Source organism: Bos indicus x Bos taurus, chromosome 29, assembly GCF_003369695.1.
Source record: "Bos indicus x Bos taurus breed Angus x Brahman F1 hybrid chromosome 29, Bos_hybrid_MaternalHap_v2.0, whole genome shotgun sequence".
Classification (NCBI taxonomy): domain Eukaryota; kingdom Metazoa; phylum Chordata; class Mammalia; order Artiodactyla; family Bovidae; genus Bos; species Bos indicus x Bos taurus.
In genome coordinates, this window is record NC_040104.1 from 38,342,006 (window position 1) to 38,486,184 (window position 144,179).

Sequence of the window (144,179 nt, forward strand, 5' to 3'; positions counted from 1 at the left end):
TAACATAGGAAAGGAAATAGTAACCAAAGTATAGAGTCCCATACAAGAGAAACATATTAATCAAACTAACAAAAATTAAACATGAAGAAAAAATATTAAAAGCAGCAAGGGAAAAGCAACAAATAAAATACAGTGGAATCCCCATAAGGTTATCAGTCGATTTCTCAGCAGAAACTCTACAGGCCAGAGGGAGTGGCAGGATATATTTAAAGTGATGAAAGGGAAAACCTATAACCAAGAATATTCATTCTACCCAATAAGGTTCTCATTCAGATTCAACAGAGAAATAAATATCTTTACAGACAAGAAAAAGCTAACAGAATTCAATACCACAAAACCAGCTTTACAACAAATGTTAATAGAACTTCCCTAGGCAGGAAACAAAAGAAGAAAAAGAACTACAAAAACAAATGAAAACAGTGGAGAAAAAAGGCAACAGGAACATACATGTCAATAATTACCTTAAATGTAAAGGGATTAAAGGCTGCAACGAAAAGACAGACTGGCTGAATGGATAAAAAAACAAGACCCATGTATATGCTATCTACAAGAGACCCACTTCAGACCTATGGACACATACATACTAAAAGTGAGGGGATGGAAAAAGATATTGCATGCAAATGGAAATAAAAAAAATCTGGAGTGGCAATGCTCATATCAAACAAAATAGACATTAAAGACCATTACAAGACACAAGGCAGGATACAACATAATGGTCAAGGGATCCATCCAAGAAAATATAACAACTGTAAATATTTATGCACCCAATATAGGTACATCTCAATGCATAAGTCAAAGGCTAACAGCCATAAAAGGGAAAATCGACAGTAACACAATAATAGTGGGGGACTTTAACACTCCACTTACACTAATGGATAAAGCATCGAGACAAAAAATTAATAAGGAAACACAAGACACAAATGACACATTAGACCAGATAGACTTAATTGATAGTTTTAGGACATTGCATCCAAAAGAAGCAGAATACAATTTCTTCTCAAGCGTACATGGAACATTCTCCAGGATAGACCACGTCTTGGGTCACAAATCAAGCCTCAGTAAATTTAAGAAAATTAAAATCATATCAAACATTGTTTTCTGACCACAATGCTATGAGATTAGAAATCAATTACAGGAAAAAAAAAAAAAACTAAAAAACACAAACATATTGAGGCTAAAAAATGTTATTAAATAATCAATGAATCACTGAGGAAATGAAAAAATAAAAGGACAACCCAAAACTTATGGGATGCAACAAACACAGTTCTAAAAGAGAAGTTCATAGCAATAAAATGCTACTTCAAGAAGCAAGCAAAATCTCAAATAAACAATGTATACTTACACCTAAAGCAACTAGAGAAAGAAGAACAAACAAAATCCAAAGTTAGTAGAAGGAAAGAAATTATAAAGATCAGAGCAGAAATAAATGAAATAGACACAAAGAAAGCGAAAACAAAGATCAATGAAACTAAAAGCTGGTTCTGGGACTTCCTGGTGGTCCAGGGGCTAAGACTCTGAGCTCCCAATGCAGGGGGCCCAGGTTTGTGATCCCTGATCAGGGAACTAGATCCCACATGCTGCAACTAAGAGTTTGCATGCTGCAACTAAAGATGCTGCAAGTAGCAACTACAGATCCTGCATGCTACGCCACAATGAAGACTGAAGATCCCCTGCTGCCACCAAGACATGGAGCAGCCAAATAAATTATAAATATATCATCCCACCCTTGCCCTCTCCCACAGAGTCCAAAAGACTGTTCTATACAGCTGTGTCTCTTTTACTGTCTCGCATACAGGGTTATTGTTACCATCTTTCTAAATTCCATATATATGCATTAGTATACTGTATTGATGTTTTTCTTTCTGGCTTACTTCACTCTGTATAATAGATGAAACTAGAAACTCTAGTTTCATCCACCTCATTAGAACTGATTCAAATGTATTCTTTTTAATGGCTGAGTAATACTCCATTGTGTATATGTACCACTGCTTTCTTATCCATGTGTCTGCTGATGGACATCTAGGTTGTTTCCATGTCCTGGCTATTATAAACAGTGCTGCGATGAACACTGGGGTACACGTGTCTCTTTCAATTCTGGTTTCCTCAGTGTGTATGCCCAGCAGTGGGATTGCTGGGTCACATGGCAGTTCTATTTCCAGTTTTTTTAGGAATCTCCACACTGTTCTCCATAGTGGCTGTACTAGTTTGCATTCCCACCAACAGTGTAAGAGGGTTCCCTTTTCTCCACACACTCTCCAGCATTTATTGCTTATAGACTTGGATCGCAGCCATTCTGACTGGCGTGAAATGGTACCTCATTGTGGTTTTGATTTGCATTTCTCTGATAATGACCCAGAGGGATGGGATGGGGAGGGAGGTGGGAGAGGGGTTCAGGATGGGGAACACATGTACACCCATGGTGGATTCAAGTCAATGTATGGCAAAACCAATACAATATTGTAAAGTTAAATAAAAGCTGGTTCTTTGAGAAGATAAACAAAATTGATAAACCTTCAGCCAAATTCATCAAGGAAAAAAAGGGAAAGGATTCAAATCAATAAAATTAGAAATGAAAATGGAGAAGTTACAGTGGACACCACAGAAATACAAATGATCCTAAGAGATTATTACAAACAGCTATATTTCAATAAAATGGACAACCCAGAAGAAATGGACAAACTTTTAGGAAGATACAACCTTCAAAGACTGAACTAGGAAGAAACAGAAAATATGAACAGATCAGTCACAAGGACTGAAATTGAAACTGTGATTAAAAATCTTCCAACAAACAAAAGTTCAGAATCAGATAGCTTCACAGGCAAATTCTATCAAATATTTAGAGAAGAGTTAACACCTATCCTTCTGAAAATATTCCCAAAAAATTGCAGAGAAAGGAACACTCCCAAACTCATTCTACAAGGCCACCATCACTCTGACACTAAAACCAGACAAAGATATCACAAAAAAACAAAATTGCAGGCCAATATCACTGATGACCATAGTGATGAGAAAAAATCCTCAATAAAAAACTAGCAATACGAATTCAACAACACATTAAAAGGATTGTACACCATGATCAAGTGGAATTTATCCCAGGGATACAAGGATTTTTCAGTATATGCAAATCAATCAATGTAATACACCACACTAACAAACTGAAGAATAAAAGACATGATCATCTCAATATATGCAGAAGAGGTTTTTGACAAAGTTCAACATCCATTTATGATAAAAACTCTCCAGAAAGTAGGGTTAGAGGGAACTACCTCAACATAATAAAGGCTATATATGACAAACCTACAGCTAACATCATATTCAATGGTGAAAAGCTGAAAGCATTTTTTTTCTAAGATCAGGAACTAGATAAGGATATCCACTCTCATCACTTTCATTCAACATAGTTTTGTAAGTCCTAGCCACCACAATCAGAGAAGAAAAAGAAATAAAAGAAATACAAATGGAGAAAGAAAAAGTATAACTGTCATTGTTTGCAGATGACATGACACTATATATAAAAAACCCTAAAGATGCTACCAGAAAACTATAGAACTCATCAATAAATTTGGTAAAGCTGCAAGATACAAAATTAATATGCAGAAATCTCTTGCATTTCTACACACTAACAATGAAAGATCAGAAAGAGAGATTAAGGAAAAAATGCAATATAACATTGTATCAAAAAGAATAAAATGCCTAGGAATAAACCAGCCACCTCATGCAAAGAGTTGACTCATTGGAAAAGACTCTGATGCTGGGAGGGATTGGGGGCAGGAGGAGAAGGGGACGACAGAGGATGAGATGGCTGGATGGCATCACTGACTCAATGGACGTGAGTCTGAGTGAACTCCAGGAGTTGGTGATGGACAGGGAGGCCTGGTGTGCTGCAATTCATGGGGTCGCAAAGACTGGGACACGACTGAGCGACTGAACTGAACTGAAGGAGGCAAAAGACCTGTATAGAGAAAATTATAAGATACTGATGAAAGAAATAAAGGATGACACAAACAGATGGAGAGATATACTTTGTTCTTGGACTGGAAGAATCAATATTGTGAAGATGAGTATACTACCCAAAGCAATCTAAAGATTCAATGCAATCCCTATCAAATTACCAATGGCATTTTTTTACAGAATTGAAACAAAAATAATTTACAATTTGTATAAATACACAAAAGACTATGAACAGCCAAAGCAATTCTGAGAAAGAAAAACAGAGCTGCAGGAATCAGGCTCCCTGACCGAAGACTGTACTACCAAGCTACAGTCGTCAAAGCAGTATGGTACTGTCACAAAATCAGAAACAGAGATCAGTAAAACAGGATAGAAAGTCCAGAGATAAACCAACACATTTATGGTCACTTAATGATGACAAAAGAGGCAAAAATATACAGAAAAGACAGTCTCTTCAACAAGTGATATTGGGGGGGAAAAAAAGTGATATGGGGAACACTGGACAGCTACATGTAAAAGAATGAAATTAGAACACACCCTACCACCATACACAAAAATAAACTCAAAATAGATTAAAGTCCTAAATGTAAGGCCAGATATTATAAAACTTTTAGACGAAAAACTTAAACAGAACACTCTCTGACACAAATTGCAGCAAGATCTTTTTCTATCTACCTCCTACAGTAATGAAAATAAAAACAAAAATGAACAAGTGGGACCTAATTAAACTTAAAAGCTTTTGCACAGCAAAGGAAACCATAAATAAGACAAAAAGACAACACTCAGAATGGGAGAAAATATTTGAAAATGAAGGAACCAACAAGGGATTAATCTCCAAAATATACAAATAGTTCATGAAGCTCAATATCAAAAAAACAAACAACCCAATCCAAAAAATAGGTGGAAGACATTTCTCCAAATAAGACATATAGATGGTTATAAAGAATATGAAAAGATGCTCCACATCACTAATTATTAGAGAAGTGTAAATGAAAACTACAATGAGGTATCATCTCATACCAGTCAGAACGGCCATCATCAAAAAATCTACAAACAATAAATTCTGGAGAGGGTGTAGAGAAAAGGGAATCCTTCTAACTATTGCTAGAAACATAAATTGGTACTATGGAGAACAGTATGGAGATTCCTTAAAAAACTGAAAATAGAGCTACCATATGATCCAACAGCCCCACTACTGGGCATATATTTGGAGAAATCCATAATTCAAAAAGATACATGTGCCCCAATGTTCATTGCAGCACTATTTACAATAGCTAGGACATGGAAACAATCTAAATGTCCATCAACAGAAGAATGAATAAAGATGATGGGAGACATATATACAGTGAAATATTACTCAGTCATAAAAAAGAACAGAACAATGCCATTTGCAGCAACATGGAGGGAACTAGAGATTCCCATATTGAGGGAAGTAAGTCAGAGAAAGACAAATATATATCACTTATATGTGGAATATAAAAGAAGACTACAAGCAAACATACCTACAAAACAGAAACAGAATTAGAGATGTAAAAAATAAGCTTATTGTTATCAGGAGGTAATGTGGGAGGATAAATTGGAAGATTGGGATTGACACATATACACCAGTATAGATAAAATTGATAACTAATAAGAACCTACTAAATAGCATAGGGAAGTCTACTCAATACTTTGCAATGGCCTATATGGGAAAACGCTGGGCCAGATGAAGCACAAGCTGGAATCAAGATTGCCGGGAGAAATATCAATAACCTCAGATACGCAGATGACACCACCCTTATGGCAGAAAGTGAAGAGGAACTAAAGAGCCTCTTGATGAAAGTGAAAGAGGAGAGTGAAAAAGTTGGCTTAAACTCAACATTCAGAAAACTAAGATCATGGCATCTGGTCACATCACTTCACGGCAAATAAGATGGGCAAACAGTGGAAACAGTGGCTGACTTTATTTTTCTGGGCTCCAAAATCACTGCAGATGGTGACTGCAGCCATGAAATTTAAGATATTTACTCCTTGGAAGGAGAGTTATGACCAACCTAGACAGCATATTAAAAAGCAGAGTCATTACTTTGTCAACAAAGGTCCGTCTAGTCAAGGCTATGGTTTTTCCAGTAGTCATATATGGACGTGAGAGTTGGGACTATAAAGAAAGCTGAGCGCTGAAGAATTGATGCTTTTGAACTGTGGTGTTGGAGAAGACTCTTGACAGTCCCTTGGATTGCAAGGAGATCCAACCAGTCCATCCTAAAGGAGATTAGTCCTAGGTGTTCACTGGAAGGACTGATGTTGAAGCTGAAAGTCCAATACTTTGGCCACCAGATGCGAAGAGCTGACTCATCTGAAAAGACCCTGATGCTGGGAAAGACTGAAGGCAGAAGGAGAAGGGGATGACAGAGGATGAGATGGTTGGATGGCATCACCGACTCAATGGATGTGAGTTTGAGTAAACTCCAGGAGTTGGTGATGAACAGGGAGGCCTTGGTGTGCTGCAATCCATGGGGTCACAAAGAGTTGGACATGACTGACTGAACTGAACTCATATGGGAAAAGCCCAAAAACAGTGGTTATATGTATAACAGATACACTTTGTTGTAACACCACAATGTAAATTATACCCCCAAAAAATTTTTTTAAAGAGAATAAGTAATAAATAAACATGTTAGCTATAAACCTTGGGGAATAACTTTCACATTCCAGGCCTGGGTTTCTTTTTAAAGAAGCAAGCTATGTTAAACACACATATAGAACTAAATGATCTCAAGACTACTTTCCAGTCTTGTATCTTGTCTTTCAATATTGTATTTATCTATTCCAGTTCCAATATTGTATCTATCTCCACTATTAAGCAGCAAAATCTATTAAAAACAGACCGTTCCTTCACCCCCTTGCATTAAAATGTGGACCCAGAGAAATCTAGCCATTTGCATGGCTATTTCTTGTTCAGTTGCTAAGTCGTGTCTGACTCTTTGCGACTGCATGGACTACAGCAAACTGTTTCTAGTCAGTGTTTTACTCCAACCTAATATCAGTGTTATATTCAGCTCCCTTGACAAAAAGTACCAGGCTCATGTAGTGGGAAAAGGAGCCTCGGGCATAAGTAGCTGAAGTGAGGGAAAATCAGTGCGTACAAGTTGTAGATGTGTTGCATACTTGGAGATCCCCTTTCCAAAAATCTAAGGAAGCCTAGAGGAGGAAGTCACATGAGAACATCAGAGCTGTGAAAGATGCTTGGCTAGAGAGACAGACAGAAAGTTTGGCCTTTCCACCTGGAAAGTATGCTTTCATATAAATTTACTGAGGGCCTACTGAGACCAGCTGCCTGGCCCCGTGCCATTACTGCTGCTGCTGCTGCTAAGTCATTTCAGCTGTGTCCGACTCTGTGTGACCCCATAGATGGCAGCCTACCAGGCTCCCCCATCCCTGGAATTCTCCAGGCAAGAACACGGGAGTGGGTTGCCATTTCCTTCTCCAATGCATCAAAGTGAAAAGTGAAAGTGAAGTTGCTCAGTCACATCCAGTGGGCCCCATGGACTGCAGCCCACCAGGCTCCTCTGTCCATGGGATTTTCCAGGCAAGAGTACTAGAGTGGGTTGCCATTGCTTTCTCATACTAGAAGCTGATTACAAGAAGAAATGAGGCCTAGTCCCTGCTTTCAGATGGCTTGGTCAAACTAAAAAGAGAGTGAGAACATTTTGCAATGTATCACAATTTGGGGTATCTGTACTAAATTAGAGGTGGTCAGGCACTGTTGAAAGCTACTGAACATGCAGAAATGAACAAGACAGACAATCTCTACCATGATGAAGTTTACATTCTAGCTGACAACCTAGGTGTGAAACTTGTTCTGTGACAGCACAGATTTAAAAGAACTACTCCTTTGGGGAAGCTGAGAAAAACTTCACAGGACAGATAATCAAGTTGATCTTTGAAGGATGAAAAGAAGTTTGCCAGTGAAAACATATTGCAGGGTAGTGATGAGAAGAGGAGAAGAGTTTTAGAGTAACAGAAATTTTGGTGTGGCGGAAGTGCAGGGTATCAAGAAAGTGAAAGAGCAGTAAGAATGGGAAATGAGTACAGAGACAGACCCCAATTATAGCAAAGGTTGTATCAGTGATCAAGTGATGGATTGGCTCAGTGGAGTCAAATGTACTACAGTTGTAGAACTGGAGTGTTCACAGTCTTCTTAAGAATGTGTCTTGGTAGGTACAGTACAGCAGCAGCTCCTGAAGCATATTTCCTGAACAGTAGCTCCTTGAGCTCACAGCTCATGCTGTGATTACCTCCTATTCACCATGGCTCCCCAGCCCAGACTGGTTTCCAGATCTTTATATTCAATAGTCCAACTTGAAAGCTAACTCAAGTTGGTTATTTCAAAAGTATATAAAAGTCAGCATGACAAATTGAACTCATAATCTTCCTGCCATACCTGGTCACCCTGTGGAGCTCTCTTTCCAGTGTATGGCACCATCATCTATCCAAGTGCTCAAGTCAGAAATCATCAACCTCGACACCTGCCCAACTCACATCTCAAATGTGATCCATCACCAAATCCCACTGACATTTCTTACCAAATCTCTCTCAAATTCATCTATGTCTCATTTCCACCTCTACCACCCTAGTCAAAGCTTTCTCTTACTTAGACAACTACACCAGTGGTCTTCTATATAACATGCTTGCCCTCTCCAATGCATACTCCAATCTACGTGTGTGTGTGTGTGTGTGTGTGTGTGTGTGTGTGTGTGTGTGTGTGTGTGTTAGTCACTCAGTCGTTTCCAACTCTTTGCGACTCAATGGACTGTAGCCCACCAGGCTCCTCTGTCCATGGAATTTTCCAGGCCAGAATACTGAAATGGGTTGCCATTTCCTTCTCCAGGGGATCTTCCCAACCCAGGGATCGAACCTGGGTCTCCTGCCTTGCAGGCAGATTCTTTACCATCTGAGCCACCAGGGATGACCCCAATCTATAGCCAGAGTGGTCTTTTTAAATGAAAATCTGTTCATGTCACTCCCCTGAATAAGGATAGTCAGTGATTTTTCATTCTTTATAATGACTCATCATCATGGTCTGCTTGAATGAGCTGCCTCCCTACCCAAGCCTCCAGATTTATCTTATGTCATTTTCTCTGTGGTTACATGGTCATCTTCTGTCCCATACAGAGGGCTTCTTTCAGTACCTTGAATATACTATATTCAGCGTTTTTACACATGCCATTTTCTCCACTCGTCTCCTAGTATAGCCCCATTTATCATTTAGATAACACTAAAATGTCATATTTCAAAAGAGCATTCTCTTATTCCCACAGACCAGCTCAGATTATTCCTTGCTAAATTTCCTAATAATCCCCTTTCTTCATCGTATTTACAATTGTACCCACTTTTTGTATAATTTGACATTTCATGTCTTCCTCCCACTGGAATATAAACCTTCTTAGGACAGATACTGTGTTTGCTTTTTCACCACTGTATCCCCTAGGTTTCACAGCAACATCTTATGCCTTGTAGGTGCTCCATAAGTAAGACAGGGAGAAGCTGTATTCTTGATTACCACTTTGGAAAGTCACAATGCCTATTTACAGATTAAAAAAAAAAAAACGATTTAACTTTGTTTAACCCATCATTTTCCAAACTTGGCTTAACTATGAATCTATTACATAAGTCATGTATTTTTTGGGGGGCGGGTGGGGACACCTGTGTTCCAAGAAACACTGTTTGGCAGACACACTGAGTTGCTTGAGCTGCTCTTCTTCTTCCATCCTTATCCTAAACAGTGTGTCTCTCTTACATCATGCCTTTATGATTGCATCCCTCCCTAACCACCTGAGAGTTGTGAGCTTGTGAGGTGGTGCAGCCCAAGGGGCCTGAGGACACCATTCTGGGAAGTCATTGCAGGTTTTCTGTGAACAGAAAAGAGGAAGCTGGTCTGCAGAGATGAAGCAGCCATGGGGAAGGAAGAATTTGGCGGGGTTCCCATACTCAAATGGGATCATGTAGTTCAACAGGAGTGAGGGGAATTCTTCTTCCCTGTTTGAAGAAATTCAAATTCAGAATTCTCTTAACTACTGGTTCTCGAAGTGTGATTCCCCCAGCATCATGTGGAAATTTGTTAGAAATGCAACTTCTCAGGATCCACCTCAAGATGTATTATATAAACTCTGGATTTGGGTTCAACAATCAATGTTTTAACAAGTCCTTCAGGTAATTCTGATGCACATGTACATTTTAGATTGCTGGCCAAATTATAAATAAGAGAAACAAATCTTACTCACTATTTGACAACTGATGACCTCTGCTGTGAGCAAGAGAAATAGAAAGTAGCAATCTTGACTTTTAATGACTTTCCAGATCCTAATTCCATTCTTTCACAATTCGTAGTTACCCAAGTCCTGGAGCTATCCTTGCATCGATTCAGTAAACTTTTTCTTTTCTTTAAGCTGGTTTAATGAGGGTTTGTTGCTTTAATTCAAACAAAGATTTAAGCTACACCAGTAAAATGAAAACAACAAAACAACAACAACAACAAAGAAACCGGGACGCGAGGCTTGGTTCTGCTAAAAAATGAGCTGTGAGGCCTTAGACAAGGCCCTTTTCTCTGGGTCATGATGGCATCGCCTATGAATGATGTGATTGGCCTGGATGACACCTGAGATGTCTTCAGAACCCTCTAATATGCTCAGCTAGACACTGGCTCCTCTGGATAATCTCTTAATTCTACAGATCCCCTAAGAAAGACCTCGTTTCTTTAGTTCTTCCCACCTGTTACTCTAGGTAGTGAGAGTAACAAATACAGAAAATAAAAAAACACTCCAAGTCTCTGTCTCTCTCTTTCCTGGTCTTTCAAAAGCATCAATCATTAATTAGAGGGATGCTTTAAATAAGGCTTATTTGATGCTTCAGTTGTTTTTCAATTTAAATTTTAAAATTTTAGTATATTATAATTAGGCCAACTTTAGTTAAGGTTGCTATCTGTCATGAAATGTACATAGAAAAAACATGTACACACAACCGATACTTGCAGACAGTCATTTGGGAGCAACTAGTCTGTTCACGAAAATGCAGCTCATGCAAACAATATTAAGTGAAGTAGCAACGTATTTTTTAAAGATTTTAAGTAAAAAGGTTTCAATGAAAATATCCTAAAATTAATATATCCTAAAATAAATAGTAAGAATATCCTCCATTAAGCCCATAAATGCTGCATTATAAAACTTATTAGTTGACAAAGAATAAAAAGTAGTACTTTTTTGGACCTTTAAATTCTCAGCCCAGTAGACTTCTCTGATGCTGAAATGAAAATAGTGACCAAATGCTTGGATGGACAACTCATTACAATGAGAAATGAAGGCTTCTGAAACCAGACAAAGATTTTTCTGTATCTCCCAGATGCCAGGGGAAGTAACAGAAATATTTTGGTCTCCCATCCAAGAATGAACACTATATCTACATTTTATCAAAAAAAAAAAAGCACTTTAGAAATAATCAAGCTCAAGATACAGTTTTTAAAAAGCAGAAAATGTTACCAAGGCAGAATGAAGAAAAAAAATTGAGAGAAAATAAAAAGAAACAAGGGGAAAGAAATCTTTTAACAGAGTAGAAACTGTTAGTCTCTCTCTGTCCCTGAAAGGTTTTGATCCAACCCTATTTGTTATCCTAGAAAAGCTCTTCTGAAGAAAGGTCTCAGTGTAAGAACTGCTTAAAAGAAGCCAACCCCTTGGAAATAGGAACGGCTCAGCCATTTATTAATGTCAAATATGCTGCCTGCATGAATTAGTCAGCTTGTCTTTTGGAAGCTATACAGAAAAGTTCTTCTGCACCTGCCTCTTAGTGTCCTGACACTTCTGGCTTTAATGACAACATAACAACCACCAGAAAATGAAATTTAAAAAACAAAGCACTGAACACTACTACATTTTACCTTCTGAATAGCTGATTGATCAATTTTTAAAGGCTTCTTACTGAAGTATCATTGGTGACTGGAGAATATAAAACTTGCTTAGATGTAAAAAGAAAAGGAGAACAGAGTCATTTTCCTAAACTGGCAAAATGTAACCAAATTACCACAAAACTTACCTTAGAAACAAAGATAAATGGGGCAGAAAAGGCCAGATTTCTTACTGGCAGTACCACAGTGGCAAATATCCCAGAATAAGAAAAGCTGCCAAATAGAAGAGAGAAAATTAAAGGACTTTCCTTTAAAAACAGCCAAGCCCAGTGCACACAGCATTCCTAACAGCTGGAGCAAGCTTCAGAAGCAACACACAGGTATAAGGTTCAGTCCTATTCTTTATTTACAGCACAGTTCAAAGTCATTGAATCAAGCACAAAAGAAACGACTCCCATTTCCTGGTTTGGCATTGGATATCCTTCCTACCAGCTGCAATTACATCATTTTTATCCATCTTCTTCTTTTCCTTTTGGGAGGGTAGAAAAGGGGAAAGTGACACATGGACCAAAGAGACTTCAACTTCAAAACCAAGAGAAATCCTTGCTTTCAGAGAAACAGAAGAAGTGATTCTCCCTCTTGTGAAAGGCAATCAATACTCTGCTCCAGTTATGAAGGCTGTGGATGGTGTGGGAAAGCTGTGGTGAAGAGATTCTTCCCGGAGGTGGCACAAGGGTGGCGAGGGCTCGGGTCGTGGGATGGCTGCTATCCCCACCATCACATTTGCTCTATCTCAGTCTTCACCACACCAAATTTAATGAACAAGGGAAAGTAATTATGCACAGAAAGCCAAAGTGAATGGAAATGTAGGTGGAATGAACTTAAAAGAAGAAACTGAAAATGATCAAAAGTTACTCAGTTCATTTTTCTCAGACGGACATAGAAATCACTGATCCACTGCTTCATGTATTTAACTTCCAAAGAGCGAGTTAATTGCACACTGACAGGATCCAAGGCATTACTGGCTCGGAGATCTAGATGATGGGCTCCATTTGGGATGACAATCGCAAGTAAGGTGTCTGTAATATCCTTGGTTACTCCACCTCCTGACCAGGGGTCTAGTTCACCATTGCTAAGTGAGGGAAAGAAAAAAAATCAGATTGCTAGTTTTTCATATCTACATAAAAGATAAGATAGGAGAAACCTATTATATGCATAACACCTAAAATTATAAGCTTATAAGCTAGGGAATATGATCTAAGGATTTAATCTGTCATATAGAAAGGTGCTTCATCCTGGAGACTGACAATACTTCTGTAACCAGGTACAAGAAATAGGACCAGAGAACACTGAAGGTGGTGCCCCATGAATCAATCTAGATTATACTGGAACTTCAAATTTAGAAGACTCAATTTCAATCCTGGCTTCATTACTCAAAAGTTGTCTGACCTTACATAAGTTAGCTGTCTCACTTTCTTCATATGTAAAGCAGAGTTAACAAGGCCTACCTTAGGAGGTTGCCTTAAGGGTTAAATCAGATAGTACATGTATATATACTGAATAAATGTTAGGCACGTGGGAGTCCCTCAATTAAAACCTGTTTCCTTCCTTCCTAGAACCCAAATATTAGTGACAAAGAAAAAAAACTATATTTTAAAATGCTAATTATCTCTTCAGTCAATTCAGTCACACAGTTGTGTCTGTCTCTTTGCAACCCCATGGACTGCAGCATGCCAGGCTTCCTTGTCCATCACCAACTCCCAGAGTTTGCTCAAACTCTTGTCCATCGAGTCAGTGATACCATCCAACCATCTCATCCTCTGTTATCCTCTTCTCCTCTACCTTCAATCCTTCCCAGCATCAAGGTCTTTTCTAAGGAGTTCTTTGCATCAGGTGGCCAGAGTACTGAAGCTGAAGCTTCAGTATATTCAGCTTCCTGAATATTCCAATGACTATTCAGGACTCATTTCTTTTAGGATTGACTGGTTGGATCTCTTTGTTGTCCAAGGGGCTATCAAAAGTCTTCTCCAACAACACAGTTCAAAAGCATCAATGCTTCAGGGCTCAGCCTTCTTTATAGTTCAACTCTCACATCCATACATGACTACTGGAAAAACCATAGCTTTGATTAGACAGACCTCTGTCGGCAAAGTATTGTCTCTGCTTCTTAATATGCTCTCTAGGTTCATCATAGCTTTTCTTCCAAGGAGCAAGAGTCTTTTAATTTCATGGCTGCAGTCACCATCTGCAGTGATTTTGGAGCCCCCCAAAATTAACTCTGTCACTGTTTTCACTATTTCTCCATCTATTTGCCAGGAAGTGATGGACATGATCTAGATGTTTGAATGCTGAGTTTTAGGCCAGCTTTTTCACTCTCTTCTTTCACTTTCAACAAGAGGCTCTTTAGTTCCTCTTCACTTTCTTCCGTAAGGGTGGTATCATCTGCGTATCTGAGGTTATTGATATTTCTCCTGACAATCTTGATTCCAGCTTGTGCTTCATCTAGTCTGGCACTTTGCCTGATGTACTCTGCATATAAGTTAAATAAGCAAGGTGACAATATACAGCCTTGACATACTCCTTTCCCAATTTGGAACCAGTCGCTATTCCATGTCTGGTTCTAATTGTTACATCTTGACCTGCATACAGATTTCTCAGGAGGCAGGTGAGGCAAAATATAAGACAAGTGCCAGTCCTGAATATTCATTGGCAGGACTGATGCTGAAGCTAAAACTCCAATACTCTGGCCACCTGATGCAAAGAACTGACTCACTGGAAAAGACCCTGATGCTGGGAAAGATTGAAGGCGGAAGGAAAAATGGACAACAGAAGATGAGATGGTTGCATGGCATTACCAACTCAATGGACATGAGTTTGAGTAAACTCCAGGAGTTGGTGATGGACAGGGAGACCTGGCGTGCTGCAGTCCATTGGGTCACAAAGAGTTGGACACAACTGAGCAATTGAACTGAACTGAACTGATAGAGCTTCTCCATCTTTGGCTGCAAAGAATATAATCAATCTGACTTCAGTATTGACCATCTGGTGATGCTCATGTGTAGAGTTGTCTCTTGTGTTGTTGGAAGAGGGTGTTTGCTATGACCAGTGTGTTCTCTTGAAAAAACTCTGTGTAGCCTTTACCCTGATTCATTTTGTACTCCAAGGCCAAATTTGCCTGTTACTCCATGTATCTCTTGATTTCCTACTTTTGCATTCCAATCCCCTATGATGAAAAGGACACCTTTTTGGTGTTAGTTCTAGGAGGTCTCGTAGGTCTTCATGGAACTATTCAACTTCAGCTTCTTCTGCATTAGTGGTTGGGGCATAGACTTGGATTACTGTGATGCTAAGTGGTTTGCCTTGGAAATGAACCAAGGTTATTTGTCATTTTTGAGATTGCACCCAAGTACTGAATTTCAGACTTCTTGGTTGACTATGAGGGTTACTCCATTTCTTCTAAGGGATTTTTGCCCACAGTATAGATATATAGTAGATATCTAGTAGTAGAGGTCTTCCTTAGCCACCTCATCAAATATTCAAACTCCCCCCCAACCCCCACTAACATTTCATAACCTTCTTCCTTGGTTTATTTTTCCCCCCTTAGCACCTATCTCCTTCTAACATGCTTATAAGTGCTATCTTGTTTTTACCCATCTCTCAAACTAAAACTTCCCAACGGCAGGGTTTTTTTGTCTGTTTTACTACTGTATCTTCAGTGCCTGGCATACACTAGGAGCTATACAAACATTTATTGAATGAATAAAAAAGAATAATCTAGTTATTTGTAACCTTATATCAGATGCCCTACACAAAAGAGGTCTATACATATATGCTTGTGAGTTCAGGAACATGTAAATCACTACAGTACTTTTTACATGTAAAAGTAGAATTCACATAAGTGATTAATGTAAATATATAGACAGTGACATTCAGCTAGGTATAATACTGGCAAGAAACAATGAACTAAGTCAGCAGGTCTAAGTTTTATACCCCAGTAAGCCACATGACTTTGGGTAAGTCACCTGACCCCACTGAATCTAATTCTCATGTGTATGACCAAAAAAAAACTTTTAAAGATAATGCCCTTCAATCACAGAGACACTGTGAGGTTCAACTTGAATAATACATTTGGAAATAAGGTATAAACTATAAAATACCACATGAATGTGCAGTATTATAATTATTACCATATTCTATAAGCATGAGAAGTGTTAATACTTCTGAGAGGTAAATGAAGCATGAAAAGGGATACCACAAATTTCTCACAGAAATTTGGTCAGAAAAATGCATGCAATCAATTTTCTAGGTAAATGTTCAAGTTAAAAAGGGAATAAGCATTTAGGTACATTAAATATATGTGTGCTTGAAATACAAGTCTAAAATCCCTGTTCTAGCCTGACCACACTTTTAACCATATTTTCGGTTTTTTAAGAAATTAATTCAATTGCAACTTAACATCATTCTTGGGGGGAGAAATTACTCTGAAAATTTACCTTTTTTGGTTTTATTAAAAACAAGAGGAAAAACTCACATGCAAAATAGGATGTAAGTTTTCAACTATGAGATAAATTTTTAAAGTAAACTACACAAGGGGTTGGATTCTCTTAAGTGAACAAGTGGCCTTTATCATTATTCCAATTTGACAGGACCAACCAAGATAGGAAACTCTCCATTATTTGCAAAACAAAAAAGCTATCCCAACAGCTACATAATAAGCAAACTGCATTTGATTTAAAAGGTCATCTGAATCCACCCAGTGGCTTAGCAACAGTGTTTGGAGTTGCTGAGAGACCTAAAATGCACATGGACTTGAATTTCTTGGTCCTAGACATGAGAACGCTAAATCAGTCACTGGGAAATTTACAGGAGAAAAAAATACTGGCTTTCATGAGAGAACCTAGATGCCTGCATAAAATTCCCAACAGTGAGCCTCACTTAATAGCTGGCAACAATTAATTTGCCTGAAAAATGTTAAATTAACCAGCTTCTCAGGGACTCCTTTTTGAATTTACATTTAAATAACTAAAAATGACCATTGATAAGATAATTTCTCAACAACTGGGTTTTGTGGAAAAAATAAACCCTTCCAACAAAAACATTGTAGAATAAGAAAATTGCTGAAATAGAACTATTAATAGCTACTATTAAATTCTTATTTGCTCAACATGTTTACTGATTGCCTACTATGTATCAGGTACTGACTGGGTACAGTTAACTCAACTGTGAACAGACAAAAATCTCTGCCCTCATAGTGCTCACTTCTATGATTATCTACTCCTTGAAGAAGGCAATGGCACCCCACTCCAGTATTATTGCCTGGAAAATCCCATGGATGGAGGAGCCTGGTAGGCTGTAGTCCATGGGGTCGCTAAGAGTCAGACACGACTGAGCGACTTCCCTTTCACTTTTCACTTTCATTCATTGGAGAAGGAAATGGCAACCCACTCCAGTGTTCTTGCCTGGAGAATCCCAAGGATGGGGGAGCCTGGTGGGCTTCCGTCTTAGGGGTCGCACAGAGTCGGACACGACTGAAGTGACTTAGCAGCAGCAGAAGTAACTCTGGCAGGTAGTTATTATTTCTAACTAATATAAATTGGCAATTTGCCAAAGGCACATGGTTAACAGAAGCAGAATGGCACCTAGGTCTCTCCAACTTCAAAGCCCAAGCTCTTAACTTGCAGATCTCTAATTCAACAATTAAAAACAGATTGAATTTTCTAACCAAAAAAATAGTCACAGTTGGATTTGTGTGAGATGCCTCAAGGAGAGAAGTATGAATATAAAATATGCTTTCCACATGGTTCCTTGGACATTTTCTTATCATCAACCATAAATATTTTGTAACTGATAGCCACTCAGTAGACAGAACAGAAACACCTAATGCTGCTTTTTTATTTTTGGAATGTGCTTTCTTTAGAAAAGAAATAGAATTTTGAATTTTTAAATAAGGTAAGTTTTACATTGAATTCTTCACACCTAGCAGTACATAGGAAAAAATTTTCTTTTTAAAAGTATATTTGCCACCGCAGGAAGATAAACCAGCATTTTTATATAGTTCTGCCTTTATACTTTCACATGCCTCTGAAGTTTTCCTGAGCTTTCTCATCCTTATCAACACACACATTAACTGGGCATCTACTATGTGCCAGTCACTGTGGCAGGTGCTAAAGGCACAGAGATGATTAAGAAAAATTCTCTGTCACTGAGAAGTTCATAATCTCATTTGAACAGAGAAATGAGATTTCTCTGTTCTCTGAGAAATGAGTCAGGGGCAGAGAGAAACACAAACAGGTAAATTCCACACAGAGTGCTAAAGGGATAGTCACAGGCTTTAGAGGAGCTAAGTGTGTAGGGGAAATGTAACCTCCTTGGAGATGTCAGGGAAGGGTTCCTGGAAGATGCCTGAATCTTAAGAAAAGGAAAAAAAAAATGGAAGGAAAAGGACATTCAGGGACAAGTAGTTCCCTGCTGGCTCGAAGCTAAAGTACAGGGCTGTGAATATACTTCCACTTATTCATTCAATGGAAATTTTTTAAGCATATAATTTGCCAGGTCTGGGCTAAATATTTCACTGGGTTAACTCTTTTAAGCATCACTATAAAAGAGCATAACTCTTTTAAGCAACTCTATAGGGTGACTGGCATTATTATTCTCATTTTACAGAAGAGAAAACTGAGGATCAAAGAGCTTAAATAATTTAAGACAGTTCACTCTAACTATGCATAGCTCTGTTAGGAAGCCCTTTCTTACACTAGCCAAAAGTTTTTTTTTTTCTAATGTTGAGCCATATTTTCTACCTACTCTTTCAGTTCTACTCCCAACTTTTTTCAACAAAATCTATCCTTTCCCCAATGATGATGATGACAATAACTTATTTTGATACCCGGAGGAAAGTAAGTAAAAAAGGATAAATGGACAACTAAAATACTCATGTAATGGTTGAATCCAATAAAAAAGCACAAAGTATCTAACCAAAAGTCAAATATAAAAATCTTTATAGATAAGATTCAAAGACTCTACTTTACAAGTCAACTTGAACTTCAGCTTTATGCTGCTGCTGCTAAGTCGCTTCAGTCGTGTCCGACTCTGTGCGACCCCATAGACGGCAGCCCACCAGGCTCCCCCGTCCCTGGGATTCTCCAGGCAAGAACACTGGAGTGGGTTGCCACTTCCTTCTCCAATGCATGAAAGTGAAAAGTGAAAGTGAAGTCGCTGAGTCATGTCCGACTCTTCGTGACCCCATGGACTGCAGCCCACCAGGCTCCGAGGTCAAAGCAAAAATCCATATAAGTACTACCTGGAGGTAAGTTTCTAAAAACAGGAAAATGACAAAGTATTTCCTTCTCTGAAGGAACAAAGATGAGCTTTGATACCCAAGGTTTACATTTAAGCCTTTTCAGTCCTCACAGTCCTTTCATGTTTTCCTGATTTCGAACATCCTAATTTGGTACAGTTTCCTACCCTAAATATACTTATCACCTCAAAAGGCTGAGCTGAAAAGTATAGTGTTGAAGAATTCTACTGAGGACAAGGTAAATAATTCTAGGGAATTAAACAAAAAGAATCTTTAAGTTTTGCATTTCGTGTCTCACATTTGAGGGGGGGGAGGGTATCCTACTGAGTGAAACTAGCATGAATCCAACAAGAAAAAGGTTCTTTTACAAAATGGGCAGTGTTACTGGCCTAAACCCAGAGAGTGATCTTTCAGTTAAAACAGCATTGCTCCTTCCTAAAAGCTTTCGGTCATGTCTCCAAAGTCAAATGTCACTCTTGTTTAGGAGACTTTGTAAAAGAGTAACGTTTACAATTTAAACAATTGGTTAAGAGATATGTATGGATATCTCTCTACTATTTCCACATAAACTTGGGGAGTTTTCTTATTAAATAGTTGTTATTTTAATAAGTAACAACCTAATGTTCAAGCCAAGACACAGAAATTTTGAAGTCACAATCAGGCACATTTAGAGTCTACTTGATTAACTCCGATATGAACCAATACCAAATATGACTCTTCTAGAGAAACAGTGTTACAGAATAAACAGTTTTTGTAGTCAGATAGGCCAAGGTTGAAAACTGGCTTTATCACTTGGTAACTAAAACAAAACTGTACACACTGACTTTCACTTTCCTCCTCAGTAAAATAGGGGCTATAAAAACTTCTTTCAAGGTTTTTGTGGGAATTAAGTGATTTATTTAAAGTGCCTCATACAGTGCCTGGGACAGAACAGAGTGGGCACCTCAAAAGTGTTTGTTAGGTATATACTGAAGATTTTTTATTATCATTGATAACAATAGAAACAATCATGAGACAAATTGAGAACAACAGATGATGCTTCCTTTTCTTTTGAGCACACTTTTTGAAATATTTTAACTTTGCTGCTATTGTTTTTAAGCCTTTAAACATACTGCAATAGAACAAAAAATCATATCACCTCTCAGAATCCTTTACCTTTCAAGGAGTAGAAAAATATGATAGATACCACTGCTATATTCTACATTGTTTTAACTGTGCAACATTTTCCTGGTTTTCTTTTCTTATCCATTCTACAAATGTCTCCATCAACCAGAATTTTCTTTGAATCAACAAAAATTCACCTGAAAATAATGTTTGTGTGTGAACTGATGTTCTTGCCTCCATACATAGTAGGGATCCAAGAGGGCCTCGGTCTCACACCCCACTGTTTAAAACAGTCATCAGAATATTCCTTCATGTTCCACGAGTGAGGTTCAAACATGTCATCAACACCATCAGAACAGGTAGGCATGACCATTTCTGTACAGGCCTGAAAAAGCAAACCAGGAAAGATTCTAGTGAGAATATGAAGCACAAAGAGTGAAATAAATTGTCCAACATCATACAGCTCAGAAGCAAAAAAGTGAGGGTTTGAACTCAGCAGTCTGGCTTCAGAGCCCCTGTTCTCTACTCCATACCACGTCTCTTTATTCCTAAGGCTCAGCTGAGAAGTCACAGAAGTTGGGGCTATATATTCCTTCTACGCAAACTATTCCATTTCATATCTATTATCATATTGAGTTCTCAAAACAACTCTGGAGGAAAATATTGCTATTATTATTACTATTCTCATTGTACAGATGAAAAAAATGGAGGCTCAGATAGAATCAAGTTAGACTCCCTCTTCTTTCCTGTGTCCATAAAATGCTACCTTTATAGGACTTACTAAGATCTATTACAATATTATTTAGCTACCTATATTTTCCACCAAACTACATTTGATAATTAGATCATATTTTATTTACAATAAAATAAAATTATATCCAATTTGTATAGTTGTAGCCTGGAATAGTGCCTGACATGCAGTAAGTACTCAGAATATATTTGGTGATGATTAAATACCAAACTGAAGTAGTATATATAGGATAGATAAACAACAAGGTCCTACTATATACAAGAGGAAACTATATTCAATATCCAGCAATAACTCATAATGGAAAAGAATATGCATATGTATAACTGAGTCACTTTGCTGTTTATTAGAAATTAACACAACATTGTAAATCAACTATACTTCAATAAAATTTTTTAAAAATTGAATTGGTATTTAATGAATGAATGAGGAAACTCATCCACGGTCTTGAAGTATAAGGTAACAGAACCCAGATTTGGATCCAAGTTAGGTGACAAGATCTTGAGGATTCTGTTATAGTACAACCAAAACAGTGAAAAGCAAGCTCCAATTGGGGAAATTATACACACTTACCTGATAGCTCCAACCCAGGACTCCCAGACTGCTAGTTGCTGTCTCTGAGACATTCAGACATTTCGCCTGGCCCGAATAATTGTAATACACATTCAGAGCTTGGAAAATATTCTGCACCATCACGGTATCAGGCACATTGGAATATTTGAAATACTGGCACACTACCTGTCATTTTAGAGAGATAAAAGGGAGAAGAATCAAATATAAATATAAAATCACAGTTTATTAAAACAAAGAAACATGATTCTGATTTGATCATAAACAATCTTTAGCATCTAACTTCACTGCTTGACAATTTCTATTTATTGAGTATAACCACTTTCATAAATGAATAAACCTTTAAAATTAGTCCCCATGGGACTTCCCTGGTGGTCTAGTGGCTAAGACTCCACGCTCCCAATGCAGGACGCACAGGTTCAATCCCTGTTCAGGAAACTAAATCCCACAAGCCGCAACTAAAGTTTGTATGCTGCAACTAAAGATTCCGCATAACCCAATTAAAAGAACCCACATGCCACAACAAAGACTGAAGATCCCACATGCCACAACTAAAACTCGGCACAGCCAAAAAAAAAAAAAAATTAGCCCCCAAATTATAGAAATAAACCAAAATTATCTGCATGGTATGCAAAGTCCTCCCCACCTGCCACTCTAGTTTCATCTTCTGTACCTTTTGCGCTAGTCCAGCAAAACCATTTCTACCACACCAACTTCTTTCCCTCCTCATTGCCATCGCTCACACTGAAATGCCCTGCTCCCACTCTCCCAATGCAGTGGTGCCTGGCAAACACCAGCTCATTTTCCTCAATGCAGCTCAAATATCACCTCCTCCTTGAGGCCACTTGCCTATGCCTTCAAGGCAGAAGTAAATCACTCTCTTCCTTGTGCCTCCACTGCATCCTGTGCCTATTTCTATCAGAGCCCCTGTAACGCTGATACCATACTCATTGGATTCCAGAATGTCTCCCTCAGCACTTAGCAAGGCATCTGGCAACTAAGTGCTTGCTGATTAAATGACTATCTTTTTATGAATATGGAAAATTTATTAAATTTCTTTTGGAAAAACTCCACCAAGCTCCTATATCTGTAGATTATAAGAAGCATCTCAGGCAGCTCCCCAGTTCCAAATACTCCTAACACTTGACTATCAGATCAGATCAGATCAGATCAGTCGCTCAGTCATGTCCGACTCTTTGCGACCCCATGAATCGCAGCACACCAGGCCTCCCTGTCCATTACCAACTCCCGGAGTTCACTCAAACTCACGTCCATAGAGTCACTGATGCCATCCAGCCATCTCATCCTCTGTCGTCCCCTTCTCCTCCTGCCCTCAATCCCTTCCAGCGTCAGTGCTAAAAATCACGGGTAATACCTGGGGTTGGAAGTGAAGACAGGACTGACTAGTCAGGGACATAGGGAACTTTCAAGGATATGAAAATATTTCTTATCTGTAGGGGCCTAGTACACAACAAGTAGCACATTTATGCTTTGTATATAAGTTTTACTTCAAAAAATCATAAACAAATATTGAAATCTAGATAATGTTGTTAAAGCTGACGTATATAGTCTATATTTCATTTATTTCTGCTCTTTCTGTCCTTCTACTGACTTTGAGCTTCACTTGTTATTTTTCTAGTTCCTTGAGGTGTAAATTTAGGTTGTTTGAGACTTTTCTTATCTCTTGAGATAGGCATTTATCACTATGAACTTCCCTCCCAGAAGTGTTTTTACTACATCCCATAAATTTTGGTATGTTACATTTCCATTTATCTCTATGTATTTTTAAAATTTCTCTTTTAATTTCTTCTTTGACCCATTGAGTGTTCAATAGTATGTAGTTTAATCTCCACATATTTGTGAATTTTTCCATTTTCTTTGTGTAATTTATTTCTAGTTTCACACCACTGTGGCTGGAAATGATGCTTCATATACTTTCAATCTCCTTAAATTTATTAAGATTTGTTTTGTGGCCAAACATTTGATCTATCTTAGAAAATGTTCTATGTGTACTTGAGTAGAATGTATATTCTGCTGTTTCAGAGAGAATGTTCTATAAATATCTATTAAGTTCATCTAGTCTAATGTGTTAAGGCCAATATTTCCTTATTGATTTTATGCCTGGATGAACTATCTATCAATTTAAGTAGAATACTAAAGTCCCCTTCTGGCCAGGTACTGTTGTCTATTTCCATCTAAAAGTCTGTTAATATCTGCTTTACTTATATAGGTGCTCCTATGTTGGGCACATAAATATTTACAAATGTTATACCTTCTTGTTGAACTGACTCCTTTATTATTATGCAACACACTTCTTTGTGCATTATTAAAGTCTTTATTTTAAATTCTATTTTGTTCAATATAAGAATAGCTACTCCAGCTTTATTTTGGTTTCCATTTGCATGGAGTATCTTTTTCCATCCCTTTACTTTCAGTCTGTGTGTGTCCTTAAATTTAAAATGACTCTCTTCTAGGCAATAATATTGATGGGTCTTGTTTTTTAATTCAATCAGCAACTCTATGTATTTGATTAAAGAATTTAGTCCATTTCAGTTCAGTCGCTCAGTCGTGTCCAACTCTTTGCAACCCCATGAATTGCAGCACACCAGGCCTACCTGTCCATCACTAACTCCCAGAGTTCACTAAAACTCATGTCCATTGAGTCAGTGATGCCGTCCAGCCATTTCATCCTCTGCTGTCCCCTTCTCCTCCTGCCCCCAATCCCTCCCAGCATCAGAGTCTTTTCCAATGAGTCAACTCTTCACATGAGGTGGCCAAAGTCCTGGAGTTTCAGCTTTAGCATCATTCCTTCCAAACAACACCCAGGGCTGATCTCCTTTAGAATGGACTGGTTGGATCTCCTTGCAGTCCAAGGGACTCTCAAGAGTCTTCTCCAACACCACAGTTCAAAAGCATCAACTCTTCGGCACTCGGCTTTCTTCACAGTCCAACTCTCACATGGAAAAACCATGTGGAAAAACCACATGACCACTGGAAAAACCATAGCCTTGACTAGACAGACCTTTGTTGACAAAGTAATGTCTCTGCTTTTGAATATGCTATCTAGCTTGGTCATAACTTTCCTTCCAAGGAGTAAGCGTCTTTTAATTTCATGGCTGCAGTCACCATCTGTAGTGATTTTGGAGCCCGGAAAAATAAAGTCTGACACTGTTTCCACTGTTTCCCCATCTATTTCCCATGAAGTGATGGGACTGGATGCCATGATCTTCGTTTTCTGAATGTTGAGCTTTAAGCCAACTTTTTCACTCTCCTCTTTCATCAAGAGGCTTTTGAGTTCTTCTTCACTTTCTGCCATAAGGGTGGTGTCATCTGCATATCTGAGGTTCTTAATATTTCTCCCGGCAATCTTGATTCCAGCTTGTGCTTCTTCCAGCCCAGTGTTTCTAATGATTTACTCTGCATAGAAGTTAAATAAGCAGGGTGACAATATACAGCCTTGATGTACTCCTTTTCCTATCTGGAACCAGTCTGTTATTTCATGTCCAGTTCTTACTGTTGCTTCCTGACCTGCATATAGATTTCTCAAGAGGCAGCTCAGGTGGTCTGGTATTCCCATCTTTCAGAATTAGTCCATTTACATTAAAGTAATTATTGATATGTATGTGCTTATTGGCATTTTGTTCATTGTTTTCTGGCTGTTTATGTAGTTTCTCTAGCTCCTTTCTTTCTCTCTTGCTCGCTTTCTCTGTGGGTTGAAGATTTTCTTTAGTGGTAGGCTTATATTCCTCTCTTTATCTTTCATATATTTACTGTAAGTTTTTGTTTCGTGGTTACCATGAGGCTTATATATAACAGTTTATATCTACAACAGTCAGAGTTGATAACACTTAAGCTTGATCTCACTGAAAAGCGTAACATTATTTCCCCCCTCATTTTATGAAGTCACATTCTACATCTTTTTATCTTGTGCATACCTAACAAATTATTGTAATCATGGTTATTTTTATTACCTTTGTCTTTTTTAGCCTTCATACTAGCTTTGTACGTAATTAATTCCCTACCTTTACTACACAGTAAGTCCCCTACATATGAACCTTCAGATTGTGAACTCAAAGATGTAAATGTATCATAAACCTATTACAGTACAGTACTACGGAGCTAATTGTGCTTGTTGTATACCTAGGCTAACTTTGTTGGATTTGCAAACAAGCTGAACTTAACAACTGTGCTCTTAGAATGGAACTTGTTTGAATGTAGGGGACTTCCTGTATGTCTTTTTCTTTCCAGTGAGGTTTATTTTTCATATGAATTCTCATTACTAATTAGTGCCATTTCATTTCAGCTTAAAGAAGTCCCTTTTAACATTTACTCTAAGGCTGGTTTAGTGGTAATGAACACCTTTAGGTTTTCCTTATCTGGTAAACTCTATCTGTTCTATAGAGTGTTCTTGGTTTAAAGGTTTTTTTTCCTTTTAACACTTTGAATATATCTCGCCATTCCCTTTTGGCCTGAAAACTTTCTGCTAAAAAATCTGCTCATAGTCTTATGGGAGTTTCTTTGCATGTAAGAAATTACTTTCTCTTGTTGTTTTTAATATTTTCTCCTTAATAGAACTACCATATGACCAGGCAATCCCACTGATGGGCATACACCATAGATCATAATTTAAAAAGATACATGCACCCCAGTGTTCACTGCAGCACTATTTACAATAGCTAGGTCATGGAAACAACCTGACTGTCCATCAGCAGAGGAATGGATAAAGAAAGCTGTGGTACATATACACAATGGAATATTACTCAGCTCTAAAATAGAATGAAATTGTGCCATTTGCAGAGACATGGATAGACTGAGAGACTGTCATACAGAGTGAAGTAACTTAGAGAAAAATAAATATAATATATTAACACATATATGTGGAATCTAGAAAAATTGTATAGATGATCTTACTTGCAAAGCAGAAATAGAGACACAGATGTAGAGAACAAATGTATGGACACCAAGGGGGAGAAAGGGGTGGTGGTGAGATGAATCGGGAGACTGGGATTGGCATATATATACTATGTATAAAATAGATAACTAATGAGAACCTACTGTATAGCATGGGGAACTCTACTCAGTGCTCTGTGGTGACCTAAATGGGAAGGAAATCCAAAAAAGAAGGGACAGATGTATACCTATGGCTGCTGATTCATTTTGCTGTACAGCAGAAACTGACAAAGCAGTACAAATTGTTTTCATACTCCATTGTCAGTTTTTTTATACTCCAATTAAAAATAATAATATAATCTGTATAAAAATAAGTATAAATTTCCTTCTTGTCTTTAACGTCTGACATTTTTTTCCTCTGGTTGCACTAGGTCTTTGTTGCGTGTATGCTTTCCCTAGCTGCAGTAATGGGGGGCTACCCTTAGTCGCCGTGCACAGGCTTCTCATGGTGGTGGCTTCTCTTGTTCACAGCAGAGGCTCTAGGTGCACGGCCTTCAGTAGTTGTGGCACATGTGCTTAGGTACCCCATGGCATGTGGAATCTTCCTGGACCAAGAATCAAACCCATGTCCCCTGCATTGGCAGCCAGATTCTTATCCACTGTACCACCAGAGAAGTCAAGACTTTTGACATTTTAATTGTAATTTGTCTTGGTATTAGTCTGTTTGGATACCTCTTATTTGGAACTCTCTGAGATTCCTAGGTCTGGAAGATTAGGGAAGCTTTCAGCTGTTTTGTCTTCAAATAAGATTTCTGTCCCTCTTTCTCTTTTTCTTCTGGGGACCCTATGATGTGAATGTTAGACCATTTGATGTAAATGTTAGTCTATAAGTCCCTTAAGCTATTTTCACTTTTCTTCATTCTTTTCTTCATTTCTGCTCTGATTCAGTAAGTTCTACTGCCCTGTCTTTGAGTTGACTGATCTTGTCTTCTATTTCATCTAATCTGCTGTTGAACCTCTCCAGTGTAATTTTATCAGTTATTATATTCTTGAGCTTTGTAACATCTTATTTGGTACATTTTTAATATTTTCTATGTCTTTTTTGAAGTTCTGTGTTCATTCATTCTTCACCCCAGTTCAGTGAGCATCTTCATAATCATTACTTTTAACTCTTTATCAGGTAAATTAATATTTCTCTCATTAAGATTTTTCTGAGTTTTATATTCTTCTTTCTTGGAATATATTCTTCCTGTTTCTTCATTCTGTTTGATTCTCTGTTTCAATTTCTATACAGTAGATGAAACAACCACCTCTCCCAGTCTTGAAGGAGTGGCCTCATATAGGAGACAAACCTTGATGTTCAACTCTGCCTTAACTCTTGGTTGTCTTTCAAATCTCTGTGCTTATCCAAGCAGCCTACTATAGTCTTAATAACTCCAAGTAGTTGAAGACATGCCACAACCTGTCAACATCCCAAAAGGGAGAACCTTAGCTCTTTGATTCAGGCTGACTAGAAGCCAGACTCTCAAGCATCACTTTTTAAAAATATGCAAATATATACAGTCCTGTGGGACTGCAAGCATGAGCCCTGTTGGCCACCAGAGGTGGATGATCTGGAAGTGTCCACTGGGCAGTCACAAAAAATGGGCTCCAGGTAAGTGTATAAGCTCTTCTCTAGGTGATAACAGCAAGGCAGAATGAAAGCACCAAGACGGCATCCACAACCTACATTCTTTAAGAGCAGCCTTGAAGGCCACTAAATATGTGTCAAACCTGAAGCCTGCCCTGCAGGCAGAAGCTCCAAACTAGCAAAGACGTCTCCTTCACAAAAATACTGGGCAATGTGCCCCAACCTGCTATCTGTGCAGTGCCCTGAGGGTGGCAACCTGTCAAGAATCATACCTCCAATTACACAGTCTCATGGGACCCAAGAATGCAAGCCCTAATCCATCCCCAGCCATCAGGGCCAGGTGATCAAGGGGTGTCCCAAGGGTGGCAGCCATAAAAACTGGAACATCATATATAAAAATCAGGACACCAGACATATGTAAAGCTCCCTTCCAGGAAACACTTGCAGTCTGGAACATGGCAATAGGAAAAAAAAAAAAAATTGGATCCTTGAAAAGACAAAGAAAATTAACAAGTCTTTAGCCCGAGTGACCAAGAAAAAAAGAGAGAACTCAAATAAATAAAATAAGAAATGAAAGAGAAGATACTACAATTGATACCACAAGAATACAAAGGAACATAACAAACAACTATTATAGTTTGTTATTGATGTTATTTTATATTGATATAACTTGATGATAATTATGTCATCAAATTCAACAACCTAGAAGAAATGGATAAATTCCTAGAAACATGCAACCTATCAAGACTGAATCATGACGAAACAGAAAATCTGAACAGGTTGAATACTACTGAAGAGACTGAATCGGTAACCAAAAACTCTCCAAAAAAACAAAAGTCTAGGACCAGATGGTTTCCCTGGTGTATTCTACCAAACATTCAAGAAAGAATTAATATCATCCTTCCTAAATTCTTCCCCAAAAATAGAAGAGGAGGGAACACTTCCAAGTTCATTTTACAAGGCCAGCATTACCCTGATACCAAAACTAGTAAGCCTGCCACAAGAAAAGAAAATTACAGGCCAATATCTCTGATGACCACAGATGCAAAAATCCTCAACAAAATATTAGCAAGCTGAATTCAATGATACATTAAAAGGATCATACACCATGATTGAGTAGGATGTATCCAGGGATTCAAGGATGGTTCAACATCCACAAATAAGTCAATGTGAACCACCATATTAACAAAATAAAGGATAAAAATCATATGATCATCTTACTAGATGCCAAAGAAGTATTTGACAAAAATCAACAGCCATTTATAATAAAGAATCTCAACAAGGTGGGCATAGAGTAAACATATTTCAACATATAAAGATTATACATGGCAAGCCCAGGGCAAATACCATACCCAACAGTGAAAGGCTGAAAGCTTTTCCTCTAAGATCAGGAAAAAGACAAGGATGTCCACACTCATCACTTTTATTCAACATAGCACTGGAAGTCCTAGCCAGAGAATGTAAGCAAGAAAAAGAAATAAAAGGCATCTAAATCTGAAAGGAATAAGTAAAACTGTCTCTATTTATAGGTGACATGAAATTATATGGTTCAGAGGTTACTACTCTCTACTTTCACTGCAGCAGGCACTGGTTCAATCTCCGGTCAAGGAACTAAGATAAAGCAAGCTCTGTGGTGTGGCAAAAAAATAAAAGCTGTTAGAAAAATCAATGAATCCATTAAGAAAAATCTATGAATTTTCAAGATACAAAATCAAGTTTCAAGATACAAAATCAACATACAAAAATCTGTTGCATTTCTATATCCTAATAATGAACTATTAGAAAGAGAAGTTAATAAAACAGTCCCATTTACAATTACATTAATAAGAATAAAATACCTTAGAGGAAGTATTTTAGATATGGAAGACCTGTATATTACAAAAATACAAGGGACTTCCCTGGTAGTCCAGTGATTAAGACTCCACCTTCCAATGTGGGGACAAAGGTTTGATCCCTGGTCAGAGAACTAAGGTCTCACATGCCACAGAGTGCAACCAAAATTTTTTTTATATACAAGACATTAATGAAAAAAATGAAGATAGATGAAAATATATTTCATGCTCATGGACTGGAAGAATTAATATTGTTAAAATATCCATACACAAAGCAATATACAGATTCAATGCTATCGCTACCAAAATTCCAATGGCTTTTTCACAGAAATAAAATTTAAAAATTTTTGTGGAACCATAAAAGACCCCAAGTGGATAAAGCAATCTTGAGAAAGAGAAATGTCAGAGGCATCACACTCTCTGATTTCAAACTATATTACAAAGCTATTTTAATTAAAACAATATGGTATTGGCATAAAAACAAAGACACAGCATAGAGAAACCAGAAATAAACCAATGCATATATGATCAATTAACTTATGACAAAGAAGTCAAGATATACAATGGGGGAAAAACAGTCTCTTAATAAATGGTATTGGGAACACTGCACAGCCACATGCAAAACAATGAAACTGGATGTCTATTTTACACCAGACACAAAAATTAACTCAAGTTGAATGACTTGAATGTAAGACCTGAAACCATAAAATTCACAGGAAAAAACCATAGGTAGTAAGCTCCTTGACATAGATCTTAGCAATGATTTTTAAAATCTGACACCAAAAGCAATAGCAGCAAAAGCAAAACTAAACAAGTGGGATTACATCAAACTGAAAGGCTCCTGCATAGCAAAGGGAACCATCAACAAATGAAAAGTCAACCTACTGAATGGGAGAAAATATCTGCAAATCATATATCTGATAAGGGGCTAACATCCAAGATATGTAAGAACTCAGCTCAACAGCCAAAAAACAAAAAAAAAATCCGATTAAAAAATGGGCAGAAGATCTGAACAGACACTTTTCCAAAGAAGACATACAGATGGCCAACAAGTATATAAAAAGATGCTCCACATCTTTAATTGAAAGGAAAATGCAAATCAAGAGTACAATGAGATATCACCTCACATCTTTAAGAATGGCTATTATCAAAAGGAAAAATAGTAACAAGTGTTGGCAAGGATGTGGAGAAAAGGGAATCCTTGGGCACTGTTGGTAGGAATGTAAACTGATACATCACTATGGAAAACAGTATGGAGGTTCCTCAAAAATTTAGAATTGCCATATAATCCAGCAATCCCACTTCCAGGTATTTACCCAAAGAAAAGAAAAACACTAATCTAAAAAGATATATGCATCTCCATGTTCATTGTAGCATTATTTACAATGACATAGGTCTTGGCAATGATTTTCCAAGATATGGAAACAATCTAAGAGTTCATCAGTGCATGAATAAATAAAGGAGATACGGTACATATATACAATGGAACATTATTATGCCATTAAAAAAGAATGAAATCTTGTCATTTGTGACAACATGGATAAACTTTAAGGGCATTACGTGAAGTGAAATCAGTCAAACAAAGACAAATATTGTAAGCTCTCTCATTTGTAGAATCTAAAAAAAAATTCTTTTAATTTAAAAATCTATGCTAATAAATAAAGAGAACAGATTAATGGCTGCCAGAGACAGGAGGAGGGCAGCAGCAGAGAGAAATTAATGAACTGGTTTTTTGTTTGTTTGTTTAGTTTTAATAAATTAAATTTAAAAAAATAAAAACACCAATACAGTATACTAACACATATATATGGAATTTAGAAAGATGGTAACAATAACCCTGTGTACGAGACAGCAAGAGAGACACTGATGTATAGATCAGTCTTATGGACTCTGTGGGAGAGGGAGAGGGTGGGGAGATTTGGGAGAATAGCATTGAAACATGTATAATATCATGTATGAAACGAGTCGCCAGTCCAGGTTCGATGCACGGTACTGGATGCTTGGGGCTGGTGCACTGGGACGACCCAGAGGGAGGGGAGGGGAGGGAGGAGGGAGGAGGGTTCAGGATGGGGAACGCGGGTATACCTGTGGTGGATTCATTTCTATATTTGGCAAAACTAATACAATATTGTAAAGTTTAAAATAAAATAAAATTAAAAAAAAAATCACATCACAGTATTTAGGAAGAAGTGTACTGATGTCTACAACATACTCTGAATGAATTTAAAAAATAAGATAGAAGGAAGGATAGATAGAGGGGTGGATAAGTGAATATATATATTATAAGCAAATACAATATAGCAAAAACAATATTGTTGTTGTTGTTGTTGTTGTACAGTAGCCCAGTCATGTCCAACTCTTCACGACCCCATGGTCTGCAGCACGCCAGGCCTCCCTGTCCCTCACCATCTCCCGAAGTTTGCTCAAGTTCATGTCCATTACAAAATGGACAAAATGTTAGTTACATTTTCACAATAAAATGTTGGGGAAAAATCATAGGCAACAGAATCAGCTGAAATAGAGACAAGAGCAACAACAGCAATAGCTACTAATTATTGATTGCTGGGTTTACAAATATTACATCATTTAATCCTCCAACAACCTCACTAGATATATATTTGTCTACTAGTTCACATGAACAAACTGATTCTTAGGTTAAATCACTTTATTCAAGGTCATCTAGTTAGTAAATGCTAGAACTTAGATTCCTTCAACCCCAGGTCTCTCTGGTTGTAAAACATACATCTTATCTATTATGCAGCTTAGGAGGCATCCCTTTGTAAAACTGCAAATACCCCAATGGAAAAAAAAATACATTAAGCTTGTATCTTCTATTAACATCTTGACATGTATTCAGTGATCTGATCCCCTCTCATTTCATATAGAAGAGATACATACAAAAAGGCAAGTTCTGACAAAAAAGAGACTGGTCCAGAGAAGATGGAGCCAGGCAAAAAAGAACCCAGTTACCCCACTTCAGAGAGAAATTCTGGGCAGCAGGAGCAAAAAGGCCTCATCTAGGGACATGCTCCCACAGACAGGAAAGGTGATCACTGGAAAAGGAGATGAGAGTCACAAGCAAAGCTGATCTCTCATCACAGTTCTGCCTAGGACCAGCTTCCAGCAACGCCTGCCTGAGAAAAAGGGAAACTTGAAAAGACAGAAAAAATGAATTACAGGGAAATTTTAATACTCTCCCCAAATTTATTTGGCACAACAATATGTCTATGGAATGTTAAATGATACTTTGTGAAAAAAGATTTTATAGTCAAATAATTTTAGGAAATGTTGTAGCAGCAAATGTGAACAGTATTCTTAACTACAGGATTTCTCAGAGCCTTTAACATGCTCAACTGCAACATGACTTCCAAAAGCGAGATAGAATGTGATTATTCTCAATAAGTTTTTGGAAATGCTGAATGTGAGAAAGTCAGAAATTAAGATTCACAAACTTATCAAGCCTAAAGCAATAAGGAAATGAAAGCTGAAAAAACAAGCAAAAGAGTGTTTTACTATTCTGACAACTCTCAATCATTCAAGGTAAGTCAAAAATACCTAATTGTATAGCCCTTTTCTCAATGTTCCTGAGACATAAGCCAATCAGAAATTCTCAAAAATATATGAAAATTAAGAACTAATCATAGAATTATTAAACTATCTACTGCCATGCTATAGATCATGCATAGCAAAGATCATCATTCTTTCCTGCATGTGGATTCCCCCAGTGGACTTAGCTCTTTCAAAATGCAGCACAAGACTCCAGAGCAGACCCATGGAATGCAGAGAAGAGAATTATGTTCAAGCATGGCACAGCAGATGAGGCAGGATGACAATGCAAGCTGCGCAGAAGGAGAAGGGGGTGCTGATGTGCAGGAACAAGTGGCCTAAAACTCTTGAAGAGAACAGTAACAAGTGAGTGTGACTCACATGCTGGCATCAGATCCCCTCTCAGAGCAAGAACACTGGGCCTCTGTCAGGCAAAGAAAAGGCGTCTCCATGAATAGCCATCTCTGCAAACAGCAGTTACTGTCACTCCCTAAAAGACACAAGCATGGCTGGAGACCGGCACCAGCTGACAATACTTGGGTTTTGGCAGCCCCACTTACACAGAGAGAACATCATGATCAGAAACTTGGCCTCTGCTGATAGAAATTCCATGTCCAGACTAAGGGCAATCCTGGGCCCACTGTCCTCGGTGAGGTCAGAGCACCTTTGGAGTACTGTGTCCAGTTCTGAGCACCACACTCTAATAAGGACAATGACCAACATGAGAAAATTCAGAAGGCAGAAATCAGCATGGGGAGTTGAGGACAAATTGGTAATTTGTATCATCCCAATCTTTTATTATTACAAGTAAGGCTATAATAAATATTCTTGGGGCTAAATCCATCTATCTATCTATCTACCCTTGTTTTCTTGAGATAAATTCTTAGAGGAATTACTGGCTTGAAAGAAATAAACATTTTTAAGTCTTTTGCTACATGTCAAAGTACCCTATAGAAAGGAAATATCAATTTATAATGCTACCAGTATGCTAGATAGAAGGCCTGGAAAATACCACTTAAAATTTGTTTGCCATAGATTGATGGCGCTAGTGGTAAAGAATCTGTCTGCCAAAGCAGGAGACATAATTGACACGGGTTTAATCCCTGGTTAGGGAAGATACCCTGGATAAGGAAATGGCAACCCACTCCAGTATTCTTGCCTGGAAAATCCCATGGACAGAGGATCCTGGTGGGCTACGTCCACAGGGTCACAAAGAACAGTACATGACTGAAGTACTTAGCACTTAGCAAGGCTAGATAGAAGGCCTGAAGAATATCACTTAAAATATGTTTGCCACCAATTCCCTGGTGGTCCAGGGGTTAGGACTCAGCACTCTCACTACTGGGGCCCTGAGTTCCATCCCGGATCAGGGAACTAAAATCCCATAAGCCACACAGTGTGGCCAAACAAAAAATAATTGAAATAAGATAATTTGATTATTTTGGGTGTTTCTAAATTTCCTTTCTAACACAAAGATTCTATGAGTCTAAGCATCATCCTCTAGCTTAAAAGACACACTTCCTAACATATCTCTATGTACAGCTGACCCTTGAAAAACACAGGTTTAAACTGAGTGGATTTAACACAGTGGATTTTTTAACACAGTTTAAATCCATTTATAAAGATTTTTCTGAATAAATATACAGTCAGCCCTCCATATCCACAAGTTTGGTATCCATGGATGGAAATTTCCATCTAAGGCTGGCCGAATCCACTGATGGGAAACCCATGGATAAAGAGGCCCACTAACCCTACTTCCTGTTGTTTAGTTGCTAAGTTGTGTTCAACTCTTCTGCGACCCCATGGACTGTAGCCCACCAGGATCCTCTGTCCGTGGGATTTCCCAAGCAAGAATACTGGGGTGGGTTTCCTTCTCCAGAGGATCTTCCTAACCCAGGGATTGAACCCATGGCTCCTGCATCAGCAGGTGGATTCTTTACCAGGGAAGCCCACTGACTGTGCTATGCCATTTTATATAAGGGACTTGAGCATCCATGGATTTTTGTAGCAACATGGGCTCCTGGTACCAATCCCCTGAAGATACCATGAATACTAAGGGAAGACTGTATTCCATTAAGAATTTTGGGGTAGCCAAGTGAATAAAATTTTCCCCAAAACACGTATATTAGCAAAACCTCAGCACCATTCCCATGTTTATTCAAAAACTAGTAATTCAAAAGAAGTATTCATAAACTTTTGTTAAACTCCTATAAGATGCATAAAATACCTATGTAAATGTTAAGCTGAATCATATGAAATTGTCATGCTTATAAGTCAAACACAAATATTGGCATATTTGGTTCAATCTCATATAATATTTCAGCTTAAGCCTGAAATTTGCAATTATTACCCATATGACTTGGTCTATTAATTATTTACTTAGGGACTGTGATCTAATCAAAGAAAAATTCTCTGCCAACCACTTCTATTCAAAATACTCAGCATTGAGATAGCCCCTGCATTATGAAGCAGAAGAATTGATGCTTTTAAACTCTGGTGTTGGAGAAGACTCTTGAGAGAGTCCCTTGGACTGCAAGGAGATCCAACCAGTCCATCCTAAAGGAGATCAGTCCCGAGGGTTCATTGGAAAAACTGATGTTGAAGCTGAAACTCTAGTATTTTGGCCACCTGATGAGAAGAGCTGACTCATTTGAAAAGACCCTGATGCTTGGAAAGATTGAGGGCAGGAAGAGAAGGAGACGACAGAGGATGAGATGGTTGGATGCCATCACCGACTCAATGGACATGGGTTTGGATGGACTCCAGGAGTTGGTGATGGACAGGGAGACCTGGCATGCTGTGGTTCATGGGGCCGCAAAGAGTTGGACATGACTGAGCGACTTAATTAATTAATTATACTCTTTATTTATTTTGTAGACACAAACAATGCTTTCTAAACAATTTCTACATATGGCATAGCATTCCTACTTAGACCATAAATCCACTGAAATGGGAAAAGCTGGGGCTGAATCTGCTAGTAAAACTATTAACTATTCCTTGAATTCAGGTGTTTTCCCTACAGTGACCCAGGGAAAAACATAATAACCATCCCCATTTCACAGAAAAGGAAATAAGCTCAGAGAGGTCTGACTACAGATACACAAATTAAAAACAGTGAATATGGGTTCTGAACCCAGAATCTGGCTACAAACCCTTGTTACATCAATGTCTTCTTGATATGTATATATATATTATATAGTAACAATCATATGCATATAACTAGCATCAATGTAGTGCTTACCATACAGCTGCTGCTGCTGCTGCTGCTAAGTCGCTTCAGTCATGTCCGACTCTGTGTGACCCCAAAGACGGCAGTCCATCAGGTTCCACTGTCCCTGGGATTCTTGTCCCAGGCAAGAACACTGGAGTGGGTTGCCATTTCCTTCTCCAATGCATGAAAGTGAAAAGTGAAAGTGAAGTCGCTCAGTCATGTCCAACTCCTAGCGACCCCATGGACTGCAACCTACCAGGCTCCTCCATCCATGGGATTTTCCAGGCAAGAGTACTGGAGTGGGGTGCCATTGCCTTCTCCATACCATACAGCAGGTCCTATTAAATCCTCATACCGACTCTAATAAACATTATAGTTCTTTATCCCCGTTTTGCTGATGAGGAAACCAAAGCAGAGAGAGGTTAAGAAACTTCTGCAAAGTCATACAACCAGAAAGTAACAGAACTGGGATTCAAATGCAGAACACTCTGAAGATACCATGTGTAACCACTACACTACACACACTTGACTCTGAAGTCACAGTTTAAGAGTCAAGTAACAACAAAAACGGTATCTAAACATATCTGCAGCCTCATGCTTTTTTTTTTTTTAATATTTTTTTAATTCTTACGTTACAGTTTTCTAAGTTCATTTGTTTTAGGTAAAAACTTAGAGAAGGGATTCTGTGGCAATATAAAATTATAAAAAACTTTTTATTAAGAAATAGTAAAAAGAAAACTGTAAAGCAGTAGAGTAAAACGAGGTTTAAGAAATGGACAGATTTAATTCACTTTCTATTTCCTAGAACAAATGTGAACATTCAGGAAGAAAACATGACAAGAGCATAAGAGGTCCATTTTAATAATTCTGTTTTAAATAGTGTAGAAATCATTGAGAAGTAGAACACTGTAATGTCAGTTCCAAACTGATCAGCTCTAACCCAAATATAACGCCACGTACACCAGAGAAAGTAAAGATAATGAGTTGTTTAAAAGCTTTAAGTGTCCCTCTACCTATGAAGATAAGCATTTGAATAACAGAAAGAAAAAGAAGGCAAAGAAATGCTTTTAAAGAAGATAGGTCAAAAAAAAACACAAAACTATCTCTTCTCAGAGAGTACGGCCCATCCACATTAGAGAAAGGATTAAGCAGATACATTCAGCTTTTCTAACAGATTTTCTTTCTCTAAGACTTCAATACCCCTCTCACACTCACTCAGATAATCACATTAGTTTTGTCATTAAAAGCTCCCTTTTCATAGAATGCACCTAAACCGCTTAAACCACCCAGAGAGGTCGAATACATTATCAAACACCAAGACAAACAGAAGAGATTTTCCATCTTATGTCTTATTATTTCACTGTATCTATCTGCATGCTCAGGAGGCTAAGCCAAAAGATTTGGTGAGTTATCAGCTGAAAAATGATTCCAAAATAAACAAACTATAATATCCTTTACCACTGCTCTTGAAACTGAGAACTGAGAGCTAGCAGTTTTTATGCTGACAGAGCAGTCAAATGACAGAGGGGTTTTCTATTCCCCTTTTCTCCTCTTCCTTGTGTTCTATCGGCCAAGGCCGTGATTATTTCTGCATGAATGTTGCAGCTTCTGTTAACAGTAAACAAAAGCAAATGGAGTCTGAGTGTGCATGGCTCAAAGATAAATTAGAAACAATGATACTTGAGTTGACGTGGAAAATGGCATTCAGACACTCCATATGGATACTTCAGAACTGTGCAAGTCCAGGTAGCACTGGAAATCACCTACATTTTTTCATAACTATTACATATCTCACCATCCTAAGCTTGAGTTACAGACTCAGAAAAGGACCGCTGTTTGTTAGTCCTTTAAAAAGGAGGAAGTGTATCAGAGGGAGGAGGAGTTCTGGCTAAATGGAACTATCCAAGTGAAAGAACAGTCTCCAACTGGGTAGTGTTCCAGGGATTAGGGGGTTGGGAGAACAGAGAGGGGGTCAAGAAAGGAGAAACAGAATGAACAGTGAAAGAAAGTGATCTGAAACTAAAAGCTTGGGAGGGAGACATGTAGTGGAAAAATTCTGAAATCAGATAGGATAAAATTAGAGATAGATGGAGGCAAAGGAAGTTTCTCAAGCAAGAGGCAAAGAGAGGTTACTTTTGGTGGGATGCAAGCAGGAAATAGATTTATAAACAATCAAGAGTTCCTTAATAAGTCAAAAGAAAGGATAAAGTTGGTAACAAAACAAAAACAAAAAAAACTTAAGGAAATGACAAGAACAAGTCCTAGATAAATGAAGTAAAAGGTGATTATGAGGCAAAGGCACAAAGTTACTTTGCCTTAAAACTAAACTTTTAAAATATATATATGTACACAAAAGATAAAAAAGACTGTGCTAAATCAAAAACACATGACAAAATATTTGAGATATACTCCACCACTTTTGAGTGATTACTTAGGAGAGACAAAAGACAAGACTATATATTTACAGTTAAGATTCAACAGCAAAATATCTCAAAAGGAATATTAAAGATGCACAGACAAAACCAGTTAGGCTGTTTACTGTTCCAAATCATTAATGAACATTAAAAAGATGTATTCCTCTGAAACTTTTCCTAAGCTGGGTCAGCAAACTACAGGCCCCAGGCCAAAGCCAGCCACTGCCTGTTTTATAAATACTGCTGGAACATAGCCGTCTTCATTCATTTAAATATTGTCTACAGTCACTTTCTTGCCAAAGCTACAAAGCTGAGTAGCTGTCACAGAAACTATACAGCTCACAAAGCCTAAAATATTTACTATCTAGTCCTTTACAGATAAAGTTTGCCAACCCCTATTCTAAATAACAAAGGAAGTCCCCATATGTTTTTATCATCTGACAACTCATTCTCCAAATGGGCATAAAGATCTAAGTATAATTCTCACTCTGTACACAGAGTATAAAGTTAAGTCTGATAGTTGTCACACTGCGGGCAGCAATCTACCCAACTCTTCCCTCAAGTTTTCCATTAATAGTTCAATGCAATACGTGAGAAGATCTGGGCTCTGAACAACGGTGGACTCACATTCAAAACCACTTCCACTGCCTCTTTGTAGAGCTTAAATTTCCTCTCCATAAAACTGGAATTATAACTCTTGACTGTGGGGATTAAATGAGATAGTATATATGAAAGTGCTTTATAAATATAAAATAATATAGAAAGATAAGACATTATTAGCACCTATACATTTATGGAGACTAATGGTTTCAGATTTAGTTTTTTCTCATTATTTTGATTTAGGTTTTCTTACCATGTGAGAGAGATCTACTCTTTAAAATAATTTTGTAGTGTCAAAATTCAATTTAATTCAAATACACATTTACCTCTGGCTCACTGTGTGCAAGATACCCACAGGCCATTCTACTTTTTAGATGAAGAAAAATATCTCTAGTAGCAAATGATCTTGGTTCATTTGGGTTACAAAGTTTTAAGCAAGGTGGGCATTTAATAATTCAAAAGAACAGCTAAATTAAAATTGCTTTTGAAATCTGGTTCTTACATTACCAATTCTCTACACATTTACAGCACTCGTTCTAGCTGTAGAATCTGTTATATTCTCTGAATTTAATAACCATCAAGTTGGCCAGCCTTTGTTTCTAAAACTATGAGGAATGCTCTTTACAAAGGAATGCTTAACAAGAATACATAAAATAAAGAATTCTGGCACGAAAAGAACTTTAAATTTTATTGTGTAATGTTTCTTTAAATTTTCCAGAGCGTTTTCACATCCAGTATTTTATTTGATCCTCAGCACAACCCTACTGAGAATGTAAGTATCATTATCCTATTCTACAGAGGAAGACACGGAAGCCTAAGAAGAGGAGAGACTTGCCAAAGACCACACAGCTGGTAGAGGGTAGCTCTGGATAAGGATCCAGAGTCAGCACTCTTTGTGCTCCACCTTGCTATATGTATGCAGACTTTATGATGTCTCTAGTACTTAGAATACATTTAGCAGTTGACTGAATCACAGCACCACGATAGCAGCTGCCATTCATCAAGCGCTGACCATGTATTACATATAGCTCTATGTGACTCACACATACGAATTCTATGTATGAAGTATACAGCACAGAATTGGGCACACAGTAACTATTCTATTAACAGCAACTATTGGTTTATTTCTAAGAGTTAGTTTTTAGTTCTAAGAGTTGTAATTCATACAACTCTGTAATCTCTGCATTTTATCTCCATTATTAAAATGAGGAAACAAGTTCAGAAGAGCTAGGTAACACGTCCAAGTTTGAGTAAAGCCAGGATTCCTACCCAGGTTTGAGATTCGACTAATTTCAGAGTCCCCTTGTCACTGGGACTTCCTCTGATGCTGAAAGTCAGAGAATGCACCAAAAAAAAAAAAAGAGAGAGAGAGGCAGGGCGAGGGGGTGCGGGGGCAGGGGGAGGGGCGTTGGGGGAGGGGTTGGAGGGGGTAGGCCCGGTGAAGAGAGAGAAGTATGCTATTAAAAGTGATGAAGGATATCTTCCTGTTACCTTGACAGGCCAAGCAGGCAAAGGCTGTAAAAAGTTGGACTCGTAAGGGTAGTCCACCATCGCCACATTCACCCAGGTTTCAGAGATCCAGTCTTTCAAACGCTGAACATCCTGCGATTTTGTTAACGGAGTGCACAAGTGAAGGGCTTCAGAAAGCCAACGCAAGCCAGGGCCTGAGAATAGAGTCACATTGTTGGAATCTAAAAAGCACTGCTCAACAGAAGGGTTTTACAGATCATTTATCCTTCACCTGTGTTTTAGAAAACTCAGTCTCCTATGCAGTTTCTCCAAAAAGGCTTTTTCAACATGCAACAAAATATCTTTAGAACAACTGGTTAATCTCATGATAGATAAGTTGCCTATCTTCGTGGGGCTTACCAGAGTTAGTATTCTCAATCACTGTCATTTCTAAATAAACAAATGAAATACTATAGAGCAAGGAGAATGCATAAACTACACCTAAATAAAACAAATGGATTTATCTCACAGTGTTGAGTAAAAGACAGCAGAGACAAAAAATACATACTATGCAATTCCAATTATTAAAAAATTCAAGAGTAAGCAAAGTTAATTTATGGTTCTAGAATTCAGGATAGCAACTGGTTTGATAAGCACAGAGGTAGTATCTGCTAAGTGCCAGAGGGGATTTGGGGGTGGGGGTGGAGAGGGATTTCCTGATCTGCATGCTGAATATACTATGTATTCACTTTGCAAAAATTCACCAAGCTGTATATTTTGATTTGTGTACTTTTCTATGTTATACTTAAATATGTAAAGTGAAATAAAAGAAAGTATTAGTCGTTCAGTCATGTATGTTATATTTAAATAAAAAGTTTACTGAAAAAGTGGAAAGTGTTAGATTTAGCACTTAAAAGGTATAAAAAAAACCAAAACATGATTCCACTCTCTTAATTAAAGCTTACCCTTTTTTGCAAGTCGATTAATGGCATCCCAGGACCTGCGGATACTCTCTGAACAATTTGGGCCACTTTGGCTAAAATCTGTAGTTACAATCTTCATAAATATGTCACAAGGCACCAGATCATTAAACTGCCAGATGGGGGCAGAGGATGCAAGAGCTCTAAATGGTAAGAAGACCAAAAGAAAGAGAAAAGAAAAAAATGTAACTCACAGAATTCAAGTTTTAAAATTGAAACTGATACTGAACAAGAGTGGTGAGAAATATCTACAACTCTTAGTGAAATAGAAATCAGAAATCTCAGTACAATAGAATATGTTTTACCTTCCCCCCGCCACCCCCCCACCAAAAAACACTCTATGTTCGCTTTGCCAATCATTAAGAAAGTGCTCACATCCAACATAAATGCATTTACCCAACCACCAAATGAGGATACTTCATCCTGAACCAGGCTGCAAGCATGCCACCATAAGAACCCCCTAGGGCAATGACAGGTTGATTTCTAGCTCCTGGGATTGTTCTTTGCAAGTATCTGATTAACTTTGCAAAATCAGCCAGAGCTTGTTCTGTTGTCAGAAAATTCAAGTGTCTGGAATCCTAAAGAAAAATAACAAAGAACATCGGTATAAATGTGCACATAATAGCAGCTTAGGCATAACATAGATCCAGAAAAAAGCCAGATAAGCTTTTCTCCAAATAGAATTTCTAGGCAATGGAGTTAAAACACCCAGTTAAAGCATTAGCACTGCTAATTTAAACTGATGGAAAACTGATTTTAAGTTTGTGGGAAGAAAATAATGTATTTTTGCATTCAAATGTAATTTCTATTAAATGCTATTTACCAAAGACTTTGCTGAGGTAGTAGAAACAACAGAGACAAACCATAAGTAACATTTAACAACAGATGTGATAGCATACAATACTAATATTAACAGACAACTATTATAGTTTTGATTTCAAATCTTGAAACATTTACAAAGGCTACCATATAAAGCAAAGGTAAACTAAATCCTGTGAAAAATGGAAGTAAGAATCATCAGTAAAAATAAAACATCCTTCCTCATCAGAAAGATTATTATGTCTGATATACCAGCAACTGGAACAAGTCAGCCTGTCTGTTGTACAACTATAAAATTGGAGTTAAGGAAAAAAACCCAACATATGGAACAGCCTTTTTCAGACACTGGAAAAGCAACACAAGACTTTGATTCCTGAGAAAAGAATGTTGTTCAGTCGCCAAGTTGTGTCCGACTCTTCACAACCCCATGCACTGCAGCACACGAGGCCTCCCTATCCCTCACCATCTCCCCGAGTTTGCCCAAATTCATGTCCATTGAATCAGTGACGTCATCCAACTATCTGATCCTCTGTCACCCTCTTTTCCTTATGCCTTCAATCTTTCCCAGCATCAGGGTCTTTCCCAATGAGTCAGCTGTTTGCATCAGGTAGCCAAAGGACTGGAGTTTCAGCTTCAACATCAGTCTTTCCAAAGAGTATTCAGGGTTCACATCCTTTAAGATTGATTGGTTTGATCTCCTTCCTTTACAAGGGACTCTCAAGAGTCTTCTCCAGCACACAGTTCAAAAGCATCAATTGTCTGGCTTTTTTAAAGTCTAGCTCTCACATCTGTACGTGACTACTGGAAACATCATAGCCGTGACTTACTTAGTAAGTAAGTTCCATGATCATCTAGTTATCTGCCTAGGGAGAATTTCCTCACTGCAGTGTAGGAAGGTGGAACTCAAATGGAGTCCTGCTAAGCTGAGAAGATTAAAGAAGAGTCTCCTTTTAAAAGGTGAAGCCTTTTCATGTGTTTGTTAGCCATCTGTATGTCTTCTTTGGAGAAATGTCTGTTTAGTTCTTTGGCCCATTTTTTGACTGGGTCATTTATTTTTCTGGAGTTGAGCTGTAGGAGTTGCTTGTATATTTTTGAGATTAGTTGTTTGTCAGTTGCTTCATTTGCTATTATTTTCTCCCATTCTGAAGGCTGCCTTTTCACCTTGCTAATAGTTTCCTTTGTTGTGCAGAAGCTTTTAAGTTTAATTAGGTCCCATTTGTTTATTTTTGCTTTTATTTCCAATATTCTGGGAGGTGGGTCATAGAGGATCCTGCTGTGATATATGTCAGAGAGTGTTTTGCCTATGTTCTCCTCTAGGAGTTTTATAGTTTCTGGTCTTACGTTTAGATCTTTAATCCATTTTGAGTTTATTTTTGTGTATGGTGTTAGAAAGTGTTCTAGTTTCATTCTTTTACAAGTGGTTGACCAGTTTTCCCAGCACCACTTGTTAAAGAGATTGTCTTTAATCCATTGTATATTCTTGCCTCCTTTGTCAAAGATAAGGTGTCCATATGTGCATGGATTTATCTCTGGGCTTTCTATTTTGTTCCATTGATCTATATTTCTGTCTTTGTGCCAGTACCATACTGTCTTGATAACTGTGGCTTTGTAGTAGAGCCTGAAGTCAGGCAGGTTGATTCCTCCAGTTCCATTCTTCTTTCTCAAGATAGCTTTGGCTATTCGAGGTTTTTTGTATTTCCATACAAAGTATGAAATTATTTGTTCTAGCTCTGTGAAGAATACCGTTGGTAGCTTGATAGGGATTGCATTGAATCTATAAATTGCTTTGGGTAGTATACTCATTTTCACTATATTGATTCTTCCAATCCATGAACATGGTATATTTCTCCATCTATTAGTGTCCTCTTTGATTTCTTTCACCAGTGTTTTATAGTTTTCTATATATAGGTCTTTAGTTTCTTTAGGTAGATATCACTCATTATCAGAGAAATGCAAATCAAAACCACTATGAGGTACGATTTCACGCCAGTCAGAATGGCTGCGATCCAAAAGTCTACAAGCAATAAATGCTGGAGAGGGTGTGGAGAAAAGGGAACCCTCTTACACTGTTGGTGGGAATGCAAACTAGTACAGCCACTATGGAGAACAGTGTGGAGATTCCTTAAAAAACTGAAAATAGAACTGCCTTATGATCCAGCAATCCCACTGCTGGGCATACACACGGAGGAAACCAGAAGGGAAAGAGACACATGTACCCCAATGTTCATCACAGCACTGTTTATAATAGCCAGGACATGGAAGCAACCTAGATGCCCATCAGCAGATGAATGGATAAGAAAGCTGTGGTACATATACACAATGGTGTATTACTCAGCCATTAAAAAGAATACATTTGAATCAGTTCTAATGAGGTGGATGAAACTGGAGCCTATTATACAGAGTGAAGTAAGCCAGAAAGAAAAACACCAATACAGTATACTAACGCATATATATGGAATTTAGAAAGATGGTATTAATAACCCTGTGTACGAGACAGCAAAAGAGACACTGATGTATAGATCAGTCTTATGGACTCTGTGGGAGAGGGAGAGGGCGGGGAGATTTGGGAGAATGGCATTGAAACATGTATAATATCATGTATGAAACAAGTCGCCAGTCCAGGTTTGATGCACGATACTGGATGCTTGGGGCTGGTGCACTGGGACGACCCAGAGGGAGGGTATGGGGAGGGAGGAGGGAGGAGGGTTCTGGATGGGGAACACAGGTATACCTGTGGCGGATTCATTTCGATATTTGGCAAAACTAATACAATATTGTAAAGTTTAAAAATTAAAAAAAATTAAAAAAAAAAAAAAAGGTGAAGCCTAATTCTTCCCCCTTTGAACTTGGTCTGGACTTAGTGACTTGGTTCTAACACAAATAGAATGTGGCAGAAATGATATATGACTTCCAAAGTCTGGTCATAAAAAGCATTGCAGGTGGACTACCCTGGTGGTCCACTGGGTAAGACTTCACCTTCCAAAGCAGGAGGTGTGGGTTTGATCTCTGCTTGGGGAGCTAAGAGCCCACGTGTGCATGCATGCTAAGTCGCTTCAGCTGTGTCTGACTTTTTGTGACCCTGTGAACTGTAGCCCACATGACTTGTGGCCGAAACACCAGAACATAATAGAGAAGCAATATTATAATAAATTCAATAAAGACAAAAAAAAAAAAAAAGCACTGCAGTTTCCACCTTGCTCTCTTGGATGGCCAACTTTGAGGGAAGCTAGCTGTCATGTCATGAAGCCACTAAAGTAGGCCTTTGGAAAAACCCAAGAGAGGACAAACTAAAGCATCTTGCTAACACCCAGCACCAATTTGTCACTCATGTGGATCTTCCACATAAGTAGAGAGGGTCCTCTAGCCTCAGTCAAGCCTTCAGGTGACTGAAGCACTAAATGACGTCTTAACCTCATGAGATCCCCTGAAACAGAACCAGCTAGTTGAGTCACTCCAAATTCCTTACCCACAGGAACTGGAAAATAATAAACGTTTATTGTTGTTTTAAGCCACTAAAATTTGAGGTAAATTGTCATGTACCAACAGATAACTAACACACCCACATATCCATATCAGACCATCCTATTTAACCTTCATATTTTGGTCTCACCACTCTGACTACTCCCATCACCTGGTATATTTTGAAACCACAGAGGCCCATCTTTTCTCTCTCCTGTACATGTCACTTACTCCTTTAACCTTTCCTCTTATCCAAGATGTATGCTCTCTGACTTCTTAACTTCTCTCTCATGGTCTGTCACTATTCTTTACTTTCAGTTTTCATGGCATGATGTATAGTTGAGTGTGGTTTTTTCCCAATCTTATGCATTTGCAATATTCCCCCATGCTACTGACAAATTCTGAGAGCACATGAAGGGAAGGAAGCATAGCATAGAGAGCCCTCACCTCCTTTTTCCTAGCAGAGTATGGACCACAGGGAACTAGGAAAGAAGGTTGTGTTTTTATCTGCAACAAACTACTTTCCAATGGTTTCAAAACCTGTCAACTTCCCTAATCAGATAATTATGCAAAATAATAAACTAAAGAATAGTTTCCTATGCAACCTAACAAATATCAGCAAATCACTCTGGTTTTCATCTACAACACAAGAACCTTTTATTTATTTATTTATAATATAAGATAATAAAATTTCTGAAAATAAAAAGTTCTTTCAAACAGGAAGCCTAGAAAATGACTGACCCAAGTTCCTCTAACTCAGATTTCTCCAAAATCATGGTATGGGAATTTCCCTGGTTGTCCATTCACCTTTCAAAGTAGGGTGTACAGGTTCGATCCCTGGTCAGGGAACTAAGATCCCACATGAATTAGGGCCAAAAATGTCAAAACATAAAACAGAAGTAGTGTTGTAAGAAATTCAATTGAAGACAAAAAAAAAAAAGTGATCCACATTAAAAAAAAAAAGAAAGAAATCTTTTTTAAAAAATGCCTGGTATGTGTATAAAGGTGGTATACATCATGATCCTAGGTAGTGCACAAACATTTTTAATTTAATACTTGTTTTATTTCAATATAACTTAGAAAAAATAGTACCTAAAGCCTTTATTAAGAAAGTACTAAGTTTGAAAAGTGAGTTACTAGAAGAAAAATAGTGAATAATACAGATGGCAAACCCATATAGTCAGAAACACAAGGGTAGTACACAAGTGACTCAGCTGAGGAAACAGCACCTTGGTTTATTAAAGTGCAGATCTGCGGCCAAGGCCAAAGTTCCTTGAGAGAAAAGAAAGGCCAGGAGGGAATCTAGTGACTAGCTGACCTCTCTGAATTATAGAGATGATCTGAACTTATTTTATTGAAAAACACCTTACTAAACAAGTATTTGTGCACTCCTAACATTTCTTTCCAGTGATAGACCCAATAATTTACATATATAATTTATAAAGAGGATTATTTACTGATATTTTTAAACAATGAAAAGTTCCCTCCAATCTCCACATTCTTAGATTATGGTTTACCTGGCAAAGGCTAGCCTCATCACATTGAGTTAAAGACTGATCAATACTATAAAAATGGTAATAATATGATTTTTTAAATAATTTTTAAAATAATATGATTATTTAAATATAATATGATTTTTTAAATTGAGGCTTTAAAATTACGTATGAAATTATATATGAAAAGGTTTCAAATTATATATGAAAAGGTTAATATGTTAACCTTTTAAAAGTAACTGAAATTTCAGGCAGTTCAAGTTAAAGATATCATTTTTCTTACAGTGGAACATGTAATTAGAAAATGTTCTAAATTTAAAAGACACACTTACCGAGAAGGAGTCAGCACCAAAGGGTAGGGACTCTCCATAGTACCGATGTTCAGCAAACACCAACATGGCTTTCATTTCCTCAGCTATGTCCCACATGAACCCCTAGAAGGCATTTACAAATTCACAGGGTAAAATTAGGATGTGGAAAAAGTCTTAATTTTTTTTGCGACTCATAAGAAATGGATGTTAAACCATACCAAAAAGAGTTCTCTGAGAATCTGGACAATTTATATTTGTGCTACAGATAAATGATATAACTGTTTCATTGTTGCACATCTATCTCACACTGTATCAGAATGAAACAATTCAAAATAAGACCACATTGCACAACTACCAATCATTCCAACTCTCCTTATTCTGACACCCTAGTCTGGGAATCAACATTATGTATAAAATAGCCTTCAAATTGCACTGTGTCCCAAAGAATCTAGGGAAGAGCAGGATAACTAAGCTATCTGCCTACTCACAAATAACTTTTATTTATAACAGAAAAGACAACAGTACAAATAAACATACTGGATTCCCCTGGGTTTAGTATTAACTGAGTGCTTACAATTCATTAAATACCATTCTAAGCACTTTATATGTATCAATTCACTTAATTATCATGACAATCTAAGAGATAGGTACTTTGATTATTAATCTTATTTACATGAAGATAAATAGTAGCTAACAACAGCTAGTATTAATTGAGTGCTTCAGTTCAGTTCAGTCGCTCAGTCATGTCCGACTCTTTGCGACCCCATGAATCACAGCACGCCAGGCCTCCCTGTCCATCACCAACTCCCGGAGTTCACTCAGACTAATGTCCAGTGAGTCAGTGATGCCATCCAGCCATCTCATCCTCTGTCATCCCCTTCTCCTCCTGCCCCCAACCCCTCCCAGCATCAGAGTCTTCCCATCCTCCCTCATCAGAAGAGGTGATGAGGTGGCCAAAGTACTGGAGTTTCAGCTTTAGCATCATTCCTTCCAAACAAATCCCAGGGCTGATCTCCTTCAGAATGGACTGGTTGGATCTCCTTGCAGTCCAAGGGACTCTCAAGAGTCTTCTCCAACACCACAGTTCAAAAGCATCAATTCTTCGGCGCTCAGCCTTCTTCACAGTCCAACTCTCACATCCATACATGACCACAGGAAAAACCATAGCCTTGACTAGACGGACCTTTGTTGGCAAAGTAATGTCTCTGCTTTTGAATATGCTATCTAGGTTGGTCATAACTTTCCTTCCAAGGAGTAAGCGTCTTTTAATTTCATGGCTGCAGTCACCATCTGCAGTGATTTTGGAGCCCAAAAAAATAAAGTCTGACACTGTTTCCACTGTTTCCCCATCTATTTCCCATGAAGTGATGGAACCGGATGCCATGATCTTCGTTTTCTGAATGTCAAGCTTTAAGCCAACTTTTTCACTCTCCACTTTCACTTTTATCAAGAGGCTTTTTAGTTCCTCTTCACTTTGTGCCATAAGGGTGATGTCATCTGCATATCTGAGGTTATTGATATTTCTCCTGGCAATCTTGATTCCAGCTTGTGCTTTTTCCAATCCAGCGTTTCTCATGATGTACTCTGCATATAAGTTAAATAAGCAGGGTGACAATATACAGCCCTGACGTACTCCTTTTCCTATTTGGAACCAGTCTGTTGTTCCATGTCCAGTTCTAACTGTTGCTTCCTGACCTGCATACAAATTTTTCAAGAGGCAGATCAGGTGGTCTGGTATTCCCATCTCTTTCAGAATTTTGCACAATTTATTGTGATCCACACAGTCAAAGGCTTTGGCATAGTCAATAAAGCAGAAATAGATGTTTTTCTGGAACTCTCTTGCTTTTTCCATGATCCAGTGGATGTTGGCAATTTGATCTCTGGTTCCTCTGCCTTTTCTAAAGCCAGCTTGAACATCTGGAAGCTCATGGTTCACATATTGCTGAAGCCTGGCTTGGAGAATTTTGAGCATTACTTTACTAGTGTGTGAGATGAGTGCAATTGTGTGGTAGTTTGAGCATTCTTTGGTATTGCCTTTCTTTGGGATTGGAATGAAAACTGACCTTTTCCAGTCCTGTGGCCACTGCTGAGTTTTCCAAATTCGCTGGCATATTGAGTGCAGCACTTTCACAGCATCATCTTTCAGGATTTGAAATAGCTCAACTGGAATTCCATCACCTCCACTAGCTTTGTTCATAGTAATGCTTTCTAAGGCCCACTTGACTTCACATTCCAGGATGTTTGGCTCTAGGTCAGTGATCACACCATCGTGATTATCTGGGTCGTGAAGATCTTTTTTGTACAGTTCTTTTGTATATTCTTGCCATCTCTTCTTAGTATCTTCTGCTTCTGTTAGGTCCATATCATTTCTGTCCTTTATCAAGCCCATCTTTGCATGAAATGTTCCCTTGGTATCTCTGATTTTCTTGAAGAGATCTCTAATCTTTCCCATTCTGTTGTTTTAATTGAGTGCTTACAACTCATTAAAAACCATTCTAAACACATAACATATATTAATTCACTTAGTTATCATAACAATCTAAAAGATAGGCACTTTGATTACCTCTACTTTACAGGCAAGGACACAGTTTAAAAAACCTGTAACAGTCACAGAGCAAGAAAGTGGCAGAGCCAACATTCAAGCACACGCCACCTAGCTCCAGAATACAATCATCAAGTGCAAACCTCCTTATTTCGACACATAATGCTGGTCACTAATTAACGGCTGCAATTTTTTCACTTACCTAAAGTTATGACCTCAGAATCCTTCTTAACAAAGCATTCTAGGTGGCCAACATCAATTAACTAGATTGAGATTTGCTGCTGTTATTTAGTCTTTTCCAACCCCATGGACTGTAGCCCACCAAGCTCCTCTACCCATGGGATTTCCCAGGCAAGAACACAGGAGAGGTTTGCCATTTCCTTCTCCAGGGGATCTTCCAGACTGAGGGATTGAACCCACATTTCCTGCACTGGCAGGCAGATTCTTCACTACTAAGCCACCATGGAAGTCCCAGATTTAGATTTAGCATAGATTACAACTGCTTGTCATTCCTAGTGCACATTATTCCTTTTTAATGAGCTCTTATTCCTTTACAAAGACTGAGTGAAAGTGTTAAGTCACCCAGTTGGGTCCAACTCTTTATGATCCCATGGACTGTAGCCGACCAGGCTCCTCTGTTCATGGAATTCTCCAGGCAAGAATCCTGGAGTGCGCTGCCATTCCCTTCTCCAGGCGATCTACCCAACCAAGGGATCAAACCTGGGTCTTCTGCATTGCAGATAGATTCTGCACCACTGAGCCCCCTGTGAAGATCCTAACAAAGACTAAGACAAATTTTTTCTTTACCTTGACCAATAAATGAACAATGAAGAGAGCTGTATGCACGTGAGGACGGAGACTTTAATCTGTTATTTGTGATGGTTTCAATAAGACCATTTTCTCTCTTAACACCTTGCTCATTCCCTACCCCTGCCATGTATCTACAGACACTGTACCCCAGCTCAAGATACTCTCCTCTGCCTGCCCTCTTGATGACTTGCTTATCACACCCTCCTATAATACCACTCTCAACAGGTATGGATCTCTATTACTTTGTTGCAACATTTGCTTATCTATGTCTGACCCTACCAGAGTATGAGTTTCTTAACAGTAAGGATCATCCATCAAAGTAATCAGAAGAGTTGACCTCAGGTTTTGAGAGGAAGGAAATGTATTAATCTGGATGCGAGCTACCCCACGTCCAAGGTCAGGAGCAGCAGCCATGAGGAGCTACCCCATGTCCAAGGTAAGGAGCAGTGGCTGCACTTTGCTGGAGCAGCTGTGAAGAAATACCCCACGTCCAAGGTAAGAGAAACCCAAGTAAGACGGTAGGCACTCAGAGAGGGCATCAGAGGGCAGACAGACTGAAACCACAATCACAGACAACTAGCCAGTCTGATCACATGGCCACAGCCTTGTCTAACTCAATGAAACTAAGCCATGCCATGTGGGGCCACCCAAGATGGACGGGTCATGGTGGAGAGGTCTGACAGAATGTGGTCCACTGGAGAAGGGAATGGCAAACCACTTCAGTATTCTTGCCTTGAGAACCCCATGAACAGTATGAAAAGGCAAAAAGATAGGACACTAAAAGATGAACTCCTCAGGTCAGTAGGTGCCCAATATGCTACTGGAGATCAGTGGAGAAATAACTCCAGAAAGAATGAAGAGACAGAGACAAAGCAAAAACAACACCCAGTTGTGGATGTGACTGGTGATGGAAGCAAGGTCTGATGTTGTAAAGAGCAATATTGCATAGAAACCTGGAATGCTGGGTCCATGAATCAAGGCAAATTGGAAGTGGTCAAACAGGAGATGGCAAGAGTGAATGTTGACATTCTAGGAATCAGTGAACTAAAATTGACTGGAATGGATTAATTTAACTCAGATGACCATTATATCTCCTACTGTGGGCAGGAATCCCTTAGAAGAAATGCAGTAGCCATCATGGTCAACAAAAGAGTCCGAAATCCAGTATTTGGATGCAATCTCCAAAACTACAGAATGATCTCTGTTCATTTCCAAGGCAAACCATTCAATATCACGGTGATCCAAGCCTATGCCCCAACCAGTAACGCTGAAAAAGCTGAAATTGAACGGTTCTATGAAGACCTACAAGACCTTTTAGAACTAACACCCAAAAAAGATGTCCTTTTCATTACAGAGGACTGGAATGCAACGTAGGAAGTAAAGAAACACTTGGAGTAACAGGCAAATTTGGCCTTGGAGTACAGAATGAAGCAGGGCAAAGACTAATAGGAGTTTTGCCAAGAGAATGCACTGGTCATAGCAAATACCCTCTTCCAACAACACAAGAGAAGAATCTACACATGGACATCACCAGATGGCCAACACCAAAATCAGATTGATTATATTCTTTGCAGCCACAGATGGAGAAGCTCTATAGAGTCAACAAAAACAAGACCAGGAGCTGACCGTGGCTCAGATCATGAACTCCTTATTGCCAAATTCAGACTTAAATTGAAGAAAGTGGGGAAAACCACTAGACCATTCAGGTATGACCTAAATCAAATCCCTTATGATTATACAGTGGAAGTGAGAAATAGATTTAAGGGACTAGATCTGATAGACAGAGTGCCTGATGAACTATGGATGGAGTTCATGACACTGTACAGGAGACAGAGATCAAGACCATTCCCATGGAAAAGAAACGCAAAAAAGCAAAATGGCTGTCTGGGGAGGCCTTACAAATAGCTGTGAAAAGAAGAGAAGAAAAAAGTAAAAGAGAAAAGGAAAGATATAAGCATCTGAATGCAGAGTTCCAAAGAATAGCAAGAAGAGATAAGAAAGCCTTCCTCAGCGATCAATGCAAAGAAATAGAGGAAAGCAATAGAATGGGAAAAACTAGAGATCTCTTCAAGAAAATTAGAGATACCAAGGGAACATTTCGTGCAAATATGGGCTCAATAAAGGAAAGAAATGGTATGGACCTAACAGAAGCAGAAGATATTAAGAAGAGGTGGCAAGAATACACAGAAGAACTGTACAAAAAAGATCTTCACGACCCAGATAATCACGATGGTGTGATCACTGACCTAGAGCCAGACATCCTGGAATGTGAAGTCAAGTGGGCCTTAGAAAGCATCACTACGAACAAAGCTAGTGGAGGTGATGGAATTCCAGTGGAGCTATTTCAAATCCTGAAAGATGATGCTGTGAAAGTGCTGCACTCAATATACCAGTGAATTTGGAAAACTCAGCAGTGGCCACAGGACTGGAAAAGGTCAGTTTTCATTCCAATCCCAAAGAAAGGCAATGCCAAAGAATGCTCAAACTACCACACAATTGCACTCATCTCACACACTAGTAAAGTAATGCTCAAAATTCTCCAAGCCAGGCTTCAGCAATATGTGAACCATGAGCTTCCAGATGTTCAAGCTGGTTTTAGAAAAGGCAGAGAAACGAGAGATCAAATTGCCAACATCCGCTGGATCATGGAAAAAGCAAGAGAGTTCCAGAAAAAACATCTATTTCTGCTTTATTGACTATGCCAAAGCCTTTGACTGTGTGGATCACAATAAACTGTGGACAATTCTTCAAGAGATGGGCATACCAGACCACCTGACCTGCCTCTTGAGAAACCTGTATGCAGGTCAGGAAGCAACAGTTAGAACTGGACATGGAACAGACTGGTTCGAAATAGGAAAAGGAGTACTGACGTATAGGGCTGTATATTGTCACCCTGCTTATTTAACTTATATGCAGAGTACATCATGAGAAACATTGGGCTGGAAGAAGCACAAGCTGGAATCAAGATCACCAGGAGAAACATCAATAACCTCAGATATGCAGATGACACTACCCTTATGGCAGAAAGTGAAGAGGAACTAAAGAGCCTCTTAATGAAGGTGAAAGATGAGAATGAAAAAGTTGGCTTAAGGCTCAACACTCAGAAAACTAAGATCATGGTATCTGGTCCCATCACTTCATGGCAAATAGATGGCAAATTTATTTTTTGGGGCTCCAAAATCACTGCAGATGGTGATTGCAGCCATGAAATTAAAAGACACTTACTCCTTGGAAGGAAAGTTATCACCAACCTAGATAGCATATTAAAAAGCAGAGACATTACTTTGCAACAAAGGTCTGTCTAGTCAAGGCTATGGTTTTTCCAGTAGTCATGCATGGATGTTAGAGTTGGACCATAAAGAAAGCTGAGTGCTGAAGAATTGATGCTTTTGAATTGTCATGTTGGAGAAGACCCGTTGCCTTGGCATAAAAGAGCAATTGCACAAGGAAGTGAAAGGGAGACAAGGCAGCCTCAGTTGTTTCACAGAATTACAGAGCAGGAATCTGATGGAAAATAAATTCTGATTTTATCTGTCACTCATCTAAGAGAAATAGATATCTAGGAAATCAGTTCTTAGGGAATTATTTTATTTTCAACTAACATATTTAGACTAATAACATCCTAAGGATTGTTATTCCCAAGGAAATAATTAGAAATATGGAATACAATAATACAACATAATTGGGTTCATATCTTTGCTTTTAATGTAGTTCAGTTCAACATTTACTAAGACCTTCTGAATACCAAGCACCATGTCAGACATTGGCAGTGGAGAAAATATGATTCAGTCCCCACCCTAAGGTAGTTCACAGACTAGCTTTCTGGTATAAAGTTGACATTTTCTAGTCTTAGTTCTCAGAGAAGGCAATGGCAACCCACTCTAGTACTCTTGCCTGGCAAATCCCATGGAGAGAGGAGCCTGGTAGGCTGTAGTCCATGGGGTCGATAGGAGTTGGACACGACTGAGCGACTTCCCTTTCACTTTTCACTTTCATCCATTGGAGAAGGAAATGGCAACCCACTCCAGTGTTCTTGCCTGGAGAATCCCAGGGATGGGGGAGCCTGGTGGGCTGCCATCTCTGGGGTCGCACAGAGTCAGACACGACTGAAGCAACTTAGCAGCAGCAGCAGCAGCAGCAGCAGCAGTCTTAGCTCTGGCTGATTAAAAAGGAAAATTTCTTCCTTTCATGTGTCTTAATTAAGTTTTGTTAACAGATTTAAGCATTATTATAAAAGAAGATAGAATAAATAGTCAAGAGAAGCAAGCTAACAGCTACAGTATTTTTTTTCCTCACAAATATAAGAAAAATAGTACAACAGGAAAGCTAAAATATATCTACCTTCGTCCATTCCTATTTGAAAATCAAACTTGCATTTTTTTTTCTTATTTGCACTGGCTTTGTTTAGATTTTATTAATTAATTCATTTAACAAATATTTAATGAGTAGCTGCTATATGCCTAAAACAGTCCTGGATTGAGGATACACCACTGAACAGCAAACAAAAATTCCTGCCTTTGTGTTCTCATTCTAGACTGTAATAATAACAATAAACTATATTTATTACATAGTTATGACATCCCTACTCCCATTTCTGCCATATCCTAGTTCAATTGTGAAATAAGCTGGGATATTTTTTCATCTTTTAAAATTCAGTTGTCCAAAAATAGTATCATATTTCATTCTTTTCACATGTAATTCTTTAAGGCTGAACAGGCTCATTGGATGTCTGTATTTATTCTTTTGTAAACTGCCTATTCACATACTTTTGCTGTTTCTCTATTATTTGTGAGTTTATCTTTTTTTTTTAAACTTCAGAATTATTTGGTCATATATACTACAAAAGATTTTTTTCTAGTTGATCATAATAAAAAAGAAATTGAGCACATCTGCACATACCGTGTTATTGCAAAACCAAATAATGTCCCCTTCATTACCAGTGTAGAAAAGTATGGATCCACCATCTTCCTTCCAGTAGTTATCAGCTATTAGGTACCGCTGTTTAAAAGTTCTATCGATATTAAATCCAAAGTGATCAACCTATGACAAAAAAGAAACAGACGACATATTTCAAAGGAAAGTAATTAAAAACTAAAAAGTACATATATTATTCTTCCATTCAAATCAAGCTATGCTACAAAAATAAAAAAATGTCAAACCTCATTTGGTTTCATTAGTAGTAGTAATATTGATGTTATTTTGAAATCATTTTCTTCATATTTTAAGATAAAGCAATGTTATTGGTTGAGATTTTCCGTGTAAAATATACAATTATAAAATCAAGTGGCCACTTAAAAACACAATAATGTTAAAATTGAATTGGAAATAGTATATGAACTTAGCAATTTTTAAAATACAGACATTCCTTACTACTTAAATTTTCATTATTGAAACTTTCAATATTGAAATTCAAGGACTAGAAAGACCATTGAAAAGGTCTATCATCCCAATAACAATTGACATTCCAAGGGCCAGGATCTTGGTATTTCATGCTATTCAAAGGACTATCATTGGCTGAAGTTTTAATTAATTGAACATAAAACAAATGGAACATAAAAAGAATAATGATTGTAGCTAATTAAAACATTTGATTCCATATTTTAATTGATTCATGAAAATCCATTACTCCATAAGGATATCAAAAAAGAGAAAGCAAGAAAAATATTTATTCCTCACCATTTATTTATTAAGCCAACTCCTCATTTAGAAGTTGTAAATAAAAAAGCAAAGAACTCAACATTTAACTTGCCTTTCCAACAGAATCGTATTTCAGGGTACTAAATAGTCCCAATTGATGAAAAATAGCTCTGTTTTATCAAATGTCAGCTAATGCAGAAGCAATGACAGGATTAGAAAAATGGTATTTGACAAACCCTAGTGAAGTTACTGATTCAGGCAAGAATTACTAAATAGTGTTAAAAGCATTAGGAGGATGGATGATAAGAAAATGAATATTCATATTACTACCTGTCACAAGATCAGCCTATTAACCTAGTGATCAAAGTTAGCATCACTAACAGTGGTGTGAACAGGAATTATGTATTTCCTCACATTGCACAACACAAAACACATATCATCCATGATAAACTCTTGCCAAAAATGTTCAGTTTGTATCTCAGTCCAGTCTCTGTATCTAATTTCCAGTTTCTGGGAAATACAAAGGTAGAAAACCAAGCTGAACATACTCCAAAGAAGCGATCAGACAAGTTCAAAGATAAGGTATTTTATAACAAAAAGGCAAGGTAATATCTGATTAAAGGACTGTTTGTTTTAGATTACAATAAATTTTAAGGAACATAATAGTCAGATGCAATGCATGATTCCAGACTGTATCCTAGTTTGAACAAACAAGATGTAAATCACAATTTAGGGACAACTGGGTTAATTTAAATATGGACTAGGTAATATTTAAATTAACCCAGTTGTCCTAAATTGTGATTTACATCTTGTTTGTTCAAACTAGGATTTATTAACATTAATTTTGTTAGGAGTGATCATATTGTTTTGGCTACATAAGAAAAAGTTTTTCTATTTTACAGCTGTATATAAAGGATTTAGAGAGAAAATATCATGCTGTTTGTAATTTACTTGAAAACACTTCAGCTTAGGACTTCTCTGGTGGCTCAGTGGTGAAGAATCCATCTGCCAATGCAGGGGACACGGGTTTGATCCCTGGTTCAGGAAGAACCCACATGCCTCAGGACAAATACTGAGCCCACATGCCTCCAACTACTGAAACCTATGCTCAGCAATGAGAAGCCCACACACCGCAACTAAAGAATGGCCCCCACTCGCCACAACAACAGAAATGCCTGTGCACCAACAAACACCCAGCACAGCCAAATAAATGAATAAAAGTATTTAAGAAAAGAAGAAAAAAATACTTCAGCATAAAAAAAGTGAAAAGGTAAAATGGGAACTTCCTAGACTGAGCCAGCAGTTAAGACTCGCACTTCCACTGCAGGGAGCACAGGTTCAATCCCTGGTTGGGGAACTAAGATCCTGCATGCTGTAAGATGCAGCCAAAAAATACTTAAAAAAAATTTTTTTTTATTTTTGTTAAAGTAAAGTGAATTTAAAGGAAAAAAAATTTAATCTATACTAAAAGAGACAAAAGATATTGGATACTGAGACTTGCCAGATACAATACAAATCATGTCAAAATGACACAATTTTGAGCTTAAATCGAACTTCACTAAATGAACTAACCACTTAAAAAATGCAATTGTTAAATACTATAATATGGTAAAGTTCACATACAACTATCTGAATTTAAAGAGTTACAACAGACAGAGCCCACCAAGCCTTTAGGATCACAAGGTCTGAATTCCTCAGTGCTCCGGAGGGACAGGAGTGAGAATGCAGGGTCTGGTCTGGGGCACACATAGGCTGATCCAGTGTTACTCCAACCTCCCTGGGGCAGGAGTTGGTTCTGACCTAACCCAGACCTTGCAAGATTTCTCTAGACCATTCCAAAAGAAATGGAACTCCCTGTAACCACTCCATCTACACACACACACACACACACACACACACACACACGCTTCACATTCGTACCACAGGTTCCAAAATGCAAGTTTCTCAACTCTACACCTTATACACACTTCCCAATGTCCACAATCTTTACCATATATGGTCTTAAAATACAGGCTATTCTAATATAAAGACTATTTACCATTAAGTAAAATAAGCAGTTTGTATGGGGCAGGTATATAATAATGATATCCATGTGCTAAAAAAAAAAAAAAACACCCTCCTATGACATATCTTGAAGAGAGCACAGCAATCCACTCCAGTACTCTTGCCTGGAGATCCCCTGGACAGAGGAGCTTGATGAGCTCTGCTGCTGCTGCTGCTGCTAAATCGCTTCAGTCGTGTCTGACTCTGTGCGACCCCACAGACGGCAGCCACCAGGCTCCCCCATCCCTGGGATTCTCCAGGCAAGAATACTGGAGTGGGTTGCCATTTCCTTCTCCAATGCATGGAAGTGAAAAGTAAAAGTGAAGTTGTGTCTGACTCTTAGCAACCCCATGGATTGCAGCCCACCAGGCTCCTCTGTCCATGGGATTTTCCAGGCAAGAGTACTGGAGTGGGGTGCCATTGCCTTCTCGGCTGATGGGCTCTATAGGTTCGCAAAGAGTCAGACATGACTGAAGCGACTTAGCAAGCACATATGACATACATTAACTCACTCAATCACTTATCCAACAAGCATCAACTGAATGGGCCAAGTACTTGTTCTAGGCCAAGAAGTAAACTGAGCAACCGGATAAAGAAGTGACTGAGCCACAGCTCCTTAATTTAACTCAAACTAATTCAACTACGCTCACTAAGACTCAAAGTAAAAAAGAGCAAGAGAAACAGACAAACAGTGAAGGAAAGATAGACAAGTGATTCCACTTGCTTCCGTTCAAATTAATATACTGTTTCTCCATGTAAGGTCCCTAGATACCAACATCAGCTTCATCTAGGAACTTGTTAAAAATACAAATTCTCTGGCCTACTTGTTAAAAATGCAAATTCCCAGGCCTACTGAATTAGAAACTGCGGGGAGTAGAACCCAGTAACTTGTGTTTTAACAAGGCCTCCGAGTAATTCTGGGGCTTCCCAGGTGGCGCTAGTGGTAAAGAACCCGCCTGCCAATGCAGGTAGACTTAAGAGACACAGGTTCGATCTCTGGGTCAGGAAGATCCCATGTAGGAGCGCAGGACAACCCACTCCCGTATTCTTGCTTGGAGAATCCCCTGGACAGGAGCCTGGCAGGTTGCAGTCCTTAGGGTCACACAGAGTCAGACATGACTGAAGCAACTTAGCACACATGCACACCAAGCAATTCTGTGCATTCATTAGTACAGCTAATGTTCTGAGAACAAATGAGTTAAGCCCCTAAATAAGACATGAATCTGCTCTTCCTTCTCTTGATCGAAGTTTCAGAATACTTCTAATATGTAAGCTTCTCACTATGCTGAGACCTGGGTTCAATCCTTGGGTAGGGAAGATCCCTTGGAGAAGGGAATGGCAGCCCACTCCAGTATTCTCGCCTAGAGAATCACCACGGACAGAGGAACCTGGTAGGCTACAGTCCATGGGGTTGCAAAAAGTTAGACATGACTGAGTGACTAACACACACACACACACACACACACACACACACACACACAATGCTGAATGAGACTCTGATGCTCAAAGATATGAATTACCACCCACCACAGCCCCTAAATACACGCCAACTGCATCATTTGAAGCTCAACAGGAAAAACCATGATCTGTTTCAACAAAGGAAGAAAGACTAGCTGTGCTGTAGTTAAAGAAAGGGAGTACATGGCTCTCTAATAAGATGACTTCCCCCTGGTATTCTCAAAGATAATTCTGCCATAGTGATTTTCAATTTACCCACTGACTTTAGAGCCAAGCATTGAGAAAAGGCTTATATGTAGAATTACAAGAGCCACAAGAACTTTAGAGAAAGCCAAACTTCCTTATATGGCCACTCTCAGGGCACTCCTGCTCCTAGCAATCCCTAATTGTTTAATTTGGGAGAAAGGGGGTGGAACTCTGGTATGATAGAAAGCAAGCAGATTCAGGAGTTAACAGATGTGAACTTGAATTGTTACTGGGAGGCCTCAGGCAAGCCACTTAACCTGTTTGAGCCCCATTTTCATCCTATATAAAATAAAGATAATAACATACAACTCAAAGGATTACTGTAAAGATTAAACATAACTAAAGTACCAGGAAGAGTCCCTAATGTATAATGCATGCTCAAGGAATGCTAGCTCTCCACTCCACCCCATCTGCACACCGGTCCCAAGAATGGGATACCAAGATGAGGTAAGTGAGGTGGAGAGTGACAAAGCTCTTCACAGAATTATAGGACATCCCACTAGAACATCAAAATCTCCTATTTCTTGGGTGCTTCAGCTAAATAGTAAAGAGCTAGAAACAAGTAGTGAAATATCCTTTGTAAAACATTGATTTACAGAATTTTCTTGACTCTTCCTAATCATCAGGGATACGCACTTCAGACTATACAACTGTAGACAGTTCCCAATACCTAATGGCCCGGCACACTAGGTGCAGTGTGCCCTCTGCTGTGGAGAGCTGAGGGCTGCATACCACTTTCAGCTATGGGATCCTGAATAGAAATTTTATAAACCACAACAGAAACAGAGACAAGGGACTTAGAAGCCAGTTGATCTGCACTGTTCAACTGAAAAAAACCAGGCTCAAAGAGGTCAAGTGGCTTGGCCAAGGTTACAAGTCAGAGGCAAACCTCGAATTTTTAATTATTTTTTCAATTTGGTATATTGAGATAACTAAAATAATAGCACCATAAAAGCCATGCAAACATGATCTCAAAAACGGAGAACACCTCTAGTCACACACAGCAGTTCTCTCTAAAATATGGTCCTGTTTCAAGAGATATTTCAAGAGATATTTCCCTCCTTCACCTTGTAGAGGATAGAAGAGATCCATGAGAATGGGTAGACAGGAAGAAACAAAGGGAACATCCTTTAAATAGTTTATTGTGGCAACAATAACTACATGGACTTTAAAACTACTCAAAAATAAAATCCACATCCAGAAAAGCCTGTAAGAACATCACACCTATTAGAAGCAGTTTTGGTGGCAACTTGGAGAAAGGGGGCGGGGGGTAACACAGAACACTTATTCCGGGTGTGGTACTGTGTTGGTGCTTTACACAGATCGCCTTACCATCCTCCCCATCAGCCTCTGGGAGCATGTTCATTACACCAATCCTATAAATAAGGATACGAAAGCTCAGAGAGGTCAGATAACTTGCTTAAGGTAATATAACTAATAAATAAAATACAATTCTTCTTCATGTGTGTTTTTCACTACCCAATCCTACCTCTCACAAAATCCAGTCTGCTTTTTTCATTGTAACACACTATTGCAGATAGGGCTGGATACAAACTTCAACCTTTAGCAGGGGGCACTAGGGTATCTTTCTCCTAGATTTGCAAAATGAAGTACACATTCCCACCCATATACGAACAGTTTTACTGAAGAATATGGTCTTTTCACTGACTTAACTCAGTAATTGTTACTATATTGTTTTTAACTCATTTAATTAGGCTGCTGCTGCTAAGTCATGTCCAACTCTGTGCGATCCCATAGACGGCAGCCCACCAGGCTCCCCCGTCCCTGGGATTCTCCAGGCAAGAACACTGAAGTGGGTTGCCATTTCCTTCTCCAATGCATGGAAGTGAAAAGTGAAAGTGAAGTCACTCGGTCTTATCTGACTCATAAAAAGAAAACAATGTTGACTCTTACTCAGTAGGCTTTAGTTTTAGGAAAATCGGTTTACAGTTGGGTTTCATTTACATATCCAGATATACAATAACAACAGAATTTTACTAAAATACACAGGGCAAAAAACAGACTCACACTTCAAATTAAGGTACCTTGAAAGAGGGCTCTCTGGTGTCCAGTTCTAGACCAGAGACATTGAAATGAGATAAGACTTCCTTTCCTCCATTTGATGGTGTGTGCCCTGTATTAATCTTAGATTTATGGCATGACATTCTGTTAGAGTTCCTAAATGGAGGCTAACATTGTTTCTGGGCAAGCTGGACCTCCCCTGAAGGGGTAGACACCTTCATGGTAGAAGGACACAACTTCCAGAAGGAACCAAAATCTGAAAGGATGGTGGGGTTTTGCCAGCTTCCAGGTCTCTGGGTGGAGAAAAGTAGAGCCTGCCTAAACTGTCCCTCATGCAGGAGGAGCCCTGAGCTGGGACTAGATGGGAGAGCAAGCTATAGCTTATGAATCAGATCATGGGTGACTCTTGACTTGTTTTCACTTGATTATGTCAGAACATTTCAAGAATCCTTCGAATGTTCTACTGTTGCTGCAAAAACAGAAATGAGTGAACAGCCTTTGGTACATACCAGTCAAACAGGCCTGCAAGATTTAAACAACCTTGGTTATTCTTTAGCTGTTACTACTAACAAACACTTTTATAGCTAGACTTGCCCTTTACAAAGCTAAACAAAACTAATTACTCTGATTCCATACGTATTGTACTTGGCACCTGACATTCTTCTTCCCCTACACTGTCTTGTAGCATTCTGCATTTTCAAAAAGGCCATGGGCTAGATAACTTCAGTGACACCAGTCCTGGTTGCTGAGTTACCTAAAGCCAGCTGTGGCCATTTTGAAAATTTGCAGAAAGGAAAAAAAAAAAAAAAAAATACAAGACCTTCAGAATGATATAAAACTCCCCATTCCCAAGCAAAAAGGGGCACAATTCTTGAGGTGCTAGCCTGCTATGTATTCCCCTCTGCTGGGCCAAGATAAAGCCATTTTTCTTACCCTTCCAAAACTCTGTCTCTGTATTTCTCTTCAGCATTGGTGCACAGTCAAGATTTTGGCAACACTACTTTATTCATCTGTATTCTGAAAATACCAGGAAAGTTCTTGCTGTTCAGTTGCTCAGTTGTGTCTGCCTCTTTGTGACCCCATGGACTGCAGCACGCCAGGCTTCCCTGTCCATTACCAACTCCCGGAGCTTACTCAGACTCATGTCAATTGAGTTGGTGATGCCATCCAACCATCTCATCCTCTGTCATCCCCTTCTCCTCCTGCCTTCAATCTTTCCCAGCATCAGTGTCTTTTCTAATGAGTCAGCTCTTCACATCAGGTGGCCTAAGTATTGGAGCTTCAGCTTCAGCATCAGTCCTTCCAATGAATATTTAGGACTGATTTCCATTAGGATGGACTGGCTTGATCTCCTTGCAGTCCAAGGGACTCTCAAGAGTCTTCTCCAACACCACAGTTCAAAAGCATCAATTCTTTGGCACTCAGCCTTCCTTATGGTCCAACTCTCATACATGATTACTGGAAAAACCATAGCTTTGACTAGATGGGCCTTTGTCAGCAAAGTATTATCTCTGCTTCTTAATATGCTGTCTAGGTTGGTTATAGCTTTTCTTCCAAGGAGCAAGCATCTTTTAATTTCATGGCTGTAGTCACCATCTGCAGTGATTTTGGAGCCCAAGAAAATAAAGTCTCTCACTGTTTCCCCATCTATTTGCCACGAAGAGATGGGACAGGATATCATGATCTTAGTTTTCTGAATGTTAAGTTTTAAGCCAGCTTTTTCACTCTCCACTTTCACCTTCATTAAGAGGCTCTTTAGTTTCTCTTTGCTTTGTGCTATAAAGGTGGTGTCATCTGTGTATCTGAGGTTATTGATATTTCTCCCAGAAATCTTGATTCCAGCTTGTGTTTCATCCAGCCTGGCACTTCTCATGATGTACTCTGCATGTAAGTTAAATAAGCAAGGTGACAAGATAGCCTTGACATACTCCTTTCCCAATTTGGAACCAGTCTATTGTTCCATGTCCGGTTCTAACTGTTGCTTAGTCTGAAGATACCAGGAAAGACTGGAGGGTAAATCTGACTTAAAGAATTAAAAAGGAAACAGTGTCCCTTGATGACAGAGTGGAGATGGTGACAAGGAAAAGGATCACAAGTCCCTCCAAGAGGAAGGTGAGTCTAAGAAACAGGAATGTCCTTCCCTCCCCACAGGGATGCTCCTTTCATTGCCAATCATAGAAGGTCTAGTTTATTTTAACAAGGAAGGTAGATGTTTGCTCAGAGATTCCCTTCAAATCAAACCATCCGTCTATGTAACAAGATGTGGCATATTTTCAAACATCTTTCTGTGCATATTAATATACACAAGAAAAATGTATTCTTTCCTTCTACATATTATTTGTAACCTGCTCTTAGTCTCAAAAAAGAAACTCTTAGATATAAATTATTTACTTAAAGGTAAAATAACAAACTGGGAAGGGAATAAAAGGATATACGAGAATCCACTGTGGAAAAAAGTTTGGCTATCCAACTTCCTACACCTACTAACAGATTGTTAGAAAGGCAAGAACACAATAGCTACCATAGTGCCCCTCTACAAGACAGATACTTTATAATTATTAAACAAATGCAGTTCAAATCTTCTAAATGTGGTTTCCCATATTTCTGTGTATAAGGACCTCTTGTTAATGTTAAATTCTCATAGACATATATATATCAAGCTAGTGCTTGAGAAAATATAAGAGAAGCTATTATGAACTCAATAATGGTATAAATAAATATCACAACGGCATCTAATTATATTTTTAACAGTACATACTTGGTCGGAAAATGGGTACAGCAAAATTTTAAAGTGCTCAGGAAGACTCCAAAAGGAAAATCATATTCTAAATTACCAAAATCCTATGACATCATAATATCCTGTACTCTAATATTAAAACAAAGGTGAAGATATCCTGCCCTTTCAGTTTAGTCAGTTCAGTCGCTCAGTCATGTCCAACTCTTTGTGACCCCATGAACCACAGCACGCCAGGCCTCCCTGTCCATCTCGAACTCCCGGAGTCCATCCAAACCCATGTCCAATGTGTCAGTGATGCCATCCAACCATCTCATCGTCTGCCGTCCCCTTCTCCTCCTGCCCTCAATCTTTCCCAGCATCAAGGTCTTTTCAAATGAGTCAGCTCTCCACATTAGGCGGCCAAAGTACTGGAGTTTCAGCTTCAACATCAGTCCCTCCAATGAACACCCAGGACTAATCTCCTTTAGGATGGACTGGTTTGATCTCCTTGCAGTCCAAGGGACTCTCAAGAGTCTTCTCCAACAACACAATTCAAAAGCATCAATTCTTCTATATTCAGCTTTCTTTATAGTCCAACTCTCACATCCATACATGACTACTGGAAAAATCATAGCCTTGACTAGACAGACCTTTTTTGGCAAAGTAATGTCTTTGCTTTTAATATGCTGTCTTTATGTCCTGCCCTTCAGAAGGCCCAAAACATTCCAGTAAATCAATACATGTTTTGTCAAAGAATAGTCAAGTGCTCCAGCAGAGGAAGATTCCGGTATCATCTATTGGCTAAACAACTCTATCACAGCACCTCACAGTCAATAACTTAGTGTGGCTTCAGGGAGCTATGTACCACTAGAATTACCTGACCACAGCCTAAGCTCTCAAGTTGGAAATTATCTATTTAAATTTTAGGAAATATTACATCGTCAGAGGGCAGTATTGTATAAGCAATAAAGTGGGAGAACTGTTAAGTTTTAAATATTAGAGTCATAACAATTTTAGGACAGGAAGGGAACTTAAATCTCAAGTCCTAAGTCTGAAATGAAAAAAACCTGAGTTATAGAGATGTCAATTATTTTAAATCTTTCTTTTCAAACAAAGATATATTCACATAGTTTAATATCAGGGTTCAAAATGCATGTTGTTAGAAGTCAGAATAGTGATTACTCTTGCAGGGGGAAGGTGACTCTAAAAGAGAATTAGAGGATTCTAGAGTTAGGCTGGTGCATTTTTTCTATACTTGTAAGATAATTAGGCCTTCCCTGGTAGCTCAGTGGTATAGAACCCACCTGACAATGCAGGAGACAAAAGAGACGTGGGTTCAATTCCTGGGTCAGGAAGATACCCTGGAGGAGGGCATGGCAACCCATTTCAGTATTCTTGCCTGGAGAATTCCATGGACAGAGGAGCCTGGCAGGCTACAGTCCATGGGGTTACAGAGAGTTGGACATGACTGAAGTGACTTAGCAAGATAATTAGCAAATAGATTTGTAAACACTTAAGACTACATTTAAGATACATGTTTTATTTTATAATGTACATGCGTGTATTTCTACTTCACTATGTTGTTCTTTAGTCGCTAAGTCGTGTTCCACTCTTTTGCAACCCACATGTACTGTAGCCCACCAGGCTCCTCTGTCCATGGGATTTCCCTGGCAAGAATGGGTTGCCATTTCCTTCTCCAGGGAATCTTCCCAATCCAGGGATTAAGCCCAGGTCTCTTGCATTGCAGGCAGATTCTTTACTGTCTGAGCCACCAGGGAAGCTCCTATTTCACTATAGTCATACGTAAATTATACTAAATCACATCTATATTTAATTTCTCTTTCACTTAAAAATGTGTATTGAGTACTCATTAAGTAACAGGCATTAGGAAAGAGAACTAAGATACAATTCCATTTCTCAAGTTTTTAATCTAAAAAAGTGATGAGCATAACTAACAAACAGTCACAAGATGGTAAGTTCTACATACAAAGTATTGTGGGAGCTGAGAGGTTACAGTCTGACCCAAGGGAATCATGGAAGGCTTCACTGAGGAAGTGATACCTGAGTTGAACTCTGAAGAGTAATAAGAATTTTTTCAAGTACAGAAAAGCGTGTCAAGCAAAGAGCATGATGAACTCTGCATAACAAGCATATTCAGGAACTGCTGTTGTTTGTAGCAGAAGATACATAATTTAAGAGATGATGATATTAGATTCACCAGGCTAACACCTAAAATCTCCCTATAAAGAGAAACCTGAAATCTGAGATTGCCTCTCTAAACCAACAGTAAGTGAAATAGGTACACGAGCAATAGAGCCTTAATGAGGCAAAGATTTTTGTCTGTTTTGTTCACTGCTAAGTCCCCAGTGAGTAGAATAAGATCTGGCACATGGTAGAAGATCAATGAATAGGGATTCCCCTGGTGATTCAGGGGTTAGGAATCTGCGCTACCACTGCAGGAGTCCTGAGTTCAATCCACTGTCAGGGAACTAAGATCCTGCTTGCCACACGATGCCACCAAGGCGGGGGGTGGGGGGGTGGGGTGGGGCGGGAATCAATGAATATACATAGAATGAATGTATACATCCTAGCTCTGCAATTGGTATTAAAACAAATCCAACACAGCTTCAGAGAAAAGCATGACTCAAAGCAATGAGAATGGAAATCAAAGTTCCCAGAGTCAAGTCTGTGCAGGTTGATTGATTGCAAGGGTCTGTTACTGCCTTTGGAAGAGTTACAGAATGCTGTAGTCATATGTACCTTTTGCCCAGACAAATCACATGTCTGAGGGAGAACCCAAACATAAAATCTAAACCTGACTCATAATAGTTTAGCTTTACCCAGGCAGCTGAGGAACCAGAACTGTATGCCCTCTGCTTGGAGGAGAAACAGGAAGATAAATAAGTCCAAATTAACTCAGGCAAATCTGATTAGATGGGCAGGGGAAGGACTAATCAGCATCTTGCTGAAGTGTATAAAGGTAAAAGGTCAGGGATGACTTTGAGACAGGGTTTTTGCTGTTCAGTTGCTCATGGTGTCCGACTCTTTGTGACCCCATGGACTGCAGCACGCCAGGCTTCCCTGTCCTTCACTGTCTCCTGGAGCTTTCTCAAACTCATGTCTATTGAGTCAGTGATGCCATCCAACAATCTCATCCTCTGTTGTCCCCTTCTCCTCCTGCCTTCAATCTTTCCCAGCATCAGGGTCTTTTCCAATGAGTTGGCTCTTAGCATCAGGTGACCAAAGCATTGGAGCTTCAGCTTCCAGTGAATGTTCAGGGTTGATTTCCTTTAGGATTGACTGGTTTGATCTCCTTGCAGTCCAAGGGACTCTCTCAAGAGTCTTCTCCAACACCACAGTTCAAAAGCATCAATTCTTCGGTGCTCAGCCTTCTTTATGGTCCAACTCTCACATCCATACATGACTACTGGAAAAACCATAGCTTTAACTATATGGACTTTTGTTGGCAAAGTAATGTCTCTGCTTTTTAATGAGCTATCTAGGTTTATTGTGTATTCTTGGGCTTCCCTTGTGGCTCAGCTGGTAAGGAATCCACCTGCAATGCAGGAGACCTGGGTTTGATCCCTGGGTTGGGAAGATCCCCTGAAGGGAAAGGCTACCCATACTTCAGTATTCTGGCCTGGAGAATTCCATGGACTGTATAGTCCATGGAGTTGTAAAGAGTCAGACACGACTGAAAGACTTTCACGTTCACTTCTTCCAAGGAGCAAGTGTCTTTTAATTTCAGGGCTGCAGGCACCATCTGCAGTGATTTTGGAGGCCAAGAAAATAAAGTCTCTCAATGTTTCCACTCTTTCCCCATCTACTTGCCAATGAAGAGATATGGATGGAACTGGATGTCATGATCTTCATGTTTTTAATGTTGAGTTTTAAGCCAACTTTTTCACTTTCCTCTTTCATATTAATCAAGAGGCTCTTTAGTTCCTCTTCACTTTTTGCCATAAGGGTGGTGTCATCTGCATATCTGAGGTTATTGATGTTTTTCCTGGCAACTTGATTCTGGCTTGTACTTCATCCAGCATTTCGCATGAGGTACTCTGCATATAAGTTAAATTAGTACAGTGACAAGACACAGACTTGACATACTCCTTTCCCAGGTTGGAACCAGTCCATTGTTCCATGTCTGGTTCTAACTGCTGCTTCCTGACCTGCATACAGATTTCTCAGGAGGCAGGTAAGGTGGTCTGGTATTCCTATCTCTTAAGAGTTTTCCACAATGTGTTGTGATCCACACAGTCAAAGGCTTTAGTATAGTCAATGAAGCAGAAGTAGATGTTTTTCTGGAACTCTCTTGCTTTTACTATGATCCAACAGATAGATGTTGGCAATTTGTTCTCTGGTTCCTCTGCCTTTTCTAAATCCAGCTTAAACATCTGGAAGTTCTCAGTTTATGTACTACTGAAGCCGAGCTTGGAGAATTTTGAGCATTACTTTGCCATCTTGGGAAATGAGTGCAATTGTGCAATAGGTGTGACAGGGTTATAGTCACATTTTCTAGGGCTGTAAAGCACTTAAAGCTGTGGTTCTTGGCCAGTGCACAGCTATTTAACCTGAATGATAGCTTCCTATAAAATGTCTATCATACTGGCTCATTCAGCAGCATACTGCTGCTGCTGCTAAGTCACTTCAGTCAACATTCCAAGTCTCTGAGCCTTTCAATTTTCTGTTACTTCTTTCCGGAGTTCTTCCACTGGCTGGCTCCTTCAGGCTTTACTCTCAACGCCACCTCTATGGAGGACCATCTCTGTTAGTATTTTAGGGCTGTTGTAACAAAGTACAACAAACTGGGAGGTTTAAAATAATGCACATTTATTTTCTAACAGTTTTGGAGGCCAGTGTATGACATCAGCTGTATTTGCAAAACAGCAATAAACAAAAGGAAGTCTTCTGAACAGCTGTAACCACCACTATCATCCTTTAATAACTGATTCTGCACTGACTCTGTCCATTATAAATATAAGAACTCCAGTAAATGGTGAAAGAGTTCCAAGGCCATCAGGCTCCCAGTAGCACTTAATGGAAATTAACAAAGCAGATTTTACTTCTACCCTTTTTATTCAAAACCTATTTCAAGAAATTATACAAAGTGAGAATCTAATTGTTCTCAAACTTGACAGTCTCTGTTTCTCTCTGGTGAGACAAAAGACATCAGGGACCACAATCTCTACCTAGTTACCTCTGTCAAAACAATAAACTACTGTTTTAAGTAATACATACAAAGAAGATACTACTACACAATGCTAAAATACAACTCCTCCTGCCCCACAAAGGATCTTCTGTGAATAACACTGTAAGAACTGCTGAAACAGACAACTTACAGCATTCTCTCTTCAGAGATTGCTTAAAATAAGTTTTTCTTATATTGACTAATACATGGCTTTAAAGGCTTTTAGCATTCCAAATTAAACTTTACAATATGTCCACATGAAGATCCTCCACAAAAGCAAGCAACTCAAGAAAATAGCAGCAGTTTTCCTCCGGGGAGCTCCAACATCCAATTTTCAGTCCCGGTGTCACTATAAAATGGGCTCTAGAGACTCTTAATCATCACCTTAAAAATATACTCTATAGACTACTCATTGTTTTCAGCATTCATCCGGTCTGAATGATAAGGGCACTGTAAGAAAGATAAAGGAAAGGAAAAGGATATCCTCAGCTGAAACCAAAAAGCTCAGAACAATGACAGCAAGTTCAAACACAACCAAGTAGCTCCTTTGATTACTTTCAGGTGCTTCTGTCACTGCGCCACCATCCTGTATAGCAACTGCCCTGGAGCTAATAGGATATACAGATAAATGACAGTCAGTGGTTAAAGACAGTCATTCATTTAATAAGTATTTCTCTAGTGCCTACCAGTGGTTAGTGCGAGAGATAAAACAGTGAACAAGCTAGATATGATTACTGCCTTCACATAGCTTATAATCTAATCAAAGAGGCAAGTAATAAAGGAGCAAATATACAATAAAGAAATACTTAGAAACTGTAGTTTTGCAGAGAATATAACAGAGAGCTTAATTTTAATAGGGTGGTCAGAAAAGAGGTCTCAGAGCAGGCAATAGTCAATGAAGCCTTTAATCTCCACAGCCTTTCAGTCACGTATGTCAACTGTGTAAAAAGGGGATTCTATTCAATGCCACTTCCTACACGAAGCATTCCTTTGCCTTCCTGCTTTGTGTCCATGGTACTTTTAGCTCTATTATAGTGCTTTTCAAGTGTAGCTTTTGCTCTGTAGTTACTTATTTACACATGTTGTACACCTGCTATACTATTAAAAACTCTAAAGTTATCCAATAAGATGCTAGAATCTATTGATTAAAACCATGTGTTATTCCCACCTGCCCTGTGAATAGGGTAAGGACTGCTGCTGCTGCTACTGCTGCTAAGTCGCTTCAGTCGTGTCCGACTCTGTGCGACCCCATGGACTGCAGCCTACCAGGCTTCTCTGTCCATGGGATTCTCCAGGCAAGAACACTGGAGTTGCCATTTCCTTCTCCAAGGCATGAAAGTGGAAAGTGAAAGGGAAGTTGCTCAGTCGTGTTCGACTCTAGTGACCCCATGGACTGCAGCCTACTCCTCCATCCGTGGGATTTCCCAGGCAACAGTACTGGAGTGGAGTGCCATTGCCTTCTCCGGTAAGGACTGCACTAAGGGCTAAATGTACATTCTTTCATTTGCTCATCAGTGGAAATGAAGAGGCTGCATTTTTCCCACCATGCCATACTGCCTCCCCTTCTTTGTTCATGCCTGAACCCCACAGCAAAAAGTACAATGGGCACAGAACTTGCTTCATCAATGACTGTTGAGTTGAATTGAGGAGAAAAAGGGAGAAGTGTGATGCGACATCAAAAGACCAAGTAACCCAGGCTGGGTGTGGGCCACACCAGTTAACACTGCTCTGGGCCCTGGAGCCACCAGTAAGGCTCTGTTAGCTTTCTGTTGTTAGCCTTAAGAGGATCTACCCTGATGGCTCAGATGGTAAAGAATCTGCCTGCAATGTGGGAGACCCAGGTTCAAGCCCTGGATTGGGAAAATCCCCTGGAGTGGGAAATGGAAACCCACTCCAGTATGCACGCCTGGAGAATTCCATAGACAGAAGAGTCTGGCAGGCTACAGTCCACGGGGTCACAAAGAGTTGGACACGACTGAGCAACTAACACACATAACACATAACCTCAAGAACTGTGAACAGATCCTAAAATTATCAAGTTAAAATCCTGCTCAACCTTGAAAGGGTAGAAGAGCAGCAAGTACATGGCTACACTGGATAGAAGAATAAAAGGTACAATCTTTGCTCTCAAAGAGGCCACGGTCTAGTCTGCCACAAAGTATATAACCAAGAAAAGCTTCACTTCAAAGTCTCATTTGATTTAAAAAAAGAACGAACAAAAAGGGAGGGCTTCCCTAGTGGCTCAGTGATAAAGAATACGCCTGCCAATATAGGGGACATGGGTTCGATCCTTGATTCTGGAAGATCCCACATGCCAAGGGGTAACTATGACAGTGTGTCCCAACTATTGAGCCTGGGCTCTAGAGCCTGGGAGCCACAACTACTGAGCCTCTGAGCTGCAACTACTAAAGCTGGCAGCAATGAACACCCAGCAAAGGCAAAAATAAATTAATTAACTAAAAAAAAAAGAAAAGGAAAAAAAATCAATGGAAAATAAACAACATCTTCTAAAGGAAATTACTCAGGATTAGGAATTCAAGTCAATATTACTTACTATACAACATTCCCTCCCTTTAAAAGTACAGTTCAAGAAGCTTACAGTGAAAAGGTAATTAACACTCTTTGCAAGTGATGGTGTTTTCATCTCAGAGCCTAGTACCTCTTAAGAGTTTCCCATTTTAAAAAGTTTTTTTTTGTTCATCCACAAAATGGATGAGTATAAAATAAGAAATAAATCTTCCCCCTTACAGTATTCTGCTTTTGCTTACTGGTGCACTGGGATGACCCAGAGGGATGGTACGGGGAGGGAGGTGGGAGGGGGGTTCAGAATGGGGAACACATGTACACCCGTGGCGGATTCATGTCAATGTATGGCAAAACCAATACAATATTGTGGGGTAATTAGCCTCCAATTAAAATAAATAAATTTATATTTTAAAAAATGTGAAACATCAATATCCTCTGACAGTTTTGCAATTGATGCGAACGCAAAATATCCTGCGTCTTGTGATAAAAACAATAAACAATATGAGAAGTCAAAAAAAAAAATAGAAATTCAATTCACATCAGGAAACTTAAATTACAAGCCCTGTTATTATACAAGCACATAAATGCCGAAGAGGAAAATAAGACAATGAGTAAGTAAAGAGTAAATGAATATGTATTATTCTCGCATGCCCTTGTGAAAACAAAACAAAACAAAACCCTGAAAGGGACTATTTAACTACCAAAGGAAAAATCTATAAGGGATACCAAAGTCCCTATACCAAACCCAAAGAGACTCATCTTCCTACAGTAGGAAGCAGCTTTTATCCTGAAGTTCTCTCTCCTCTGAACTCCCCTGCTACCTACCATTCCTGCAATACTTTAAACTCACCCAGTAGTAAAGATTTTTGCTTCCAGGACTTAATCTCTCCATTACAGGAGAAAGATTCATCTTTTTAAGGTTCATATAGTTTAGTGTTTTATAAAATGGAGGTTGTGATCCAACACTGGATTATAAACTCAATTTAGTGGGTCACAGTCAGCATTTCTCTTTAACAAAATTGCACATTATTCAGAAAGCCAGCTACAGAATTTATGTCTATTAAGAAATTTTTGAAAATCTATACCCTGAATCATGCTCTTGTGGGTGTATTAACTCTCGGACTTTCTACTTGAGGGAGAATTACCTATTAAATCATATTCCAAGATATAACTGTAATCCAGGCAACAAGAGCCATTTCACAACGTAGAGCATAGCTAATAGCCAAATGAATGCTACAGACATTAAGTACCAGGGAAGCCCAGAGAAGGATAGCTCATGTTAAGCTGAGTCAATTAAGGAAGGTTTTCCTGAGGAAGTGAGGCTTAAAGAGCTCCCAGTAAGACCTGGATTAGAAAAGAGAAGAGGGGAAAAAAAAAAAAACAATGCCAGCTAGCCTGGACTGAAGCGGAAAAAACAGAGAAACTCAAGAGGCTAATATAGTAGTTTACTTTGGACCCATACAAGGTAAGAACCCTGGGGGTGTCAAGGAAGGGGCAAAAACTAGAAAGGAATCATGGACAGTCTTGATGATTGACTGGATTTGGGGCATGAAGGCAAAACTGAGGCAATCAAATAACTCAGAAGTTTTCTATCCTGTGTGACCAGGAAGAGAGTGGTGCCATTAACAGTAATGTGAAAAAAAAAAAAAAGTCAAAGAAATTTTAAAACGGAGTCATGCAATCTGTAATAAAACATTAATGTTTGTTATAAAAGTTTATCTTGTTCTGAATGTTTATACCCCTGAGTTGTACCTCCATAGCCATATGAGGGATACTAAGCAATATAAGCAGCATCCTATTCTTAGGCACTCACTATCTGGAAGAACCAAGGCTTGACACTCAGCCAGTTCTTAAGATACTGAAACACTATACCTGTTGGCAAAATAATTACCGTAGCACCTCAAGTGACGCCGTCCCCCTCTCTATGCCTTCTGTCCCAGCTGCCAGTTTCTTCACATCTGCAGACCTAAAGAATTAACCTTCAGCACTGCAAGAGGTCCCAGTTCTATGACACATTTCTGCTTTGACTGGGCAGTATCTATTCCATGTTGGTAGCACTAGGTAAAATATAATAACAAGTGCCAGTCCTGAATATTCACTGGAAGGACTGATGCTGAAGCCAAAGTTCCAATACTTTGGCTACCTGATGTGAAGAACTGACTCACTGGAAAAGACCCTGATGCTGGGAAAGATAGAAGGCAGGAGGAGAAGGGGATGACAGAGGATGAGATGGTTGGATGGCATCACCGACTCAATGGACATGAGTTTGAACAAGCTCTGGGATTTGGTGATGGACAGGTAAGCCTGGCGTGCTGCAGTCCATGGGGTCACAAAGAGTCGGACACAACTGAGTGACTGAACTGAACTGAACTGATACGTTTTTAAAGGTTGATCCTAAAAACATTTCCATTTTCTAACCTTACATGAGCTAAGCAAGGAATGAGACAGTCAAGATATTCTGAGAGGCATGGGTCAGTTAGTTTATTATTTTAAAATGAAGTAATATGGAATCCACACATCAACTAGAGTCACCTGCACTTGTTAGATATGTGTAATCAAAGATAAGACTAGGACAGTAAATGAACTGGAGTATGCATTCAGTTCAGTTCAGTCGCTCAGTCGTGTCCGACTCTTTGTGACCCCATGGACTGCAGCACGCGAGGCCTCCCTGTCCATCACCAACTCCCGGAATTCACTCAGAGTAATGTCCATCGAGTCAGTGATGCCATCCAGCCACCTCATCTTCTGTGTCTGCTTCTCCTCCTGCCCCCAATCCCTCCCAGCATCTGAGTCTTTTCCAATGAGTCAACTCTTCGCATCAGATGGCCAAAGTACTGGAGTTTCAGCTTTAGCATCATTCCTTCCAAACAAATCCCAGGGCTGATCTCCTTCAGAATGGACTGGTTGGATCTCCTTGCAGTCCAAGGGACTCTCAAGAGTCTTCTCCAATACCACAGTTCAAAAGCATCAATTCTTCGGCACTCAGCCTTCTGCACAGTCCAACTCTCACATCCATACATGACCACTGGAAAAACCACAGCCTTGACTAGACGGACCTTTGTTGGCAAAGTAATGTCTCTGCTTTTGAATATGCTATCTAGGTTGGTCATAACTTTCCTTCCAAGGAGTAAGCGTCTTTTAATTTCATGGCTGCAGTCACCATCTGCAGTGATTTTGGAGCCCCAAAAAATAAAGTCTGACACTGTTTCCATTGTTTCCCCATCTATTTCCCATGAAGTGATGGGACCAGATGCCATGATCTTCGTTTTCTGAATGTTGAGCTTTAAGCCAACTTTTTCACTCTCCACTTTCACTTTCATCAAGAGGCTTTTGAGTTCATCTTCACTTTCTGCCATAAGGGTGGTATCATCTGCATATCTGAGGTTATTGATATTTCTCCCGGCAATCTTGATTCCAGCTTGTGTTTCTTCCAGCCCAGCGCTTCTCATGATGTACTCTGCATATAAGTTAAATACGCAGGGAGACAATATACAGCCTTGACGTACTCCTTTTCCTATTTGGAAACAGTCTGTCGTTCCATGTCCAGTTCTAACTGTTGCTTCCTGACCTGCATATAGGTTTCTCAAGAGGCAGGTCAGGTGGTCTGGTATTCCCATCTCTTGAAGAATTTTCCACAGTTTATTGTGATCCACACAGTCAAAGGCTTTGGCATAGTCAATAAAGCAGAAATAGATGTTTTTCTGGAACTCTCTTGCTTTTTCTATGATCCAGAGGATGTTGGCAATTTGATCTCTGGTTCCTCTGCCTTTTCTAAAACCAGCTTGAACATCAGGAAGTTCACGGTTCACGTATTGCTGAAGCCTGGCTTGGAGAATTTTGAGCATTACTTTACTAGCGTGTGAGATGAGTGCAATTGTGCGGTAGTTTGAGCATTCTTTGGCATTGCCTTTCTTTGGGATTGGAATGAAAACTGACCTTTTCCAGTCCTGTGGCCACTGCTGAGTTTTCCAAATTCGCTGGCATATTGAGTGCAGCACTTTCACAGCATCATCTTTCAGGATTTGAAATAGCTCAACTGGAATTCCATCACCTCCACTACTTTTGTTCATAGTGATGTTTTCTAAGGCCCACTTGACTTCACATTCCAGGATGTCTGGCTCTAGGTCAGTGATCACACCATCGTGATTATCTGGGGTGTGAAGATCTTTTTTTTGGTACGCATTAGGAGCAAATTAACAACAGAAGACATCACTACTTTTCCATTCGTTTCCTGAAAGGGGAACATTTTTTTAACAGAAGGGAACAAGTGAATGTTAAACAGACCAGATACATTCAAAATTGAAGAAGTATTTCTAGAATAAAGCTTTGCAAGAAGACCAGGAGGAAAGAGTAAGTATGTCTTGGATATGGAGTGGAGAAAGGTCACATGAAGAAGAGAGACTACAGATAAATGACTAACGATGCAAATTACTAAAAGGGTTTAGCAATGTTACAGCATTTGACTGCAAAAAGCCTTTCTGGAAATCTTTAAAGACCATGATCCATATTTTTTGGAAAGTAATTCCCCTGGAATCTCAGCCAACATCTATTTCACTACAGTAACACTCACATTCTCCAGAGACAGACCAAAGCACTGGGGGTATATAAGTAACAGCAATAGTCCCTTCCACACCTTGCCTAAGGTCAGATATTTGCATTTAATGTTTGCAATAAAACAGGACATAACATGCAGTTTCATTGCGTCAGCTCAGTCCCACATGTACAGAGCTTGGTGCTGTGGCCTCCCAGATCCACAGATTAGCGAAATTCAAGGTTGTTGCCTTTGAGGAGATCATGGAGAGATGCTCAGTAAATATGAATTCCCTTCTCTTTTAAAGTGTGGTCATCTTCTGGACATTTAGATAATCTAGACTATATAAGAAGGAAAAAAAATCCTGCTTTGGTCTTCACTGGCTGTGCCGGTCATTGTCGAGAGAAAGGAAGCATCCGATGCCAAGGAGAAGGAAGTCATCACCACTGCTTTCCAAAGTTGTTGTATGAGCGGCGCCCTCAAAGGAAGAGGCCATCAGTGCTCGGGAAGTGACAGAGGTTTCCGACAGTTTTAAAGCACGGTGTCTGCAGTGTGACCCTTGGTTCAAACTGCATAAAAATAAAAATTAACTGACAAATGATAACAAGTACTTCCTCACTTTCCTATCTGTTGAATCACAGCCATTGTTTGGGTTGCAGCTCCTTGTTTAAATTAGGTTATTATATCACAATGATGCTGACCAAACATGCTAGTCATATAACAACAGGAAAACTTATTAAAAATGCCAAAGTGTGTCAAGGCCTAAACACGCACATAAGTGCTTTTGCACTAATAAAATCTAGCCAGTACCAAGGACATCTTTCAAATATCTGGGTTGTTTTTGTTTTTTGTTTTTTTACCTCCTAAAAACCACAAATGTTCTGTGATGAAGTGGAAAGGGAAGGGAATTTGAAGAGATTTGAGTTGAATGCCAGTTCTGCCATCGATTGGAGTACCTGAACTTCAACAAGGTACTTCATATCTTTGGGCTTGTTTTCTTACATGTAAAATTTAAAATAATAATGACTATCCCAGATGTTCTTTTTTTTAATTTTTAAATTTATTTTTAAATTAGAGTATAACTGCTTTATGATATTTTGTTAGTTCCTGCTATACAACAACATGAATTAGCTATAAGTATACATACATCCCCTCCCTTTCAATCCTTTTTTTTTAATTAATTTATTTTAATTGGAGGCTAATTACTTTACAAATATTGTGGTGGTTTTTGCCATACATTGACCTGAATCAGCCATGGGTGTACATGAGTGCCCCATCCTGAACCCCCCTCCCACTTCCTCCCCGTCCCATCCCTCTGGATTGTCCCAGTGCACCATCTTTGTGTGTCCTGTTTCATGCATCGAACCCGGATTGGTCATCTATTTCACATATGGTAATACACATGTTTCAATGCTATTCTCTCAAATCATCCCACCCTTGCCTTATACCACAGAGTCCAAAAGTCTGTTCTTTATGTGTCTCTTTTGCTGTCTCATATATAGGGTCATCGTTACCATCTTCCTAAATTCCATATATATGCGTTAATATACTGAATTGGTGTTTTTCTTTCTAACTTATTTCACTCTGTATAATAGGTTCCAGTTTCATCCATCTCATTAGAACTGATGAAATGCATTATTTTTTAAAATGCATTAAAGTATTAAAAAGAAATGCATTCTTTTTAATAGTTGAGTAATATTCCATTGTGTATATGTAGCACAGCTTTCTTATCCATTTGTCTGCCAATGGACATCTAGGTTGCTTCCATGTTCTAGCTATTGTAAACAGTGCTGCAATGAACATTGGGGTACACATGTCTCTTTCAATTCTGGTTTCCTCAGTGTGTATGTCCAGCAGTGGGATTTCTGGGTCGTATGGCAGTTTTATTTCCAGTTTTTTAAGGAATGTCCACACTGTTCTCCATAGTGGCTGTACTAGTTTGCATGCCCACCAACACTGTGAGGGTTCCCTTTTCTCTGCACCCTCTCCAATATTTATTGTTTGTAGACTTTTTGACAGCAGCCATTCTGACATTTGCATTTCTCTGATAATGAGTGATGTTGAGCACTTTTTCATGTATTTGTTAGCCATCTGTATGTAGTCTTTGGAGAAATGTCTGTTTAGTTCTTTGACTCATTTTTTGATTGGATTGTTTATTTTTCTGATATTGAGCTGTATGAGCTGTTTGTATATTTTTGAGATTAATTATTTGTCAGTTGCTTTGTTTGCTATTATTTTTTCCCATTCTGAAGGCTGCCTTTCACCTTGCTTATAGTTTCCTTCATTGTGCAAAAGCTTTTAAGTTTAATTAGGTCCCATTTGTTTATTTTTGCTTTTATTTCCATTACCCTGGGAGGTGGGTCATAGAGGATCTTGCTGTGATTTATGTCAGAGAGTGTTTTGCCTATATTTTCCTCTAGGAGTTTTATAGTTTCTGGTCTTACATTTAGATCTTTAACCCATTTTGAGTTTATTTTTGTATATGGTGTTAGAAAGTGTTCTAATTTCATCCTTTTACAGGTGGTTGATCAATTTTCCCAGCACCACTTGTTAAAGAGATTGTCTTTTCTCCATTGTATATTTTTGCCTCCTTTGTCAAAGATAAGGTGTCCATAGGTGCATGGATTTATCTCTGGGCTTTCTATTTTGTTCTACTGATTTATATTTCTGTCTTTGTGCCAGAACCATACTATCTTGATGACTGTAGCTTTGTAGTACAGTCTGAAATCAGGTAGGTTGATTCCTCCAATTCCATTCTTCTTTCTCAAGATTGCTTTGGCTATTCAAGGTGTTTTTGTATTTCCACACAAATTATGAAATTATTTGTCTTAGCTCTGTGAAAAATACTGTTGGTAGCTTGATAGGGATTGTACTGAATCTATAGATTGCTTTGGGTAGTATACTTATTTTCACTATATTGATTCTTCAGATCCATGAACATGGTATATTTCTCCATCTATTTGTGTCATCTTTGATTTCTTTCATCAGTGTTTTATAGTTTTCTATATATAGGTCTTTTGTTTCTTTTGATGATTTATTCCTAAGTATTTTATTCTTTTTGTTGTAATGGTGAATGGAATTTTTTCCTTAATTTCTCTTTCTGTTATCTCATAGTTAGTGTGTAGGAATGCAAGGGATTTCTGTGTGTTAATTTTATATCCTGCAATATATTCATTGATTAGCTCTACTAGTTTTCTGGTGGTATCTTTAGGGTTTTCTATGTAGAGGATTATGTCATTTGCAAACAGTGAGAGTTTTACTTCTTCTTTTCCAATCTGGATTCCTTTTATTTCTTTTTCTTCTCTGATTGCTGTGGCTAAAACTTCCAAAATTATGTTGACTAGTAGTGGTGAGAGTGGGCACCCTTGTCTTGTTCCTGACCCAGATGTGTCTTGTGATGATTAACTTGGATAATAAATTCATTCAAGTGCCTACCAAGGGCCTACAGGAAGTGAGAACTTGGTATATTTATGTATTTTGTAGTATATTATTAGCATTCACCTCCCAAGTCTGAAACCACTTTCAAACACACACACAAACATACACAATGATTTGTGTCATGTGTTTAATATTGCCACTTAGGAGGAAGAAATTAGTAGTATGAAACCTTAGCAATTTATTCTTAGTGTTCATTTAAAAAACCATGACCTTGAACTGCCCTGGTGGTACAGTGGATAAGAACTCGCCTGCTAATTCAGGGGTTATGATCCCTGCTCTGGGAAGATCCCCCATGCCTTGGGGCAACTAAGCCTGTGCACCAAAACTACTAAGCCCGTGTTTAACTACTTAAATCCAAGTGCCCAAGCACCCAGAGCTCTACCACAAGCAAAGTCACTGCAATGAGAAGCCCACATATCACAAATAAGAGTAGTCCAAGCTTTCAGCAACTAGAGAAAGCCCACATGCAAAGTAACAAAGACTCCAGCACAGCCAAAACTAATTAAAAAAAAATTTTTTTTTTCAATGACCTAACAAAGTAAAATTTAACAAAAAAAAACCTTTACAGCTCTCTTGGGTACTGACTTGGTAACATTAAGAGCCTCTTAAACACCAAATATGTTGTGGTCTAGTATGGGATATGCTTTTGCTTTTGACTTTCTGTCCAATCACCAGTAACCAGTGCTACAGCACAATATATTTTAGTACACATTCAAAGTGAAAGTCACTCAGTCGTGCCCAACTCTTTGAGACCCCATGGACTATCCAGTCCATGGAATTCTCCAGGCCAGAATACTGGAGTGGGTAGCCATTCCCTTCTCCAGGGGATCTTCCCAACCTAGGGGTTGAACCCAGGAGTACACGTTCATTGCTGTACAAATCATGCAGCTCTGAGGAAAGGTACATACTGCAGCAATAAAACATGGCAATTTTAGATTTTTGAACTGATTTATAAAGAAATTAAATAATCTGTGATATCCCCTTCATCACTTCATATGCTAAACATTATAAATCCATATCTCAAGGAACTACTTATTTCCTCCCAGGTGGGAAAACAATGGCTCAAACAGCTGGACTTCTCATAAAAGTGATTAAAGAGATTAGCTTAAATTTTCAGTCTAATATCCTTTAAAACAATAACACTTTATTAAATAAATGGGAGAATAGTACTATTATTGTACATACTATGTTTAAAGATGAGACCAATATCCAGACTTTTAAAGAAAATAAAATACTTAGGTGGAATTAACTGGACTTGACTCCCTAATCCATGGACTGGGAGACTTTCAAAAGCAGAGTGCCAAACAGTGACCTGTATCCTTTGGAGTTATTAGATAGGAGGGGGGACATTCAAGGACCTCTGCAAGTGGAGTGGAAAAGATATGCTAGGGACTAGTCCATGTAGTATAGAGTAGGGACCTTTATAGGAACTCTAATTAACTTATTTCGAGCCAAATTTTGTACATCGACTGCTTAAAAAGCTTAAAATGGAGGATCTGCTAATAGATTTATGGTAAACTACATTAAGTGCCAAGTTTAAGGGGACAAAATTCTACAGTAGTGACCTTATTCCTTTATTCCCATGGAGAGAGAGAGAGAGTGAGTCACTCAGTTGTGTCCAATTCTTTTCGACCCCATGAACTTTAGCCTGCCAGGCTCCTCCATCCATGGGATTTTCCAGGCAAGAATACTGGAGTGGGTTGCCATTTCCTTCTCCATGGAATCTTCCCAACCCTGCTATCGAACCCAGTCTCCTGCACTGCAGGCAGACTCTCTACTATCTGAGACACCAGGGATGTCCTCTATTCCCACAGAGTGCCTTTTAGTGATCATCAATGGAGGTCTGTTAACATATTTTGCTCTAGAATGTATACAGTCACCCAAATATATCTCCTAGTATTTTTACCCTAGGTAGCATAGTCCCCTTCTGCTACTAAAATAGTCCCCATTCATTTCTTAAATTAATTTTTATTGGGGTATAGTTGATTTACAATGTTGTGTTAGTTTCGGTTGTATAGCAGAGTGAATCATTTATACATATACATATATCCACTCTTTTTTACAGTTCTTTTCCCATGTAGGTCATTATAGAATACTGAGAATTCCCTGTGTTATACAGAAGGTCCTTATTAGTTATCCACTTTATATATACTACAGTGTATATGTCAATCCCTTATCTCCCAATTTATCCCTACCTCGCTTTCTCCCCTGGTAACCATACGTTTGTTTTCTACATCTGTGACTATTTCTGTTTTGTAAATAGGTTCACTTGCAATATTTAGATTCCACATATAAATGATATCATATGATATCTGTTTTTCTCTGACTTAACATCACTCAGTATGACAATCTCTAGGTCTATTTATGTTGCTGCAAATGATATTATTTCATAGTTTTTTATGGCTGAATGATATTCCACTGTGTGTGTGTCTGTATATACATGTGTGTGTGTGTGTGTGTGTGTGTGTGTGTGTATCTTTATCTGTTCCTTTGTTGATGGACATTTAGGTGACTTGGAGTACATGTATATTTTTGAACTATGGTTTTCTTCAGGTATATGCCAAGGCATGGGATTGTAGGATCATATGGTAATTCCATTTAAAATATAACTATCATATGACCCTTCAAACTCATTCATTTAAATTCTTCTTTCCATAACACAAAACCAAGGCCAGAAGAAAGTTCTGTATTGTTAAAACCTCTGTTATGATTTTTTTTACTCTCCAAAATTACCCAACTTGCTATTAAAAAGATAACTGAAACTCCTTATTCCTCAACTAGGCTGTATATTGTCATCCTGCTTATTTAACTTATATGCAGAGTACATCATGAGAAACGCTGGGCTGGAAAAAACACAAGCTGTAATCAAGACTGCCGGGAGAAATACCCATAACCTCAGATATGCAGATGACACCACCCTTATGGCAGAAAGTGAAGAGGAACTAAAAAGTTTCTTGATGAAAGTGAGAGTGAAAAAGTTGGCTTAAAGCTCAACATTCAGAAAACAAAGATCATGGCATCTGGTCCCATCACTTTATGGGAAATAGATGGGGAAACAGTGGAAACAGTGTCAGACTTTATTTTTGGGGGCTCCAAAATCACTGCAGATGGTGACTGCAGACATGAAATTAAAAGATGCTTACTCCTTGGAAGGAAAGTTATGACCAACCTAGATAGCATATTCAAAAGCAGAGACATTATTTTGCCAACAAAGGTCCGTCTAGTCAAGGCTGTGGTTTTTCCAGTGGTCATGTATGGATGTGAGAGTTGGACTGTGCAGAAGGCTGAGCGCCGAAGAATTGATGCTTTTGAACTGTGGTGTTGGAGAAGACTCTTGAGAGTCCCTTGGACTGCAAGGAGATCCAACCAGTCCATTCTGAAGGAGATCAGCCCTGGGATTTCTTTGGAAGGAATGATGCTGAAGCTGAAACTCCAGTACTTTGGCCACCTCATGTGAAGAGTTGACTCATTGGAAAAGACTCAGATGCTGGGAGGGATTGGGGGCAGGAGGAGAAGGGGACAACAGAGGATGAGATAGCTGGATGGCATCACTGACTCGATGAACATTAGTCTGAGTGAACTCCGGGAGTTTACTCAGAACTCCCGGTGATGGACAGGGAGGCCTGGCGTGCTGCGATTCATGGGTCACAAAGAGTCAGACACGACTGAGCGACTGAACTGAACTGAATCTGGATTTCCTTACAGATGTGACTTTTACAACTATCTCTGAATCATAAATTACAAAATGTTCTATCTATTCCAGAAATACAGCTGGTAAAGAGGCAAAGTGGAATACAGGCTTTGATGACACCAAACCTCAGTTTAAATCCTGATGCTATCATTTATGAGCTGTGTGATCATGGATAAATTACTTCATCTCTGAGCCCTTTATTCCTCGGTAAAATAGATGCAGTAGCTCTGTGCAGGGTTAAAGATAAGCATATGAAGGGCAGTACCTGTCACAAGGTGAATGTGTCATATCCTGGTGAACAGAGCAGTGCTATGTCTCACAGCAACTCAACACCAAGTCATGTTCTTAAAATCAATGAAAACTTCAAAGAAGGAATATCCACACCAAGAGTGTGTAAGTGGAAATAGTAACACTGACTTCACAATGTTGACTGCCCACCTCTCGCCTCATCACCTCTGCCCTGTCTCAGTCTTACTGACCTCCTTTCAATTCCTCCTACTTGTTTCTAAATTAGTATCTTGTACACAGTATATCCTCTATTTGGACAAAAATCTCAATCACCTCCCTTCTCCTGGCCAACAATTCCTCCTCAGCTTCCTGCCTCTGCTTTAACACCATTGCTGACCGGAGGACTTCCTGATATCCAAGACTTAGGACCCTACTGTAGCTCCCACAACATATTATTTCCTTAAAACACACATCATACTTGTAATTACTTATCACTATCTTCTTTCCCATTAAAATGAAGTTTCATGAGGTATGTCTTTGCTTTCCCCTTATCCCTAGCAACTGACAGTATATGGCACATAGGAAGAGTTCAATAAATATGTGTCAAGTGAATATATAACTGTGTTGTTTTCCTCTATAAATGTTAGATATCATAACTTCTATAATAGTTATACTTTCATACATGTAAATTCTATCACACAACCAAACTGAAGGGATACTGTGGGAAAGTTCCTAAAGAAATCTGACTTTAATAAAACTGTCTTTTCCTTACACCGTGTGGACAGTTCTCACAATATAAATAGCAAGAAAGAGAACATCATGAGCCTGACAGAGACATAGCAGCTGTTTCTCTCCATTCACAGCACCACAGGCAACTTGGAACTAACTGACTCATATACAACAGATAGCAAGGATTTACAAACACACATGGTTAATTAGCCTCTGTTTGCAAATGAAAAGCAAAAAAAAAAAACAAACCATAAAAATACTGCCTTTACTTTAGCTCTCTAATAAACAAAGGCACTTCACAATCACCAGAGAAGTAGCTTTGAAGGAGATATTGTTCCTGAAATATTCATTCTTCACCCTTCCCTCAGCCCACATCCATACACATACAGGGACTGCTGCACTCCCTTCCATGACCCTTCTCTGTAGATATGCTGAGAAAAAGGTCAGTACAGTTCATCTCCAGATCATCAAAATAAGAGGATGAAAACAAGTAGGCCTGTTCTTATTTGCCTGGCTTCCTACCTTGTTCCCTCAAAGCATCTTAAACAGCTGGGAATCAAGTTTCCATACTCTTCCCTTCCCTATGCATACACACCCCTTCCTTACCTCAATGTGCAGGGAAGCAGGAAAAAGGAAGGGGAGAGATACTGATTCAAAAAACATTTGTGCAGACGATATTCTAAGTAAAACAATGTGCAAAGGGCTGTGAAGGAGTACGGATACTTACAAGACAGGCTTCCTGCTTTGAAAGGGGAACAAAAGGTTTTAACACAAGGCTAGAGTTAAGACAAATGCCATGAGACAAGTACAAAGAAAGATCTGACCAATCACACACTTTCTGGCCCCTGGAGGAGGAGTGTCTGAGATGGGGCTTAAAAAATGGAAGGGGTTGATAAAGGAGGAAAGAGGCAAGGGAGAGGCATTCCAAGCAAAGGGAACAATGTGGGTTAAAACACAGAAACAGGAAAGCAATGGGCATGTGTGGAGAACAGATTAGCAAACTGGAAAGGTGGGTTGGAGCCAAAGGGTGGAAGGCCTCAAACACTACAGGATTTTTTTCTTGAGAAAGCAAAAAATCAGGAAACATTGCAGGTCCTGAGAAGAAGAGTGGTTTGACTGAAGGGACGTGATTAATGTGGCCCATGGGGACTGCAGTGGAGGAGGAACTACAGGTTGCAAGGAGGACCAGTTAAGACTCTTTCGGGGACTTCCTTGGTGGTCTAGTAGATAAGAATTCACCTTGCAGTACAGAGGACATGGGTTTGATCCCTGGTTGGGGAACTAGGATCCCAAATACCACAGAACAATTAACCTGCATGTCACAACTAAGACCTGATACAATTATTAAACAAATAGTTTAAAAAAAAAAAAAGACTCAGGGAAACCTTCCTGAGATAAGCCTTTCCATTCCACTGTACACCCATATGTATACATACATACCACCTTACTTATTTAACGTATATGCAGAGTACATCATGCGAAATGCCAGGCTGGACAAAGCACAAGCTGGGATCAAGATTGCCAGAAGAAATATCAATAACCTCAAATATGCAGATGACACCACTCTTATGACAGAAAGTGAAGAGGAACTTTAGAGCCTCTTGATGAAAGTGAAGGAAGAGACTGAAAAAGTCAGCTTAAAACTCAAGGAAGATCATGGCATCCTGTCCCATCACTTCATGGCAAATAGATGGGGAAACAATGGAAACAGTGAAAGACTATTTTTTTTGGTTCCAAAATCACTGCAGATGGTGACTGCAGCCATGAAATTAAAAGACGCTTGCTCCTTGGAAGAAAAGCTATGACCAACCTACACAGCATATTAAAAAACAGAGACATTACTTTGCCAACCAAAGTCCATCTAGTCAAAACTATGGTTTTTCCAGTAGTCATGTATGGATATGAGTTGGACCATAAAGAAGGCTGAGTGCCAAAGAATTTGAACTTTGCTTCTGAACTGTGGTGTTGGAGAAGACTCTTGAGAGTCCCGTGGATTGCAACCAGTTTGGGATGGATTGAACCAGTCCAACCTAAAGGAAATCAATCCTGAATATTCAGGATTATTATCCTGGAGAAGGAAATTGCAACCCACTCCAGTACTCTTGCCTGGAAAATTCCATGGATGGAGGAGCCTGGTGGGCTACAGTCTATGGGGCTGCAGAGTCGGACATGACTGAGCAACTTCACTTTCTTTTTCTTTTCCTGAATATTCATTGGAATGACTGATGCTGAAGCTGAAGCTCCAATACTTTGGCCACCTGATGGGAAGAAGTGACTCATTGGAAAAGGCTCTGATGCTGGGAAAGATTGAAGGCGGGAGGAGAAAGGGACAAAAGAGGATAAGATGGTTGGATGGCATCACTGACTTGATGGACAGGAGTTTGAACAAGCTCCAGGAGTTGGTGATGGACAGGGAAGCCTGGTGTGCTGCAGTCCATGGGGTCGCAAAGAGGACACAACTGAGCAACTGAACCGATCACCTTGCTTCCCAGGTGTCACAGTGGTAAAGAATCCTCCTGCCAATCAGGAGCTGCAGGAGACAAAGATTCAATCTCTGGGTCATGAAGATGCTCTGGAGTAAGAAATGGCAACCCACTCAAATATTCTTGCCTGGAAAATTCTATGAACAAATGAACCTGGTGGGCTATAGTTCATGGGGTCACAAAGAGTCAGACAAAACTGAGCACACATCACCTTGCTTATTTCCTTCAAGGCAATCATTACAGTCTATAATTATCTTATGTTTATTTGCTTATTATCTACTTCCTAACCAGAAAATAAGTTCCACATGAGCAGTCCAACTATTGTCTCAAGAACCGTGCCTGCCATATATACAGACTGTCAGTAATTTTTTTTTTTTTTAATGGTAACAGTGCCACAAGGAGAAAGTCATCATTTAACCAGATGAGTCTGGTTCTGAGTCAGAACTATAGATCCAGGAGAAAAGGGAATTCTCCTACACTTCTGGTGGGAATGTAAGTTGATACAGCCTCTTTGGAAGAAGTATGGAGATTCCTTAATAAGCTAGGAATAAAACCATCATGTGATCCAGTAATCCTACTCCTAGGCATGAGTGCCAAAACTGAAAAAGACACATGTACCCCAATGTTCACTGCAGCACTATTTATAATAGCTGGGACATTGAAGCAACCTAGATGTCCATCAACAGATGAATGGATAAAGTAGCTCTGGTACATACATACGATGGAATACTACTCAGCCATAAAAAGGAATGCATTTGAGTCAGTTCTAATGAGATGGATGAACCTAGAGCCTATTATACAGAGTTAAGGAAGTCAGAAAAAGGAATATAAATATCATATACAGATGCATATAAATGGAATCTAGAAAGATGGTACTGATGAATTAATTTTCAGGGCAGCAATGGAGAAACAGACATACAGAACAGACCTATGGACATGGGGGAAGGGAAGGAGAGAGAGGGTGAGATTTATGGAGATGGTAACATAGAAACTTACAATACCATATGTAAGCTAGATAACCAATAATTTGCTATATGACTCAGAGAACTCAAACAGGGGCACTTTGACAATTCAGAAGGGTGAGATGGGGAAGGAGATGGGAGGGAGGTTCAGGAGGGAAGGAACATGGGTGTACTTATGGCTGATTCTTGTTGATATATGACAGAAACCACAAAATTCTGTAAAGCAACTATCCTTCAATTAAAAAAATTAAGTGACCAAAAAAATCCTAAAAAAAAAAAAAAAAACTACAGATTTAAGTAGAAATATGAGGAGGCAGAGTGAGGTAGTGATTAGAATACACTTGGTACCTCAGTTCCTCCATCTATAAATTGGGAATAGCAGTACCAAAATCACATGAGGTCAATGGGAGAATTAATGAGCTAATATGTGTGAAGTGTTTATATAAACATAAATATAATGCTCTATGTTATAAATATTGTATCAGTGGGAGAGCTAATTTTTAATTTAAAAAACATTTTACATGATCTCAGTCTGTATCTTACTCAAAGTTGAGATAGAAAAATCGTTGAGGTCTCATCTGTCCATAGGGTCGCACAGAATCGGACACAACTGAAGCGACTTAGCATGTATGCATGCACTGGAGAAGGAAATGGCAACCCACTCCAATGTTCTTGCCTGGAGAGGACAGAGGAGCCTGGTGGGCTGCTGTCCATGGGGTCACACAGAGTCGGACACGACTGAAGCAACTTAGCAGCAGCAGCCGCAGCATTTACCAAAGGCAATTAATGGTAGGGCAAAAAACAGAACTTCTGCCCACATCCCTACCTGATATATTAATATATATCCACTCTTGATATAATTCCCTATAGATAGGAGGCACTCATGAACAGAATTACAGGTGCATCAGAGATCAGCAGATCTAATCTTCTCATCTTACATATTAGTACACTGAGATCTAGAGTGAAGCAACTTGCCCAACATAGTAGTACAAGTTAGTAGCAGGGCTGATACTAGCAACCAAATTTTGAAAGTGTTGTGTTTTATGTACTAAAGCATAAAACCCCTGTAATATGCAGATGGATATAAACATGCATGCTTAGTCACTCAGTTGTGTTCGATGCTTTGTGACCCCATGGACTGTAGCCCACCAGGCTCTTTTCTCCATAGAATTTCCCAGGCAAGAATACTTGAGCGGATTGCCATTTCCTACTCCAAGTGATATTCCTGACCAAGGGATCAAACCTGAGTCTCTTGTGTCTCCTGCATTGCAGGCAAATTCTTCACCATTGTACCACCTGACAGTATAATCTCTAAAATTAACTTTTGCTGAAACTACATTTTAGCATTAATTGGTAAAATATTCAAAACTCAGCTATTAGAAAGACAGTGTTAGATTTAGTATTATCAAGGAGGTACTTGAAAAAACCTGAAAGGATACAATTATTATCATACATTTTTCTCTCCACAATTTACCAAAACTAAAAATAGTATAGGAAAAAAGTGGAATTAGCTTCACACGCCTTTTTTTATGTATCAGTCTTATGTGAAAGAAAATAATTTCAAATGAGGAAAAAAGTTAATTTCTATGTTCTATTTACAAGTGTACTATACTACATCCCACTGAAAAAAAGAAACATTTGCACTAGTTAAGTAACAGAAAAGAATTCACAACGACTTTCATATTTGCCAGAATAACTATTTTAGATATGATACGGAATGACTTAAATATTTTATTCTGAGTGGAGAGGAGGTACATGCTCAGTTGCTCGGTCGTGTCCGACTCTTTGTGACCCCCTGGACTGTAACCCACCCAGCTCCTCTGTCCATGGGATGATCCCGGCAAGAATACTAGAGTGGGTTGCTATTTTCTCCTCCAGAGGATCTTCCCCACCGAGGGATCGAACCCCCATCTTCTGCAGCTCCTGCATTGGCAGGCAGATTCTTTACCACTGAGCCACCTGGGAAGCCCCCAGAGAAGAAGTTAAAGCCATATGAAAAAACTGCAAGGTAAAATAAAAATAACATTTACCATTTACTAAGTGTTTACCAAGGGATCTAAACTGTGCAGCTGCTGCTGCTGCTAAGTCGCTTCAATCGTATCAGTCTCTGTGCAACCCCATAGATGGCAGCCCACCAGGCTCCTCTGTCCCTGGGATTCTCCAGGTAAGAATACTGGAGTGGGTTGCCATTTCCTTCTCCAATGCATGAAAGTGAAAAGTGAAAGTGAAGTCACTCATTTGTGTCTGACTCTTTGTGACCCCATGGACTGCAGCCCACCAGGCTCCCCCGTCCATGGGATTCTTCAGGCAAGAGCACTGGAGTGGGGTGCCATTTCCTTCTCCACTAAACTGTGCTAAATAAACACTTTACACATATCAGCTTATTTCACAACAAATCTGTGAGATGAATAGTATAATTAGCCCTATTTTGCTGATTATAAAAATAGAAGCTCACAGTAACTTGTCTGAAATTACTCAGGTAGTGTTAGAAACAGAATGCATTCTCAAACCTGTATGGTTGTCAAGCTCTATCAAGTTCCTAATCCTCAACAGTTTTTTGATCAAGATCAATTCATCATAGCTTACAGGTGAACTACATGACCCCTTCTGACAACAATTCTGTAAGTAAAAACAGAAATCAGTTCAGAATTCATATAATATTTGTGGCAGTATGCTCCAGGCATAACGGGAAGGTCATCAATAGATGAACCAGTAAGAAGAGGAGAAAGGAAAAATGAAAAGAAGAACAGGAGGAGAAAAAGCGATAGGCCCTTCCAAGGCACCTGACACAGCTCCATTTTATTAGACATTCACTAGGACCACCATGACAAGAAAGGGAAACCCAGAATAGGAATTGAAAGTAGAACTGTAAGGGTAGAAAGTAGAACTGTAAGCTATAAATCAAAATTGCTTCATCTACCATGATGGTCTCACCACAGACGAGGAAGGAGCTGTAGGAAGGCCCTGCAGGAGTCAGCAGCCATGAGCTCAGTGCTGGGCCAGGATGCACAGTTCTCACATAAACACTGGTCAGTAGTTAAATAAGAATAGTAGAGTATAGATGACTGACCACTAGGTTTCTAGAAGAGGCATTACCATAAGCGTCAGCATATAGATCAACCTGAAATGCATGGCACTACAGAGAGTGTGGTTTAAAGACAGAGTAGGGGAGGAACCACCGTTTACTTCATTAAGATCCTCAATTTCCTAATGTTCCAGGCACTGTGCATGTGCTTTCCTGAATTACCATGTTTAACACTCACAACAGCCTTAGGGAAATGTAACAGTTAATTTTACATGTCAACTCAGCTGAGCCATGGTGCCCAGAATGCTCAAACATTCTAGATATTTCTGTGAAGGTGGTTTTTTTAGATGAGATTAATATTTAAAACAGTAGACTTAGAGTATAGCAGCTTTACCCTCCATAATGTGGGTGGGTCTCATCCAATTAGGTGAGGCCTGAAAAGCACAAAAGACTGACTACTCTTGAGCAAGGAATTAGGCAAGTTGACTGCCTTGGGACTCAAACTGCAGCTCTTCCCTGGGTCTCCAGTCCACCAGCCTACCCTGCAGATTACAAGGCTCCTCAACAACATGAGTCAATTTCTTAAAATAAATCAATCCCTCTCTGTGAAGAAAGATATACATATACACACACACATACACACACACACCCTACTAACTGTTTCTCTAGAAATCCCTGACTAATACAGTAGATACTGATTTCTATTTTCAACAGTGAGGAAAGTAACAGCCTGAAAGGACCCATTCTCTTTCCCCATTACATCACACAGCAAAATGCCTTCAGGATTCACATTCAGATCTGAGGGACTAGGGTGGGAGTAAGAGGGTAATAAGAACCATGGAAATTGAATAAACACAAGTCACGCATCCCAAGGAGCCCTTTACAACATTCGCATCACACATATGAGTGAATGAGTGAGTGAAAGTCACTCATCAGGTCCGACTCTTTGCGACCCTATGAACAATACAGTTCATGGAATTCTCCAGGCCAGAATACTTGAGTGGGTAGCCTTTCCCTTCTCCAGGGGATCTTCCCAACCCAGGGATCAAACCCAGATGTGGACTCTTTACCAGCTGAGCTACCAGGGAAGTCCAAGAATACTGGAGTGGGTAGCCTATCCCTTCTCCAGAAGATCTTCCTGACCCAGGAACTGTACTGGGGTCTCCTGCATTGCAGGTGGATTCTTTACCAGCTAAGCTATCAGGGAAGCCCTATCACACATACATGCAGAGCCCTTGATGTGCCCAAGTGATGTGTTATCCTTTCTCTGGTCTCCTGACTCAGTTATTTTTGATTAAAAACAAAATCAAACATTCCTACTACATCAACATTCGAAGACTGTGAAAGAAAAGGAAATATAAATGGTAAAAAAAAATAGAAGGAAAAGATTAAAAAGGAAAATAAATAGATGATTTGTGTCATTAATTAAATGACGGTAGACCTTGCTTGGGCTTTCTTTGGGTAGTCATCCATTCACTCCCTCAACAAATATTTATTTTGTACTTTATATTTTTATGGGATTTTCTGGGTAATAGATAATGCTATCTAGCTGACACAAAATAGTAAATGTGAAAAAAGTCCAACTAAAATCAAGAAAGTTTCACAGAAAAGGTGATATTTCAGCTGGGACAGAGGTATGCATTTAACCAGCGGAGAAGAGGGGGGTATTCCGGACAGAATTTCTGACACAGTAAACTTCAATTGAGTCTATGTTCTATGTTGCTAAAAGTGTATGTGTGGAGAAGGTGGAAGGAGGTGGGGACCTATGGCAGGATATGAAGCTGAAAGACCAGCATGCGATGAGAAACAATATGAAGGACTTTGACCTTTATTCTGCAAGTAATCAGTTATGAAGGAGGGCTAAGCCTTTTTACTGAGACCATTCATGGAGTTTGCATGAATATAAGGACAACTGGGAATAGCTTAGACAGATATAACAACAGATAAAGAAATCATTATAAAGTTGAATGAAAATTAAACCTTGAATAAAGACTAAGTCTTAGGTACAATAATAATGTTTATCATTAAAAGGCATGAAAGTACTTCATCTGCTCCAACTAAAAAAATTAAAGTTGAGTTTACACATACTTTTCAATCCCAACTAAAAATTTATGGTCCAGAAAAACTGGCAATTACTATAAAACCATTATTGTGCAACAATTATTATACAACACATTTGTATATATGTGAAAGTCTTTCTCTAAACAGTGAAATAAAACTCAATCGGAGTTGATGTAAATAAAATTATTATTATGGTAATAAATCTATTTGTGGAATCTGAGTCCTAAAATGTGAACTAAATATAAGCCAGAGGGCAAAACATGGCTGAATAAGGCCAAACAGATCTTGTAAATCACCACAAATGGAAAAAGAACTGGCCTTTTATATCTAAAGAGTGAAGTGGTCAAGAAAGAAATTTACAATGAAGGAATATAAATTAGGACCTAAGAGATCATTCAGTCTCTTCTACCTTTTCATTCCCCCTCTTTTCTGCTGATAGTTCTCTCACCATTCCTAAAAGGATTATAGATATCCATTCCAGTAGTTTCCCTTCAACTTAACTTTAGTTATGGAACTCTGCAAAATCCCAGCATATAAAACAAATAAAAATATAAATCTCAGGCTGAAAGAAGTCAGAGAGTGGGGGTTCTGGGGTACCCTAACTTGGTTTCCACATGGGCCTTCACCATCCCTCTGAGACAGCTCCCCCAAAGCCTTAATTTTTCAGTAAAATGTGAAACACATTGGTCCTTTTCCAAACCTCTCAATTTACAAATGAGGAAATTGAAGCCTAGAGAACTGCCTAAAAAAAAGATGTTTCCTAGTACTCCTGCTAAAACTAGAATGCTTTCTCTTCATAATCTCTACATTTCTGGGTTAAAAATGATTTCTTATACTAGAAGTTCACGTCATCCCTCTATATCAAATTCCTACTCAAAATTCACATAAGTTAGTAACCATCAATTTACTAAGTGTCTACTCGAGACCAAATACTTTGTTAGGGATATGTCATCTATTCTCATTTAACCACCACCAAATCCCCCAGAGGTCAAGAAACTGGGCTCAGAGAGATATATGAAACTTCCCAAGGTCACAGAGCTAGTATTAATAGATTGGAATTCTGATCTATCTAACTCCTAAAGCCAAACCTCAGACTCGTGCACTTCTAATCCCAATGTTTCCCAAATTTTGCCTATCTTTTCACATGCATGCACATACATGTGCTCAGTCGCTCAGTCATGTTCAACTCTTTGAGACCCCACTGAATGTAGCCCATCAGGCTCCTGTGTCCATGGGATTTCTCAGGCAAGAATTTTGGGGTGGGTTGCCATTTCCTACTCCAGGAGATCTTCCCCCACCCAAGAATCAAACCCCCGTCTCTTTTATCTCCTGCCTTAGCAGGCAGATTCTCTACCACTGTGCTACCTGGGAAGGTCATCTATCTTTTCACAGGCTCCCAGAACTTTAAGTGATATTGTCATTTCACAAAAGATGTACTTCCTCATCCAGGCTTCTCAGGAAATACCTACCTCATGCTTCAGCCAAGCACAAAGACATCATGCCTACCTTAAACCTCTGAACTCAAAATTCAGAACTATAAAGATGCTCACCTTCACTCCCCCCTCCAAATTTTGACAGACTCCTACAACTTCCAGGGAAAGTTGAAAACTCTTAATGAAAGGGCTACAAAAGCAACAACTCTGAGCTGAGCATTAGACAACAGACTGGCATTTTAGATTGAAAAAATATTATATATTATCTGGTAAGATATTAGAAATGTGAACTTAGGTGCTGCTTTGGGACAAAAGATGACTGTCACCGCGAAGTAGGCTCCAGAGCTGGCATTAAATAACTTGAATTTGGCAGGAGGTCAAAGGAATTTTAGGGCATCCTCTGCAAGCAGGAGTTGAAGTGATTGTGATGGTCAATCACAGGAGGGAGTGTAGAGCCAGAAATGACAATAAATTACTGGTGACCGAAGGTGAGTTTAAACAGACTGGGACTTGGGGCCCCCGGACAAGTCCTCAGCATTAGGGTTCTACAATTTCGGATGAGCTCTGGTGCCCGAAAACCACAAAACCCCAGTCCTCGCCACCCACTCGGACACCCCAACCTTTTTGGCCTTACCTTCTGTTGGATGTAGCGAATCGAATACTTCAGGGTAATAGTAGGGCGGGATCTGAAGCTGGTTGACCAGCGTAGGCTGCTAGGGGCCCTCAGTGACGGCGATACGGGGCTGGTGGCCCCAGGAGTCAGGAAAGCCAGGAGCAGGAGCAGGAGCAGGAGGGAGAAGCGCCCCATGGCTCAGGACCGTGGCTGCAGAGCTGGTAGGAGGGAGACAGGCAGATGCACGCAGCCCCGCCCAGCCCGCAGCTCTGCCCCCGAGACAGGCCCCTCCTTCCCAGGGGAAACCCAATGCCACCCCGCCCCTCAGTTGCTACTGCTGCTAAGTCGCTTCAGACGTGTCCGACTCTGTGCGACCCCATAGACGGCAGCCCACCAGGCTCCCCCGTCCCTGGGATTCTCCAGGCAAGAACACTGGAGTGGGTTGCCATTTTCTTCTCCAATGCATGAAAGTGAAAGTGAAGTCCCTCAGTCGTGTCCGACCCTCAGCGACCCCATGGACTGCAGCCTTCCAAGCTCTTCTGTCCATGGGATTTTCCAGGCAAGAGTACTGGAGTGGGGTGCCATTGCCTTCTCCGTAAAGCCTCTCAAATTCGAATTGCCCAAGCCATTCCGACCCCCGTCCCAGTCCCACAGGGCGCCGCCAGGTTTCATTTCCCTCTTGTACCGTCCCCATACCTTCCGACTCAAAGCCTGCCTTTATCATCACAGGGCCCCTCCTATCTGACCTCTGAACCCCATTCTTAACTATATCACCCCCCACAAACACTTTCTTCCCATCCTATATCCTCCCCTTTATCGTCACTGCCAAACCCTGCCCTGTCCACCTCTATTTCATCGCCACATCCTTGTCCTCCACAAATCCTACATAATAATAGTGTGTGCATGCGTGAAAACGTGCCAGGCCGCTTGGGTCGTGTCCAACTCTTTGCGACCCTATAGACAGTAGCCTGCCAGGCTCCTCTGTCCATGGGATTCTCCAGGCAAGAATACTAGAGTGAGTTGCCATGCCCTCCTCCAGGGGAATCTTCCCAACCCAAGGATCTAACCCAAGTTCCCCCCATTGCAGGCGGATTCTTTAGCGTCTGAGCCACCAGGGAAGCCCCGGGAAGGGCTACTGCCAACTAAAAACTGGTACTCGCCACCAGCTCTACAAGGACTAAATCATTCACTAGTCACTCAGCCCTGACAGTCAAAACACTCTGAAAGGAGGAGCTCAGGGTACAAATCTGCTCTCCCTGACTGGCAGCGGCATCTGCCAATCCGTGTTAATGTGTGCATATCCTGCCCTTTTCACTAAAACCATGTATACTACTAACCTATCCCCACTAGGTCTGGCTCCTTTGCACCGCCACCTCCATGTCAGCCTAATCACCTCCTAGGGCACTCTGTCGGACCCACACAGTCCACTTCTCAACGGAAGTCGCCCCGGAATCCCACTAGGTCCCGGTCCCTGCTTCAAAGCTTCCGGCACCCAGCTTCGGACCCCGCCTTCCTCTCTCCTTGGGTGCAGTCCCAGCCTCAGCAGGCGGAGTCCCCTTCGGTCTTCCGACTCTCCCACCACCAACTTCCGCTTCTCCTTCCAGTCAGCCAGGTGAACCTCGGTCTGAGGGGCGCTCCCACCCACTACCACCCTTCCCGGGGTCCCTACGCCTAGCTGGCTCAACGCTGCCTCAAAACCAACTGTACAGACTGTACTACTGCTCAATCAGTTGAGAAAGGACACTTGCCTAACCCTCTCCGACAAAAATGGTCGTTCCCAAAACCTCACAGGTTGTCGCGCTACATCTCCACCCTCGGCGGCGTCTTCTTCTGATTGGCTCTGAGACCAGACGGTCATGGCGTCACTTCCGGCGGAAGGAGGAGCGGGAGATTCGATTGGAAGACATTCTCTAGCCGCTTGAGTCCTGGGTTTCCGCGTCAAGGAGCTTCGCCCGGGCAGGTTTCTGGTCCTCTGCCTCAGGTGAGGAGGTGTGGGAGGAGATTTTCGGGGAGCAAGGGCCGGAGACTCCTAAGAAGACCCCTGCACGTCGCTCTGAGTGAGCATTCAGAATATTCTATGTTGTTTTTTCAGGAGTCAGTCTCTTCTATAAAAGGGCGGTTATGAGAGTAGAAGAGTGAGAAGGTCAGTTCTTTTCATTTTAGACGGTGCTGTTGCAGTCAGTCAGAGAGCGTTTGTGTGTGCCATCGACCTGGAAACGGGTGTCTGAAACTCGAAATACAGGGAGGAAAAAGGTGCTACTGCAATTTTTGAGGTGCTCGGAGGCTCGTACACCGCTGGCTGCTATGCCCAGTAGTATCTGCTGGAAAGGGATCTTTTCCAAACTGCTTTGATGACTCAGAGGGACGAGTGCTCACTGAGCAGGGTGTCCAAACCAGAAACAAGTTTTCTAGGTACCTTCCTTGTCTCCTACATCAAACCATACCAACCTCTAGAATATCTCAATCCATACACTTCTCGCCGGTTTTACTGTGGTTCAGCACAACTGCTTCATAAGTATGACTGTAGCCTCCCAGCTGGTTCTTTCAATTTCCTTACGTTCCAATCCAGTCTCCACGTTGCTAGGCTGATAAAGTACAAATCTGATCAGGGCACTCCCCGTTAAAAACCTTGCCGTTGGTCGCTCCTGTTTGCCCTCAGGTTTAAGTCTAAACTCCTTAACGTGGTTAACGGGGCCTTTCTTGTCTGGCCTTTGCCTAGTACTCCAGCTTTGTTTTTCCACCTCTCCAGCCCTATGCTCAAGCCACATGGAATGTCCTTTTGAGCCCTTCAAATGCACAATTCTCCCTCACCTTCAGACCCCGTCTGAATCCCATCCCACCTAGTTCTTACTCATTCTTTAGGTCTCAATTTATGAAGCTTTCTAAATCAGGAACGCTTTCATCATCCTGCAAAATTGGGTCACAAAGCACCCAGTAGTTACTTACTCATTCTACAGATAGTTTTTAAGTGTCTCCCTCTGTGCCAAGAACTTCTAGGTACCAGGATCACAATGCTGAACAAGATGTGAGATTCCTACCTAATGGAACTTAAACTTTTTATGTGTGGGCTTAAAAAGAATGAAGTGGAATCTATTTGAGTTAGGTTTGTCTGGGAACGCCTCTGAGGAGTTGACACTTAAATTGAGGCCTAGAAGATGAGAATGATCCAGCCATGCAATAGAAGAAAGGAAGAAAATTCCAGAGTGAACAGGTTATGTAAAGGCCTTAAAGCAGGAAAGAACTTAGCATCTTAATGTTCAAGAAACTAAGAAAAGGCCAGTGTTGCTGGAATGTATGCAGAAAGGACAGCTGCATGAGGTGATTTTTTTCTATCTGTAACCCTGTCCCCTTTCCCATCTCTGGAACTTTACCTGTCATAAGTACAATGAACAAACTGTGCTTGACACTATGAGTTTCCTGAGTAATGTTTTTAAAATACTTTTCATTAGTATTTCTCCAAACAAAACAGGTTTTGTCTGTTTTTTGCTTATTTGATTTTTTTTTAATCTCCTGCCTCCCTCTCCCTTTTCCAGAATTTTCATTTTAATGTCAGAAGATCATTTCTCAGGGACTTGTTATGACTGCCTTTAGAAAGATTAGACAAAGTATGCACCCTTGGAGGGAGACCATTAGACAGCTTTAATAAAGCAATTCAAAGTAACTATCCTTTCCATAGCTGAGGAGTCTGTCCTATAATATATGAAATGGGAAATCTGAGAGCAACAGAATGAGAAAGATTTTCTTGCAAAGCAAGAGCAGTTTCAGGACGAATGAAGAAAGGGAGAGGAGGTAGTCACATCCCCTTTTCTATATGCCATTAGAAGTGTGGGCCAGTTTTTTAAATGAGTGATTTCATCCTTTGGCCACAGTCTTAGACTAAATGAGTCACCCTGTTATATTTTCTCATGGTATAATGTACTTTTCCTGTATAGAATTTTCCACCTATCTCTTACTAGGCTATAGATCTAGTGACCAGGTAGGGACCTTGACTGTTTTGTTCATCACTTATATTATTCCCATCACCTGGTATTTATCAGCTGCATAATAAATAATTGATAAATAAGTATATTGAACTTGGACTTCTCAGGTGATACTAGTAGTAAAGAATCTGCCTGCCAGTGCAGGAAACGCAAGAGTCATGGGTTCAATCCCTGGGTCTGGTAGATCTCTTGGAATAGGAAATGACAACCTGCTATGGTATTCTTGCCTGGAAAATTCCATGGACAGAAGAGCCTTCTGGGCTACGTCCATGGGGCCACAAACAGTCAGATGCGACTGAGCACATATTGAACTTATTAAATTGGAATATGGTTTGTTGACTGGTGGAACTGAAAGCAGTGTAATGCTGTATCACCATCCTCACCAATAAAATCAAGAAGAAAGATAAACCACAGGTAGATACCACATATGGAATTGTTCCCAAGTCTGTGATCATGTTTTCCTAACTTTAGTATTTACTCATTCCTCATGCTTCATTCAGTTGTCCATCAAACATGAATTCAATACTTTAAGTGAGGCACTAGAGACAGAGAGAAACAAAACAAACTAGATGACCAGAATCATAACAAAATACTATGAAAACAGCAAAGGGAATGACAGTTCAGTTCAGTTTAGTCGCTCAGACGTGTCCGACTCTCTGCGACCCCATGAATTGCAGCACACCAGGCCTCCCTGTCTATCATCATCTCCCGGAGTTCACTCAAACTCAGGTCCATCGAGTCGGTGACGCCATCCAGCCATCTCATCCTCTGTCGTCCACTTCTCCTCCTGCCCCCAATCCCTCCCAGCATCAGAGTCTTTTCCAATGAGTCAACTCTTTGCATGAGGTGGCCAAAGTACTGGAGTTTCAGCTTTAGCATCATTCCTTCCAAAGAACACCCAAAGCTGATCTCCTTTAGAATGGACTGGTTGGATCTCCTTGCAGTCCAAGGGACTCTCAAGAGTCTTCTCCAATACCACAGTTCAAAAGCGTAAATTCTTCGGTGCTCAGCTTTCTTCACAGTCCAACTCTCACATCCATACATGACCACTGGAAAAACCATAACCTTGACTAGACGGACCTTTGTTGGCAAAGTAATGTCTCTGCTTTTCAATATGCTGTCTAGGTTGGTCATAACTTTTCTTCCAAGGAGTAAGCGTCTTTTAATTTCATGTCTGCAGTCACCATCTGTAGTGATTTTGGAGCCCCAAAAAATAAAGTCTGACACTGTTTCCACTGTTTCCCCATCTATTTCCCATGAAGTGATGGGACCAGATGCCATGATCTTCGTTTTCTGAATGTTGAGCTTTAAGCCAATTTTTTCACTCTCCTCTCCACTTTCATCAAGAGGCTTTTGAGTTCCTCTTCACTTTCTGCCATAAGGGTGGTGTCATCTGCATATCTGAGGTTCTTGATATGTCTCCCGGCAGTCTTGATTCCAGCTTATGCTTCTTCCAGTCCAGCGTTTCTCATGATATACTCTGCATATAAGTTAAATAAGCAGGGTGACAATAAACAGCCTTGATCTACTCCATTTCCTATTTGGAACCAGTCTGTTGTTCCATGTCCAGTTCTAACTGTTGCTTCCTGACCTGCATACAGGTTTCTCAAGAGGCAGGTCAGGTGGTCTGGGATTACCATCTCTTGAAGAATTGTCCACAGTTTGTTGTGATCCACACAGTCAAAGGCTTTGGCATAGTCGATAAAGCAGAAATAGATGTTTTTCTGGAACTCTCTTGCTTTTTCCATGATCCAGCGGATGTTGGCAATTTGATCTCTGGTTCCTCTGCCTTTTCTAAAACCAGCTTGAACATCTGAAGTTCACGGTTCACGTATTGCTGAAGCCTGGCTTGGAGAATTTTGAGCATGACTTTACTAGCGTGTGAGATGAGTGCAATTGTGTGGTAGTTTGAGCATTCTTTGGCATTGCCTTTCTTTGGGATTGGAATGAAAACTGACCTTTTCCAGTCCTGTGGCCACTGCTGAGTTTTCCAAATTTGCTGGCATATTGAGTGCAGCACTTTCACAGCATCATCTTTCAGGATTTGAAATAGCTCAACTGGAATTGCATCACCTCCACTAGCTTTGTTCATAGTGATGCTTTCTAAGGCCCACTTGACTTCACATTCCAGGATGTCTGGCTCTAGGTCAGTGATCACACCATCGTGATTATCTGGGTCGTGAAGATCTTTTTTGTACAGTTCTTCTGTGTATTGCCATCTCTTAATATCTTCTGCTTCTGTTAGGTCCATACCATTTCTTTCCTTTATCGAGCCCATATTTGCATGAAATGTTCCCTTGGTATCTCTAACTTTCTTGAAGAGATCTCTAGTCTTTCCCATTCTGTTGTTTTCCTCTATTTCTTTCCATTGATCACGGAGGAAGGCTTTCTTATCTCTCCTTGCTATTCTTTGGAACTCTGCATTCAGATGCTTATATCTTTCCTTTTCTCCTTTGCTTTTCGCAGCTATTTGTAAGGCCTCCCCCAGACAGCCATTTTGCTTTTTTGCATTTCTTTTCCATGGGGATGGTCTTGATCCCTGTCTCCTGTACTGTGTCAGAAACCTCCATCCATAGTTCATCACGCACTCTGTCTATCAGATCTAGGCCCTTAAATCTATTTCTCACTTCCACTGTGTAATCATAAAGGACTTGATTTAGGTTATACCTGAATGGTCTAGTGGTTTTCCCTACTTTCTTCAGTTTAAGTCTGAATTTGGCAATAAGGAGCTCATGATCTGAGCCACAGTCAGCTCCCGGTCTTGTTTTTGCTGACTGTATGGAGCTTCTCCATCTGTGGCTGCAAAGAATATAATCAATCTGATTTTGGTGTTGACCATCTGGTGATGTCCATGTGTAGAGTCTTCTCTTGTGTTGTCTGAAAAGGGTGTTTGCTATGACCAGTGCGTTCTCTTGGCAAAACTCTTATTAGCCTTTGCCCTGCTTCATTCCGTAGTCCAAGGCCAAATTTGCTTACTCCAGGTGTTTCTTAACTTCCTACTTTTGCATTCCAGTCCCTTATAATGAAAAGGACATCTTTTTTGGGTGTTACTTTTAATAGGTCTTGTGTGTCTTCATAGAACCATTCAGCTTCAGCTTCTTCAGCGTTAGTGGTTGGGCCACAGAATGTGGTCCACTGGAGAAGGGAATGGCAAACCACTTCAGTATTCTTGCCTTGAGAACCCCATGAACAGTATGAAAAGGCAAAAAGATAGGATACTGAAAGAGGAACTCCCCAGGTCAGTAGGTGCCAAATGTGCTACTGGAGATCAGTAGAGAAATAACTCCAGAAAGAATGAAGGGATGGAGCCAAAGCAAAAACAACACCCAGTTGTGGATGGGACTGGTGATGGAAGCAAGGTCCCATGCTGTAAAGAGCAATATTGCATAGGAACCTGGAATGTTAGGTCCATGAATCAAGGCAAATTGAAAGTGGTCAAACAGGAGATGGCAAGAGTGAACGTTGACCTTCTAGGAATCAGCGAACTAAAATGGACTGGAATGGTGAATTTAACCCCGATGACCATTATATCTACTATTGCGGGCAGGAATCCCTTAGAAGAAATGGAGTAGCCATGATGGTCAACAAAAGAGTCCAAAATGCAGTACTTGGAATGACTAATAGTGACTGCCTTAAAGGATCTGATTTCATATTTGTCCACTGCCAATGGATGGAAAGTCTTTTTGCCATTTGCTGAGTTTACCAAGTGAAACGCAAATAATAAAAATACCTTAATGACCTTTTTCATTTCAGTTTTCAAATTTACCATTATTATAGTTTTCTGAACATACTTATTTCTCCACTAGAGGGCAATAAACCCTTAAATAATAACAATTTAACCAATTTCTTGCCTTTAAAAATATAGCAATTAGTGCTTACACAACTAATTTAGAAATTAATTTCCAAATATTTCTGCTTATATATGTTTTTCATTTACTGGTGACTTGATAGACCAGGCCTCTATCTTCATGAAACTTTCAGACTAATGAGGGTAGAACTAACAGAAACAAGGGAGCGTGTATCGTCTGATATATACATTTTCATGATGGCATATATCAAAAGTGTGATTAGTACAATAAAGGAATAAAATGGATGATATCATGGAAACCAAGCAGAAGAGAGTATTTATTGAAATGGAAAGGGGCTCTCTACAGGGTAATATTAAAGATTTAATGACGAGAATGAGAGCCAACTATTTGAAGAACTAAGGGAAAAGCTTTATAGACAAAGAGAAAAGTAAGAACAGAAGCCTGAAAAGAGAAGTTATTTTGTGCATTTAAGGAGCAGAAAGAAGGCTGGCATGGCTTGAAATGTTGTGATTAAAGACGGCAAGTGGGACAAAGTGAGGTCAAAGAGGTGGTACTAGATGAGCTAAGGCCTTACAGGCATTGTGGGGAATTGAAGCTTCATTTCAAACTACAAGATTTTAAGCAGATAAAAGACCACATTTTCAGGAGGGAGTTTTGCCCTGTTTTATCTCCCCTAGCTCATATATGGGCTTCTGTTGTGGCTCATGGTAAAGAATCTGCTTGCAGTGCAGGAGACACGGGTTCAATCCCTGGGTCAGGAAGATTCCCTGGAGGAGAAAATGGCATCCCACTCCAGTGTTCCTGACTGAAGAATCCCATGGACAGAGGAGCCTGGCGGTCTACAGTCCATGGGTTTGCAAAGAGTCAGATATGACTGAACAATTAACACTTCACTTTTAAGCACATAGGTAGCTGTACCACCATATTAACACTGTACCCAAACTGGATTTTAGAGATATTCGGAAAATATACCTTTACTGACATACATTCCATCATTTGCCACTTGGCAAGAAGGAACTTGAAGTCAGTAGCACTAATAACAGCAGTGTTCTCTGGCCTGCCTTTCTACTATGTCACCTCCTCTACCTTATCCTTAGAGATTGCCATGTGGCCTAAGGTGACAGCCGAATCTAGGAATACATATCTGCTTTTGGTAGAACCTTATTAGTCATGTATACCTAAGGGTACAAAAGCAAGGACTTCAACAAGAATTAAGCAGGGTGAAATGTCTTTGCTTTTTCTTTTTTTTTGTTTCCTATGCCCCGTTTAATAACGTAAATCAGTGATTTATGTAAATCCATTTATCTATAATCTTTGTAAGTTTCCATCTTACTGCCTTCAGTGGCAAGATTTTATTTTCACAGAAATATTCTGGTTGATAGGATTAGTGTCACTTTTAAGATATCCATTCTAAAATCACACTTATAAATTTGTGATCATCCTCAGGATGAGCTATATGTAAAAGATATTTTTATGATTTTTAAACTAATGACTTTCACTTTATCAAAATTTACTGATGCCAGTCTCAGAACATTTCACCAATTTTCAGAAATTGAAAGCTTTTGCCATGTGTTTACAACTGAAAATTTATTGACATAGCTTTACCTTGAACATCCATGGAGATGTTTATTTCAGAGCATTTACATTATGCTATATACAAACTAATCAGTTTAAAAATTTTTGATAAACCAACATTTGAATTTTTAAAAAGAAAATATAAAAGAGATGAATTGCTATTTTATTGTTTTATTTCTCTGATGTGTTTTATACAAGGCTCATAAAGCACTTTGAACTCTCCTTTGATTTTTATTTTTCTATTTGTACACTCTAAAATGTCTTTTTTTCCCCCTCTTCAGGTTGTATAAAAATGTACCCAGCCCAAATACCGAAATCTACTGAAGTGATATTTTCCCGCTAAAAAGAACTGTTTCCCACCAGGTCAGGTTTAAACATTCATGTAAGTTCATTTACGTTCTTTCCTGATAATGGTAGAAACAAGTTCTGTATAGCTCTTCTTTAAAGATGTTGAAAGAAGTTAAATGATACCTTTCTTGAATTACCAGGGTAGAACATTTACTCAAAAACCCAATATTTGCTTGAGCTACTCTGTTTTAAGTCTTACTTTCTTAACTATGTAGAAAAAGAAAACTAGTTTTCCAATATCCTGACACTTACTACAAAACCATCTATTGACTTTGTAGTGAAGGTTAGGTGATTTTCCTAAGAAATGAGTTATTCACATGCTGTTAAAGATTTGCCATTCATCCCACGGCTACTTTGTTTTGCAGGCCACAGTGGGAACACATGAATAGAAGAAGAAAATTTCTTCTTGCCTCAGTTCTTGCTCTCCAGAATTCTAGTTTTATATATCCTTCATGTCAAAAGTGCTTCTCTCGGATAATCCTGGTCTCCAAAAGGTAAAAATAAACCCTGAAAGTGTGAGAAGTAAAATATAAGAATTCAACCAACCACAGAATATACAGTACCACATAGTATTCTCTGTTGCGGGGTGGGAGGGGGAATCCATGGATAAGTATACCTCTGCAGTTCAAACCTGTGTTGTTCAAGGGTCAGCTGTATGAAGTTAGTTTGGGGGGAACTTCCCTGATGGTCCAGTGGTTTAGAATCTGCCCTCCAATGCAGGGGATGCGGGTTTGATCCCTGGTCAGGGAAGTAAGATCCCACATGCAGTGGGGCAACTAAGCCTGTACACTATGACTACTGAGCCTGCATGCCCTAGAGGCTGCACACCACTACTACAAAGAAGCCTGCTTGCTGCAGCTAAGAACTAACACAGCCAAATAAATCAATACTTAAACGAACCCGCAGAATTTTTTTCAAGTTTGGTCTTCATTTGAGAAGATTATCATATGCATATATGTGTGGGCGTGTATGTGAATATGATAATTTCATATGAAGGAACAAACTTACATATACATAAATTACGAGCAAAGACGGCGACTCATTTGTCCATACAAACCATCCACCCAGCTCAAACTAGTAATTGTTGTTTACTTGCCAAGTCATGTCTGATTCTTGGCAACCCTGGATTACATCACACCAGGCTTCCCTGTCCTTCATTATCTCCTGAAGTTTACTCAAATTCATGTCCACTGAGTTGGTGACGCTCTATCTAATTACCTCACCCTCTGCCGCCTTTTTCTCCTTTTGCCTTCAATCTTTCTCATCATCAAAATCTTTTCCAACAAGTCATCTCTTTGCATTAGGGGGCCAAAGTTTTGGAGCTTCAGCTTCAGCATCAGTCCTTCCAATGAATATTCAGGATTGATTTCCCTTAGGATTGACTGATTTGATCTTCTTCAGTCCTAGGGACTCTAAAGAATCTTCTCCAGCACCACAGTTTGAAAGCATCAGTTCTTTAGCTCTCAGCCTTCATTATGGTCCAACTCTCAACATCTGTACATGACTACTGAAAAGACATAGCTTTTACTATATAGACCTTTGTCGCAAAGTGAGGTCTTTGCTTTTTCATATGCTGTCTATGTTTATCATAGCTTTCCTTCCAAGGAGCAAGTGTCTTTTAATTTGATGGCTGCAGTCACCGTCCACGATTTTGGAGCCCAAGAAAATAAAATCTGCAACTGTTTCCATTGTTTCCCCATCTATTTGCCATGAAGTGATGGGACCGGGTGCCATGATCTTAGTTTTTTGAATGTTGAGTTTTAAACCAGCCTTTTCACTCTCCTCTTTCACCCTCATCAAGAAGCCCTTTAGTTCCTCTTCGATTTCTGTCATTAAAGTACCATCATCTGCATATCTGAGGTTGATATTTTTCCTGGCAGTCTTGATTCCAGCTTGTGAGTCATCCAGCCTGGGATTTCGCATGATATACTCTGCATATAAGTTAAATAAGCAGGGTGACAATACATAGCATTGATGTACTCTTTTCCCAACTTTGAACCAGTCAGTTGTTCAAAGTCCAGTTCTAACTGTTGCTGCTTGACCTGCATACAGGTTTCTTAGGAGACGGGTAAGGTGATCTGGTATTCCCATCTCTTTGAGAATTTTCTAGTTTGTAGTGATCCACATAGTCAAAGGCTTTAGCATAATCATTGAAACTAAAGTAGATGTGCTTTTGGAATTGTCTTGCCTTTTCTATGATCCAACAGATGTAGGCAGTTTCATCTCTGGTTTCTCTACCTTTTCTAAATCCAGCTTGCACATCTAGAGGTTCTCAGTTCATGTACCGGTGAAGCCTAACTTGAAGGATTTTGAGCATAATCTTGGTAATGTGAAATAAGTGCAATTGTACAGTAATTTGAGCATTCTTTGGCATTGCTCTTCTTTGGGATTGGAATGAAAACTGACCTTTTCCAGTCTGGTGGCCATTGCTGAGTTTTCCAAATTTCCTGGCATATTCAGTGCACTGCTATTCCATAAAAAGTGACATTTGGGATATAGGAGTGCCTTTAGAAATTAAATTAGGGACTGTGATTTGAATGTGTTGTCTCTACCCTTGCTTCTCAAAATGTGGTCTGAGGAACAGCTGCATCGGCATCACCTGAGAGCTTGTTAGAAATGCAGAAACTTGGGCCTTGTCCCAGACATAGTGAATCAGGATCTTCGTTTTTAACAAGATCCCTAGGTGATTGATTTGCATATTGAAGTTTGTAAAGCTCTGATCTACTCCACACTAACATTTATTTCAGTTAAGGCTTAGCTTATTCCCAAAAGGATTAAAGGAAACTGCATAAATAAATAAATACCTTCATTTTACATAAAATATAAAAATATATCATTTAGTGTATATATTCATAATTGCTAATAATGCATTAACTCTCACTTCAGTTCAGTTCAGTCGCTCAGTCGTGTCCGACTCTGCGACCCCATGAATCGCAGCACGCCAGGCCTCCCTGTCCATCACCAACTCCCAGAGTTCACTCAAACTCAGATCCATCGAGTCGGTGACGCCATCCAGCCATCTCATCCTCTGTTGTCCCCTTTTCCTCCTGCCCCCAATCCCTCCCAGCATCAGTCTTTTCCAGTGAGTCAACTCTTCACATGAGGTGGCCAAAGTACTGGAGTTTCAGCTTTAGCATCATTCCTTCCAAAGAAATCCCAGGGCTAATCTCCTTTAGAATGGACTGGTTGGATCTCCTTGCAGTCCAAGGGACTCTCAAGAGTCTTCTCCAATACCACAGTTCAAAAGCATCAATTCTTCGGCATTCAGCTTTCTTCACAGTCCAACTCTCACATCCATACATGACCACTGGAAAAACCATAGCCTTGACTATATGGACTTTTGTTGGCAAAGTAATGTCTCTGCTTTTCAATATGCTATCTAGGTTGGTCATAACTTAGTAATGTGCTAATCCTAGTCTTAGGCTATCATTGATATTCTCTATTTATAAGATAGTTCATTCTTAACCATACCATTCCTATAGTTATCATCCAAGATGGAACTCCCGACAAAGAATCCAAAGCCTTGGATTTGGTCATAAAAATCACTAACTTTGTCACCTTGGGCAACAATTCACCCCAATTTCCCAGTTTTGTGAATGGGGTAAATGCCTTGTTTACCTATCAAAACAAATAAAATATGAGTTCAGTTCAGTCACTCAGTCGTGTCCAACTCTGCGACCCCATGAACCGCAGCACACCAGGCCTCCCTGTGCATCACCAACTCCCGGAGTTTACCCAAACCCATGTCCATTGAGTCGGTGAGGCCATCCAACCATTTCATCCTCTGTTGTCCGCTTCTCCTGCCCTCAATCTTTCTCAGCAGCAGGGTCTTTTCAAATGAGTCAACTCTTCACATCAGGTAGCCAAAGTTTTGGAGTTTCAGCTTTAGCATCAGTCCTTCCAATAAACACCCAGGACTGATCTTCTTTGGGATGGACTGGTTGGATCTCCTTGCAGTCCAAAGGACGCTCAAGAGTCTTCTCCAACATCACAGTTCAAAAGCATCAGTTCTTCGGCACTCAGCTTTCTTCACAGTCCAACTCTCACATCCATACATGACCACTGGAAAAACCATAACCTTGACTAGACAGACCTTTGTTGACAAAGTAATGTCTCTGCTTTTCAATATGCTGTCTACGTTGGTCATAACTTTCCTTCCAAGGAGTAAGCGTCTTTTAATTTCATGGCTGCAATCACCATCTGCAGTGATTTTGGAGCCCCCGAAAATAAAGTTAGCCACTGTTTCCCCATCTATTTCCCTTGAAGTGATGGGACCAGATGCTATGACCTTAGTTTTCTATATGTTGAGCTTTAAGTCAATTTTTTCACTCTCCTCTTTCACCCTCATCAAGAAGCCCTTTAATTCTTCTCTTTCTGCCATAAGGGTGGTATCATCTACATATCTGAGGTTATTGATACTTCTTCCGGCAATCTTGATTCCAGCTTGTGCTTCCTCCAGCCCAGTGTTTCTCACGATGTACTCTGCATATAAGTTAAATAAGCAGGGTAACAACATACAGCCTTGACATCCTCCTTTTCCTATTTCGAACCAGTCTGTTCCATGTCCAGTTCTAACTGTTGCTTCCTGACCTGCATACAGGTTTCTCAAGAGGCAGGTCAGGTGGTCTGGTATGCCCATCTCTTGAAGAATTGTCCACAGTTTATTGTGATCCACACAGTCAAAGGCTTTGGCATAGTCGATAAAGCAGAAATAGATGTTTTTCTGGAACTCTCTTGCTTTTTCCATGATCCAGCGGATGTTGGCAATTTGATCTCTGGTTCCTCTGCCTTTTCTAAAACCAGCTTGAACATCTGGAAGTTCATGGTTCATGTATTACTGAAGCCTGGCTTGGAGAATTTTGAGCATTACTTTACTAGCGTGTGAGATGAGTGCAATTGTGCGGTGGTTTGAGCATTCTTTGGCATTGCCTTTCTTTGGGATTGGAATGAAAACTGACTTTTTCCAGTCCTGTGGCCACTGCTGAGTTTTCCAAATTTGCTGGCATATTGAGTGCAGCACTTTCACAGCATCATCTTTCAGGATTTGAAATAGCCTAACTGGAATTGCATCACCTCCACTAGCTTTGTTCATAGTGATGCTTTCTAAGGCCCACTTGACTTCACATTCCAGGATGTCTGGCTCTAGGTCAGTGATCACACCATCGTGATTATCTGGGTCATGAAGATCTTTTTTGTACAGGTCTTCTGTGTATTCTTGCCATCTCTTAATATCTTCTGCTTCTGTTAAGTCCATACCATTTCTTTCCTTTATTGAGCCCATCTTTGTGTGAAATGTTCCCTTGGTATCTGTAATTTTCTTGAAGAGATCTCTAGTTTTTTCCATTCTATTGCTTTCTTCTATTTGTTTGCATTGATCGCTGAGGAAGGCTTTCTTATCTCTCCTTGCTATTCTTTGGAACTCTGCATTCAGATGCTTATATCTTTCCTTTTTGTTTCTCTTCTTTTCATAGCTATTTGTAAGGCCTCCCCAGACAGCCATTTTGCTTTTTTGCATTTCTTTTCCATGGGGATGGTCTTGATCTCTGTCTCCTGTACAGTGTCATGAACCTCCATCCATAGTTCATCAGGCACTCTGTCTATCAGATCTAATCCCTTAAATCTATTTCTCACTTCCACTGTATAATCATAAGGGACTTGATTTAGGTCATACCTGAATGGTCTAGTGGTTTTCTCCACTCCCTTCAATTTAAATCTGAATTTGGCAATAAGGAGTCATGATCTGAGCCACAGTCAGCTCCCAGTCTTGTTTTTGCTGACTGTATAGAGCTTCTCCATCTTTGCCTGCAAAGAATATAATCAGTCTGATTTCATTGTTGGCCATCTGGTGATGTCTATGTGTAGAGTCTTCTCTTGTGTTGTCTGAAAAGGGTGTTTGCTATGACCAGTGAGTTCTCTTAGCAGAACTCTATTAGCCTTTGCCCTGCTTCATTCTGTATTCCAAGGCCAAATTTGCCTGTTACTCCAGGTGTTTCTTGACTTCCTACTTTTGCATTCCAGTCCCCTATGACGAAAAGGACATCTTTTTTGGGTGTTAGTTCTAAAAGGTCTTGTAGGTCTTCATAGAACCGTTCAACTTCAGCTTCTTCAGCATTACTGGTTGGGGCATAGACTTGGATTACCGTGATGTTGAATGGTTTGCCTTGGAAATGAACAGAGATCATCCTGTCATTTTTGAGACTGCATCCAAGTACTGTATTTTGGACTCCTGTTAACTATAATGGCTACTCCATTTCTTCTAAGGGATTCCTGCCCACAGTAGTAGATATAATGGTCATCTGAGTTAAATTCACCTATTCCAGTCCACCTTACTTCACTGATTCTTAGAATGTCAATGTTCACTCTTGCCATCTCCTGTTTGACCATTTCCAATTTGCCTTGATTCATGGACCTAACATTCCAGGTTCCTATGCAATCTTGCTCTTTACAGCATCGGACCTTGGTTCTGTCACCAGTCCCATCCACAACTGGGTGTTGTTTTTGCTTTGGCTCCATCCCTTCATTCTTTCTGGAGTTATTTCTCCACTGATCTCCAGTAGCATACTGGGCACCTACTGATCTGGGGAGTTCATCTTTCAGTATCCTATCTTTTTGCCTTTTCATACTGTTCATGGGGTTCTCAAGGCAAGAATACTGAAGTGGTTTGCCATTCTCTTCTCCAGTCGACCTCTCTACCATGACCCATCCATCTTGGGTGGCCCCACCCAGCATGGCTTAGTTTCACTGAGTTAGACAAGACTGTGTGATCAGACTGGCTAGTTGTCTGTGATTGTGGTTTCAGTCTGTCTGCCCTCTGATGCCCTCTTTCAGCGCCTACCGTCTTACTTGGGTTTCTCTTACCTTGGTTGTGAAAACGTTTATAAATTGTAAAACACTGATGCATATTAATTCTAAGGTTTGCTAAGAATTTTGCATTAGACTTGAATGCATTATTAATACATAATTTTTGAACAAGTTCTAATATATGTTTAAAACATTTAAAACACTAATTCATTTCACTAGAGCTTGGTACTAGTGAGGTTTTATCACCCTGGTAAGTGGATTACCTTCACTTATTCTATGCCCAGAATACAACACAAACTCCAGCCAATTTGGTTAAGATTATATGAATGGATTGTCACAGTTCCATTATCATTGTGGATAAAAAAATAATTAGCACAAATGTAATGCGGGCAAATCAGTAATTTACATGAAGGATTAACCTTTGTTCAAAATAGTCACCTTGTGAGTCATGGAATTAAGGCTCCCCCTAGTGGCTATCTCGGAGAAGGCAATGTCACCCCACTCCAGTACTCTTGCCTGGAAAATCCACGGACAGAGGAGCCTGGTAGGCTGCAGTCCATGGGGTCGCTAAGAGTCGGGCACGACTGAGCGACTTCACTTTCACTTTTCACTTTCATGCATTGGAGAAGGAAATGGCAACCCACTGCAGTGTTCTTGCCTGGTGAATCCCAAGGGCGGGGAAGTCTGGTGGGCTGCCGTCTATGGGGTTGCACAGAGTCGGACTCGACTGAAGTGACTCAGCAGCAGCAGCAGCAGCAGTGGCTATCTGGAAGCAATCAAATTTATACCACTATGTTTTAACATTATTTTCTGTTTGCATTTTTCCACTTTTTTTAAGCCAAATCATTAGCAACATGAAGAAAAAACATTCTAGGATTAACCATTACCAAAGATTTTTTTAAGGGGTCAGTTTGCTAAACTAAGAATGTTAAAGATGGGTAGCAGAATTCCAAAATAGTACAAACAACTAGAAAAGAGGGAAACATAAGCAGAAGTGGCAGTAAACCAATATTTAATCATAAGAGAGCAGCAGACTAAACACATTAATTTGACAAGATCTATACTAGACTCTTTAACTTTATTTCTTATACTTTGCCTCATTTTATCCTTCTTCAATCCTGGATTTCACAGATGAGTAAGTTTAAGTTTAATGATCTTAATATATATTCCGAGACCAGAGAGCTAGTGCATTACAGTAGTGTTATACTTGACACACAGTATTTTTTTATAAGAAAGACTTTGACCATAATTGCAACACAAGTTAAACAAGATGTTTTGTACCTAGTTTCTGTAATCTAATAAATTCTCAACATATTTCAATGAATTTTTAAAAAGTTAAGTTATCCTTATCATAGTGAGAAAAGTATGACTAGGAACTTCATAAATATTTAAAGATTACTCATTGTTCTTTGAACAGAAGGTAGACATTAAATTTTAGGTCTTCCCTTGGTGTGGCATTTACTTCGCTATATTTAGTTTGCCCCCACAAGTAAAAGTAACTTATAAATAGAGAAAATTTAAAAGAGGTTGATCTGAAATCATTTTACAATGTAAGTTGTACATTTTGTACAGAAAATATTTTTAATCTTCACTTTGCCAGATTTATTTTACATCACAAAAAAAGTTAGTGAACATCTCTTTTTTCCCTGCACTTTTCCAGATCTAATTGTCCAAAATGTGGCTCTACTGGTGAAGCTGAAAATGCCATTTACAGATACAAGCTTTCCTTAAAAGTTGCAGAATCAAACAAATTATTTGGCGTTACTGTATTTGGAAGCTGCTTAGATGCATTTTTTGGTCTCACAGCCACTGGTTTGCACAGGTAAGAATATTTAAAGCATTCTTTTCCTAGCCATGTACATCAAGTTTGAAGATATATGTTTTTAAAATAATATGCATTTAGTAAAAAGATGATCCCTTGACCTCAAATCATCAGTTCATTTAAAAAGATAAGAAAGAAAGAGAAAGATGTTTATTTTGTGAATACATATTGTGATAATGTTAAACCATGCTCCTTTTATTCAGACCAACTAAACTGTAATTAGAGTATTAAATTACAAAACTTTAATCCAAGTTAGAGAAATATAGATGAAGAAAGTAAAATCATTTCAAACTGAAGGATTATTCAAATCAAGTGGCTAAGGTCTCTTGAGGTAGAAGAAGCTATTTGAAGGAATATTTACATATCAGAAGTTGAAATTTTGTCATTTATTTCATTTGCATTGCAACTTCATCTGCATAGTTGGACCTGTTAAGATGTTGTCCTGACAATGTAAGTATATATATATAGAGAGAGAAAATCTCTGTCCATCTCCTTGTAGCTGTGAGCAAACTGATTTGAAGAAAGGAAAAGCCAAGGACCACAGCCAGGATTGCCAGCGATGGGGAAAGACTTCCCTCTACACTGAGGAGAAGGGCTAAAGATCCCACCACTTCTCCCACTGCCACTTTTAGAATAATTGCTAGGCCTGGTTACTAGACAGGCATCTACTTTATTCACACTTGATCAACTGCTTTTGTCTTTCTAGGCTATAGGAATTCAGAAGGAACAAAACACCTAGCTGTTAAAGTCACATTTCTTTTTCCTATATGTAACTTAAAAGTTTCATGCTCTCCCATTTTTTATTTTCTTTTCAATTAAGGTACATTCAGGATCCCAGTGAAATACCAGAAACTCTGGGCAGTGATACAACCCAAAACCTATTAACTAAAGCAGTGGAAACTTGCTTTGTCGGACAAAACTTTGTTTTTGGAGTGACGGTAATTGAGACTAGTTTGTTCTTAGTATTATGCTAATATTTCCATTGTAGTGAAACTTTTAATTTTCTAAGTAGTTTTTAGGAGTCATAAATGTGAGGGCCTGTAGAAACCCTTTAAACTACATAAAAATAGGCTATAGGTGATCCTTTAAAACATCATGTATATGACAAGTTCCTCTTTCAAAAGCTAGAAGAGCCCTGTTGAAAGGCTTTCAGAGTTTTAGAAATCTAAATTTATTATAAATTCATAAGCGTTAGGTATTTTGTTTTGATATTTGGTATTTACTGTGCTCTCTAAATTCGGTTTAGATTCTATAGTAAAACTTTGATCAACTCTTATCTACAAAAAGGAGGGAAGTAACATTGAAAGCAAAGTAACTGAGTACTGATAACTCTTAGAATAGGTTAGGAAGGATGGTCTTATATAAAAGTGACTGTAGAAAAAGTCTAAAGAACGTGCTGACTCTTAAGGAATAATCTTTTTCTGTCTCTTGTATGCTAACGGGAACAAATGAATATTTTGCCTGTATTGCGATCAGGGCTTTAAAAAGGGAACACAGCACTTCACAACTGAACAGTGAGAAAACCCAAAGGGAAGTTGAAACTAGGAGCTACAGAGGTTTTCTGTGTTAAAATCTTAGATGCCTCTTTTTTTCCTTTTTTGTTTTTAGCGATATAAGAACATTCCTTTAAACATTCAAAGTTTATGGAAGCTAGTGAGAAATGTAATAGTAACTACCATTTATTGAACAACAACTATTTGCTAAGCACCACAATTTTTTGTGTGTTATTGCTAATATAATAATCCTGCCTTTGTATCCTTACTTTATAAATGAAAAAACTGAGGCTCCTAATAACTTATCCAAAGTCCCCACATTAGGAAATGTTTGGAACAGAATTTGAAGACAAGTCTCTTTACTCCAAGGTTTATTTCCCCATAATTATAATTCCATATAACCCTATCATGCTAGAGGAATTGAATTATGGGGGTGGGAGTTATAGCTACATCTGTTTTAACCTTTTAAATCCCTGTTTCATGTTTAAGTCAAAGGAAGAAAAATTTATTCTCATTTAAATTCATTTACTTCTTCCACAGAATTTTGAAAACCAGCATGGAAAAGGTTCAGGTTCCAGTAACTTCTCAGAGCAGTGCTCAGACCGCAAGAGAGTAGTTAAAGCACTCGTAGCTTGCCAGATCATTCCACCAGACCCAAGTGTTGTAGGCTTCACTGTCATTGACTATTTCCGTCGGCTTTTGAAGCTTTCTGCTGTCAGGAAACTTCGCTGTGGCTCCCAGACACCTAATAGCCACTTACTTGCTTTAGAAAGTTCGAATAGCGATCTCAGCAGCTTATGTGGCCCTGACAGCAGTTCTTGTTTTGAGCCCCATGACAAAGATTATTTTCCAGGATTCTGGCAGCTATCACTAGATCTCACTTCTGTTGTTTCACAACTAACAGATGATGGTTTTTCAGCTTTGGAACAAAGCAAGGCCATTGGTACTCTTCACCAGAACAGAAAGTGCATCTCCTCTGCAGAGGCCACTGGTTCCAATAGCTGCCTTGATACCATTCAGGGTTCATGGAGCCTGGTTTCACATATGGACAAAAAGAGTTCAGCACTAAAGTTAGATGAAGAACCTGGCCTACAGGCTAATCAGCCAAGTGCAGTTCATAGCAATCATCATGAAATTGGAGTTCCTGACTCTAATTTATTCCCTATAAAAGTACAGGAGCGATTTGAACCAAGGAATACAAAATCCTTCCACAGTGCAGTGGAAGTTACATATTCTCAGCATGAGATAACATGTCACCAGAATCAGGAGGTAGATACCCTCCCTAGCTTTCAGCAGAGATGTATGTGTTATCCATCTTCATCACTCAGACTTGAGGAAATAGTCAGTGGTTCCCAGGACTGTGACCTTGAGATCTGGGATGACCTGCCACTCTCTGAAAGCCTAAACAAATTTCTGGCAGCTATCGAAAGTGAAATCGCTGTAAACCAGACAGATGCCAGCAGCAGGAAATGTCGTCTAGATAATGACATCAGTAAGCTGCATGTGGACCACAGCAGGTTATCATTGACTCCACAAAGAACCCCTGGAGCCTTGCATATACCACGTATAGCCTTAAGGTCACCACCAGCAACAGTCAAAGCAAACTCCAGCAGAGAGAACTTCCTTTCCAACCATGAAGCAAATCCAAGTCCTAGCATTCATAAGGAATCACAGCCAGAGAACAGAGCAGAGGCTTTCTCTTTTAGTGGTAATAAAAGAGATATTTCTGAACATTCTCTACCAAATGTTCATCTGTCAGCTCTGTTTCCATCTTCAAAAGGCTCAGGCACAACAGTTGCTCTTAAGTCTACGAGAATTCTACCATGTGAGACTGAAATTTCATGTAAGCACAATACTTCAGAGGCTGACCATTCTTGTCTCAGCAGCAAATATAATAATGGATGTGGAGAAAAATCACTTTCAGAAATGAGTGAAAAGTTGACAACTTTGCATTCTAGGAGGTATAATGTTGTTTCCAAGTTTCCCAGCTTAGAAAATAAACAATACTGTAGGCGGCCAAAGAATCAGGGCAACAGTTTGACAATTTGCAGGAAACTCACATATCCTTTAGAAGCTCTTCACAGTACTCCAAATAGAAGTATGAATATATTGAGAGAAATGCTTTATGAACACACTGGTAATAACCCAACACAGAACTGTTCTACTGGTCATGAAGGCAGTTACAATGCTTCTGTGGATCTCTTTGATGATAGTCCTAAAGAGATGGACATTGTAACAGAAATGACCAAAAGGTCACAGAATATTTTCTTACAGTGGGGAAAGTCTTTGGCAGAAAGTCATCATACAGAATCTGATTTTTCACTGAGATCACTTTCTGAAAACTCCAGCCAGTCATCACAAAAATTATCCTTGCAAAACACATCTGCCTCTCTCTATCCAAGAACCTGTCCCTCTCCACCTCATTTTCAGTCAGATTCAGAATATGATATTGAATATAGCCAAGACTTTGTTCCGTGTTCACAGTCAACTCCAGTTACTGGATTCCACCAAAGTAGGATTCATGGAATGAAAGGAGCTTTCCAAAAATTACCTGCCTTTTATTTGGACCTTGATGCTAACTATAAAAAAACAAGGATTTCTTCTGCAAATGACGCACTGCAGGCCACCCCTGTCTGTCCAAAAAATATAAAGACACCTGGCCAGAAATCCAGAAGCCCTACTGTATCTGGTACACCACCAGAGGTCTCCAACAACCATCCTGTCACTGAGTGCCTTGAAACTGACGCTGATGAGTGGGTCCCTCCTACCACACAAAAAGTGTTTCCTTCAGATATGCTTGGATTCCGGGCCACGGGTCTAAGGAAATGCCACGCTGCTTATAATTCTCCTGATCAAAATGAGTTACCAAGAAAAAAACTGAAATATGGCAAGCAAAGAACTGGTAAATGCTTAATTAAGAAGGAGTTAAATTTAAAGACTATGCTTACAGCAGCAGTTATAAAACAGAAAACTCCTGACTGTAACAATATAAGGTCAGGCTGGATTTCTAAAGAGTCAGTTTTGGGACGTGGTTCTTGTGCGGAAGTCAAATGTTGCCTTCCATTTTCAGAAAACTGGTCACCGTCAGCACCTGAAAGTAAAAGTGCGTGGTCTCCTGAACTCTTCTCACAAAATGTCACCTAAACCCAATTTCTGAGCTTTTAAAGGTGTGTCTCTGGAAACTCTGCCTCCAGTGTCATGGAAAGCAGACTTACCATTTTGAAGACTTGAAGCAAATAGAAAAGAGGTGCTATTAATGCCTATAAACAAGGGGAAGCCATTGTTTTTCCCAGTGTTTTATCCAGAATGCTCTGATTTCAGATAATTTGGCACTTTATCTTGTATTGTTGATTGTACTAAAGTAATATTGTTAATTTTGCTTGTTAAAAGTATTTGTTAAATCACACATACATGCAGAAATAAAGCTTTTGCAGACCAAAATGTAGTCTTTCTTAGTTGTTCAACTTAGATCAGAAAATGCCTGCCAGCTACTGTTGGGTTTATGATACAAAGCTACAAGATCACTGATCTCAAAAGATTTTAGTCTACTAGGTAAGACAGAAATATAATAGACAATTTCAATACAATACAATTAACACAATGATGGAACTTTTTTAATGGATATTACATTTACGTTGCTCTGGGAGCATGGTAGATAATCAGTTAACCCAGCAGCATCTGTGGGCTTTGACTCAGAAGAAGGGTCAATAAAGACTGAATTAAATGTGAAACTGTCACTATTTTATTTAGTCTGTATTTTTTTAATCCTTCGGAGGAGCCTGCTAGGCTATACTGCCCATGGGATTACAAAGTCACACTCAACTGAGCAACTTCACTTTACTACATGCTAGGCACTGTGCCAGGTGCTGGGAACTCAAAAATGAAAGTCAAGGCCCTTTACCTCAAGAAACTCATGGTCTAGACGAATAAACAAGCCGTTAGTATCAATGAGTTCTATGAAAGGAAGATAATCTCAAAGGGCTAACAATGAGCAAAAATGGGAAAATCTACATTCAAGTCCTTAGCATCACGTCACCTGTGCCCCATAAAGATCTGTTCTGTGCACAAGTTTCCCCTACTGGCTGAGCAGGGGCTGCTCCTCATTGCAGAGCACAGGCCACAGTAGTTGCAGCACTCAAGTTCAGTAGTTGTGGTACGTGAGCTTAGTTGCTCCGTGGTATTTGAAATCTTCCCAGACCAGGGATCAAAACTTCATCCTCTGCACTGGCAGGCAAATTATTATCCCCTGTACCACCAGGGAAGTCCATGCACCCCATAAAAAAATTTTATGTGTCTCCAGTCAGCTGCCTTTGCCATTCCCCACAGTAGCTACTCCAAATCTTCACTCTTCATGCCACCGACCAACCTACTCTCCTTGCCTCATACTTCATGGAGATCACCTGGTATTCCCTTGCCTTCTCACACCCATGCTTTGCAACTTGTCTGTATCTTGTCACCCACAACTTCTATCCTGTAATCTCCGAAAATAATGAACACCGCCTCCTGTCTTTCTGTTTGGGCTGTTGCCATTATACCCATCTTCAATATTATCTAATGTTTGCTGCTGCTAAGTCGCTTCAGTCGTGTCCAACTCCGTGCGACCCCATAGACGGCAGCCCACCAGGCTCTGCCGTCCCTGGGGTTCTCCAGGCAAGAACACTGGAGTGGGTTGCCATTTCCTTCTCCAATGCATGAAAGTGAAAAGTGAAAGAAGTCGCTCAGTTGTGTCCGACTCTTAGCGACCCCATGGACTGCAGCCTACCAAGCTCCTCCATCCATGGGATTTTCCAGGCAAGAGTACTGGAGTGGGGTGCCATTGCCTTCTCCAATCTAATGTTTAGCCCATATTTAAGTTTTTTTACTTGTCCCTACATCGTCTTGTAATTGTTGTTGATGTTTAACCAGGATTTCATTAAAGTGACCCCATGGTTTTCGGTTATGTCTCGTCTCATTTTCTAGAACATAATTAGATTGAAGGTTTTAACGGAGATATTTCATAGGTTTATGTTGTGCCTTTCATATTGTATTACATTAGGAGACCCAATGTCAAGTGGCCCCACTATTAGTAATGTCAGATAATAAGATTGCTTGCTTACGATGTTGCCTACCAGATCTCTATTGTTCAGGTACTTTTTTTTAAGAGTAAAGAGGGGATTTCCCTGGTGGTCCAGTGGTTAAGAATCTGCCTTCCAGTGGGGGGAACACAAGTTTGACCCCTGGTCAGGGAACTAAACTCCCACATGCCATGGGGCAACTAAGCCCAGGCATGCTGTGAAGACTCAGCACAGCCAAAAGAAAAAGAGTAGAGTCAGTATTAGAGAATTCCCTGGAAGTCCAGTGGTTAGGATTCTGCACTTTCACTTTGAGGACCTGCTGTTCAGTCCCTGGTTGGGGAACTAAGATCCCACAAGTCCCTCAGCATGGCCAAAAAAAGTTATAGTTGTCTACTAGTGGTGTTAAGTGAATCTGTTTTTCCCACTCTCCAGTATTTACTCAAGAATTTTTATTTTCTCAAATGCAGTCAATTTCACTCATTATTATTTTTGATGCTCCATGTAATAGTTGCTCCCGCATTTCTGTCTCTATTGTTTATAGCTAGTCTTGACCAAAAAAAATAGTCACTGTCAAATTTCACGTCACTCACTATTCAACCTACTGAAATTTGTTCTCTCTCCCCACCCCCAGTGGCTATGGTGTTGGTAGTTTTCTAACCCTCAAATCCAACGGATTTGTCATTCCATATTCTATTTGATCTCTTTGCACTCTATTTCCAAGATAACATTTTTGTGGTTTCTGGTTTCTCCTAGACTCTAATCAGGCATGCCTGCAGGGATTTTTGTTTTGTTTTTACAGGGCTTTTATAAACGATTTTTAAATGTACTAGAAAATCCATGGTCCCATATAAGGTAGAGTGGTTTGTTGGTGCATATTTAGAATAATGGATAAGGAAAAGGAGTATGTTTATTGCCCAATCAGTGATGTGAAGGGTCTTTCTAGTATATAGGCCAAGGATATAGTCTCTTTATGTTCTTTAATATCAAGTGTGCCGTTCCTGGCTAATTTCATATCTCCCACTGTGATTAGAGTAGTAATGCAGTTACTATTGTACTGAACTATGTAGAGCTTAACTCGACAGTTCCCTAGTATCATTTATTTAATGCTGGTTACATCTTTACTCATGATGGTGTATCCATTGTGCCATTATGAGTACTGCTGCTGCTGCTAAGTCGCTTCAGTCGTGTCCGACTCTGTGCGACCCCAGAGACGGCAGCCCACCAGACTCCCCCGTCCCTAGGATTCTCCAGGCAAGAACACTGGAGTGGGTTGCCATTTCCTTCTCCAATGCATGAAAGTGAAAAGTGAAAGTGAAGTCGCTCAGTCGTTCCTGACTCTTAGCGACCCCATGGACTGCAGCCTACCAGGCTCCTCTGTCCATGGATTTTCCAGGCAAGAGTACTAGAGTGGGGTGCCATTGCCTTCTCCGATTATGAGTACTAGCTTCCAGTAACAAAGATTATTACTCTGTTTCACTGATAATTACCAAAAATGCAAGTCTCACCCACAGAATACAGGAAAATGTGAATAATAAGTCATTTCCTAGTTATATTTAGCCGTTGGACTTTTCTAACATAAACATAGAATATGTATTCTAACCATGTCTTCTCTTGAACTTTTTAGGCTACAGTTATTGCATTCCTAAACTGTGATCTCTTAGCCACACCCAGGAAGAAGAATACAGAGGTACACGGTGAAGCAAGAAGAGTAGTTTCATTTGTGCAAGGAATGTCCATTTCTCCACCAGCAAGGCTTAAGCCCATGCCTAGAGAGCAAAATATCACCGTCAGTTAGAAATGAGAGGACACTGACTGGAAGAGCCAGTTGGCATAGCAGAGCAACAGTCTTGAAAGGCTTCAGGTAAGATGGCCTGTGCTGACACACAGCACAGAACCTGCAGAGAGGGTAGAGTGATCTCCCTGGTGCTAGTGAAGGGAGGTGGACAGAGTTAAGAACAGTGTCCCCAATCTCACAAATCTGGGCTCTGTAGACCAGAGACAGTACAGGAGTTGGAAAACACAGACCAATGGGAGCCAGAGCACAGGCCACATAACTCAATTTCAAGGCTAAAGTCCTGTTTCATTGCTATTAATGCTTTTTCCCCTGAAATCTAATTATTAATGTACTACATTAGTTTTGTCTTTGTTCATATTTGTGAGAGGTGATTTTTTTGTTTTGTTTTAAATCTTCCTGTATCTTTATGTTTTCGAATGAGTTGGGTTTTCTTTTATTGTCCAGTTTGACAATCTTTGTCCTCCACCTGGAATATTTCCTTTCTTTTTCGATGGTTTGGTAGCCCAAAGCCCTGAATTCACCCTGTGTCCAATATGAGAGTCACCTAAAAGCACTATTCTGGCAGCTCAGTCTCATACTATTGTGTGAAAGAAATATTGCTTCAGCCAGTAGAAATGTTCCACTCCAGACCCAAGGGACTAGGGTAGGGTCCCTTCTTACTCAGGTCTTAGAGGTACTGTCTGATCATCCCCTTATATCATGCTTGACTCCTTCCGTATCTTCCTACCTTTTAAGAGATGATGGCTCTTAGTATTCTGTTATTGGCCCTTCTACTCTTTGGTTGACTTTTTCCACTCATGTACAGTTACCACTCACAAGCTGTTGAATTCAAAGTCTTACCTTTTATCTAGACTTTCTCCTGAGGCCAAACTTGTATGTTAGTTTTTTTGTCATCCAATTCAAAATGTTTTATAATTTCCGTGAGTTCATTGACCCATGGCGTGTTTTGTTTTGTTTTGTTTTTACAAATAGTGTTTATTTCCAACTGACTTCTTTATCTGTGTCTAATCTACTTTTCTACCTATCTGTTGAGTTTTTCTTTCAAAAATTATGTATTTTCTAAAAGCTGGATTTTCAAATTTACTGTATCACATCTTACTTTTTCTCTAGACATTTTTAACTTTGCCTGCTACTGCTTTAAACACAGTAAGCATAGTTGATTTATATTCTGTTTTTGATGGTCTGAATAAAGTCTTGATAGATCCCCACTTGGAGAAGGCAATGGCAACCCACTCCAGTACTCTTGTCTGGAAAATCCCATGGATGGAGGAGCCTGCTGGGCTGCAGTCCATGGGGTCATGAAGAGTTGAACACGACTGAGCAACTTCACTTTCATGCACTGGAGAAGGAAATGGCAACCCACTCCAGTGTTCTTTCCTGGAGAATCCCAGGGATGGGGGAGCCTGGTGGACTTCCGTCTGTGGGGTCGCACAGAGTCGGACACGACTGAAGCGACTTAGCAGCAGCAGCAGCAGATCCCCACTGTCATACTTGTTTTCTGCTGATTCTCACTCATAATGCCATGTTTCCTTGAGGCCTAGTTTAGCTGGAGTTACCTGTTTTCTTTGGGAAATTATTTATGTGACTTCTGAGGCCTAAAAAAGTATTTTCTGGGAAAGGTTTTCCATTTGTTCTGACAATGCCTGGAATCATTACCAGTATAAAACAACTTGGACAGCAAGGAGATCAAATCAATCAATCCGAAAGGAAATCAACCCTGAATATTCATCGTAAGGACTGGTCCTGAAGCTAAAGCTCCAATGCTTGGACCACCTGATGCTAGGAAAGACTAATGGCAAGAGGAGAAGAGGGCAGCAGAGCATGAGATGGTTAGATAACATCACTTACTCAAAAGACATGAGTTTGAGCAAACTCTGGGAGATAGTGAAGGACAGGGAAGCCTGACATGCTGCAGTGCGTGGGGTCTCAAAGAGTCAGACACAACTTAGCAATTGAATAACAACAACAGTAAAGCAACTTTAAGTTCATAGTTGAAGGGTCTTTATTTTTTTAATTTGTTGTGTTAAAGTATAGTTGACTTATAACATTGTGTTAATTTCTACTGTGAGGGTATTTTAGATCCACCAAATGAGCTGAATTTGGGTTACTAAATCATACAGGAGTCAGATTATGATTATACCTTCTTTGAGACTTGTTTCCTTCCTCTGAGAGTTTAGAGTCTCAGTAAACTGCTGAGAGTTTATATCTAATTCCCCTCACATGAAGACCTTCTGAGGTCCTCTTTAATGGACAATTCCTAATCCTATTATATTCCTTACCATATGCAAGTTATCTTCTGTCATCCATGTCCCACATAACAAAATTGAGTTAAGATTGTCCCCTAAGCATATTGTTTTATGGATAAATTATATGTGAACATATTACAACATGTGACCTTCCATGAGTTATCATTTAGTAATAAAAGTCCCAGGATTTTTACTCTTTTTTAGATGATTTTTAAAAACCACACTTATAGTTGCAACTACCTTTATTAGTCTGCTAAGACAGTTATTTCATTTCTAAATAGTGGGTTTCATCAGTTCTTAGTATTTTCGACCTGGAAGGGACTACGGAAAACCTCTGAATTAGTGGTTCTCATCCACGGGCTTCCCCTTTAAATTACTTGGGACCAAAAAAGAAAAAACAAAATCACTTGGGACCTTTTAAAATTATACTGATGCCTAGATCCCACCCCAGACCAGATTTATCAGAATTGGTGAGGGTAAATCTCACATATCAGTAGTTTTCTCAAACTCTCTAGGTGATTCTAATGTGAAGCCAAGGTTAAAAAGCACTGATCTAAGCCTCAGATCCAAAGATGCTAAAAGTCTGCCCAAAATGCACATTTACAAAAAGTTGAGGTTAGTATGTGAGGGACCCTAACTCTTAACTCCCAGACTCTATTACCCCATTATGCCTCCTTTATTATTGAATGTTAAATAAAGACTGGCAATAACATTTCTTTTAATTCAAGAATTCATACACCAAACATCAATTGTTTTCTGTGTACTCTCCATTGATGATAGAATGATTCAATAGAAAAACACTCTGGAAACTTAAGGTTGGAGAGAAAGCTGATGGAAAACTTTAAGGATTATCTAGTTAGCATTAGTCCTTTAAACTCACTGCCTATTCTGGATCCTCTACCTAAGGTGCAACAAAATTTTTTGTTTATAATTTCATATGAGGGTGGGGGAGAGACTGTCTCCTATTAAAACTGATATGCTTAATTATTTTCTAATAATGAGAACTACATTGTTGACTGTTTTTGCTTTTTCTTGTAAGGAATCCCAAACCAAACATGACACTCAGTTTTAGGCACTGCACTGGGCCTTATGTGCAGTGCCTTATGGCCTTTTCTCCCTCCTTTTAAGTAATCTGAATTTTATTTCTATTTTTAATAACTTTACAGCATAGTGTTGTTATTATAAAAATGCCTTATATTAGTTTGAAAGGAAGTAAAGTTAATTTTTATACAAATTTAAAAACCTATTTCAATTTCAACTCATTGAGATTGCTACCATTTAATGAATAAAATATGTGTAAAGTGCTGTTTTTCCCCCCTAAAGTGTTTTACCAAGTAAAACATAAAATATAGGCCCCTAAATTTATCTAAAGGAGAAATTTAGATATGTGGTTTTTTCAATCAGGATTATTCATTTTCTCAACTTTTTTGATAATTATCAAATACAAAAGTCACAGGTTGCCAGTTCCTTCTCCAGGGAATCATCCTGGACCAGGGATCAAACCCACTTCTGCTTGGTAGGTGGATTCTTTACCACTGAGCCATTAGGCAAGCCGTTATGCACAGGTACCAGAATCTAATGTGATGTTGTAGCCAACCAGACTTTTCTTTTGGCTGCTGATCTTTAAAGAGTCAATATCCATTTCTTGATAATCATAACTTGTTAGGTCCTATCATTCATTAAGGAAGCTCAGTTGATAAAGAATCCACCTGCAATGCAGAAAGACCCTGGTTCGATTCCTGGGTCAAAAGATCCACTGGAGAAGGGATAGGCTATCCACTCCAGTATTCTTGGTTTTCCCTTGTGGCTCAGCTGGTAAAGAATCCACCCACAATGCAGGAGACCTGGGTTCAATCCCTGGGTTAGGAAGATACTCATGGAATCGTGGACTATACAGTCCACGGGATCGCGAAGAGTCGGACACGACTGAGTGACTTTCTCTTTCACTATCATTCATTAAAAGTATTCAGCAAATTGTGTGTTGAGTTCTAGAAGGTACCTAGCACTGCACTGGGTTTGAGAAGATTGCCATCCAGAAGTTCACACTCTAATAGATGATGTCACATACATTATACCATTTAACCTTCTTTCAACCCTGTGAAATAGGTATTGTTATCCGCATAGCCTTTTCTTTCTTATTTGTAAAACTGAAATAATACCTCTTAAAGCTACTGTGATAATAACTGTGGGACATAGTTCCTGCCTTCAAATTCAGTGTTCTTTCCACACTACCACACCTGCCAGTACTAGACTTTTCTGTTTGCCTCAAAAGTAGGAAGTCAAGAAACACCTGGAGTAACAGGCAAATTTAGCCTTGGAATACAGAATGAAGCAGGGCAAAGACTAATAGAGTTTTGCCAAGAAAATGCACTGGTCATAACAAACATCCTCTTCCAACAACACAAGAGAAGACTCTATACATGGACATCACCAGATGGTCAACACCGAAATCAGATTGATTATATTCTTTGTAGCCAAAGATGGAGAAGCTCTATACAGTCAGCAAAAACAAGACTGGGAGCTGACTGTGACTCAGATCATGAACTCCTTATTGCCAAATTCAGACTTAAATTGAAGAAAGTGGGGGAAACCACTAGACCATTCAGGTATGACCTAAATCAAGTCCCTTATGATTATACAGTGGAAGTGAGAAATAGATTTAAGTGCCTAGTTCTGATAGATAGAGTGCCTGATGAACTATGGAATGAGGTTCGTGACATTGTACAGGAGACAGGGAGCAAGACCATCCCCATGGAAAAGAAATGCAAAAAAGCAAAATGGCTGTCTGGGGAGGCCTTACAAATAGCTGTGAAAAGAAGAGAAGTGAAAAGCAAAGGAGAAACATCTGAATGCAGAGTTCCAAAGAATAGCAAGAAGAGATAAGAAAGCCTTCTTCAGCGATCAATGCAAAGAAATAGAAGAAAACAACAGAATGGGAAAGACTAGAGATCTCTTCAAGAAAATTAGAGATACCAAGGGAACATTTCACACAAAGATGGGCTCAATAAAGGACAGAAATGGTAGGGACCTAACAGAAGGAGAAGATATTAAGAAGAGATGGCAAGAATACACAGAAGAACTGTACAAAAAAGATCTTCATGACCCAGAAAATCACGATGGTGTGATCACTGACCTAGAGCCAGACATCCTGGAATGTGAAGTCAAGTGGGCCTTAGAAAGCATCACTACAAACAAAGCTAGTGGAGGTGATGGAATTCCAATGGAGCTATTTCAAATCCTGAAAGATGATGCTGTGAAAGTGCTGCACTCAATATGCCAGCAAATTTGGAAAACTCAGCAGTGGCCACAGGACTGGAAAAGGTCAGTTTTCATTCCAATCCCAAAGAAAGGCAATGCCAAAGAATGCTCAAGCTACCGCACAATTGCACTCATCTCACACGCTAGTAAAGTAATGCTCAAAACTCTCCAAGCCAGGCTTCAGCAATATGTGAACTGTGAACTTCCTGATGTTCATGCTGGTTTTAGAAAAGGCAGAGGAACCAGAGATCAAATTGCCAACATCCGCTGGATCATGGAAAAAGCAAGAGAGTTCCAGAAAAACATCTATTTCTACTTTATTGACTATGCCAAAGCCTTTGACTGTGTGGATCACAATAAACTGTGGAAAATTCTGAAAGAGATGGGAATACCAGACCACCTGACCTGCCTCTTGAGAAATCTGTATGCAGGTCAGGAAGCAACAGTTAGAACCGGACATGGAACAACAGACTGGTTCCAAATAGGAAAAGGAGTACATCAAGGCTGTATATTGTCACTCTGCTTATTTAACTTCTATGCAGAGTACATCATGAGAAACGCTGGACTGGAAGAAACACAAGCTGGAATCAAGATTGTCGGGAGAAATATCAATAACCTCAGATATGCAGATGATACCACCCTTATGGCAGAAAGTGAAGAGGAACTAAAAAGCCTCTTGATGAAGGTGAAAGTGGAGAGTGAAAAAGTTGGCTTAAAGCTCAACATTGAGAAAATGAAGATCATGGCATCTGGTCCTATCACTTCATGGGAAATGGACCAGGAACAGTGGAAACAGTGTCAGACTTTATTTTTCTGGGCTCCAAAATCACTGCAGATGGTGACTGCAGCCATGAAATTAAAAGACGCTTACTCCTTGGAAGGAAAGTTATGACCAACCTAGATAGCATATTCAAAAGCAGAGACATTACTTTGCCAACACAGGTCCGTCTAGTCAAGGCTATGGTTTTTCCAGTGGTCATGTATGGATGTGAGAGTTGGACTGTGAAGAAGGCTGAGTGCTGAAGAATGGATGCTTTTGAACTGTGGTCTTGGAGAAGACTCTTGAGAGTCCCTTGGACTGCAAAGAGATCCAACCAGTCCATTCTGAAGGAGATCAGCCCTGGGATTTCTTTGGAAGGAATGATGCTAAAGCTGAAACTCCAGTACTTTGGCCAACTTATGCGAAGAGTTGACTCACTGGAAAAGACTCTGATGCTGGGAGGGATTGGGGGCAAGAGGAGAAGGGGACGACAGAGGATGAGATGACTGGATGGCATCACTGACTCAATGGACGTGAGTCTGAGTGAACTCTGGGAGTTGGTGATGGACAGGGAGGCCTGGTGTGCTGGGATTCATGGGGTCACAAAGAGTCGGACACGACTGAGCGACTGAACTTAACTGACCCCTTTATTCTTTGGATACCATTTCGAATTAGTATCTGCTCTTCTGTGGCTATAATTCCTTTACCCAACTTCAATTTCTCACCTCCACCGTGGCTTTTTCCCATCTTTCTCTATTAAAATCCAGTCCTTTTCTGACCCCTTGCTTTGGCCTTGCAACCCAAAGTATTTTTTGAAAAGATGCCTTATCACGGATACATTCCTGATGGCAATGTAATTGGTATGAATTCTGTGGAAGATGATTTGGCATTATCTGTGAAAATTTTAGAGGCAGCATTTCCACTTCTAGAAATTTATCCCACAAATATATTCATATATAAGGAACTATTAAAGATATTCCATATAACATTGTTTATAATAGTAAAATAGTGAAACAAATAACTATCAACATTTATAAGTGGTTTTGTATGTGTAGAATATTACTGAAAGGATACAAAAAAAACAGTGAAGAAAAACAGTTTTAGAGACTTCCATGGTGGTCCAGTGGTTAAGAATCAACCTTCAATGCACCAGTGGTTAAGAATCAGCCTTCAATGCACAGGACAGGATTCCATCCCAGCTTAGGGAGCTAAGACCCCACCTGCCTCAGGGCAACTAAGCCCCCAATCGGCACCTCACAGAGCCAATGTGATCTGGAGGCCACAGGCTGCAACAGAAAATCCTGCATGTCACAACTAAGACCCAACGCAGCCAAAACTAAAATATTTAAATATATATTTTTAAATACCAAAATGCATATATATGTAAAAAAGTAAATAATTTGTAAAAGTTTTAAAGATCAGAATATGGTATTATATGTCTATATACACACATGTATATACATGTAGATATATGTATATATATTTATATTTGTGTGTGTGTATTTCATGAGTATAATAATACTTTAAACCTCAGATGCCTTCAAATAATGATAAAGAATCAATTCATTATCTTTAAAACTGATAAAAACAAAGAGAAAGAATTAGACATTTAATTTTCTTATATGAGCTCTACCATTGGAGAACCAAAGAGATGTGGGGAAGTTCTCCTTATAAAGACTCCAATTATTACATTTCATAAATGATAGAAGTGGAAGATCACCATTTTGCAACCACTCATGAATAATGGATGTACTCATTGAGCATCAATGACTGCTGCTGCTGCTAAATCGCTTCAGTCGTGTCTGACTCTGTGCGACCCCATAGACGGCAGCCCACCAGGCTCCCCCGTCCCTGGGATTCTCCAGGCAAGAACACTGGAGTGGGTTGCCATCTTCTTCTCCAATGCATGAAAGTGAAAAGTGAAAGTGAAGTCACTCAGTCATGTCCGACCCTCAGCGACCCCGTGGACTGCAGCCTACCAGGCTCCTCCGTCCATGGGATTCCCCAGGCAAGAACACTGGAGTGGGGTGCCATTACCTTCTCTGCAGTGACTGCTAATATTCCAAAAAGAAACAGGAGTACCTGTCTGTTTACTAGATGAGTTGTTGCTTGATTCATGACTCATTCCATAAAGCCAATTAGGTCTTCAAAAAAAAAAAAAAAGACAAGATATTATATGCTTCCTAATGAAAGAATATATGATTTCCTTTCATCTTGCCAGAGGGATTGAACCTGAGTCGAATCTTGCTTCTGTATCTACCAGTCAGTTTGTGAAATATACAACTGACAAAAGACCATGTGGACCTACATCAGTAAAAATGAAGTCAGCAAAATCCAGACTAGGAAACTGCACAGCAAATAGCGCATGTTCTTCAACAGATGATTTTAAGGAACTGGAGATAGAGGAGGAGCCTGTAAATCATTTTAAAAGCTCATGAAAATTTTTTCTTTAATGGGCAAAACCAAACTCCAGGGCCTTGAGATGTACACTTACCTGCATCACTTGATTACTAGGAAAGTCAAGATAGCAGCTTCTCTGAGGAGGAGAGGAGACTCTGGAATGGTTGGCAAAGTTCTATTCTTGGCTCAAATACAAAGGTGTTTACCTTTAATAGTTTATTAGATACATTTATATTCCTTCATTCATGTTTTAGTTTATATTTTTAAACGTTTTTAAACTAACTGAAAAAAATTGTAAATAGGTTCATTGTAATGAGGGAAACAAAAGGCACTGACAACGTAGAGCTTCTCTCTGGGCCTGTCCTCTTGGGCATTTTACATATTGTGTCATTTACAGAAGTCAAATAATTCACTCAAGGCCAAGGCCACATTACTAGTGGCAGAGCCAAAGCTCTGATTTTTCCAGTGCACTGTGCTGCCTGTGGGGGCTTAGAGGGAACACTGCATGAGTCCTCATCTCTTAGGCCAGGCGTTTCTCTCTAAGACACTTTCTGCCTTCCTGTTGACCAATGGCTGCAGCCACTTGAATAATTTAGGGTTGAAGGTAGATGAAGTATTCTGCAGTATTTTTACCTGGTCTATAACTTGTACTTTCAGCCTAAAGTAGTTCGTGATATGAATAAGAGAAAATTGTCTCCATAGGAAAGAAATTAACCCATCTATAAAAATCTTGCCTTTTCCCTAATAGGATTCGATGTGTTTCCTGCAGTTCCCTTTAGGTGCCAAGCTGAAGTGGATGACCACTTGGCCTATATCTCCCTTTGTCACAAATCCTTCATTGGCTGAAGAATTTTCTGCTGACTAACTAGAGGTACCAGCTCTGCCAGAAACAAGTGTTTGTCCACCTCTTGCCTGCCTTGAGTAGGAAATGATAACTCATGGCATTACAGAACCCTGGGCTGACCAGTGGTGTTTTCATCTTGTGTACAGAAACCATGAGGGCTTGGAGTGTGGGTTGGTAGACACAGTAGGACCTTAAAGAGCTATCTATACCAGCAATTGGTGGCACAATGGTAAAGAATCCGCCTGTCAATGCAGGAAACACAAGAGACATGGGTTCAATCCCTGGTTGGGGAAGATCCCTTAGAGTAGGACATGACAATCTGCTCCAGTATTCTTGCCTGGAAAATTCTATGGTCAGAGAAGCCTGGTGGGCTACGGTCCATAGGGTCTCAAAGACACGACTGAGCAACTGAGCACACCACAGCACATTGATTATGACTCCAATAATTATAAAGTCAACCAACCAAAAGCATCTTGAAAACAGATGTTATCCAAGATGGCTAAAACAGACCTAAAAATCAGCAGGAGCCAGAGAAGTAGTTTTCCCACACTCTGAAGATCTAAACTTAAGATATATGTGCTCATTAAAATAGGCATTTTTCATCAGGCCTTAACCAGATTACTTTTCTCAGGATTTGTAGTGTGGTTGGTATCAGATGAAAGGATTCAATGAAAGCATTTGTACAAATAATTTAAACAAGTTTAATGGACGTGATCAAGTTAACCAGAGCTAATAAATGCTGCTGACAATATGTTGTAACTCTCCTAGCTCTTTACATTTCTTATGTAAAAAAGGGGAAGTGAAGATAGTAACTCTCATATTGAACTTGTAACTAAAGTAGCCTACCAGCCCAATTAACAATATGTCAGTTCAGTTCAGTTCAGTTGCCCAGTCATGTCCAACTCTTTGCCACCCAATGGACTGCAGCACACCAGTCCTCCCTGTCCATCACTAACTCCTGCAGTTTACTCAGACTCAGGTCCATTGAGTCAGTGATGCCATCCAATCATTTCATCCTCTGTTGTTCCCTTCTCCTCCCGCCTTCAATCTTTCCCAGCATCAGGGTCTTTTCAAATGAGTCAGTTCTTCCCATCAGGTGGCCAAAGAATTGGAGCTTCAGCTTCAACATCAGTCCTTCCAGTGAATATTCAGGCCTGACTTCCTTTAGGATTGACTGGTTTGATCTCCTTGCAGTGCAAGGGAATCTCAAGAGTCTTCTCCAACACCACAGTTCAAAAGCACCAATTCTTTGATGCTCAGCTTTCTTTATACTCCAACTCTCACATCCAAACATGACTAACAGAAAAATCATAGCTTTGACTAGACGGACCTTTGTAGGCAAAGTAACATCTCTGCTTTTTAATATGCTATCTAGGTTGGTCATAACTTTTCTTCCAAGGAGCAAACATCTTTTAATTTCATGGCTGCAGTCACCATCTTCAGTGATTTTGAAGCCCCCAAAAATAAAATCTGTCCCTGTTTCCACTGTTTCCCCATCTATAATACTATGTGCTATAGACTAAATAGACACGACTGAGCGACTTCACTTTCACTTTTCACTTTCATGCACTGGAGAAGGAAATGGAACCCCACTCCAGTGTTCTTGCCTGGAGAATCCCAGGGACAGGGGAGCCTGGTGGGCTGCCGTCTATAGGGTCACACAGAGTCAGACACGACTGAAGTGACTTAGCAGCAGCAAAATTCATATATTGAAACCTAATCCCCAAAGCGATACTATTTGGAGGTAGGGTTTTGAGGCTTCCCTGGTGGCTCAGACAGTAAAGAATCTACCTGCAATGAAGGAGACCTGGGTCCAACCCCTGGGTTGTGAAGATCTCCTGGAGGAGGGCATGGCAACCCACTCCAGTATTCTTGCCTGGAGAATCCCCATGGAGGGAGGAGCCTGTCAGGCTACAGTTCATGGGGTCTCAAAGAGTCGGACACAACTGAGCGACCAATGGTTCCAAATTGGGAAAGGAGTACATCAAGGCTGAATATTGTCACCCTGCTTATTTAACTTATATACAGAATACATCATGTGAAATGCCGGGCTGGATGAAGTGCAAGCTGGAATCAAGATTGCCAGGAGAAATATCAATAACCTCAGATACGCAGATGACATCACCCTTATGGCAGAAAGCAAAGAAGAATTAAAGAGCCTCTTGATGAAAGTAAAAGAGGAGAGTGAAAAAGTTGGCTTAAAACTCAACATTCAGAAAATGAAAATCATGGCAACTGGTCCTATCACTTTATGGCAATAGATGGGGAAACAATGGAAACAGTGACAGACTTTCTTTTCTTGGCTCCAAAATCACTGCAGATGGTGACTGTAGCCATGAAATTAAGACGCTTGCTCCTTGAAAGAAAAGCTATGACAACCCTAGACAGCATATTAAAAAGCAGAGACATTACTTCACCGACAAAGGTCTGTCTAGTCAAAGCTGTGGTTTTTCCAGTAGTCATGTATGGATGTGAGAGTTGGACTATAAAGAAAGCTGAGCACTGAAGAATTGATGCTTTTGAACTGTGGTGTTGGAGAAGACTCTTGTAAGGAGAGCCAACCAGTCAATCCTAAAGGGAATGAGGCCTGAATATTCATTGGAAGGACTGATGCTGAAGCTGAAACTCCCAATTCTTTGGCCACCTGATGGGAAGAACTGACTAATTTGAAAAGACCCTGATGCTGGAAGAGATTGAAGGCAGGAGGAGAAGGGGATGACAGAGGATGAGATGGTTGGATGGCATCACCGACTCAATGGACATGCATTAGAGTAAGCTCTGGGAGTTGGTGATGGACAGGAAAGCCTGTCATGCTGCAGTCCACGAGGTCACAAAGAGTCAGACATGACTGAGCGACTGAACAGAAGTAAACGTCTGAGGGCAGAGCCCTTATTAAAGAGATCACAGAGATCTCCCTTACCCCTTCTTCCATGTGAGAACACAGTGAAAAGATGGCCATCTATGAACCAGAAAACACACCCTCACCAGATATCAGATGTACAGGACTTTGATCTTGGATTTCCTAGCCTCAAAAACTGTGAGAAATAAATTTCTGGTATTTATAAGCCATACAGTCTACAGAATTTTGGTATAGCAGCCTGAAAAGACTGACACCATCTCTCAATGGCTTAGTAGATAACTAATTTTCATTTCATATATATATATATATAGTTTTATTTATTATGTGCCTATTCTATGCCAGACACAATGGCACTTTGCTTGTATTACCTCATTTAATCCTCAGAGTAGCACTAGTATTCTGAACACTAGCTCAATTTTTTAAAATTTTTATTTATTTATATATTTATTTATCTGGCTGTCTGGGTCTTAGTTGTGGCATGTGGTATCTTTGATCTTTGTTGCATCATGTGGTATCTTTAGTTGAAGTATGTAGGATCTAGTTCCCCAGCCAGGGATTAAACCCAAGCCCCCCGGCATTGGGAGTGCAGAATCGTAGCCACTGGACCACCAGAGAAATCCCTAGCTCAATTTTAAAGGGGAGAAAATTGAAACATGGATAAAATAACTTGTTCAAGGTCACAGCCAGTATATGGTAGAGCTAGGGTTCAAGCATAAGTCTTTGTCATAAAACTATGCTCTTCCCACAAAGCTTAAGGCAAAGATTTATAATAGCCTACCCTAATGTCCATTTTCTGCTTCTTCTTTTGAAATAAATCTCCTATTTCATTCAGGAAAGAAATATGCTCTATTGAAAGATTATATTTCCCAACTTCCCTTGCAGGTCAAGTTCTGGCCAGAAAGATATTAATATAAAGGGAAATGTTGTGTGGAACTTCCAAAAAGTCTCCTTAGAATGAAGGGATCAGGCCATTCTTCCTCCTTCCTGTTTTCTTCTTTCCTGCTGCTGAGACTGGGATGTGATGGCTATGCCTCTAGCAGCCATCTTGTACAGGAAGGTGACCTTGAAAATAGAGGCCTGTCTGAGAGAGAGCCCAGGTCACTGACAACACCATGAAACCACAGGACTAGCCTTTTCAAGCTGCTAACCTCTAGACTTCTTTCACACGAGAAAAAGAAACTCCTGCCACATGAGAAAAAGAAATCTCTGCTTTGTTTTTTTGGGTTTATTATTGTGTGTGTTAGTCGCTCAGGCATGTCTGACTCTTTGCGACTCCATGGACTGTAGCCCACCAGGATCCTCTGTCCATGGAATTGTCCAGGCAAGAATACTGGAATGGGTTGCCATTCCCTTCTCCAGGGGATCTTCCCAACCCAGGGATCGAACCTGGGTCTCCTGCATTGCAGGCAGATTCTTTACCATCTGAGCCACCAAGGAAGACCAGGGTTTATTATTATATTGAACCAAATTATCCTAACTAAAATATGCCACATATATCAGTATTCCACCCACATTTTGCCTGCACCATTACCTAAAGCCAAATAATTTTGCTCTCAATGACCCACTAATTAGTAAAACATTGTCTGTGGCTCCAGGTTGTTTAACTTTTCATTAAAGAAGTCCAAAGGGAAGAGAACTAACATTTGTATGCCTTATATGGTTTAGTTACCAATATATATTATCTCAGATTATTTCACGTTTGATCTCATTCCATGATCATTCCCATCATCTCTAATATATCCTGCTTTTATATATATCCTATCTAATATAGGATATATCCTATCCTAATACATCCTATCTTTTAGAAACAAAACTCTTTTTTGGCTTCATAGTCCTCTCAACACACCTTATCAGCAAAAACTACTTAAAAGTTTTATATTATAGCTGCTGTTCATCCCCTCTCTTCTGATTCTCCTGAACCCAAGCAAGACATCCTCCCATCCCCATCACTCTGATAAAATAACCCTTTTGGAATCACCCATGACGTTCATGTTGCTAATACAGTGGTCATCTCTTAGTCCTTGTCTTTCTTGATATATTTGCAGCATTTGACACAGTTGATCACATCTTCCTTGAAATACTTTCTTCCCTAGGCTTTCAGGATACCACTCTGTTTTCTTCCTGTGTCACTGGTCACGTGCTCTGTCCCTTGCTGGTTCTTTCTTGTGTGTTAGTCATTCAGTCATATCTGACTCTTTGCAACCTCATGGACTGTAGCCAGCCAGGCTCCTCTGTCCATGGAATTCTCCAGGCAAGAATACTGGATTGGATTTCCATTTCCTTCTCCAGGTGTTCTTTCTTATCCCTGGCTAGATGCTGGAGGGCCCCAGGGGTTCAGTCCTCAGGCCTCTTTTCCACTTAAATTCACTTCTTTGGTGATGTCAAACAGCTTTATGATTTTCAATACTATCACTGTGGTATCAGCATCTAGTTTCTCTCTCTAGCTTAATCTCTTCCAAAATTTCAGAAATATGTATATATATAACTGCCAACTCAATATTCCTATTTGGATACAAATAGACATTTCAAACTGGACAGGTCCTAAACCAACTCCTAGCTCACCCTGCCTGCCAAAACTACTCCAACAGTATTTTCCTTACAAATGTCAACACAACACTACCAGCTGCTTACAGCAAAAACTTCAGTGTCTTTCTTGACTCTTCTTTCTCTACATCTGAACTGTAAACAAAAGGATTCCCTGGTGGTCTGGTGGTTAGGACTCAGTTCTTTCACTGCCAAGGGCCCAGGTCCAATCCCTGGTCAAGGAGCTAGGATCCCACAAGTAGATGAATGGAGTGGCCAAAAAATAAAAAAATAATAAATAAACCATGAGCAAGACTTCTAGGCTTTATCTTTAAAATATATACAGAATCCATGTTTGAGAGTATTAAAAATTACTCAAAACTTTTTAGATAGGATTATAATATTGTGGTTGTTTTAAAAACTGTTAGTGATACATTCAAAAGTACTTTTAGATGAAGTTACATGATATGTGGGCCTTGCTGTAAGATAATTGTAATGGAGAAAATTGAAATATAGAAGGAATAAGATTGATTGTGAGTTGATGGTGAACAATGTTATAGATGGAGATTTGTTATACTAGTCTGCTATGTTTTACCTATATTTGATATTGTCTTTAACAAAAAGTTAATTAGCTGTCATCACACATCAAAAAAATCATTTTTATGTGTGGCAATGGATGTTAACTAGCATTATGGTGGCAATCTCCTTAAATAGTCTCTCTTGTTCTACCTTTGTCCATTTATGCCCTCAACAGGGCAGCAGGGTGACCCTGTTAAAATATAAGGCAAGTCACACTTCTATTCAGAACCCTCCAAGGGCTGCCAAATCACACTAAGTAAAAACCAAAGTCTTTGTGATGGACTCCAAGGTGCAATGATCTATACCACCACTCCCCTCAAACCTTTGCCCCTCACTTTTTCATCTTGGTTTTGCCATGTTGGCATCCCTTTGCCTTGAGGCCTTTGTATATTCCATTCTTTCTGCCTAGAACACTTTTCACCAAGATACATACACCATTCATTCTTTCAGGTCTACTATTAAATGACATGTTGTCAATGAGGCCTTCCCTTAACCACTGTCTGTAATATAACAACACTCTACCATCACTATTTCTCTCCTTCACTATTTCTCTCCCTTGTCCTGGCTTATTTTCCCCATACTATTTATCAGCCACCTGACATTATTATGTATTTCTTTATTTTCTACCCCTCCCATGCTAAATCAGTTCCATGGAAGTAAGTTGTTTTTGCTTTGGTGTGGTTTCTTCCTTACACTTTTTGCTAGTCACTGCTATAGTTGCAGTGACTAGAACACTACTTGGGACTTGGGACATAGTAAGTGCTTGATAAATAAATAAATACTAGTATTGAGATCCTCACTCCACTTTATAATGAGGAAATTTAGGTTAAAAAGAGGTTTAGTAACTTGCCCAAAATAATACATATACTTTTGGCCTAAAGCCTTTGTACTCTTCACTCCTTTCACCTACAATGTTTCCATGTTCAGAGCAGGGTCTTAATCTTCGTCTTCTATACCTGTGCACTTTCTATTCCAAAATGCTGAAAGTATTTCACAAGGTTACAATGAGGATTAAATGTAAATATGAACATCAATTAACTTCATAGAATTTTAGGCCATATACAAGTTACAGTTCTTGTAGTTTTATTTTTAAGATCAAAGAAAGAGTAGCCCATTTCTTCAAGCTTCTTTTTATCTAGATATGAAAATACAACTATTCTCTGGGAACCCCAAATAAATTCCAAGTGTTAAAATTTGGATAGGCTGTCTTATGTTACTAATGTGTGGTTTCCTGCAAGTAATGGAAATGAGGTATTTTTGTTCTTGAAATATTCAGAGGCGAGCACCTGGCTAAAAATGACAGTCACATGATTGTAGTTTAAAAATAGCTCCAGGTTTCACCTCTCAGCTGCAGATGTATTTGCAAGTATATAGATACCATACAGCAGGTATAGTCTGCCAGTCAGACTAACTATTGTGAAATAATTGAGTAAATTAATGATAGTGATCATCAGGTTTTTTCAAAACACTGATTTGCAATTTGCTAAAGAATTGTGTGTCTAAAGCATTACATTGCCCAAATGAGAAGCACAATGATCTAAACATTTAGATATTTGGGGAATAAACCACATTTATAATTTCCTCCTAGTGATCTGTGCTAATTTGTACATAGATAAGCATTCAAAAATTCTATTCATCCTCCTGCCCTCTCTTCATTCCACAAGTGTTGTTCCACTCTCTCCCATGTACTTGGAAAGCTGGAGAGGGCCCTTGCAGATGTCATGAGGGCACAGGGTGACTGCAACACTGACCACACAGGGGGAGATCTCAACATTATGGCCCGTGTCCAGCATTATGAGAACATGGAATACCAGAACCCCCATAAATAATCTTCAGATCAAGCCCTGAGCCTTTGGAGTGGGAAGTGACTCCAAGACCCTAGACTACCAGATAGCTGACCCTAGGGAGTACCAAATAGTGAGAACTCACACAAAGGAAACTACTTGAATATATGACCCAGCATCACCCAACTACCAGTAGCACCCTGTGCAGGATGCCTCATCTAAACACCAAACAAAACAAAAATTCAAACCCAGTAATCAGCAGATAAGATTACCACCTTACTCAGCCTTGCCCATCAGAGGAAAAACAAACAAAAACTCAACACAAATCTCACCCTCTACAAAGCTTACACAAACCACTGGACCAACCTTAGGAGAGCAGAAACCAAAAGGAAGAAAGAATTCAACACTGAAGCCTGGGCAAATGAGATCTCAAACACAATAAGTTAAAAATAATAATGAAAAGGCAGAGAAATACTATACAAATTAAGGAACATACTAGAAACACAGAAATCCAAATAAATGAAGAGGAAATAGGCAAGCTATCTGGAAAAAAATTCAGAATAATGATAGTAAAGATGATCAAAAACCTTAAAATGGAGAAAATGCAAGAATCAATTAACAAAGACCTAGAAGAATCAAAGAATAAACATACAGAGACAAGCAACACAATTACTGAAATTAAAAATTCTCTAGAAGAAATCAATAACAACATCTGAAGCAGAAGAACAAATCAGTAAGCTGGAAGATAAAGTGGTGGAAATAACTTCAGAAGAGCAGAATAAAGTAAAAAGAATGAAAAGAACTGAGGATAGTCTCAGAGACTTCTGGGACAATATCAAATGCACCAACTTTCAAATTATAAGGCTCCCAGAAGAAGAAGAGAAAAAGGGTATGAGAAAATTTTTGAAGAGAGTATAGTTGAAAATTTCCCCAACATGGAAAAGGAAATAGTCAATCAAGTTCAAGAGGCTCAAAGAGTCCCATACAGGATAAACCCAAGGAGAAACACACCAAGACACATACTAATCAAAGACTAAACACAAAGAAAGAATATTAAAAGCAGCAAGGGAGAAGCAACAAGTAACATACAAGGGAAACCCTGTGCGCTTAACAGCTGATGTCTCAGCAGAAACTCTGCAGGCCAGAAGGGAATTGCAGGATATATTTAAAGTATTGAAAGGGGAAAATCTACAACCAAGATTACTGTACCCAGCAAGGATCTCATTCGAAATTGATGGAGAAATCAAAAGCTTTTCAGACAAGCAAAAGTTGAGAATTCAGTACCCCTAAACTACCTTTACAACAAATGGCAAAGGGACTTACATAATCAAGAAATACAAAAGAAGAAAAAAGATCTACAAAATCAACCCCAAACAATTAAGAAAATGGCAATAGGAACATATATATCAATAATTACTTTAAATGTAAACGGATTAAATGCTCCAGCCAAAAGACACAGACTGACTGACTGGATACAAAAACAAGACCCATGCATATGCTGTCTACAAGAAACTCACTTTATACTTAAATACACATTTAAACTAAAAATGAGAGAATGGAAAAATATATTCCATGCAAATGGGAAGCAAAAGAAAGCTGGAGTAGCAACCCTCATATCAGACGAAATAGGCCTTCAAGAAGATTACAAGAGATAAGGAAGGACACAGCATAATGATCAAGAGATCAATCCAAGAGGAAGACATCACAATTGTAAATATCTATGCGCCCAACATGGGAGCACCTCAAAACATAAGACAAACACTAACAGACATAAAAGGAGAAACTGACAATAACACAGTAATAGTAGGAGACTTTAACACCCCACTCATACAGATCATGTGATGGACAGATCATCAAAACTGAAAATTAATAATGAAACGCAAGTCTTAAATGATACATTAGATGAGATGGATCTCATTGATATCTTCAGCACATTCCATCCAAATGCAGAATACATCTTCTTCTCAAGTGTACATGGAACATTCTCCAGGATAGACCAATCTTGGGTCACAAATCGAACCTCAGTAAATTTAAGAAAGTTGAAATTCTATCAAGCATCTTCTCCAATCACAATGCTATGAGACTAGATATCAATTATTTTTTTTAATTGTAAAAAACATAAACACATGGAGATTAACAACACATTTCTAAAAAACCAACAGGTTATTGAAGAAATCAAAAAGGAAATTAAAAAATTTTTAGAAAAAAATAACAATGAAAACATGACAACTCAAAACCTATAGGATGCAGCAAAAGCAGTTCTAAGAGGGAAGTATATAGCAATACAATCCTACCTCAAGAAACAAGAAAAACATCAAATAGACAACCTAACTTTACACCTAAAACAACTGGAAAAAGAAGAACAACAACAACAACAAAAAAAACTAAGTAGAAGGAAAGAAATCATAAAGATCTGAGCAGAAATAAATGAAAAAGAAGTGAAGGAAACAATAGTAAAGATTAATAAAACTAAAAGCTGGTTCTTTGAGAAGATAAACAAAATTGACAAGCCTTTAGCCAGACTCATCAAGAAAATAGAGGAATCAAATCAACAAAATTAGAAATGAAAAAGAAGAAGTTACAGCAGACAATGTAGAAATACAAAGGATTATTAGAAACTATTATGAACAACTATACAGCAATACAATGGATAACCTGGAAGAAATGGACAGATTGTTAGAAAAGTTCAATCTTCCAAGACTGAACCAGGAAGAAATAGAAATTATGAACAACCCAATTACATGCACTGAAATTGACATTGTGATAAAAAATCTCTTCAAAAACAAAAGCCCAGGACAAAATGGCTTCACAGGAGAATTCTATCAAACATTTAGAGAAGAGGCAATGCCTATCCTTCTAAAACTCTCTCAAAAAATTTCAGAGGAAGGAACACTTCCAAACTCATTCTGTGAGACCACCATCAGCCTGATACAAAAACCAAAGACAACACACAAAAAGAAAACTACAGGATAATATCACTGATGAACATAGGTGCAAAACTCCTCAACAAAATTTTCAGAATTTTGCAAACAGAATTCTGCAAACAGAATTCAGCAACACATCAAAAAGCTCATACACCATGATTCAGATCAGATCAGATCAGTCGCTCAGTCGTGTCCGACTCTCTGCGACCCCATGAATCGCAGCACGCCAGGCCTCCCTGTCCATCACCAACTCCCGGAGTTCACTCAGACTCACATCCATCGAGTCAGTGATGCCATCCAGCCATCTCATCCTCTGTCGTCCCCTTCTCCTCCTGCCCCCAATCCCTCCCAGCATCAGAGTCTTTTCCAATGAGTCAACTCTTCGCATGAGGTGGCCAAAGTACTGGAGTTTCAGCTTTAGCATCATTCCTTCCAAAGAAATCCCAGGGCTGATCTCCTTCAGAATGGACCGGTTGGATCTGCTTGCAGTCCAAGGGACTCTCAAGAGTCTTCTCCAACACCACAGTTCAAAAGCATCCATTCTTCGGCGCTCAGCCTTCTTCACAGTCCAACTCTCACATCCATACATGACCACAGAAAAAACCATAGCCTTGACTAGACAAACCTTTGTTGGCAAAGCAATGTCTCTGCTTTTGAATATGCTATCTAGTTTGGTCATAACTTTCCTTCCAAGGAGTAAGCGTCTTTTAATTTCATGGCTGCAGTCACCATCTGTAGTGATTTTGGAGCCCAGAAAAATAAAGT

At 39.5% G+C, this 144,179-nt stretch overlaps 2 protein-coding genes across 7 annotated transcripts; one reads left to right on the forward strand and one right to left on the reverse strand.

Moving 5' to 3' along the window:
• Nucleotides 1-12,210: 12,210 nt before the first annotated feature.
• On the reverse strand, nt 12,211-98,379 carry PRCP (prolylcarboxypeptidase). Of its 4 annotated transcripts, none has more exons than XM_027532229.1 (10): nt 98,349-98,379; nt 96,581-96,777; nt 56,429-56,569; nt 48,199-48,300; nt 42,492-42,673; nt 42,081-42,238; nt 41,158-41,330; nt 21,547-21,711; nt 20,423-20,610; nt 12,211-12,959 (listed from the first exon to the last, which is right to left on the reverse strand). In XM_027532229.1, exons 2-10 carry the CDS (start codon nt 96,752-96,754, stop codon nt 12,743-12,745), a joined length of 1,500 nt encoding a protein of 499 aa, XP_027388030.1. In that variant the 5' UTR covers nt 96,755-96,777; nt 98,349-98,379; the 3' UTR covers nt 12,211-12,742. The 4 variants fall into 4 exon arrangements, with proteins under 4 accessions (XP_027388030.1, XP_027388029.1, XP_027388027.1 ...); XM_027532228.1 differs by lacking the exon at nt 98,349-98,379 and adding an exon at nt 97,953-98,118; XM_027532226.1 differs by lacking the exon at nt 98,349-98,379 and adding an exon at nt 97,897-98,000.
• A 59-nt stretch (nt 98,380-98,438) lies between these two features.
• Nucleotides 98,439-120,526, forward strand: DDIAS (DNA damage induced apoptosis suppressor). 3 transcript variants are annotated; one of them, XM_027532222.1, is made up of 6 exons: nt 98,439-98,540; nt 106,205-106,305; nt 106,637-106,765; nt 114,733-114,894; nt 115,715-115,832; nt 116,928-120,526. In XM_027532222.1, coding segments are annotated over exons 2-6 (3,015 nt in total). In that variant the 5' UTR covers nt 98,439-98,540; nt 106,205-106,303; the 3' UTR covers nt 119,532-120,526. The 3 variants fall into 3 exon arrangements, with proteins under 3 accessions (XP_027388023.1, XP_027388025.1, XP_027388024.1); XM_027532224.1 differs by having other exon boundaries at nt 98,538-98,616; XM_027532223.1 differs by lacking the exon at nt 98,439-98,540 and having other exon boundaries at nt 105,171-106,305.
• The last annotated feature ends 23,653 nt before the right edge of the window (nt 120,527-144,179 follow it).

Coding starts and splice junctions, on each gene's coding strand:
- PRCP (XM_027532229.1), bottom strand. CDS start 96,754: ATGGGGCGCTTCTCCCTCCTGCTCCTGCTCCTGCTCCTGGCTTTCCTG. Junction 48,301..56,428: donor TTTGGTTTTGCAATAACACG/GTATGTGCAGAT, acceptor AATGCCTTCTAG/GGGTTCATGTGGGACATAGC. Junction 20,611..21,546: donor TCCTGGGTTGGAGCTATCAG/GTAAGTGTGTAT, acceptor TTGCTTTTTCAG/GCCTGTACAGAAATGGTCAT.
- DDIAS (XM_027532222.1), top strand. Junction 114,895..115,714: donor ACAGCCACTGGTTTGCACAG/GTAAGAATATTT, acceptor TTTTCAATTAAG/GTACATTCAGGATCCCAGTG. Junction 115,833..116,927: donor ACTTTGTTTTTGGAGTGACG/GTAATTGAGACT, acceptor CTTCTTCCACAG/AATTTTGAAAACCAGCATGG.